The 144,179-nt window shown below is 41.2% G+C and overlaps 1 protein-coding gene across 1 annotated transcript; it reads left to right on the top strand.

Annotated features, from left to right (window-relative positions):
* The first annotated feature begins 44,597 nt into the window (after positions 1-44,597).
* OLFM4 (olfactomedin 4) lies at positions 44,598-97,296 on the top strand. Its single transcript, XM_077174667.1, has 5 exons — positions 44,598-45,143; positions 80,021-80,173; positions 86,194-86,406; positions 87,308-87,461; positions 95,120-97,296. The coding sequence occupies exons 1-5, from the start codon at positions 44,598-44,600 to the stop codon at positions 95,911-95,913; spliced, it is 1,860 nt and encodes a 619-aa protein (XP_077030782.1). The 3' UTR covers positions 95,914-97,296.
* The last annotated feature ends 46,883 nt before the right edge of the window (positions 97,297-144,179 follow it).

The raw sequence follows: 144,179 nt of genomic DNA, 5'->3' as shown, positions 1-144,179 counted from the left end.
GTTTAGTTCAGATAATTTATGCCCAAATTGTAACACTGATGTAATTTATGTTGCATGTAGTGCTTTGTTTCCTATGAAATTTGACTGTGCAACAGTGTGATATGAGTAATATTTTATGACAGTATTTTTATAGATGAGGCTTGTATCTAATATACACAGAGCTTTAACTGGTTTTTCTTGTGAAAGGAAGAAAAGGAGAAAGAAGGAAAGAAGGAAGTGAAAAGCACAAGGCAATAACTGTGTGGGGTTGCATCCTCTAAATCAGGAATAATATTTTGTTTACTTTAAGTTTTTGGTGTGCTTGCCTGATAAAAATAAAAAAAGAGGTAAATATATTTTGAAAATCATGGACTGGCTAACATAGCTCTAATCTCCAGAGCAGATGTGAGGTAACCCTCCTGTCCTCTGCTCCATGCCTCTCTTTTCAGGCTTTTTGTTTATCCCTCGGTGAAGAAGTCCAGCCCCTGTGCTACAAATCAGGTGGAAAAGATCCTGCTCGTGTGCTGTGAAAAAGTGCCACTGAAGTATGCCCTGTACAGCACAGGGAATGGTCCTGAAAGGCAGCAAGTAGATTTATAAAGTATGACAGCAGAAACAAGAGGTGTTGGTTATTTTTTATGGGCGGCCATTAAAAAACAAAAAAAGAAAGGAAAAAAAAAGAAAAAAGCAAGCCCTTATATATCAAATCTGAGACAAGGGTCATATAATGAGTTTCTCGAATTCAAGGTGAATCAAAGGAAAATTGTGTCCAGGAGGACAGAGATGCTCAGCCAGCACCGCTATGGCATGGCCACATGACATACCCAGCGGCAGGGACAGGGCTGTGAGTACAGCTGCCTGCAGACTCTGCCAAGGAGCCAGATGATGCTGGAAGAATATCTTTCACAGCTCTGGATCTGGCTATTCTTGGCTTGTTCTCTGGCTGCGGGAGCTGGAGCTCATTGCTGGGCAGATAAACAGAGAGACTAATAAAGGAGATGAGGAGCTGTTGATCGTTGGAGCAAATCGGAGATGAGCTGTTAAGCAGAGCAGCATGGTGATCTCTGTGAAAAATCACCTGGTGGCTGACACTTGGTCCAGGATGAAAGTGCCTTGGAATAAAACTATACTCTCCCCCCAAGCAGTCCCTCTCCCCAAATGATTAAATCCTGTGCATAATTACAAAAGTGTAAAAAGCTCTACCTCTTTCATACACTCATTTTTTTTTTCTAATTCCCATAATTGGCAAGCGGGTGTACATGGGGGAAAAAAGGGGAGAAAGCTTTGATTTTTTTTTTCAAGCTGAAAACGTGCAAGCCCTGTGTGGGTTAGGTCCTTTAGATATTTAAAAAGATTGAAGCAACTTCAAAGGAGACGTTCTGTTCTATCAGGTTAAGTATATTTTAATATTAGAGAGTCTTTTTTTTCAAGAACAGAGATCTGTTCTCTTGAGGAAATAAAACATTCTGAAAGATTTTATCCAGAATGGTTTTTCATTGTTTTTAAAGAGACAACACAGGATTTTAAGCATGCTGAAACTGGTAAATGTCCCAATTTCTGCTTATCGGTGTTGACTGCTCTGTGTTATCAGGTTGATTGTTGATAGTTATGTAAATCAAATTCTTTTATCAACAGACTGCTGGGTTTTTTTTTTTTTTTTTTGAAACAAGAAGGGAGAAGCATTTGGCAATAATGTTTTTATTTACCTGTTATGAAAGCCAGCATTTTGTGGCTGAACAGGGTGCAGAGTGCCAGCCCTTCAGTTCGGAGACACAAGGGAGTTTTCCTAAGGAGGATCTGCTGAATTCCCTGCATATGGCCAAGAATATGATGAATTACCAGAAGGCAGAACTATTCTCTCTCCACTGCAGGTGTTTGAGCTATCTCTCCTGCCCTGCCTGGTGGACTAAGTGCATTTCTCATGACCAGTGTACTTTAAAAACAAACATGAAACGTGTGCTGGACAAATGGGAAGGTGAAGATTTAACAGAAAATGGACGAAAAATCTTAGGAGGAGGGTCACTGTGACAGCTTGAAGCAGGGGTGTGGAGTGTAAGATGTTGTGAAGTCATATAGGGATGGAGTTGCAGAGGTTCCAGGCAAAAGCAATGCAAAGTGTGGGGCCCATGGTCCCACAGCTCGTGATCCTCCTGGAGCTGCCCTTCCAGGCCCACTGGCAAGAGATGGTGCATGTGGCAAAGATCTTCTCCAAACCCTGAGGAACATGGTACCAATGGGGATGTGTGACTCTGCAGAGCAGCATCCCAGGCGGCACCTGCTGTGGCAGATTCAGGCTGTGACACAGATAATTTGATCTGTTTTTTCAGAAGAGGAAAAGGTAGAGGCCATATTTCCATCTTCTGCTGTCAACCCTGGCTTTGGCAGCAAAGCCTCTGTGTGGGATTCGTAGCCAGCTGGTTTAACATCTGGGCAAGAAGTCTGCAGGGAAGTGACTGCCTCTTAGCCTCTTTTCTCTCTTTTTATTGTAATCCTGATAATGAAAGCAACGAGTGGCTGATCTGCCCCTTGTGAACCCTGAGGAGATCCAGCTGCCAGCTTCTGAACATTCTTGTTATTTTAGATTAACCTCCTGGCCTGCGTGCCTTTTGGGGGGTCAGCACCAGAAATAAGGCAGTGAGACAGTTCAATGCTTGAGCAGGATTGTTTCTTCCCTTCTGGTTCAGATTCCACATAATGTAGCTGGGATGCTTTAGTCTGGGAATAGTCTGGAGAACGGCTCCTCGCCAGGTTCTCCCAGTGTGCAGAGCCAGGGACCCAGAGCATGTGGCAGAGGACTGCTCCACAGGTTTTCATCTGCCCCATCCATCACGAAGGGTAGGCTGGGGAGGAGGCTCTGTCTTTGGTGAAGGTGCTCCTGAAAATGGCTATCCAGAGAACATGGGATGTTGGAACAGGTGATTGTTCTCCCAGTGGATGTCCTCCCACAGTCTGTGGGAAGGCAAGCTGGCTTGGGACATTCTCCTGCTGGGATCAACACAGGCAGAGGGAGGACAGAGTATGCTGTCTTGTTAGATCCTGTCATTACTAACAGTGGTTAAACATGTGTTTTCATGTATAACGTAGTGCATCTGTCCTCAGTCAGCCAGACTCCTGTAGCTGAAATAAGGTCACATCCTCAATGTGTATTAGTCATTCTGAAAATTCCCTCTGTATTTGATGCCCCCTTGTCCTTCAGATCATTATCAGGGGGATTTTAGTTTTACTACTGGGGTTATTTTAGGCTAGAGTGATCTTGAATGAAATCTTGATGAGGCAAAGTAAAGAAGGAAAAAAAAATTAGCAATCTCAGAGCTTCTGCAGTGCTCATGTGTGCCTTATGATCTCTGCATGAAGTCTTAATGGTGCACAGCAATGAGCAGAGTACATATGCTCGATAAAACAGATGCTAGACATGTTTCCTTAAATAACTCTTTTGCTAATTCAGCTCAGCTTTGCCTCTCTGCTTGCTCTGGGTGTCCAGTCTGTAATTCCCCTGATAAAGAACTTGCTGGGGATGCTATAGCTTGGCACAGAACTGTGACCAGGGAATTAGTTTCCCTGAGAAACAGCAGAAAAGGAAGATGCCCCAAAAGCAGACTATCCATAAGTGACTGTAGGTAGCCTCAAGCCATAGTTTTGATCTAAAGTGATTTGATCAGCTTCATTCACAAACTGGATCAATGCAGCAAAAAAAAGTTAACATTTCAATGGCAAAACTGTCTCTTTTTGCTGCTTACATCTTAGCAGGGACATCCAGGTAGTACCAAATTAACCCCATTCTTTCCTGGATACCAGGTTATCCCACAGAAGGAATTGGAAAATCTGGTGATGCAGATTGAGTTTGCTGCACAAAAAATTATGGTTCATTCTGTGCTTGAAGTGGTCTGATATATAAAATATGCAAAATGGTTTAAAAAGTCAGATAAATAACAGTGTGTGTGCTCCCATTATTCATCCTCATGTTTAATTTAGAAACATAATTTTTGTAATAAATGTGACACTGAATGCTACAGAATTTCCAGCCCAGGGCACTGCAGTACCCAAAAACCAGAGGCAAGATCTGGTAGAAGTGCTCCAATCCCACGTGGCTGGTCTGCTGCCATCTTTCACTTGCCAAGCTGAAGCTCTCAAACATGGGCTTGGCTTCTCAGAGGGATTTCCATGGCCATATGCAGGGCTCACCAGACCTCTGAGCTGGGAATGGGTGGCAAAGGGCTGCCAAATTCAAAACTGGGCCAGCCTGTGGCTCCAAATGCCCCTCCTGGCTGCAGTAAAGGAGCAGGTCTCACCTCAATGAGCTTTTCAAACAACAATTTCTATTTTTCTTAAAGGATGGAACAAGTCTCTTTATTTTTCTGCAAGAGACATCTGGAACACAATGAAGGATCTGTCTCTTGCATGTGTCTCTTCCTGGTTATGACAATTATCCAAGTTGTAGACCCAGGTTTGTTCTCTGCTCTCATGGAGAGGGTTTGAATCTGTAGGTCACAGCTACCGGGTGATGGGCTTATGAGGTGGGGAGGAACATTGCAGGGCAAAAAACCACAAACCTCAGGCATGATTCCAGGGAGAAGGTTTGGAAGAGGGAACAGGAATTGTGAGAGACAAGATAATTGTGTGACCCTCTGTAAAAGCCCCTTCAAGCTATTCAATAGATGAAGAGTACCACTCTCAGCATCTCCTTTTGCAGATGCTTTTTAAAAGTAGAATGCCTCGGGGTGCATTTTATGAACGCTGGGACTGCATCAGTGTTAGGTGTGCTTTGACAGTAAGTCTTGGAGAGAGCTGCACAGGGAACTTTGTTGTTTATTTTGCCTGCATCTTGTTAGTCTGTACGGCTGAGCTCCCTACACCTGGAGCAGGTCTAGGCTTTCCAAGAACCAGAACTCTGAAATTTTTAGAATGTTTTCCATTGGAGAGAGAATGTTTTCAACTGGAAAGAGAATAACTATTGAATTTAGGTACTTCCTGGGCTAAATAGCTGCTGAATGGGGCACCAACACCCCTAATAAAATTACCCCTCCACCAGTGGACTGCTCTGATCCTTATGTAAATATTGCCAGTGCAGCAGAGAGACTCCTTAAACACAACACTTTTGCAACCTAACATCAGCTACAACATCAGGCTTCCAAAGGTCCAAATTACCTTCAGCAGATTCTGTTGATCCCCATTCCTGTTATCTCTCATTAAAAAGTACAGCTGATGGTAAGCAAGCTTGTTAAATAAATGCAAACAACCCAAGAAAATGAAATTGTGGGCAGTTGAGGCCAGCACCTTGAAATCCTCTGTGGTGTCACCAAGCTGGTAAATGACAAAGCACAAAAGGATGAGGACAGCAAGGGGCTAATACAGAAAAGTGCCTGCAGTGGGAGGTGAGCTGCCCCAGCAATGTGGGTGTGATGATCAGCCCAGCTATATCAGCTTGTCACCAATATGGAACTATTTTCTTCAGGTAGAGTGGCAGGGATGGAAACAGTTATTTTCTGATGTAGCTGTATTCAGCTGAGATTTTCTGTTAACACAGCTATGGACCAAATGCCTCTGTGAGCACCACTGCAGCAGCACAGTGAGAATCCCCTGAGTTACTGGGCAGCTTTTGTAGCATCATCTGAGAGACGGCTCAGAGTAGCCTGGAGCATCAACTGGTTTCTGGTGGTTTTGTCTTGTGGTAGACTGATAAGCAAGCAGTTTAGAAGATGCTATACTGGAATATCATTCTTGATTCTGATGTTGAGAATTTTACACATGACCCATTTACCACGAGATTTTATATTTCAACTACAATGAAAGACTTAAGGAAATGGAGAGTAGTGTTTTGGTGTTGGATTTTTTTTTGGTCCCTTTTGAGGCTGTTTAGACAGAACTGAGCTCTTTTTTTCAAATGACCTCCTAAGAATTTAGTGTGCCTTTTGACCTTTGTCAGTAAAATAGACAGAAAGATTTGCAGAGGAAGCAAACAAGATCTTAAAAGTGGGTAATGGAGCTGGAAGTCCCAATAGCAGACTGTTGAGGTGCATTAACTCCATTTGTTATAGGAAGATTCATCAGAAGAGAAGACTAAATGGGAAAACCTGGGAAAATGTATTAAAATAAATAACTAAAAAGATAACTTTTAACTTACTGTATCCACAGACTTAGTGTTTCATGAAATAGAACAAAAAAAAAAACCAAAAGATTTTCCCAAAAAGTGTGCTCCCAAAACAGTGCTGTGTGTGTATGTGTTATGATTTTATTTTTTTCCCCAGCCTTTGAATTAATTAGCTACCATGTTGAATTCTAAGTGCAATAATTAAGCAAATTAATGCTGCAGTGAAGTTATTAATGAGGCAAAATATGCTAATATGCTTTCGATAAAGAACTCTCTTTTTCTCTCTTACCAAGAAACTGGAAAAACTCTCTTATTTCAGGCCAAACACCTTCTCTGGAGTTCTTAGAGAGAGGATTCTCAGTCATATGCTGGTGAGCAATTGCTTAAAGCAGGGGTTAATATCTGCATTTTTAGACACCTGTAAAATATTTCAGAAATGTTGCAGTGACAATGAAGTTATCAACCTGGTTTCTAGCAGCATCAATAATGAGGAAAGGAAGGTTTCTATGACCTGTACTTCCATTATGGAAGAGGATAATACCTATTGAAGGATTGCTATTTTTATGAGGATATTTAAAATATTCAATTCATATGAAGCAGTGAAGGCAATTATTACCAAGACATAATCAAAAATACGCTCCTCTATTCAGTGTGTCTGGTGCCATTATGTTTTGAGATTGCAAAAAAATATTCTGCATTGAAACATGATGGTAATTATTTAGTTGCTTGGAAATATGTGCATGCAACAAACACAATAATAACTTATAACTGGTTTCTGTAAACTTTGCCCAAGTGTTTGGAGATGGGCATGTAATCTGTGAAGCCATTTAAAATATGACAGTAAAAGGCTGTTCCTTGAAATGCTAAAAGTACCCATCTATGAAGAAAAACAGTCGTTATAACGTAGAGATCCCTTGTATGGCTCCTGCTTTCTCTGTCTCTGCCTAACAATCACTTCTTGTAATCTCTAGCAATCCAACAGAAACTGCATTTTCCCCCACTGAGTTCTTGTTTATAAGCAGCTTCTGTGAATTTCAGGTACAGCTTCTCTGGGAAAACCTTTCAGCTTCTTTCTTTCACTCCTTACCTCTCCCTTGCTGTACTTTACCCTTCTTGTTATTGGCATCAGTTTGGTTGGATTTCCAAGTGCTGAAGGGCTTCTAACTGGTTCAAAGAGGCCCTCGAGCCAAGCCAGGCAGCTGTGTTCATTAGTTTCTTGTTTTTGTGTTTCATCATTTTTTTTCAAATTTTATTTTTATGTTCAGCAATATACATGCCTTGGAGATTTTCTTATCAATCTGATGAAAAGATGTATTCTTGCTACCTCCTAGGATTTAATTTCCTTCCTTTAAACCTTCAGGATATTTTCCTGTTCATTTGCTGACATGTTTTTTGTTTTCAAATATGTTGTTAGCAGGTCCTTTTTTGGTAGCAAACTAACCCCTTGGACATGTTTTAGTTATTTTGCAGCCAGTAAAAGTGGTTCAGGTAACATTATCTACTGTGTTTTAACTCTATGCCACGAATAATCTCTCCTCCTGACATGCTTATTTCCTGCAAATGCTAATTTTAGAGCATTAAAGTAGTGAGAAATCATTTCTCTAAATTTTCTCCCTGCAGGCAGTTTGACCGGTTTACTGGACAGTGGTTGAAGTTCTCTGTTTAAAAAAATAATGTCAGGAGTTTTCTGCTGCTTTGATCTGTAACTGCAGCATCTACTTCCCTTTAACTTGTTCCAAGGCTAGCAGTTCATCCATATATTTATATCCTTACAGGCTGGATCCATATCCAATGGGTTCTGCTGTTTAGATCTCATCACTCAACACTTTTGCATCACTGGGGGTGCAGGTTTCATTTGATTACAGCACAACTCATCCATGTGTTTACCCTCACCAGCCTTTTTGGTGCATGCTGACTCTGGCATTAGGGATCTCCACTCTTCCTCTTGCCATTTCTGCAGTGCCCTCTTCTGCAGTGCTAAACCTTCTTGCCAGGAGGTCCCCATGCTAACTGGTGAGACTCCTCCTGCATGCCAGAGTTACAGACTGAATGGCCTTGTACTCTGGAGGATCAAAAACTGGCCAGCACTGAGGGCTGGCATCAGGGAATTAGACTGAACACCAGTTTATACCACCCTATATTTGGGGGGTCTAAATGTCAGTTATTTGTCTAAAAGCCACACTACGTGAGCAGTGGGTAATTTTAGTAAATTATCTTTCAGTGGGGTTTAAGAATATGATAAGGTAGCTGTTGGAATCTAAGTTAGAGGACATGGGAGGATGTAAAAAAGCAGGGCAAAGTATTTGATGATATCTAGCAGGTAAATTGACAGGACACTTGTCCTTTATGGTCTGACTCTGAAAATACTGTTTATTTGTGCCTTTATCTGGTCTTGTGCATGTGGCTTGAGGTGAAGACAGCCAGAAGAGAGTCTGGTGGAAGTTCTCAACACAACAGCTGTTGCAGTTACAGGGAATGCTGTAGCTCCTGAAAGCCATGTAGAAATGCAGGCACTTCCCATAGAGATTCACTGCTAGAAGAGCATCCAGCTACAGCATTTGGTATTAGTTTCAGCGTGGTCATACCCCAGTTAAATTTGGACTGTTGCTAGTTGTTTGTGTTCCTGAGTGCCTTGGACTCTTTGGCATGGATGTGGACCTTGCTGTGCTCACACTGCACAACAGCAAAATGAAAAGATTACTCTGCAGTAAAGAGTTCCTGCTGCATGGAGCTGAAGTCTGCACATATCACCCTCTTCCCCCTGAAGACTGTCCTCTTGGTTAAACATGAGAGCTCTGATATCAAAGGCTGAAGGTCTTTCAATTCAAAGGCCAGGATATTTTTCTGTAAGGTAAATAGTGGCAGTGCCTAAAGATGGTCTAAATGACTTTGGAGGAAATATGCCAAGAATGACTGCAGCCCTATGTATATTAGTTTGAGTTTCTATGTGATTTTCTTTGATCCAAAATGTGTTGCTGCTTCACTTATTGTGGAGGTTCTCACATGATTTCCTTAGTCAACAGCAGAACTCCACCAGGAATTCATTAGACAGTGTTTGTACAGATGTAAAGCTCCCTCTAAGTGATCATATTATTATTTATATTGGGCCTGATCCTGACCCTTAGTCACATAAACATTTCCCAAGAAGGCAGTCAACTGATGTGACAGAGAGGACTGCAGCAGTGAATTTAAATGTATGCTGCCAAGGCAGCATACATTTTTCCCTGGTACATATGAGTTTTGTTATTAATCCTATTTTTGGGTGGTTTTTTCCTATTTTTAAAATTGATTATAATGAACTACACTTCTATATTGTGCACAGTGCACACTTTAAAAATAAGGAAAGTGGGAACATCTTACTTTTCATGATCCAGGGACCATTCTAAACCTTTACTTGTACTTTGTTATGTGTTCTGTCTGGATTTCTGTCAGGTCTTTGACATGATCTCCCACAACATCCTTCTCTCCAAATTGGAGTTATATGGGTTTAATGGGTGCACTGGTGAGTGGACAAGGAATTATTGAATGGTCTCCTCCATAGGATAGAGGTCACCAGTTCAGTGTCCAGACGGATATTGGTGACAAATGGTGTCCCCCAGGGTTTGTGGTCGAACCAGTGCTGTTAATATCTTTATCAGTGGCATAGGCAGTGGGATGGGGTGCACCCTCAGCAGATTTGCAGATGACACCAAGCTGAGTGGTGCAGCTAACACGCCTGAGGGATGGGATGCCATCCAGAGGGACCTGGACAGGCTGGAGAAGTGGGGCCATGGAAACCTCACGAATTTTAACAAGACCAAGTGCAAGATGCTGCACCTGGGTCAGGGCAACCCCTGGCAGGAGCACAGGCTGGGGGATGAATGGATTGAAATCAGCCCTGCCAACAAGGACTTGGAGATGCTGATGAGGAAAACTGGACACAACCTGGCAATGTGAGCTTGCAACCCAGAAAGCCAAACTTGTCCTGCAGGGCTGCAACAAAAGCTCTGTGGCCAGGAGGGCAAGGGAGGGGATTCTGCCTCTCTGCTCTGGTGAGACTCCACCTGCAGTGCTGCATCCAGCTCTGGGATCTCCCATACAGGAAGGACATGGACCTGCTGGAGTGGGCCTGGAGGAGGGTCACAGAAATGGTCAGAGGGATGGATTACCTCTGCTGTGATGATGGGCTGGGAGAATGGAGGCTGTTCACCCCAGAGAAGAGAAAGATCTGGGGAAACTTTATGTGGCCTTTCAGTATCTAAAGGGAGCTTATAAGGATGACAGGGATTTAGCAGGGACTGTTGCAATAGGACAAGGGGTAATGGCTTTAAATTATAAGAGGGTCAATTTAGAAGAAATATAAGGTAGAAATTTTTTACAATGGGAGTGGTGAAACACTGGCACAGGCTGTCCAGAGAAATGGTAGATGTTTCATCACTGGAAACACAAAAGGTCAGGTTGGATATGGCTCTGAGCAAACTGTTCTAGCTGAAGATGTCTCTGATAATTGCAGGGGAGTTGGACTAGATGAACTTTGGAGATCCCTTCAAACCTAAACTAATCCATGACTCTCTGGTCACTGATGGACCAATACAGATGTCAACTGTCTGTGATATTGTTGAATTTTGGGTCATGACTGTAGAACATCTCTGAGATCATACTGCCCAGTTACTTGGCTGACAATGCAAAGAGAGAAAAGGTATGTCCTACAAATAGGGTAAGAAAAGAAGAACAAAGAGCTTCTTTTTCTCTTCAGCAAGCATAGCTGTAAACATTTGGAGGTTTTGGAGTCAGAACGTACCCTCCCAGCTGGATTTAGTGGCTTGTCATCTCACTGCCAGGGGAAACAGCCTGGTTGCAGTGGAGGTTGGAGCTGGTGATTGTTTTCAGCATTAAGCTCTAGGATGTTGGTTGGATGAGGTGACCCCAGAGGTTTCTTCCAGCTTAAGCCTATGATTCTGTGGGGATTTATTGCTAAATCAAGGTTGGAAATGGCATTAGATGTTTCTTTGGCTTGAAAAAGTACAGCCACTGTTGTATGTCTGAGTGTGTGTGTGCATGTAAATATGGGAATACTCCTCCTGCTGCAACTAGTGAATGTTTTGGCTCTGTGTACAAAAGAGACCTTGACACTTGTGATGGATAAAACTTGCTCCAGGATGCATACCAAAACTTTGCTGGTGGCAAAGGCTTTCCAGTGAGGGGGGTATGGTATGGTCAATGAAGACTACTTCTGTTCTTCAGAGCACGCAGTTCATCTTACAATATTCAGTTTGAGACAGGTGGCATAGCAGATTCACCACGCTGCTGCTTCCCTGCAGTGTTGAGTTGAAAGCTTTGTCAAGCACTGGAGAATTACCAGTTTGGAGGCAGAAAGCTAATGTGCAATAGTTAGGACAGAAGAAGTCTCATCAGGGATATAGAGGGACCTGGCTTCCATATGTCTCCATAAAACCACTTGGAAATGGTCCTCTCGATTCTGAGCTCCTGCTAAACCATATTCCTCACATGAATGTAATGAAAATAAATCATCTGTCAATCTGGGGACACTGAGCAGCTCAGAGAAGAAATAAAGCATTAGATCTTAGAAGTGCACATCTTTCTTAGGCACCCCTGGGAAGCTTAGTCTGTGTATCAATGTTGAGTACAGTTGGCATATGAGGGCAGAGCAGTGGTTTCCCTTCCCCAACACCACACATCTTTAGCCCATCTGGAGCACAGCATGGTTAGACTTATGGTGACTGAAGGCTCTATGAATGAATCTAAGTTAATGTACTGAAGGTTCCTCCATAGCCAGCTGTTTGCACTCCCTGTCAGGACCCCTCATGCTAGTGACTGATGGCGTGCTGGAGATGACAAACCCTTGCACTGATGAAGCTGCACCGTGTACCCGGGCTCTGTCTGGCTGTGTCCTCTTTAGTGATTTTATACAGCACAGATACTTCCAGGCTGGTGCTTTTATTTCAGCACAAGCTGGTCTGCACTGGGCCAGTGTCTTGTTGCCTGTCTCCAGCCCAGTTCAGGGCACCTTAGAAGGAATATCTGTTTGCTTTCCAACTGGCTGAGACTTCAATTTTGTGTGCTCCTTTGCATACAGGCAATAAATCTTGTAATAGCTTAACTTTTTATATGAATGCTGCCTCAGGCAAGGACTGTGTGGCCTAGAAAACAGGAGGTTTAATATTTTATAAAATCTCCAAATGCTGTTTTGCTGCTACCTCTCCTTGAGTGAATGGAAGCCACAGTGGTTTAATAGACCTCCAGACTCTGAACAGCATCAGGGAACAGAAATAATCATGGACCATCTCGGTTAACTGACATTACACAGAAATCAAACACTGGGGAAAAATGGTTTGAGTGAAAACACTTGAGGAAATCACAATCCATTTGGAGAATAAGCAAAATCTAAAAAAACCCCAACCTGTGCCCCGCAGGTAGGTAATTTGAGGGAAATTGGTCACTTGTCTCTAATAGTAGCTGGGCTGGGGTGTGTTTTGAGCTAGGCAAACAGTTCACATGAAGGTAGACGTGAGACCAAACAGTGAAGTCAACAGCCTGGTTCTGTTCTTCAGTAGTGCTAGAACTTTGAATTGTTGAGGGCACATTACTGTGGCCACTTGTTTACATCTACTGGGCACCACTTGCAACAAGCAACTGGGGACAGTTGGATTTGTTATGCTTGGAGGAGTACCTTGAATCCCCCAAAACAGAAATAGTTCCCTTCTTGAGTGTGGGTTAGGACTGATCCGTGTGACAGTGGCACTTACAGATTCATTCATGAGATTCTTCAATACTGACTTAGGGCTGCCTTTAGACTTTGATGCAGCTGGAGCCCTTTTGTCTTCCTCAACTGTCTCTCTGGTCTCAGGACAGAACTTTGAAAAGCCAAGTGAAAAACAAACCATGCAGAATGAACAGAAGTCAAGAGACTCCATGATGAAGCTTAAGATTGTAGCAATTTGCATTTTTCCAGGCACAACATACACCTTTATAAAGATTAAAGAGATCCTGCCTGTAGCTCTTGGTATCTTATGCAACCTCTTCTCAACAGTGCAACACAAAACGTAGCAACCTGTGATGTAGTCTAATTATAATACCTTGGCTATGGGCTTATTATTGGTAGGAATTGGATCAGGAGAGCACTTACATATGTTTCTCCATGGAATTCCATAGAGTTCAATGAAAGAGAGGGAACAGGTAGGGCATTGTGCCTTCCTCCCTCTCTTTTTTTGGTGTGATGGACTATGACATGTCACACGCTGTGGCTGTATCCACTCCTCAATTTTCCCCCTCAAAGTGACTGAAGCCAGACAGGAAAGGCAATAGGGTTCACTTAAATACTTGAAATGAAACATGGGATTAAATGGTTAGCAGAACTGTATTTGTACAGCCCCTCTGGAGACTGGAATGAATTGGTTTGAGTCAGGAGCTTACACTGCCATTTGCAAGCCCTGCTCAGGATCTCTCATTTTAAGCATAAGCTTAAAATGGTTGGGAGGAATCCAGTGTTGCAGAACCTGAATGCATTTCATCATTAGCTTCTTTTTTTTTTCCCCATTTTTTTTTATACAGTTGTTGTTCTGACCACATTTTCAAACAGAGAACCAGAACCATCTGATGGTGAGCAAAAATGAACTCAATCACTTGGAATTTGTCATCTCCAGGTGGTATTACTACCAGTCAAGAAAGATATCAGATGGGACAATTCATACCAGTTTGTCTCAAAAAGAGATGAGGAAGAGATAAATGAGGTCTCTTGAACATGCTTCACTTATTCATCCATAACAACTGAATGGGTTAAAACTTAAAATGTGTTGAGAAAGGGTAACTGGCACTAAGATCTTCTACAAAGGTTGTGACAAATTACTTTTGGAAAGCCCCTTTGCCCTTCACATGGGTGGCAGATGAGGAGTCACTGGGAAGCTGAGCTGGCAGTTCAGTGTGCTAGGGCTTCAGGCTGCTTTTTTCTGTACTTCCTTCCAACCCTCTGTTCCCATTTTGTATTTTCATACCGGTGCAGCTGCTCAGCTTGGTTCAGCATTGCCTCTGCTTTCTGCATTCCTGCCTTTCATTCCTGCACAGATCCCTCACTCCCATCTGTTTCTCTTCCCTCTGACATCAACCTCTTGCAACATGCACCTTGGGTTACCCATCCTACATGACATCCTCCATGGAGCTTGTTGCCTCTGAGCAGAGAGTAGTGGTGGGGGGATGCAAACAGCACCAGAGAGAAAACCCAGACAATTAACAATGCAAAAAATAGGCAACCTGGGCTCTGTCTAGTCTCTCTCTCTCTTCCCTTCCCCCTCCTTCTCCCTCCCTGTTTCTTTCTTGGGGACTTTGTCCTTTTTTCTGGAGCTGTGCTTGGCATGTTGATGCAGGTCCAGTGTGTGAAAAAACAGGCTGGGTCTGGTTCTGCATTTAAGGGGGATTTCTTTAGAGCCATCTGCCATCTCGAAAATTAAAGCAGGGAAAGGTCATTGGGATAAACCGATTTGCTAAACAAAACGGTTAACAACTCATGAATAAAACTTAAAAAAAAAAAGAATATCCTGAGGGGAGGGGCAAACTTTATAACCAGAAAGAAATAAACCCCAAAACGCCACAGTCTGCCGATGCTGATCTCCACTCACCCCTTTCCAGTTCATTTCCATCCTTTTGGGAAAGGGACTGGTCCCCTTCTTTCCTTCCCGAACCCTCTCCCTCCTCCAACTGAGCTCCCATGCCTTGTGTCTGCCTTGGGAGAGGAGGACTTGCAATCTCTGTGGGGGATGTGAGCCCTGAGCTTCCTAATGACTTTCCAGTCGTAATGTCCAGGGGGCTTTGTGCCTCCCCTTAGCATCTCTGCAGCAGCAGCAGCAGCAACCAAGTCACTTTTGTCCCTTGCTTGCTTTAGCAATGCCTCCTTTTGCCTTTTTCTGGGTTTCTTGCAGGTCACACACAAGAGCAGTGAGCCTGCCCCTGTGCAGACAAGAGAGAACTCACAGCCCTGCACAGGCACAAAAACCAGCAAAATCCTCCTCCTTCCCCTCCCCCATTTCAGCAGTAAGGAATAATAAGGATTATAGGAAAAGCTGGCTGCTGGAATATGGCTCACTGGCCATGCTGGCCACAGCTACTGCACTGCTTATCTGGGCTAAGCCTGACAAGGTAGCAAGCTACCTGAGATGGAAAAGAGGGGATGAGGGAAGCTCACAAGCCACCCATCACCTGCTTTTGTTTCTCTGCCCAGCAATCAGCTCTCTATATTCCCTGATGAGACCTTAGCACAAAAACAAGTAGATAGTTTCCATGTTTCCACTCTGCAGGGCCTGCCCTAAGCACCAGTTCTCAGGGCTCCCCTAATGGAAGAAATCCTTAAAATGGTTGCTGTCTGCAAGACCTGCTAGAGACTATAGGGGTTCCTCTTGGAGATGGCTGAAGAGAGCCCCTAAAGATCTGAAAACAAAGATCTGCTCTTGCAAGGAGCATCGTGAGACTGTCCAGAGGGACTGTCTTTGAGGGTGAGCGTCACATCTACCCACACAGCAGTGCTCTGGATCCACATCCTTGCCCTGCCCTCTAAACCATCAAGGTCATGTTACAGCCTTCACTATCTTCCCTTTAGGTCTGCAGGAATGATGAGAGCTGCCCATAACCTTAAGGAAAGAAGTTGAAAACATCCAGTGCCAAAGGGGTACATGTCTGCCTCTTTATGGGTGATGAGGGCGCAAAGGGGTTGTGTTTGGTTTTCTCCCCTCATGTTGTTCTTCTCACCCACAGGTTCCTGATGTGGGAAAATTTCACCCATGCTCTGGCAATTGCCCCAGAAACTCAGGCATCATTTCATCCAGTCAGCAGGGTTTTGTCCGTGTGCAGCCAGAAAAGCTGTGAGTGTTTTAGTGTGGGATCTCTGCAGTCAGCTTCTTTCTTAGACTCACCAGGCCATGCTGGCAAGCAGCTGGACAGACTGGTTTCTCCCCCAGCCACATGTGGATAATGCCATGAGCCACCAAGGCTATGGGAAGAGGGTCTGAGGACTGCCAAGGTATGGAAATGAGAAGCCAAGGTGTTTGGAGAAGGGGTGTAATCAGACCTGAATCCCATCTGAATCCATTTTGTCACAGATCAGAACCACTGGCTCTGCTCCCTTGCTCCACTCATGGCTTACCAAACAGCAGTTTGAGGTGAGGAGTGCTGCCTTGCCTGAGCTGCTGAAGGAAAGCTACATGGGCTATTATGTAAGCCCTTTCTAAAGCTACTTTTTGTTGGTATTTTGGGAAAAGTAAGAACACGCTAACGAAATTTAGCATTTATTTATCTGAAGTCTGATGATATGAAAGACATCCATTCAGCCAGTTCTTTTATAGTGGCTTCTAGTGTGTGCTCTTTTCTCATGCCTTTCTCCATTTTATTTAGTTTTAGAATGGCTAAAATGAACAATATTAGGGGAAAATGGAAGTACTTGAATGAAAACAATTGATGAATATTGTTATAGCTATTGCTACAGCACGGTTCAGCTTTTCTATTGGTCTTGCAAGTGAAAGCATTAAACTGCCAGAGCAGACAAGGAAGGTCCTTTTGACCATGTAGCTTGCTTTATCATCAAACTCAAGTGGGCAGAAAGGCATTTTCTGTGCTTTTGTTTAACTTCCCAGTGTAAATGAAGTTGGCCTACATTGCTGATATGCACCTATATCAAACTCATTCTTGACTTTATAAATTGTTTATGGAATTCACACCATGAATTTTGCATAAAATAGTTGCAGAAGAATTGTGCCTGGACTCTATTTGCTTTTGCATGAGTAAAGTGGTGAGTACTTAATGTTTAATTGATTAACAAGCAGGACTGTCCAATATATTTTCTTTCTAAAATGCACAGGATAAAACAAGAATCTGTAACAAGTAAGGTCAAAACACCCCCTGAGAAGAAAAATCTCAGGAGGCTTGAGCTGCAGAAACATTTATACATGGAAAACTTCAAAATGGGTGTGATAGAATAAAAAATGTTGTCCGTGGATTAATTTTTACTCTCATTATGACTCATTTTCCCTTAACTCATTCTACATAAGAACATCTGGCTACTGACTGCTGTTTACATATCCAGGTGATTTTTCCTTTTGTTTTGGGAAGTAGAATATGCATTTAATATGTTGCTTACCTGCTTTGATCTTTGACAGTGATTAATACAATTTTAATTTTAATTTTTGGACTTCCATGCTTATATTTAAAGTATTAACTCTGAAACATCATTCTTCTCCAGGGAAATGATTGCTCCTGACTTGATCTATTTAGAGTTAGAAAGAATCAAAGAGCCCTACAGGGCTGTGGTGAAGCACTCGAGATAAGTGTTTTTCCCCCCATGTATTACTTATTTATTAAAGCTGGTGGAGCATAACTAAAGTGGAGAAAAAAGACCAAAGAAATGCAGAATACAATGGCCTTCAGATTTTAATGGGCGATATGGCTGGAAGCAATTTCTAAATTATTAAATAAATCGATTTTATTCTTGCAGTCACCCTCCAAGGTGTATTTGTCAGCCTTATTATATTCATCTTCAGTGCTATTCAAAACCACTTACAGAGAAACATGTTTTTCCTGGCCACAATTCTTCAGCCCTCCTAATTAAACATGAGATTTACATTATAGGTACAGCATTCTTTCCTTTTCTTTCTCTTTTTCAACCCTTTTTTTTATTTTCCTCAGTCAGTTCTCCCCATGTTTGGTTTCTAGGTCCAAAGACAAGTAGATGTCGGGCTAACAAACCTGTAGGCAGCCCTGTTCCCATTTAAAATTCAAGATCTATTGGATGCAAACATTTTTTAAGATAATGTGTGCAGCACAGTCCTGCTTCTGCTGTTCACCAGAGGATGACAGGGCACAAAGCGTTAAACAGCTTATTTGTGACAGCAGGGTTGTAATAAAAGGTTATTGCACAAAGGAAAATACTTAAAAAAAAAAATTTGATTTATCATTTAAGTGGTTCTGTGCTCTTTCACTCTCTCTCTGTGCAGACGCACACTACATAAAATCCATTTGCTCAGCTTTTCCCATGAGTAATCCAACCACAGTGGTTTGGAGCAAAAATCTGAAGAAGCAATTGAGAAAATTCCGGTATTGAAAGTTATTATTAAATGCCCATCGATAAACCAAATGTGCTGGCGTGCTGAGAGGGGGAGAGGAAAGTAGTAAAGTATTTATTTCCCGAAGATCAACTTTATAGTCTCCAGCAATTAAAAATGGATAAAGGCAATGGATTCCTCCCCCTTCCCCCAATTGTCAGTGGTACTGGTACTCAGCACGTTGAAGCATGGAAGGAATTTGGGAGCAATTTTTGCTCCTCCCTTTATGGAGGAGAGGGATGATGCTCTGCTGAGAATCAACACTTCAGAGCAGTGGCATGGGTTGTACCTTCTGTGACCATTCCCTCCACCAGTATCTTTGCTGGAATACAGACTGGGAGAAGTCTGTGAAAAGATGAGTGCATGGAACTCAGAGGTGAGGTACTTTACAGCATATGCCTAGAGGTTGTGCTTTTAAACAGGGCTTCTTTGTACATGCAAAAACATCGCTAGTGTTCTGCTGCTTTCTGTGCGGGTTTACCACAGAGAAACAGAGCACAATGGTACTTAAAATAGATGACTACCTCTCTAGAAAATATACGCCCGCTGTGTAGTGTTCTTCCAGCTGACTCTCTGCTCATTGTTTTTTCCGAGAGATGTAATTTTTATTATTACACATTGTACCCATAAATAATATGCAACTTGAGAAAGAATGAAAACATTCCTCAGCTCAATTAAAAATCAGGTTATCTCAAGGCTAGAGCCGTTGCCAAGTACATAATGGCTGTTTCACTTTACTGCCACAATCGCTTTATTGCCAGAGCCAGGCTCATTACTTTGGGCTACTATGCATCTCAAGGCTTTGCTCTGAGCAATGCAGAAGCTGGGTAGCTGCCTCGTCTCAGGAACTGCTCTGAGAAACGCTGTGCCTCTTGCACACCTCCCTGCTTCAGCTTTGCTGCAGGGGACAATAATTCACTGTTAATCTATGGGCAGCATATTACATCAAGCCTTGTGCTGAGCAAGGTGTTTGGGAGCAGAGCCCATTCCCCATTTCTCTTTATTCCCTCACTGCTGCTTCCCCCTCCCTGCAGCCCCCAGCTCTGTGAGCTGACAGATGGGCCCATGCCCACCGATTTTCATCCTTCTGGATGCATGGTGAAATGAGCCTTGGCAAGGCACAAACTGGAAGTTCCTCTTCTCTTGTGCAGCTCCTCACCTTTAGTCACAGTCAAATCCTCTGAAGTGAGGACATAGAGTGGGATGGCCACAGGAACAGACCCACACCACTCAGTGATGCACCATCTAAAACTTCCTTTACTTTGCAAGGTGAGTCTAGTGGGTGGAAAGTGATTTTTTTTTCCCAAGAACTCCGTTCTATAACATTCAGATGTACGACACACATGACTCAGACCCCCAGCCTCACTCCAGTCTAGACCAGCACCTCAGAACCCAGGGGGCAGCTGTTTGCTCTGACAGGGGGACTGTCAGCTCCTTGCTGGCAGCTTGGCCCCTACACGGGGGTGGTTCCACCTGGGGCAATAGCTGCTTTACTGTGTCAGCTGTCCTAGCGCATACGTTCTCCTGCCCCCAGGAGACTGCTGTTTTTAACTATTTATTACTTTCTAAATTAGACTGTTGGCATAAGCTGCCAATGACTTTGCTAATTACATTGCCCCAGGCCAATCTGTCTGACTTACTCCTTACTAAGGCCAATTAGCAGTTGCCAGAGTGGTTTCTGTCACCCGCTGGCCTGGCGCCCCAAATGTGAATTCAGTGACAGTTACATAACAAAGTTCACCTAAATCTCAGTTTTCTGGATTATTATTTCCATCAGATAGAGCTGGGAAGATGCAGATAAGGTCTCACAGGGGGTCTTTTGAGGAGGCTAGTGCCTACCTCATGACCCAGGACCATCTCAATAGAGATCTCACCAATGGTTTTGAAAGAAATACCTATCTGGTCCTCAGCCTTCCCAGAACTTCATTCGAATACTTTGAAACTAATTTGAAAGCAGACACAAGAAAAGCTCCATCTGCCCTGTGAATGAGTGCATGGGGATGCAACCACTTTTCCATGATGCATGAGGTCATATAATGCACATTGCTTTTAGTGATTTAGACAGAGAAACTGCGGGTTTTCCTGCCTCCATGTAAATGTGCAGGACATGCACGAAGATAAGGCAAGTGCCATGGAGCAGGAGAAGGAGAATGTGTGTTTCCAGCTTCTTCTTGCAGTCCCTTAATGATGCAGTGCCCCTGTTCAGAGGTGTAGTGGCTGGTGGTGCTGACAGTGAACACGATGCTCAGTCTCACTTTTCAGTGGGGCACTCCACCAAAAACCTTGGGAGGCTTTGTGGGGCTCCTGCAGAGGGAAGCAAGCCTTTTGTAACACAAACTCAGCGAAGAGACTGCGCAGCCCTGTTGGTAGGTGATTGGTGCTGTTTTTTTAACCTTGTTCTGTTTTTAAGCTTATTCAAATTATGCCAATGCAAGGGCCTTGGTGGGCCAATTAGTCAAACATTGCTGTTGATTTTAATCATGGAAATTACACAAGGCTGAGCTTTTCTCCTTTGGTTTTTCTCATCTGCACTCCACTGTGGAATGTGATTGCATTGCTTATGTTTATGATATTAGTGCCAGAGACAGATATAAACCAGTCCATCTGGGTTCTGCTAGTGAGGTAGCAACAGCAGCAAAAACTTCACCCAGAGCTTGCATGACCCTTACTGTAACACTTTAGAGACAGGATTTAGTTCCACTTTTATTTACCAGCCAGCTGGGGTGAGAAAGGAGGCAGGTCAAGACCAGGGAAGAAGACAGTTGGCAAGGATGCCCCTTTTACTCAGAATATAGTGAAAAATGACAAAAAAGGACCAAGAAGGAGAGCTGATCTAGAGCAACATGGCTTTTGCCTACAAGGGTGGCAATGCTGAAATGGAGATGGTTCATTGAGGTTTTCAGGTGGAGGGGAGCTAGGCATGATTTTGACAACATGCTCAACAGAACCAGTGGGGACAGCTCCATTGCACTGGTGCCTTTGGGCTGCACTCTGCACACCAGCACACAATTAGTTCTGAGAGAATATACAGCCTCATGTCAGCAGACCTTTCCCAACAATGTGCAACAATGTGGCTACTTAGGATATACAATAAATTCCACTCCTTCAGGACTGCAGTTCTGGCAACTCATCCCCAGAGACTCACTCCACTGAATTACTTCATGCAGTTGTTTGTGCAGGCACCAATAAAGTCTTTGCACATGCCTTTGAAAGTAATTTACAGTGAGCACTGTAGAGTTTGCTAAATATTCCCAGTGCTAAATCCTTTACAGGGAATCATTTGAACATGATGATATCCTTATCCACTTTCAAAGGCAGAATTGAAGAGGTTTTAATGATAGCCACTGTCTATGCATTTTATGCATTTTGGCTGAGTTTTTCAAAGCATGTAGGTAATGAGGACATCCAATTCCCATTAATTTTAGAGGCACCTTAAAAGGCTTTATAAATCTCAGCCTTTATGCTCTAGCCAAGAAGGGAAGATTGATTTCCATACTGAGAAAAATTTCAGCAAAGTACAGATAGCTACTATAATAATGTCCATGATAACTCACAGAAAAATTAACCTCATTATCTGCACCATGTATGAATTTCTCTTCTTAGTGGCTTACCTTGCATATCAAGGTAGTTGAAGGCTATGATTGCTGATGTGGTTGATGCTACATTAAGGCTGAAATTGCTAAGTACTTATCTTTTTTTCTGCTATCCTCTTGGACTCATGAAGTTGCTTAGATTGCTTTACACAGCAATGTCACTTAGATTGGACTAAAATTTGTCTAGGAAACAGTTTCCTATTCCTAGAGCTTCTAGACATGTCTTGTTTGGAGCTGAGGTTTTTGGCAAGATTTTTTCAGTTCAGAGCAGTTCAGCTTTGATCACTTTTGACCGCTCTTTTTATGGTATTTTCTTCTTCCCTTAGGTTTTTCTTTGCTCTCCTTTTGATTGAGTGGAATTTGTGCTTTCTTCTGTAAATCTGTGATCTTTAAACAGACTGGAGACTTTATACAAATTTCTGTGAACTAAAAGCTTATATATAAGCTAATATATTTCAGCCCTTGGATTGCTCAGTGGCTATTTTCCAACAAATTTTACTTTAGGTTCGTAATTTTGAATTTGGGCTGCTTTGGTTGTATATAATGGGTAAAATGTCTGTATTTAAGGGGTAGCAAATCACTGTCTTTGCTAAAGACAGTGATGTGGGAGAGTGCTCTTTGTTCACATGCATGTGTTTGTGGATAATGTGGGAATTTGTTCTTAATTCAGAAATTGCATGCATGTAAATTGCAATTGATAGTTTCTACAGAGCTATAGCTGTAGAAACACATGGATATCTGTCAGCGCAGCTCTCACCACTGCTGTCTCAGCACCTGTAGCTTCACCTTCCAAAACTCCCAGTGCTTCTCATCTGACAGCCCCAGTCTCATGTGGGCAAGCAGGCCCAGGCCACCAGATGGAGTGCATGACACTTTTGGCACGCACCGTGTAACTCAGCAGGTGAGGGTGTAAAGACTCCTCTCTTGGTGTACAGTGCTTATATCCAAGTGGTGGCACCTAATTCCCCTTGGCTGCTGGTTCTGGTTACAGAGCATGGCTGTGTTCTGCCTGTTGAGGTGGTGGGATGAACACTTGATGTTGAGCAGCCCCTTCTGTGTCCCAATTTCTGTATAGTGGCAGCCTGCCCCTGCCTCCTGCACCTGCCTCTTCACTGACCACCCATCTTATGAATGGATCTTGATATAGAAAGAGCTACCATGGTACATATAATGTATTTAATATCTACACTCTCAACTGGGTGGAGTTCAGCTGGCCCAGCTCCAGCATCACAGCAGGTTTGAGCTGTTATTCCAGATGTAGGCACAACAGCTGTAGAGACTCCACTGACCAGGGCATGACAGGGGACAATACCAGATCACAAGGCAAACTACAACATATAACCATGGCACATGGAATTAGTTCATACCTTTGTTATCGATACCTCATGGTGGAGAAAAACTAAACACCCCTGGATACTGTGTTTAGCTCATTGCTGTGCAAACATATTGAATGACCTTTCTTACAGTTTGGGAGACAAGCTGCATAAACTCAGGAGCTCTGTATGGAGAGGTTTTACTGGGAGATGTGGGGCTGTACTGTGTACTCTCCAAAGCAGAGCTGTGCATCTAGTTCCTTCTGTGGAAGTTTGCATGGGAATGAAAATGTGAATTATTTGGCTCAGGTCAGTCCCTATTATGTGGCTCACTGAAAAATGTATTGGTTTCTTACAGGCAAAGCTATTCCCATGAATGCACAACACTAAATTCATCCTTGTTATATGCCCAGTGAGTTACACTTGGGGCGAGTTTCATCCAGAATTTTTATAGGTATCAGAATTATATAAAGCCATAATTATTAAATGCTTCCTTTTTTTAGAGCTGCAATATGTAATTGTCATGTAGGTTGCAGTAGTTTATGCCTTTAGTTACATTGCCAAGGTGCTTAATGTTTAATAAAATCCTTTCCTAACCCTTTGTCATTAATACATAACTTGAAAGAGCTGGGACAACAGTCATGGAATCTAAATGAAGCAGTAAGCTTGTCACTTTTTAGTCTTCCTCATTATCTATCTTTCAAAGTAGGCTAGTCCTAAAACAAAAAGACTTCTTGGAAAGTGTTATTAAGACTTACAAGACCAGTGCTATGGGAAGGAGCCCTGTGAAACAATTGTATATAGGGTAATTTTGTTGATAATGTTTATTTCTTCAGAAAAAATCCTGAAAACAGTATCTTGTTAGAACAAAATGTTAGTTGAAGTGTTTTCCCTTTTTTTTTTTTTAATAAAGTTACTCTGTATGCTTAATAAAGTTCCTTTGGTAAGCAATTATGGCATTTTGTTCATTATGCATTACACCTTGTCACATGTGATGAAGGAAACAGCAAACCCTTTCTCTGCCCTTGAAAACTAAAAATGTAAATAGTGGCATTAGTCCCGAGGGAAGAGCTCTGTTAACTGTGGAGCACTGCGTTAGAAATCCTGGATATTGTGTGTCCCCATTGTTTAGTTAGTGCGGGGTGGTTGCTGTGGGATTTAAACCATATGTCGCTTGAATTCCGAAATTGGCCTTTTCAGTCAGCTGTGCTTTATCATTCAGTATTGATCACAGATAATATGCTTTGCAAATTAGGGGTGGTTACAGTGCCTTTGTCCATAATAGATGTTGTCATTCATGTAGAATAGCCTGAAAGTGAAGAACATTTTAAACAGGGTTAAAGCTTCTATAGTCATCGTTAATGAATTTTCTAATGCTGTCTGGATTCCATAATCGTGTGAAGATCAATAGCTATTACAGTATAATGTAAACAAACAGAGAATCCATTAGGAATGGAGGGATTGTGCAGAATCATTTTACTTCTCTCCTACAATGGTACATTACTTATTATCAGGGCAAAACTGAATAATTGAGTGTATAAAACACAGCCTGAACGAGATGGTGATTAATGAAAGTGAGGCTATGGCTGAACGAAGACAGTCTTAGTACCTTTTTTAAGTGAAATGAATTTCAACAAATTTAGCTGCAGTAACAGGATCCCTTTTAGGTATTGCTGCGATACTGGAATACTTATGAGCTGGATGTTTGAAAACAGTGAAATAACAAGACAGTTTTGTTGTCTCACACCAACACTTACATTGTGGCAATGCATACATGCTCCGCTGGGGTGGGACCTGCATTACCACAGACACAGGAGAAATGCAGAGGAAATTGAAGCGCTTGTCCCTGAAGGGCATGGTCTGACATATAAAACATAAGAAAAAGAAACAAGGAGGTGAAGGGATGACAGGAAGAGTGGCTGGTGTTGAGCTGCTCTCAGCATATTTTAGCATAGTCTGGATAGCTGTGAATCTCTCATCCAGCTGGCGATAACAGCCTCCCCCTAAGTCCGTGGCTGAGTTGTGGCATTGTGAGCATTTGCTGTTGCAGAATGACTGAAAGTTGAACTCAGATGACAGAGCAGCCAAATCTGCCACAATGGAGCCTGATAAATTGCATTTCTTTTGTACAGTCTGTGATACTGGGTCACATGTGTGGTTTCTTTAGAGCTTCATTAGCTTGATTGCAATGACAAACATGGAGGTATCTCTTGTCCTTAATAGCAAAAAACGTTGCATTTCTTCTCATTGTTGTGCGCCATCTACTGAAGCTCTCCTTAGGAGATAATAGGAGAAGCTCAGACCTGGGCACTTCTCTGGGCTCTGGGGGCTGAGCCTGTGGGGGCCTACTGGTGCCCCTATACAGCACTTGGGCAAGGCTTATGGTGTATTTGCATGGACAGAGGACAACTGCCCAAGACTGAAATGTGTGCCACACTCTGCCTGCCAGCCTTCAGTGGGAAATGTCACCTGCAATATCTGTCATGCTGCAGAAAACTGCTCCAGTCTATTTCCCCGTCTGCTTACCTACATTACAAAAGAAACAAGAGATGTGTGAGCCCAGGATGCAGCACAGCCCAAGTTTGTGGTTTGTTCTGTACTGCTTTGTGGTTGGTTGACTTTTTAAAGAGAACTGTGGTGTCACACCAGAGGACCAACCTGCCTTGACTGCGACAGGATTTCTCAAGGATTCCCTTGAAAACCCCAAGGGGTTTTTTTCTGTTGTAGTGCAAACCTTACTGTGACTTTGTGATTAAGACACTCATAAAAATACACATGTCCCACATATTTAGAGTCTAATAAGAGCTTACCTCACCCAGCAGAGTTTCCTACATGGTGCCATTAATGTCTCTACTAGAGCCCCTATTTTCAGGAAATTTACAGGAACTTTGAGTTGGCTGTTCCTCTGTGATGTTTGAAACAGCTTGAAGACAGGCCATATGGAACTAACAAACAGAGGGACTGCATCTCCATAAGAACCTGAGGAAACAGAAAAGGGACAAGAGACTTCTCTCTCAAAGACGTTTCCACTCCATAACACACCACTACTGAAATACAACACAGCATGTCACTCCCATGGATATAAAGTTACTGCTTTCCATTTACCAGCACTGACACCCTCTGAGGAACCCAATCAGTTATGAACATACACTGGGGAGCCTTCTCTGTCCTGTCTGTGATGCTGAGATCCCCAGTCATGTCACTGCTTCCATTTCTGCAGCAAGGCACAGAAGAGCATTTGGCTTAATCTTTCCTGAGCTGACAGTTTGCTATTTGTGGCATTTTCTCAGATTACATACTCTGTGTATCTGACAGTAGCTTGTGATTTTCAGCAAGTGGAATGTAAGGGAATGACATGCATCCCTGGAAGTCTGGTAACACATCCACAGTGGGCTATTCTCAGAACCCTGAAACAGTGAGCCTGTGTGAACAAAGGGCCTAGAGAGGCAGGATCCACTGGTGCCTCCAGCCAGGCACAGTTGTCCCCATGTTTGTTATCCAGCTTCCAAAGTATTACTTGATTTTTGTCCGAGTGCAGATTTGCAGGACTGAACCCAAAGAGTTGATCTTATTTCAAACCTGGATTTTCTTTTTTCCTGTGCCCAAGAAATAAGCCTGCTGTAACTACCCTGGTCTGAAACTTGGCTGAGAAGAAAAAAGGGCAAATGCATTGAGTAATTTCCTGCTATTTCTGATTCCTGAGATCCTTTTGGAACCTTCAAATTTTGTGCAGCTATCGTGTCTCTTGGAACATTTTTCTGTCATTCTAAATTGTCTTGCATTTGTTGTAAGCCCTCGAGGCTAATTGCTGCAGAGCTGTACCCTTATCCCTCAGTGCTTCACGTCTGCAGCCTGAGGACTGGTCATGTGTGGGTGCAGATCCACCATAGCAGACTCTGAGCATAGCTAGTTTGGCTTGTGTGGCTTATTCTTTCAGACACAGCAGTGGCAGAGCAAGGCTATATCCTTTCCTTGCCCAGCAGGGATAGGGAAGCATTTCAGTCACTTTTGCACTATTGAGGCTATGCCTGTGCACTGCAGGCAGTCCAGGCCTGTGGGCACTGTGTGCCCATACCCTGGTAGTGGTGGGAGCCTGTGTGTGGCTCTGCACGGAGCTAAGCCCCACACAAAATGCTCATCCCAGCTTTGCTATTAAATTAGACAGAACCCAAGGACAGGCTCCCAGGAGAAGTGACACAACCTGGCTTGTGTCCACGGACCTCTTCTCACCAAACCAAAGCAGCCTAGTGCAAGCTGTATATTTAGGAAAATCCAAGGTCTGTGCTAGTCTCGTGAAGGTGCCTAGGCATTGTGTGGGAGACAATAAATTGTTATGGGGCAAAACCTTACCAGGGAATGTGCTAAGAATTACCTCGTATAGACAACTGTGGAGTAGGGCATAAGCCCTCACCCTGGCCCTGGTTTATTTTCCTGTACAGTCTGCTGGAACCACAGTCTGGTGGCTCCTGAAAAAGCTCCAGATTTGCTTGTACTCTGCAGGTGTGAGCTCACACTTGGCAGTGCTTTGCAATGAGGTGAGCTTGCTCTGCCTGCATTTTGAGTGGACTCAGTTTCATTCTGCCTGCACTCAGAGCTGAAAGCAAGCCTTGTGACCATGCTAGTGTGTTGCTTTGACTGCATAAACTCTGCACAGTTCCAGGGTTTATTACTTTTGGCTCAGGATTGGGCAAAGGTGTTACCAGAACTTCATTTTGTCCATGAGTAACTCAGTGCTAATAACATCCTGTGTCACCCTGTGCACCAGCTTGCTGGGACATTGACGCTTACCCAACTTAACAAATTGTCCAGAAATTCTGCATCTTGGGGAAGGGTGTAGGGAGATAGTCCAGGAACAATGAGGCTCTGGTTCTGTGCCAGGTCCTGGTTTTCCCAGGGAATCACACAGGGTTTCTCCACGCTTTCTTCCCCAGCATGTATATTTTCCAAACTTTCTCCATGGCTTTTGATATTTTAAATTCCTATTTTTCTGAAAATAGTGAAAGAATATTTTTTTGTCTGATAATATGTAACAAATAGCCAAATTGTTCATGTTCAGGATTTGAAATTCCTCAGTGTCTTGGTCCTGATTTGAAAAGAACTGTTTAATTTAAAAGAAATGTCTCTGAGTAAGTGCTGCTGAACACAATTATTTTTGGTAACTTTTGTATGGAATGTGCTTCAGGCTTATGTCAGGTGACAGTGGGACTCCAAAATCCTGTTGGTTACTGCATTTGGCTTTAGATTTCTTTGCACTGACTCTACATTTAATTTTCTAGGTTTTCTTTTTTTGTTTGTTTGGGGTTTTTTTACATTGTATAATAGTGGTTTTAGTTGTGATCTTAAAAAGCTAAGGAAGGGTAAGGTCTAAAAAGGGTAAGCTTCAGGTATCAAATGGTGTCTATACTGTGAGTTTGGGTTTGCCTGGAATGGCAGCACATGGAACCATGACTACATGAATATCTACTGAAGTGTAAACGAGCAGATTGTTCACATGACGCTCTGGACTCAGACTTGCTTGGGAATGCAAATCTCTTTTGTTTAAAAAAGAACATCCTGCTTTAAGGAAAATATTTAATTGAAACAGCTGATCTACAACAAAGAAAGACAAAATTTTTCAAAAGTGGTTTTGAAAAAAAAAAAGGAAAGAAAAGGATATCCCTGAATTTCTGGGATGTGAAGATTTCAGACGTGTGAGATTGAATGAGGGAAGCTGTAGCTGCTGTGCTGCTGGGTGTAATTAGTTTCCAGATTATATCACTTTTGATAATTAGATCTACATGAAACCTCCAGTCAAAGACTTCACAAGCATTTCTTGTATGTCAGCCTGGATATGTGCTAGTTGGAGTGATAGATCTACTGGATAGATCTAGGCTAGTAGATGCTTTGGGAAACACCTTCATCTTTCTTTTAAGCTGGCAGATGGTTTGAGTCCTGGCTGGACTGCCTGCTGTTGTTTTCAATGGAGTGTTACCTTTTTGGATTCATGAAAGACTCTCAATCAAAGCTAAAATGGCAGGCCAGTGCAGTGAATCAATAAAATCTCTACTTTCAGCTGGAGTGTCAGATAGTAATTCTTCTCGTGTCACTGCCTGGTTAAACAGTCATACTCCCGCTAAAAGCCCTATAAGACATAATAGATTCATGTGGCGTTAGTCTATTGTACTGCATTTACCCAGAAAAAGGGAGAGAGGTTACTGTTTCACTAAAACAAACCAGACACTGATGCATTGTGTATCAAAATGTATTCACCCATTTCGCTCTGCCTCATTAGAGCAGGGGGAGCTTGTTTTCTATACTGCTTGTGGAGCAGTGTGAAGACATCTGACATATTCATTGCAAATCCTAGTTTAATGATGACTTAGACATCAAATCCCAAATGATTTTATATACTGGCTGTCTGATTTGCCATTACAGCACATATTGTGTGCTTTCTGTTTATTAAATGACAATAAAGATGTACAAACTGGATGTATTAGAACATTTTCCAAGAGGCTTTAGAATAAATCATTTGGCCCTGTGGAGCAATTACCCAACTGTATAATTTCTAATTGCAGGAAATTAACTTGCTGCATCTGATTTGATGTATTAAATTTTCTAGCGTATCATGTTTTAGTAGGAAATGTTTATGGGACAAAGAGTTTTCATTCAAAATGAATCTGAAAGTCCTTAAATGTTAAATATCAAGGTTCAGAGCATGCAAGAAGGAATGGCTCCTTTATGCCCTGCAGCTGGAAGCTGGTGGCCCTGAACCAGCTCTATTCAGATGCAGGCAACTTTCCGAGCCCTTGGAGATTCCCCAGTTGCATATATCAGCCATAGATACCCTTCCCCTATTCACTCCTAGAGACTGACCTTGTATCAGAGAACTGAATTAGCAAAACATATGCAAGGATCTGAGTTAAAACTCTGCTTGGAGGCCCCTCATGTACATCACACTCTCCTGAGACAGCCAGAAGATAGATCCAAAGTTAGACCCAAAGGCAAAACAGTCAGTGCCTTAGAGGGAGAAAGTTCATGTTTCAAATTCTATCTGTCTTCCTTGTGAAAGAAAGCTGTTCAAGCAGTGGAAGTTTTGCTTCCTACGACCCACATGATACTCACACATCTGCCATGTCTACTCACCTACCTACTTATCCAGCTGCTTACTTATCTTCATGCATATTACAAATGGGAATCATTGATTATTTTGAAGAAAACCATTAAGGGAGTATTTTCATTCCTTATTTTGGAGAGAGTCAGATTACCCTTGCTAGTACACATAGCAGTGCAGTTTGCTAACATTGTAATTCAGAGGTGATGTGCAAGATTTTTATACTTAATGAGACTCACATACCACATTATCTCACCATCTGCGTGGATCTGGGAATTGTAGAAAGTTCCCATTAGTCATATTAACATCCATCATTCTTTCAGCTCACTGTGAGGATACAACCATGGAAATGTTTCTTTCACATTCTTCCTTTGAAAATCCACTGAACTTTTGCATCTTGGACAACGTAAATATCTCTCTCTGCTGCTAGGTCAGGTATGACCCTGGCTAAACAAGGGCAGACTACAAAATATCAAGGGCCCCCTCCTCCACCTCTCTGAAGCAAACCTCAGCAGATGTAGACAAGATTTTAATAGCTACAAAAAGAGAAATGCATGACAACCTCATTAAGGGAATATAATAGGCTGTCAGAATATCTCCAAGAGGACAATATATCAATGTCTAGTTTGTTGCAGCATTGCTAACTATGGTAGTTTGCCCCTCTCATAATCTTTCATTCATCCTCTATTGGTCTGATTTCCAATAATACTTCACCACCACATGCATCCACTCTCCTTTTCAGCTACCTCACAATTGCTGACATAACTCTTTAAGTACAGAAGAATTGGGTCTGGTAAGTGACAGTAATAAAAAAGCAGTTAGTGGTCCACCCTACTGATAGCCCTGATACGGTACATTAGAAGGGTTTTCATTTTCTTTCCCTTTCTACCATCCTGAGGACCATTTTGTCCCATCCCAACATCTGCAGGAGGTCAAGGTCCAAAGGGCCCAGGGATTTTACACCATCTGCCACCAAAAAAAAAAAAAAAGAGAAAAAAGAGGGAAAGGAAGGCCCTAAACATTGCTCTAAAGAGCTACTTAAAGTTATTTATCACTGTAATGGCAAACTAATCATTATTAATTGTACACGCCCATTGTCTTTCATGTATACCGCAAGGCAGAGACATTATTAAAATAGATTTAAGCCTCTGCAGTTGGAGTTCTTCACCCCTCCCCTTTCACCTTCCTGACCCTTTGGGAAAATGAAATGGAGTCCAGTGATTTTCTTTCTATTCTTTCACAGTGATGCTGGCTCTCCTGTTCTGTTGGGGATCCAGCCTTCCTCTGAGCTAGGAATGCTCTGTAAGGGTTGTGAGACATCTCACCCTAGTCTGTGCCAACTGCTGAAACTGCTTCTGAAGCTGGGCTGGAAACACACACACTAGAGACCCCATAACATTGCATCTTCCTATATATTTAATTTTTTTTTTTCCCCACCTGCCTAGGAAACATCATTCCTAGTCAAAAGGCAAGAAGACAACAATGGACATGGAGGCTTTTCTGTTCATGTGTCAGTAAACAGCACTTTTGGTGAACCTGGCTTTGTATATGTTAGGCAGCTGTGGTTACAATAATGTGTCTTGAATGAAATGTGCCAATTGGAAGAAATTGTCAACTCATTATTGTGGCTAACAACTGAGATACAAATGTTTCAGTCAGAGCAGGAGGCGATTTTGTAAACAAGGAGCATTCCTGAGGGGATTTTTTTGCTAAAATCCATATGAAGTAGACCTGAAATAATTGTAGTGACAATGTAGGGTACAGCTCTGCTGCAGCTGGAGTTGATGACAAACCTCTGTCTGATTTCCACAGGGCCAGGATCATGCCCTTTGGCAAGCACACCTAGCACTGCTTTGTGCTCTGCGGGGTTGCTGACTTGTGCCCAGCTATAACCCGGAGTTCAGCTCAGCCAATTTAAACTAGCTGGTCAGATGGCCCAGTGCCCACATGGATGCTGCATTTCCTCTACTGGTCCAAACACAATTCCAGCAGCAACCTCCCACTGCTTGCTGGCTGTGACAGCTCAGGGCACAGACCTGAACTCTGCTGCCCAGTCATCGCAGTGCCCAGACACTGCCTGACCTACTTTCAGACTCCACAGTGCTGTTTTGGAGATGCCTCTTCTCTCAGCTTCCATTATATTGGTGAGCACATGTGCATGGCTCCCCAGAAAGCTATTCTGACACTGGTGTCCTTGTGCAGGCACAGGAGCCTGGGGTGTGTTTGTATGGGAGGGTGAGAAGGAGAACAGGAGGAATGGGACCATGAAAACTTTAATTCACCAAGAGACTAAAGTTTCCTCTGGGGAGAAGCCAAGAAGGGCCGGGCAGGAGGAAGGAGATGTGGCAGCCCTGAGCACAGAGAAGACAAACAGAGAGTTTAACATTGTCTGCATGCTGTTTGACACAATGAAAGAGACATTAATCTTTATTTTCTGAAAGTTTATATTCTCTCTCATAATGCTGAAAAACCTTGGTTCAAAACTGGGGCAAAGGGTGGAATGGGATTAGTCAGGGGCATAATGCCTTTGGCAGGGACTTCAGCGTTGTCCTGGAAAATGGTAGAAGGACTTCTCAAAGCACAAACCAACAAAAAACTTGCTGAAGCCAGATAGTGAGAGGGAACAAAAATGAAATTGAGGCCTGTAATGTCTTTGCAGTTCAGCTGGCATAAAAAAATATTATAGAACTGTAGAATCATAGGATGATTTGGATTGGAAGTGACCTTTAAGATAATCTAGTTTCCAACCCTCTGCCATGGACAGGGGCACCTTCCACTAAACCAGGTTGCTGTTTTAGTGGAAAACTCCATCTGACCTGGCCTTGAACATTTCCAGGCATGGGGCAGCAACAACTTCTCTAGGTAACCTGTGCAAGTGCTTCAGCAGAAAAAAGATAAACTCTTGTTTGTTCTCTCAGAGCCCTTCTCCCTCTGGCCTTTCTTAAGAGAGTGACTGCATGTGTAATGATGCAGTAAAGAAGATAAAAGGTACCTGGTTTATGATGAAATAATGTACCTTTTATCATTATTTAAAACAAAAAAGGCTTGAATGAGCAACCTTAAATTTCCATTAAGAACAGGTTTTCAAATAAGGTAAGCAAAAAAATTAATTTCTAGTTGCAAATCTCCATGCATAACATTCATTCTAGTTGCAAATCTCCATGTATAACATAGTGCTTTGCATAAATACTGTTGCTTCAGAATTCATCCATAGCCTATGAAATATTTAAAGTAATCTTGGACAGCAACCCAGTAACTGGTCATTAGTATTCTATGAGCTGCAGAACAACCCAAATAAAAAACAGGTAAATTCTGGATACTTTGTTTTTACTTGTCCAAGGCCAAAATAGATTATTTGCACATAGGAAAGTTTGCAGTTGGTACTTATCACAAAGTGAATCCTGTTTCAGTGTTTGAGCACACAGGTTCCTCCACCCAACCTGTGCTGCTACTCAGGGAATGCGCACACAGCACTGGGACTTTCAGGCACCCCTGCACTGAAGGGTCTGTTTTTCACTGCATCATAACTGGCTGCAGCAGCAGATGCTGAAGCTCCTCAAAGGCAGGAGAAATGTCACCAGGGACAGTGCACTATCACATATGGCATCCAAGCCTCTGCTAAGAGAGAGCTGGCAGAGGCACTGAATCTTGGCAGCTGGACAAGCAGATTCTGGGATGCCTTGGTGGAAGGATGGTGATTGAGGGATGTGACTGTGGAAAGTTGTCTCAGTGGTCTCACAGTTCCCAGAGAACAAGGCTGATCTCCCACAAAGCAGACATTACTGTCCCACTAAGCAACAGACATGCCAGGGAGTGACTTGGCACAGATCGATGAATCCCTTTCTGTAAGAACTCAAACTGAGACCACAAGCTCTGGTAAGGACCACGTGGGCCTTTACTAGTGAAACAGCAATTTCAAGCAGTCTGCATCAGCAGAATCTGCCCTCTGAGGGAGGAGTGAAAGTGCAATATTTCCAGTGGCATGCCTAAGGGAAGACAGGTTTGGGATTACAGCCATCATATTAACAAAAAATTTATGTCCTTCCCTCCATTGCCTTTTCCTTACCAGTGCAGATGACTATGTTCTTCTCCTCACCTGCTGTACCCCGTTCCCTTTTAGTGACACACTTGCCCCAGAATATCCTGTCCATGTGATGAGATATTTCCAGGATGTGTACAAAGAAACTGAGGCTGTGGTATCATGTACCATACAATATTCTCATGCAGCAACTTGCTGTTACCAAATGGTGAGATTTCTGTAGCTCCTCTGCTCTCATGCCTGGTTCCCTTGTGTCTACTCCTGTTTGCCAGACCCTTCCCATAGCCAGTCTACATCACTGAAATTATCAAAACCTCTTATTATCAAAAATTATCAAAACTAATTTTCTTTTGGATTCCTTTTCTGCCATTTTCATGGGCTAGCTCAGCTTCCACAGGGACCCTTTAAGTAACAAACTGGATGAGTGAGAAGGGACTTTTTGTACAGGGCTGAACAGCCATATTGACTGTCCAGCCTTCTAAAAACTTATTTTGAAACAAAATGAATGTAAAAAACTGACTTGCCAAGATGATGAGCAATTGGCATTCTTTGCTGAAGCCACTTTGTTCTGGTGCTGGTTCTGTGGGAGATGCTTCATGCAGTGAGTTCCCAGACCTTGGCACTGAGGGCAGGCAGTTGCATGCACACCATTTACAGAGAATCACAAAATGAAAAGCGTCAGCAGACCTGACTTTTCCTTTATAGAACCATACACACACCTGGATACACAATGACTTGGTGAATGGCTCATAACAGATGCTCTGAAATAAAATGGAGATGAGTGTTTTCAGCTCAGGCACCTGGCAAAAATAATGTGTGTGATGTGGGAAATAAACAGTAGCCCTCAAATCATGTGCAGTAGAGGTGCCTGTGAGCTCATCATTTGTTGTCATCCACAAAAGGACCAAGAGCTACATCTGGGCAGAGTGAAAAAAAATTGTGATGAAAAGCTTGACATCTAGCCAGTTGAAAAAATCTGGTTTAACTTTTCAGGACAGGATTTATCTTACCATGTGAATGTATACAGGCAAATGCAGCGGTTCTCTTTCTGTAGTATGAACATGAAAATAGCAGAAAATGACTGCTTGTTTTGTATTTGTTTTTCCCCACCTAAATTACAACCTGTCTTCTCTCCTTTTGGGCAGTTTGGTGCTCCTGATTTCCTTCATGTGCACTTCTAGTTCAAAGGAAGACAATTAAAGTCTGTGCAGTCATAAGCAGGCACATGTGCCTGGGATGGGATTCTACCTTGTTGTTCCCTGGAGGGCTCAAACAGGTGGTGCCTTACAGAGTAGCCTGAGGAGGCTGGTCTGACCAAGGTAGGGCTCTCTGCATTGTGCTGTGGCTCTCTCCAATGAAGAGCTTCAAAAAGCCACAGATGTGGTTTACAGCCCTATCCTGCCCCATATTGCTTGCCTCATTTATTTAAGACAAAGCACAAACCCTTATTTTTTAGATATGACAAAATGTTGTATTTTAAAAAAATATTTCATTCTATTTGATCTGTCATTTTAAAGATGAAACTGAATTTTTCCAGTTCAGGAGCATTTTGTTCTTTTTTAAAGCTCAGTATTACATTAAAACTATTTGAGAAGACACACCAAAGAGAGAACTGCAGACCTTGAGAGGAGATTCTTTGTGTGAAAATATTGATTTTTACCTGACACACCTGCAGTGAGCAAACAAAATTGTTCCACTTGTATAAATGTAATTCTTATTGAAATCAGTCTTCTGGACTGAACTGAACAATTACAAAATATGAAACTAAATAACTTCCATTAATTTTGATGGTTTTTCTGGTAAGCTTAATTACTTTGTTTTTTGCAACTATCACTCTTCTATTAGGTGTCCCTTATTTGACATGGCATGAAGGGTGTTAAATATTTTCAACTTAAAGGCTGTCAGTATTAGAAGAGATTTTGTTTAATATGAGTATTTATTGCTCTTCACTAAAGATATAGGGTAATAAAGAAACCTATTTTCTTCAGATACTAATTACACAGGTGCATAATTAAACACCTTAAATAATGAAATAGATGCTCTGTTAAAGGCTAAAAATATGTGGCCATAAATTAGTCATTTAGACTATATTAATAAATAAGTCCTGGATGTCAGCTTACAAAGATTTCCTTTCTGTAATTTGACCACTGGTACGCTCATGGCAAGCACATCAGACTCCCCATCCAGACACTGCTCAGTTGCATTTCTTTGTGTTCCTGGATCACTGCACCTCACAGAGCTGCAGGGCTTTGTGTACATTTTGAGTCTGATGTGATTCTTGTACGGACAATGGTTTTGTGCAGAGGGCTAGGGTGGCTTTGTCTGTGGAGGATGCATATGAGGCTGTGCAGCAAGCCCTTCTGAGTGCTGACCTGCCTGGTGTCAGTGAGGCTAGGGTTTCGTCCCCAAAACTGTCTGGAAAATCTCTGTGCTTATCTGCCACAGATGCATTGCATTCTTAGGTAGTTAATTCCCTTAGCTTCTTCATTCACCTTTGCAGAGTGAAGATTATGTGTAGATAAACATGAACTGCTCTGTGGACTCAATAACTGATACTCACACAGGACCAGGAAGAGTTCATGCTCCAAAGAAATGCTAATGGTTATTCTTAGTTTGACTTCCTAAGAAAATTAGACTCCCATGATCCTGCATCTTTGGGATCTTTACCTTTACTGTTGTATTCTCTTCAACAAAGAACTGAAATGCTCATTTTAAGCAAATTCAACACAGCAGTAAAGGCTCTAGGATATTGTGGTCCTGCAACCTCTGTGAAAACAGGCAGGTAAGGAAAGACAAGCAGATTAGTGCTGCCACCAAAGGAAAATCTGCAGTGAGAGCAGAGCAAAGCAGCAGGCACTGGAGAATCCACTTAGAAAAGAGAACATGGCCACTGGAAAAGCTGTGGACAAGGATCACAGTTTATAAAACAAAGAAGTACTCAAACTGTAAGCACCCTTGCACAAGAAGGTACTTGTTTAATTTGGTTAACTGAAATGATAAGGAAAGGGCAAATTGTTTTTGGAAGAAAAAACCCACCCCACTTCTCCACTGGCCTTTTGCCCTTTTCTAAAGCCTCGCTCAAATTGATTCTTTGTGATGGTTCTGAAATATTTAGTTACTGCCTATCCTTATTTTTCACATTTTTTTCTTGTGTTTTTCTGGGCTGTGGCCAGAATGGAAACAGATTGCTGAATACAGCAAAAAAAGCTGTTCTCAAGGTACTCCCATGCCATCTGAAAGCTAGAAGTGCCGTAAATCTTGAGCTAACCTGCACTCGAAACCTTGAAACTTGCTGACAGTGCACTTCATCTGTGCTGCCAGGTATAACCACTGATTGTTCTTGTATTAGCAGGTCTCATATTACCAGGGCTGGCCCGCAGGTATCAAGGTAATACTGCTGTTCTGTGTGGTACCAGACAACTGTAACATCATTCAGTGCTGCTACTTTGCAATGCACACTCCTAGCGTCAGCCAGGCTCTCTGCTGCATTGCCTGTGCTCTGCTCTTGTCTCTGTCCATTTTATCCTCTGCTGTCTTACAGCTGAAATGGCACTTGCCTGCAGGCTCCTATAAAATCCACTTTGAGAACAGGAGAGGAACTCTTTCTCCTACTTCTCTGTATCCCATCTCAGAGCAAATAGGTGCAGAAGAGCAGAGCTGCTCTGTATGTGAAACCAGTGCAGGACTATGCCTGTGTTCAGGACATGCTTAGAAGAGGGTCTTATAAACCCCTACAGAGGCATGGAAGTTGCTGTGATGATACTCTGTGTTGCAAACTAGTGTCCTGGAGACTGGTCTTTGCTTCTGTTGTCCAGCAGGATCAGATGAGCTAAGGTGGAAAGAATTGCTCCGTTTTTGATGCTTGTCCCCTCAAACTCTCCTCATATTCCCAGTGCTAGCAATGTGTCATGGTTGTATTGCATTACAGTACTTGATGTACTTTTTCATTGCCTTTTCATCAGTGTTATGAAACTTCCAATCAATACTGCCTAAAGACTTCTTTTCCTTCTTCTTCTTTGGTACAGCTTTGTCTTACTTTGATTTAAACATTCAAGATACGGGCTGTGCCTTTGCTAGGTTATCCATCCTCAGAATAACATATCCCTGATGACTCTCAGGATCTCAAGAAACTTCTGTTAAGAGAGACAAGGAACAATGTCTTTATTTAAAATAAAAATAAATAAAATAAAATAAAAACTTCAGTATTTCTAGCCAGCTTTTAAGATCATGTAAATAAAAATACCTTAGATTAGTCTCAGAAAGTCCCAGTTTCATCATACCCCAAATGGGCATATTTTCCATGATTATTTGACTTGGTTTTTTTAGCAAGATCAACCAAATCTAGTAAAGGGAAATGATGAATGTTTTTGCATCTATTTAATGAAAGATAGTGAATTACTACTGAGTGCAAATGGATTCCAAGATTCTAAGAAAAGTTCTTAGCAAGTTCTAAGAAAGTTCTTTTGTTCTGGATTTTATTCTCCTGGACAGTCTCATAAGGGATAGTCTTTACTTGCACAGATAAGCCTATATTCACAGGAGCACTCCATTGCTTTCCTGGAAAACAGTGTAGGGAAGTAAGTCCTGCCACTTCTGCCGAGTACTTAGCAGATTTGTAAATGGCAATAAACATAAGTAAGGTATGTATCACTCAGGTCTGTATCATCATTCAGAATGCCACTTATCCATGTGAGTGTCAGCAGATCTCAGAGCAGAATGTGAAAACGTGCCACAGAAAACTGTAGAGACCTTTCCCTCTTTGATTGTGAAGGAGGCACAAACCACTATGATGGTTGGCAGAGACAGAGAGAGAAGAAAGAGATGTTCAGACACTTTGAGAAAGCCACTCATGAAGAGTTGGGGTTTAGTTATTCTGTCTTAGGTCAATTGGTATTTGTACCTTTGCTGAGCCCAGGGTACCTTCCTTATGGCCATAGGTCCTTCGTAGGCTGACCAAGCATTTGATAATTTCATATTCAATCATCTCTGCAACTATAATTCTGAAGATTAATGCCCTGCTGATAAAGCACCCTGCACATGAACACTTTTTTTCCCAAGTAATCATCTATCTAGAGAAGCACACAAAGGATAGGTTTGGGTCACTTTATTTTTCCCTGATGTGAGGAATAAGAGAGATAACTGGATTTCAAAGGTTAGAAAGGAAGTTTGTGTCTGAGCCAGGATCTGGTTTTGTGTTTCTTGAATCTCAAACTGCAGTTTTAAGTATCCCTTCCTCTTGAGTAAATGGAAACATTTATGAATTAGTCATGCTGGTGAGGTTATATATGATGGGACACAGGCCAGTGAGTGAGTGAGTGGGGATTTATAAGGAAGGGAACAAACATAAACTATACTATGACTGAATAATCTTTATCCATAAATTAAAATTGTGCTCTTCCTGCCAAGGAAAGATGTATGCCTGTTTTTTTTTCTTCACAGTCTTCTAGGAAATATGGTTTGAAAGTTTGCTTCTCACCTCTAAGGTACATGTGTTAATATCGACAATCCAATCATGTATCCTTTGGGGTTGAAATCATGTTGGGACAATTATATGAATTCAGGTGAAACCTCAAGCTCATGAGAGTAAAATTTGTTACCCCTGTTGCCTGTTCCTGAACTTTGAGAGAAGAAAGGTTGCAAAGGAGGGAGAACACAGTGGAGATGTTCTCAGTACAGAATTTTTAGAGGCTGGACGGGAAACGAAAAAAAGGAAAAGATATCACTCGTGCCAAACATACTGCAAGTTTTCACGTGATTTCTACAAATGAGTTGCATTAGAAGACCCAGCCACTTAAATTATGCAAAATCAATATGCTGTAGATACGAACATTTCTCAAGGACAACTTCATTTCCATAGAGGAGGTTGATGGTAGCTGGGAAGTACATGTTGAGGGTTGGAATTAACCCAGAAGAGCCTCTTACCTATGAAGAGCACTGAAGTCCAGTGGGTGAAAGATTTACATAGGGGTAATCTAGGAGAACAAGAGGTTTACCTCCATATCCATGAATTTTCACATAGCCTTTTTTGTTTCTTTTGTTTTTAACAAAATAGCATCAAATTAATCTGAGGACTCTCACAAAGATTTAATTATCTTTATATTTCATGGCCAGTATGGTGTCAAGTGCTGTAATGCATTCCATGTGGTAAGGTCATCTTGATCTGGTGATTGTGTTTCAAAGCTGCAAGGTATTCAGAGGAGCTGAATTCTCACAAGCATGGCATGACTGGAAATCAGGGCTGGCTCATCCTCTGTTGTAAATGTGTGTCACTGTCCCTCATTGCTCACAGGGCAATACAAGTTGTTACCAACAACAAGGCTGGAATACATGGTGCATGCTCACCGTTTGCATTTTCACCTGGTAGAAAAACACATTTTTGAATCTCAAAATCAAACAAATCTGCATTTTAATGCATGAGTATCCTTTTATTTGTACAAAGCATTTTTTCTTTCTCCTGGAAAACAGTCCACCCAAAACCCACCCCAACAATCCTTGCTTGAAAATATCTTAAATAACATTGGATTTACTTACTGAAGTGTTAAGTAGGAACATAGAGATTTATTTAAATTTCATTCATTGTCATTTTTAAAGGAAAATGAGCATCACAGAAAACATAACATTGGAGAGTATGAGGTTCTGGCAGTTTGGCATCTCTTTCATAATCTTATGGAAAGTAACTATCATGCCAAACATTTTCTGCTTTGTCTGAGCTACTTCTAAAGCAGAAACAAAACCTGATATTGGATGGAGATAGTAAAGCTGAGTTATGATGGAAAGGAATTTGGTAGATTCATAAGTTTGAGTATTGTTTGAATAAAGGAACCCGGAATGTCAGGAATTTGGTAGGAAGCAGCAAAGAAAATGACAATGTTCTTGATCATCTCACCACACCCAATAACAGTGTTTTTCAAGGAAAATGAGGAGCCATCATATGCAAGTAAATCTTTGATCTCAGGGAATAATTGCCAGCTTTGTGAAAATGGGGGTGACAGCATTTTGTATGACAATGTTGCTGCTCCACATTCCCTTACTGCTGTGTATATGTTTATGAGTTCTTCATAAAAGTGAAATTGATGGGGGAAATCAGCCTTGTCCCACAAAAACTGCCATGTTAAACTATGACTCTGGTAGTCAATGGATGGACTTTTCCTTCCATTTTAAGTAAATCCTATTTGGTTGCCCCTTAATATGAAATACATTTTTTGCTTATATAAGTTTGTCACTTTTTAGAACAGCAGTCCTGTGAGTAGCTTACAGAAGCATCACAACATTTTTTCAAATCAGAATCCCAGGCAGAAATTTCCAACTCAAGTCAGCAGTGCAGTTATATCCACAGTCCTTTTTGGTCATTGTCTAGTATCACCATGGTGCTCTTAGTGCTGAGAGGGTCTGCTAAACAAACAAAATGTGCTCATAGAAATTCCTTCCTATTTGTGTACCTGTCGGTAGATTTCTAGCCTATATCATGAACTAATGGTGAGAAAATAATCAGTGATTTTTGGCCTCTTCCCTAATTCTATCTAATGTAATTGCAGGAGCTGGTACTATTTGGACAAGTCTAGGGTCTTTTAAAAATCAGCCAGCTCCTGTCTTCTGAGATGTCTTTGATAGTTGCCTTATGACATGCCGTGGCTGTTTTAGTTATGGTGAATGATTAATTCACAATTTATATTTCCCTATGTCCTTTGCTGTTTTATATTTTTATATGGTGTGATTTCTTATTAATTTCCTCCCAGAATTAAACTTCCCTCACAATTTTTACTGGCTTTATACAGCTTTTCCTCTACTTTAAACAGTCTTAGTGATATAGCGAAGCAATGACAAAGTTGTACAAGGCTCCTGTGAGACCTCATCCAGAGTACCCTGTGTAACTTCTGGTTGGGAACCTGCGCACAAGTGGTTGAGGAAAGGGAGAAGATTATCATATAAGAGAAAAATAGAAACAATAGAAAATCCTGGCTTGTTTTCCCTCAAAAACTGAAGACTGAGGAAGAACATAACTGCTCTATGTGGAGCAGGGGGTTAAACACCAGCAATGAAAAAATGATTTCTTATGCAAAGGTTGATGTTGGCACAAGAACCACATGGGTATAGACTCGCTATGGATGTATAAAGCCTTGGAGTTATGAGAATGTTCCTAATGGTTGACACAGTGAGGTTCTGCAGTGGTGTTTCCATCAGAGGGGGAAGGGCTAACTGCTTCCAGGATGGTTATGAAGGAATAAAGCACAATGCCGTGCCTGAGGTGGTAAAGGACTAAAGTCAGTGAATTCACAGATTAATTCCAGTTTCTCTGTCTGGGAGTCCCAGGTCCAGAGTGTAGGTTTAGATTTCTAGAAGAGCCTTAAGTGTTTTGTATCCCATTATATTCCATAGAGAACGGAGAACAATCCAGCTCTGCCAAATGTAAATATGAGCATTTTATCAGCCTCCACTTACTGTAATGAACAGACACCTACTTTTAGACACCTCGATTTAGATGTTAGCACTGGAATCTCACTGTACTCTGAATTAATTAATTGAATAGCCCATGGGGGTTTGACTCAGATGGCTCAGAGATGTGTCTTGTCCCATCTGAGAGGCCAGAGGGAAATCTGAAGACGCGGGCAGATATGGCATAAGACCTGTTCTCCTCTGAAGGAGCAGCTGGTGTTTCAGCAGACATGAGGGTAACTTAGAAAGCACAAACTGCCTATATTTTGGTAACTGGATTGGGTCTCAGACAGAGGGAGCATCCAACGTGAGAGTGAATCCAAAGTCATAACCTTGATAACTTTCTCTCCTTTCCTTTCCCTGTCCCTTCTTGTCTTTCTCTGATTTTCTGTTATATTTGCTTAATTTGGTTACATTTGCAGTTACATACTTCAGAACGACTGCAGAATCTTGAAAAGCAAAAAGAATTATGCATATTTAAACTGAAAAGAAATAAATTAAGATTGGACCTTTCCTTCCCAAGTAAAGGCTTCACTGTGCAGTGGGCACGTGGATTCCCTCTGTTTAGCCCCAAACCTTCTGCTGATTTTTCACTAATGTTTTCAGCACGTTAAACTGAGCATTTTAACATTTACTACCAGGTTTCTCAATGACACCAGTGAGTTTCTTCTTAGCCAGCAGAAGGCTTTTCATAATGTAGGGCAAGAAAGAACTTTAAGGAAGGGCAAACAGCACCAAAAGGTAAAGCGACGGTTCCCTGCAGGATCCTGGTTGCCAGCCATTATTAATATGCTCATTTTTGGATTTGTCTTTGGGGCTTTCCTTTCACTGTGACATTAAAAGTCTTGGCAGATGTTAAAAGTAAACAAAATCTGCAGTGTTTTTTGCCTCTCTGAATGGAAGGAAGGTGTGACTGATCACTGCCTTGCAACCCCTTGATAAGAACAATCGGTGTTACTGAGGCACGTGGAAGGAAAGAAATCCAAGCCAGACTGTTGTGAGGGCTTCTTGAGGGAGCAAGAAGAGAAGGAGAATAAAACAGAAGATTTAAGAGGAGACAAGAGATTATGCAAATATGAGCTGTGAATAACATCCTGGCAGTACAGCCCCTCCAGAGATAACTTGCCACCTGCATTTCTCTAACAGGCACCTCCAAGTCAGTGAGAAAAATAGAGTAGCTTTTGAACAAAAAGGGAAGGGCTAGAAATCAAAATCAAACTAAGCACTCTTTAATTCTAGCCACGTTAAACTCTAAATGCTGCCAAAAAGCCGGCAATAAAGTTTAATTCTTTCTGAGGACATGACGATCAGTCATCCGACCAAAAATCAAAGTCTCCTGGGAGTGTTTCTTCCATTGCAGGGCTTGAGTAGACTTGACCCTCTCAGCATTTCATATTTCATAATTGAACTCAATGTCCCTCACACTTTTAACATCTACCTAGATTAAAAAAGAGCATTAATCAGTCGTGCCTTGGAACAGCTCTGAAGAGGGAAGTAGGACGTCTGGTGCAGTTTAGAGAGGCCTGGGGGATTAAGATCATCAGTGTCTCTGTGCACGTGTTAGTGTGTGCCCATGTCTGTGTGTGCCCATGTCATGTCTGTGTCACAAACAAACAACAAACTCTCCAATAATTGCTACAATATATATGATCTACCACCACCTCAATAGTTTCACAAAATTGAGCACCAAGCTTTTGTGGCTTATCTCTGGAGAAGTAAAGAAAAAAAAAAAATTTAACAAGCGCTTTTTAACTGGGTGCTTTGTTATGATTTATACATTTCTTTTTTGAATAGCCGGGGTTTATCTCTTTAAGCTGCAGGAACTTAGAGTAAATGATAAACGAAAACATCAAGCCAGAGCCTGCGCTAATGTCTGACACAAACATGTCATTTGATATTTAAGTATTTATTTATTCATTTATGTTTTTGTAGTCTCTTTTTAGGCGCAGAACCTTTGTATTTATTGTAATAATGGTGACAAAATGTGGGAATGGGGCGGGGGTGCGGGGGGAAAGAATGAACATAAACGCAAGGGTAAAAAAGAAAGCATCGACTCCAGAGCCGGAGGACCGGTCCCCGCGTGGGGTGGGGCCGTGGCTCCCCCTCTTTGCTTTTGGTTTAAGCGAGGAAAACCCATCTGGGGAGCAGGCTGCACCCGCACCCGAGGGGAGCAAGGCCCAGGGGCCTTTGGGGTCCGGGCCCGGAGGGGAGGCTGCGGGAGCGGGGGCAGCCTGAGGGCCCTGCGGCAGCGGGGGCGGCCCGAGGGGGCGAGGCCGTGTCCCACTGCCCCGGCGGGGCCCGGGCCCCACGGCGGGGTGGTCCTGCCACCAGCACGCCTACAAATTGCCGTGGCTGCGGGCCCGACAGAGGGACAGCCCCGGACGGGCAGCGGGGAACGCACGGGGCCAGGGGAGCAGCGGAGCGAGCAGGGGACAAAGGGGGCGGCTGGGGCTGGCTGCCGGAGAGGGGTGCCCGGTGAAATCCTTCACAGCTCCGCCACACAAAACCTCCTAAATCTTCATCAGAAAGTCATTAGAAATCTGTTGGCGGGGCCGGGCGCAGATTGCCGGGGGAAGGGACTGCAAAGCCCCTCCGGGCTCCACAATACCTGAAATGAACTGGAAGGGATGGGGTGGGGCTGGGAAGCAGATTTCCTGCCGTAACTAAAGACCCCTTTCAGCCTGCTCTGCAACAGTTTTACGATGTGTTAGAATTTACATTCACGTGTTGTTAACCATTCTTTGGTGCAATGAAACGTTTTATCTGTCTGACCTCAACCTTTGCCATATGCTGGTGCAAACTGTTCAACTTAAGCCTGGACGAGTTTAAGAAAAGGAGGAGAAAAAAAAATATAAAAAAGAGGGGGAGAAAAAGGAGGGTCCAAAAAAGCACATTGCTGGGTAGCCTCTGTTGTTGCTTGTGATAGCTGCCTTCCTCTCCGTTTTCCATGGAAACGTTTTGAAATCCAATTCCAAAAAAGAAAAAAAAAAAAAAAAGGAAAAAGAAAAAGATCCATGCCAAATACCAAATAATGAATAGGGGTTCAGAACATGCCAGCTCTTCACTAATTGTCCACTTTACTTATGCTACTTCATGTTGGGCGATTCTTTTTATATTTTGGAGAGAAGGCAATGAAACTTCTTGCTGGGTTAAGGAGAGGTGAATGGAATACATTTGAAAATGATCAGGAAGAGTTTTGTAAGGTTTTTATTTATTTTATTCTAATTTCCTGATTTCTTTCTCAGCCCAGTTATTTTGAAAGAATAAGAGATATAGGCTGTGGAAGGAGAGTGATAGTGTGAGATAGCCTGGTAATTCTGTAAAGAAGGATCCCATTTTATGCTTTTAAAGATGTGCCTGGTTAACTTGTGATTTCGACCTCATTTTTCTCAGAGACTGGCATTGTGGCAATGCCTCAGGCTTGCTATTCTTTCTTTCTGAAACTGTGGTTATGGATTTGTCTCTACATCCTGCCTACAGTGTTTAGATGTGGTTAGCTATTTCTCACCTTATGTTTTGGGTGTACTAAACAACCCAGGGTGCACTTCCTAATACTGTTGTGATGGATTTTCATGGTCATTTCTGTTCTGAGAAACATCAGATTTCCTTCATCTCACAGATGCCTCTGGAATCTAGCATGGATAGGTCCCTTAGGAGGATGTCCACAAAGATGTTGTAATGTTGTCATGTTCAGCAGCAGGGGGACTTTGGGATCAGAAAATCTTGAGTTCAGCCATTTAGCTGTGAAGGTTTGTTTGCACATATATGGAGTTGTTTGTGATGAGGCTTTGAATGCTTGAGGATACTGGGTTATTTGGGAGTTAGGCAAGTCCTTAGTGACTCAACTGGTAGCACTTGTGTTCCTGGAAGGCCCCCATTGTCTTGTGAGCCTCCCTCTGCAAAGCCATGCTGACCCTGGGGGGCGTCCAGGTAAGAGAACTCTTGTGGCTAGATAAGGCTCGTATACTCACCATCATAATGAATTCCCACATTCATTAAATTCAACCTAATTAGATGTACTAGCATTGATACAGCCCATCAGGAATCCCTGTCCTCGCCCAATCATTGCTGCAGTCTCTTGTAGTATATATTTTTGCATTTCTTGGTATGAGGCATGATTCTCAGGGAAATAAAAATCGTTGTTTTCTGTGAAACCCTGTCACATTTTTCTAAGTAATTTCCATTCTGTTATGGTCTATTACACATGATGTTTTGAAAGAGTGAGAAAGAGTTAAGCAAAATGAAGACCATTATCAATATTTCATTTGTCACAGCTGAAAAACTACATTTATAGGTCAGTCCTTTTCAATCCGTTCATTGATTTCAGTACTCAAAGCCCTTCAGGGAGTGTCTAAAATCCAGTGATGTTTCAGAGTGCTAAGTTTTGTGTTTGGATGTCTAATAAAACTGAAAGATGTGTCAAAACCATGTAACAAGCTCTGGATCTGATTTACCACTGTACACTTTCAGTCTCTACTGGTGTTAACTCCAGTGATTTCATTGGAGTGGAGCTGGTATTGATTTAATTCTTGTGTCGATGTGACCCTCCAGAGACACACTTCCCTGCTCTTATTCCCACTGACTTCAGTTCAGAATATAATCAGGATCATAATTAGAAATGATGACCTGATTCAGTCAGGCATAAAAATACAAGTCAGTCTTCAAGTTTCTCAGTAATGCTACTGACTGCAGTGGCACTACTTCCTTACTTGAAGTCAAGTATGTGCTTACATCCCTTGCAGATGGTAACCTATGTATTTAGGCTCTCTCTTGAATTCTCTGAAAGTGGAGGTCTTTTGACTGGCTTTTGACAAGCTTTGGAACAAGTCTATAAATAGAAGAAACTTGGTAAGAGGAGGAAGAAAAAAAGAGACTTGGGAGCAAGACTGCGGTTTGCTCCTCAATCCCCAGATATGCAATTCCATTTGCTTCAATTAACTTTAATGTTTGCAACTGGAATGCTTGAAATTTGATCAAAGTCCCTTTCAGAACATATTCATGGTATTGTCTACAAACTTATTATGCTAAGAAAGCAAAGTAAGATAATGCATTTCTTCCTGCAGATTGTGCTGTCTATTCAAGGTGCTATTTAAATATCTGGTGCCTCAACAAGCATACCCAGCAGGATTCAAATGCCTTTGTTTATCTGTATTTTTCAGTCAAAAACTTGCCAAACTGCAGTTGCAGGCTTCTGGGGAGAGAACTTGGCTTGGAATCAAATACTCTGGAAATGGACTGGATCCAAAAATAAATAAAATCATAATTGAGGTGGAAACACCTAGTTACAACCATTGTCCAAAAATTTAATGTAAAAATAAGGAAAATATTACTCATCACATGAAAACGTGAATTTTTCTAGTTCCATTAGGAGATTTTAAAATCAGCCAAAATATCAAAAGCTAAATGATCTAAGTATCCATGATGAATATTTATATTCAAATGAAGGAGAGGAGGACTGAGGCAATGAAATTCAGAAATGCATGTATTGTAATTTGATTTGAACAGTCAACATTGGTAAAAAGCCTAACTGTTTACTAGAAGATTACTTTCTGATTCAGCATTACCACGCAGATCTACATCTGTTACTCTTCATTTGGATACTAAAATTACCTCTAATCTAATTAAAAATAGAAAGCAAGAAGGAGCTTGCTGTCCTTTGAAAGTCCTCAAACTTGTTAAAGCTAAAAGTTACTCAACAATTTTAAGGAATTTATTGGATTAATTAATCAGGGGCTAAATTCTAGCTGGTGAGCTTCAGCTGGAAAGGTAACTGTGAGAAATAAGATTCTTAATGCAACTCCAAAAATATACTTATTGCTGGTTGACATCAAATATAGTGCCTGTGATATACCTAAGTTACCTTTGAAGCAGCTAAATTGACCTATGTTTGAAATGGCCGATTTGTGTTGGCCTAGTGGCAGCAGCACCGAGCTCAGTGTGGCTTGGTTCATCTCATACTGCAGGACACCAGCTGCTGCACTTAGGCTGGCTCAGATCCACAGATCCTCTCTCTAAGGAGTAAGAGGTTAGGTGACCAGAGGAGAATGCAAATTCAGGTAGGTTGGGTTGTGTCTTGCCTGGTGTTACTTTTCTTTTCTTGCAGATCTTTAAACTGTAACCTAAAAAAACTTACATCACAATTTCCCCTCCAACATTATAAAAGCATTATTTCTCTTAAGTACATTAGATTGCCTCTAAAAATTTAATCTAGCATCCTAGAAATAACCATTTTTTTTTCTTGTGGTAATTGTTTGCATGGAAAAGCCTCCTGTTCCTGAGAAGAACAGGAAACAAACACAGGCATATGCAGGGAACAGAGTGAGAATTTCTGAATATTACATCTTATGATAAGTGATTAGGTAAAATGGGCAGAAACACTATAGCCTTAAGTATTCATGTAACATTTTATATTCCTATTTAAGGTCTCTACTTTCTGTAACTGCAAGAGGACATTGGTTTGTCTTTTTTTAATGTGGAGATGAGTGAACATGCTATAATAAATGTCATATTTGTTCCCAGTATTCTAGTAAGTCTTGCTGAATTGCTTTGCAAATTTCAGATGAAATTCATTTCACCCAACTTTAGCTGGTCACAAAACCCAGTGGCCTTTGGTGAGCACCAAGAAATAAATCTTCACAGTGACTCTGGAGGAGGAAGCCCAGGGAGCAACTGGCTTACATCAGATCCTTCATTCTTTGGCAGCTAGAGTTAGCTAACATAAAGCTGCCTCATTATGGTGCTGTTGCATGTCTGGGAAAGGGAAAACTACTCCAGTTGGTGGTTTTAGCAGACCAGATGTAGATTGTCAGATGTAGATTTAGTAAGGTGAATGCTTTCTCTGGTGTTCCTAGAAGAAGACCTTCATTTCTTATTGTCCTTTTTGGGAATGGTCATGGTGTGTGGGCACACAGTTTGTGGTAACTGGGAGTGGGGCTGTGGCTGAGCTCATCCCTAATGGGCCACAGCTGTGAAAAGCAGGTGAGCAGCATTGGAGGCAATGAGCCAGGGAGTGCCCAGGTGCAACTGATCAATCAGGGGAGGGAACAGAGGGCACACAGGTGCAATGCATGAACAATCAAGGGTATAAAAGGCTAAAGGCCAAGAAGGGCAGATGCTTGTAGCCTTCTGAAGAGGTCAGATGTTACTCTGTATGGGTAGCTGCCTGAAGCCTTCTGATGAGGTATGGTGTTACTCTGTATGGGTTGAAGCCTTCTGAAATGGTATGGTCATGCTCTGTGTATCCTGGCTGTCTGGACTGTGGCATATGCTATGCCAGTGGTGCATCACAGTGATTTGTAGTTCAGCATTTGTGTGCCATTTCTGGATGTAGTATCAGAAATGGGGCTAGTGTGTGGCTGGCAGCTAAGAGGTGCTGTGATCCTGTAAGTACAGCCTAAGGCACCCTACTGTCACAAGCAAAGAAGTGTGGTATACTTGCCAAAGGTAGTGGCTTGCAGGATCTTTGAGAGAAGCTCTTTGGGTAGGACTGAGGTGGGGCTTACTGTAGATGTGACTGCTCTGTAAATCTCTTATTTCAATATACCACCTTGACCTAATTCCCTAGATAAATTATTTATCATTAATATTGGCTTGTCCTTTTGGAAAGTGTCAAAACAGAAAGGTTTAATACTACAGGGGTAGCTTTCAAAGAATTCAGGCCCAGTTATTTAAAAATATGGCGTAGGGTTTATCTCACCTGCCTCTAGAAGTCTGCAGTTTAAGCGATGTCTATTTGTGAGCTAGCACTACTAAAAGGCATGTCTTCAACACCTGCTCCACGAGAGATGACTTGCCCAACTGCACATGCTTAACTCTTCCCACTGACTAGGCTAGCCTGGAGCAGTGAGCTCAGATGAGACACCTTGGGTTTAGACATTCAGCACTAAGAGGGACAAATCCTGTTCTTAGTCTGTAGGTACTGCTATTTAAAAATTACAGCTAAAATTAATGGAAATGTTTCTGCTGATTTGTGTGGCAAGTGTGACCTTCTAGCCCCATGGGACTTAGTCATGTGACTAAAATCCATATTTCACAGCTCACAGGGTCTAAGCTGTGCTTACTACTGTTTAAATAAAAATAAGTCTCTGTTGATTTTAACTGGTATCATGTTACAATCTCAGTATAGATCCTTCCTCAGTATAACCCATTGTGTACCAGGATGAGTTTTCTAGTTTGACATTGGTACTTCCCAGAGCACTTACAGGAAGATTCCAAACTCTCCATTGTAGCCATGGAGTGCAGCTGGAGACAGCAGGTAGCCTTGCAGTCCTGTGTGGCATCCTCTGGCAGGTGCTATTTGTGTAGCTGGGGGTTGCCCTGCTGTGGGCTGCTGTGGCTGAATTTTGAGATCTGCTTCAGCCCACACACAGATGGGATGTGCTGCTGCTGATGTCCTATTCTGCCTGCTCTCCAGCAGTCCCTCTGGCTCCTGCTGCTGTGCAGGCAGTTGGCCGGGGTGTCAGAGGTGGCTTCAGGTGCTGAGGATTGTGATGTGTGTATGATGAAGAAATGGTGCAGTCTGTCCCTAACAGCCTTACCCTCATCTCTGATATTCCCCCTTGGAGTTACTTCTACTGCTGCCTGCTATTGAGCTGCCACCAGTGATTGCTCTGAGTGGCCAGAGGAACATGCAAGAAGCTGAAGAGTGAAAAATACAGAAAGACTGCAGTATCAGAAGGGTGGAAGTCTTGTTACCCACACATAGCATGTCTCCTGATTACACACCTGGTCTGAATATCTCTTGCTGTCCTTCTTGTGCTGCTGAGTGCAGGAGTTTATTTGCAGCAGTGGTCATACTATTGTCATCTCTTTCATGAAGAGTGGCAGAATACAATTAAGATATGGAATTGTTTTGCCATTTTGGGATTTTAGGGCATATGTCTCCCTTCATTTCACCTCCTGATGTCCCTCAGGGAGTGTAGGGAAATTAACCCCATTCACAATATGAGTGCTTGTAATTAGAATTCTCATTCACTCTTAATAGTCACTGATATCCATCAAAGGCTTGATTTCCAGGTCTGCTGCATAGTGCAGTGAAGAGGAAAAGAGCTGAAGGTACTGAGCTTGTTGTCAGAATGAGGGGAGCTGCTCTGTTGGTTCTGAGAGCAGGGTTGAGAGGACCCAGCTATGCTTGATGTACCCCAGGGTCCTGTGTGGTCTGGAAAAGCCAGTCAGAGGAATGAGAGTGGGGCTTTTAACAGCATTTTATTAGACACTAGGGGCAGGCCAGGAATGGGTTTATAATCTGTTGTCATGGTTCAGCTGACAGATGGTAGCTGGTGAGCAAAGCAGTCTTGAATGCTTCACAGGACTGATGCCTAGGCTAGCTACTCTAACATGATGGTAAACTGATGAAAGTGCCCCTGTGCTAAGAAACTGTGCTGGCTCAAGGCTGAGTCAATCTGAAAACCAGTTTTAATTGCACCAGTGCAAATTTTGTGAGCAAGAGCACAGTCACCTTGGCAGTAAGCAGAAAGATGTTGTTAGTGGTGTGTAACTCTGGTCTGTGCTGTCTAGACCATGCTAGCACATCCTGGAAAGAATATCAGACCCAAAGTAATCACCATATTATAAAGGTTAAAAGTTCCCCTATATTATGATGGTACATGTTAATCTGTCCCTTCTTAACAGCATCTAACTGTTGAAAAAGCTGTAATTCAGGAACCAGGAAATAATGTAATTCAAAACCAGGAAAAACTCACTAAATAGGGCTCTGTAAGGTATAGGAACAGTGGATTAACAGGGTACAAGGAAGGCTGCCAGATTTGTGTTGTATCCTAAGCTCCACCATCCTGTTTGGCAATCTTGTCTTTACAGCTCAACAAGTGTCACGAGCTGGCTGCGCACTGACACATCGGATCTGTGACCTCTCTTTTCAGCCCCGTGCAGCTGAACTGACCCCTGCAGCCAGGGATCAGATGGGAAGCCATTAGGGCTGATTCCTCACCAGCACCATGTCCAGACTCATGTCACTCCTGCTTCGAGTCATCCTGGGAGCAATCATCCATGCATTTATTTTATGGCAGTGCTGACACTTGCTTTCATTCTTTCAGAGCCGGGGAGAATTGCTCTTAACCATGCCCCCTGCTGCCTCGGGATATAATCTCAGGAGCATAGTTTAGGGGCACAGCCAGCTTCAAGGAGCATTACTTTGCTTCAGTGCATTTTTATGTTTTCTTTTCCCTGCAGGCCTTTTTTTGCTAAGGGGGATGTTTGAACTGGCAAATGCACTTCTTTTTTTCTTCTTCTCCTTAGTAAAGTGACAGTCAAAAAGTCTAAGTATGTGTGCTGTTGTCAAAAAGTACAAACATTTGCCCCATTTGCTGCTGGGTAGCGTCATGGGCTGATGTCTTAGCATTTAGCTTGGTAACAATACCTCCCTTAAAAAAGGACTTTGCAAGCAAATCAGTTCATCAATACAACAGCAGTTTGAAACCTGCATTTGCCAAATGCACATCCTGGGAATAAGTTTTCAAAGATTATGATTCAGTAAGAGTATTTATGCAAAAACTTTTTTTTCTAGCATCAGGACCAAAATAAGATTTTTTTTTCATAGGTTAGAAATCGTTTGAAGTATGTGTTTGTTTTTTTTCCCTCTGTAATTCTCATTAGCTAAATTAATTGTTGCTCTCTTTTGAAATTAAGGAGAACAAATTTTCTTGTACTGAAAGGCACAAGCAAATAGTTTCCAACAGTCTGTTTGTACTTGATTTTTTTCTTATATTTCTCTTGAATGAAATCTCAGAAAAAAAGGGAGGAAAACTGTTCACAGGAAAAACACAAACCCAGTATATTGAAGAAAGAAATACATTTGTGTGATGATTTCTTATGGATGCATACAGCATTGCAGTGTTTTGATAATGGAAACAATTAGTTTTAGAAATAGTATAAAGCTTGCTAATTTCCAAATAATGGGAAATGGTCTGCCTGACAGGCTTTTCTTTTTTGTATTTATACAGCTTATATAGTAGCAGAATAGCAGGAGCAGAGGCAGAGCGGGGCAGGCTCTCCAACAGCTGCATCGGACCCCTGCTGTGTCTCTGCCAAAGCCCGTGCAGTGGAACAGCAACAAGGAGACAGGCTTTGGGGCTCTCCTTATGTGATTAGCCTTCTCCTTTTGGCCTGAAAAGGGACAAAAATGTCAGGGTTTTTTAAGGGGAAAATGAAGGCCACACCCATGCGGGCAGATGGGGTGTTTTCCCTATTTTTCCATTGCATGAACAAATATCTCTGGAAAACAAATGTGATTTGGAAAGGTAACCTCGCTAAGGATCTTGCAGGGCTGCATGTTTGCTAAACCATTTTTCATTTTCCTGTTTCATTTCCTGCATCTGAAACAAGGGGAGGGAATTGTGCCTCTTAGCTGTTGTATAAAACAAATGGGGTTGAAGGTCTGTGGATTAATAGAACAGGAGGCAGCTTCCTGCCTTCTGTCAGTGGAAGATAAAAGTGCCTTCTCACTTCATGGGTCTTTCTGAAAGAATCCATGAATTTTGGTGTTAGTAAGAGTGGGTGGAGAGAGGGACTTTCCTGGTGCAGAGTGCATACTTTACACTGACCAATGATCTCATGAGCTGGTCACATTGCTCTGGCAATATTTGGGATGAAGGGCTATAGTGGACTATTTAGGCAGCTAGAGGTGATTTTTGGGAAGAGAGGTTAGTTAGCCTGGCTCCTATTTTGCTAAAGAGAGACCTGAGATGGGACAGTATGAACAAAACCATCCATGCACACCCTCTTTACAAGATTTGAAGGTTGAAGAAGGGCTGTTATATATACTGCCTTTGGCTGCTCATTTCTTCCCCTGTCTACATGAGAGAGTGCTCAGGAGGCAAAGAAGGATTGGTTCCCCATTGGTATTGGGAGTGAAAATATGTGGTGGCACTGTAAGTCACTGAAAAGCATCACATATTTTGTGAACCATCTACTCTGTTCTGTAGAGGTAAGGTCAAGTGTTCAGTCTTTTCAGTTTCCTACTGAGTTCCTTACAGTGACATCTTTTGGGAACCTTTTAGAAAGGTTAACTTTTCTTTAAGAATCCTATCAACTTCTAGACTCATAGCAATAGAAGATCTTCAAATTTACTGTCTTTTGGGATTTTATACCCCCTAAATCCTAGAAAGACTTACATGTGACCTAAACTGCAGATATATAGCAAGTAAAGTGTGGAATGCACAGGCCCAAAGAATGTTGGTAGCAGGAAGATGCGAGGCTTCCCCTTGAGGGCTAGTTGAATACCATCTGCTCAAGGAGAGCTCCCTGGTCAAGGAAGGCTTAAAAGAATGAAAGAACAATTAAAGAGAAGTTAAAGGAGTGTTATGAAATCTCCATGAGAAGAGGAGGAGAAAAGAAGAATTGTACACTTATGGGTCTTTAAGGCTCTGTGGAGCAAGGGCCAGTCATCTTGCACACTGTTCAGGAGGCACAATATACAGCCTTGTACATGGAAATGCACATAACAAATCTTATAATTTCTGATATAATTACTTTGATTATTCAGTGTATCATGGCTGAGAAGGAGCAATTAAAATAAAATCTAAATGTAGATTTTATTTGCACAGATACTGAAAAAGTATCTCTTTAGCGAAGCCTTTTGCTATTGCTCTTTGCACCCTAGGGAGTCTTCAGATGCCTGATCATTTCCCTTGGCTCCCTATCTCTGGGGAAATCATATCTTTTTGTTGGTTCCCTTGGCTTCCCAGGCAATGTGAGGAGCTGGCTCAATGTGGGACATGAATGACAATTCATTGCCAGAAGGGAAGTAATTTTCAGGCCTCCTCCCCTTCCTTTCTTGCAGTGAATGTAATAATACACTTTGGAAACATTACTGTGGTAATCTGAAAACAGCAATGCTGTCAGAATTCAGAAAATGCCTGATAGAACTGATCATTCACATAGCTTAGCTATGATGTTTAGAATTGCTGTACATCATATTTCATTCTTCACTAACATCCTGATGGATTTTTCCCTAGTGAGTTGTCTGCACTAAAGCAGTGTAAGAGCACTATAGGTTGGATGTTATTTTTCTTCTCCTTCCTTCCTGTCTACCTCTTCTTTTTTTTTTCTTCTTTTTTCTCTTTTCCAAAAAGCTACTTCATGTTGCAAAGATCATCAGATGAAATGAATGCAGCCCAGCTGGGATTTGCTGGAAATGTGTTCAGCTTGGCAACACCTCTCACAGAGTAGCTGGGTCCCTAAAAGCTTTGTTTAAAATGATGAAATGAAAACAAAGGAGACATAATTAGCTGCTGTGTAATAATAGAAAAGGCTTGTATCCAGTTACTGTAAAAGTCATTTAATGAAGGGTAATCTGGACATAAGCCTGCACACTATAGCTGTAAAATATTTAAGCTTTTTAATGAGAGGGAAAATGGAGAGAAGGGTTTGCTAACGTGATTAGGAAAAATGCCTTTCATAACCATTTTTACAGGGGCTTGCAATTTCTAAACTGAGGTTTGAAGCTTTCTTCAAGCCAAAGCAGCAATAAAACTTTTATGCTGCACCAACACTTAAAAGCTACATACATCACATTGGTTTTATATGTCTGAGTGGGAACATCAGTGTACTGCTTTTTATGTCTGCAAAGGGCTACACTAGCTATTGAGTAGCAGCTCCAGTTTCTTCCACTTACTTCAGATTGTAGAGTGCCTGTGGATGAGCAGTCATTAATCTTAAACTGCAGTAAAAGTTGCTTTCAATGATGCTCTTTCTCATTTCCCCCTCCTTATTCTGTTTTTGCTGTCTCTGTTCCCTGTCTTCCCCTTCTCGCTCCTTCCTGCAGAGCTCCCTTTTCTCATACTCTCTCCACATTGAAGCCAAAACAGATGCTGCTTGGTCTGAGGTGGACCAGCTGCTCTGATGTGATGAATACATAAGCATTATTTTTAGTCCATTGGCAGGTTACTAGGCAAAATGCAGGAATCAGCTAGGGATTTTCTGTGATGTGACAATCATAAATGATGTAATAAAACATTATTGCATCCCTGTGTAGTATTTAGAGGTGGGATTTGCTATTACAATGGTATTTACCTAACCTGAGTACAAATGTGCCTATCTTTTTGCTGCCTGTACCTGGGAGGAAGGGATAATCTTGTCCCCCTGCAGGGGACACCTTCTCTTTAATCAATGGAGAAAGGTGGGCACATCTGCAAATCCCATGGATTATAGATCTTCCTCTTTGTTCAAGAAAATGGAGTCTCATAGTGGTACACCAGATGTACCAGTCTTCTCGAAGATGCTGGGAAGTGCCACATGATATTGAGACAGTGTGAAGAGTTATCCATGGCTATCTGACATCTAGGAGGGAAATAATGGAGACAGGGTGGTTTCCACCCTGAACCTCTCCATGGGAAGTCTGATGGTTGTTGATAGCAGGATGGACAGTGGTAGAGCTTTCCCTGTGGTCCAGGGCAGTGACTGGTAAGGGGAAAGGAGGGCTTGGCAATGAGGAGGAGCTGCTGTGCAATGGTTGGAGGTTTTGCCACTGAAAATTTGAAGGATGAAAAGGAGAAAGGACTGGGAGTTCATGTGCCCTCACTGTGCCAAAATGTTGCCTGGCTTATGTGCACTGCCATAGCTCAGCTGCCTTCAGCTGTGCTCTTCTTCTGGTTTCTAGCTGCCTATTTTCAAGGGCTCCATGAATTCTACTCATTGTCAGTACAGCCAATTAGAGTAATTGTTGCCATTATTTCAGTGATATCTCACAGAAATAACATGCTCACAGACACAGCTTTTTCACTCCTTCAAAGTCATTACTGTACCATCAGAATTTTAGCTCAAAGGTTTTGCATCAATATAGAAATAATATTTGTAGGTCTGCCCCTCATATTCTTGCAAATTCTTCATTTAATCTTCCATGTAGAAATGGAGATAATAAATATTCATGCATTTCTTCCTACCTTGATATGCTAATTCTGGTATGAATGGTAATCTAGAAGCAGCTGAAAAAGATGGCTTGATTCTGGTATTATTTATGAATCCTGCACTGAAGTATTTGACTGGGAGTGTGACAATGCTAGTTAAGAGTGATTTAACAAGAATTCTTCTCTGGAGATACTGTCTTTGCTTTATCCATTGCATAAAATCACTTAAGATTATTGGATTCCCTATTTATTACCTTATTACATCAGTGAATTGTCTCAAATTAAGTGAAATTGATTATTTTTTTTCCTCATCTCTTTCACAGCCTTCTAAATAGGGTGCTGAACTCAAGTGCTTTGAGGTGTGCACCTAATAGTCCCTTTGACTTCAATGAGCTAGATAATTAAATCCAAATACTTATAGGAGATGGATCTTCTATAGTTACCAGCTATGTAGTATAAAATGAAGAGTTTGTTTCTTGGGTAAGATGAATGGATGTTCAAATTTGCTCATCTAGTGTTAGAAACAGTCACAAATATTTTCATACTATTGGAGATTTAAGGATATGTCTCAAATGAATATCAAGCACTAAGATTCTCAGACTTTCTTTTAAAAGCTTTGTATTCAAAAAATCTGTGACTGAAACCTATTTTTTTTCACTCATATTGAGCAGAGATCCAAGCAGTTGCACTATAATTGATATTGGTGGATATTAGGATGGAAATATAGAATCATGGCCATCTCTCAGCTAATTTTTTGTAGTACAGAACTCTGCTATTGCCTTCAGTGGCATCAGAGACCTACTTTCATCTGTGCCAGCACCTAATGGAGTTAGAAAAGCAGCAGTGGCTCAAACCAAACCCGTCACTCCAAGCTAACCCCTATGATAGATGCTTGAAAGAAAGACAAAAGACCACTGGAGCTACTTCTAAATTGGTAACTCTGATCAGTGTGTAAACTCTCATGCACCATTGCATGTTTGCTAGAAGAGGTGTCATGCAAATGGACAGAACTTTTTATTTTTAGCATTTCAGTGTAATTGCAAATAACAGGAAGAATCAGAAAAGCATATAACCCTGTGGTAGTCAATTTTACATGTCACTAACTTGTCTACATTTTTAATAAACATGAAATGATGTTTGTCATATCAGCAAACCTTGACTGGTAAAAGATTGAATGACCTTTGAATGTATGGGGTTAAAAAGACCAGATTCTTAGAACTGAGCTAATTGTAGATTCAGAGTGCGTAAAAAAAAAAAGCTGAAAGACTGAGCTTGTGTTTTCTCATTTAATGTTGCAGGTCACTGGTGTTATATGCTCTTAACTATCTGAAGGCCTTGTAAGTATGAAGACTGCTTCCTTTCCATCCTAGTGGCTTGGCAGCAGAATTACTCATTATGGTTAGAAGTTAACATTTCCTTTTTAAATGTCTGGAAAGACAAGAAGGACAAAACTTAAAACCTCATTCAAATATGCCCAGTCTCAAGCTCTTTAGCATGGGAACTGTGAGGATTGTATTTAACTGGTGGTAGATGACACTCAATTAAATAATATCAATTTGGCTCATGAGCTGCAGCATTACCAGATGTAGCCATAAACTGCAAACATCCTCTTTATTTTGTTTTCCCATCAACACTGAGTAGGTTAAAGAAGAATATTTGCCTTTGTAAGTGGTGAAAAATTTCCATAAAATTACAAAAGTTAGTAAAAACTTGTTTAAAACACATAGATGAATTAAACTTTACATCTCTATGCTCTTTGTAATAGAGTTACTGTAAAATATCACTACAATTTTCAAACAATGCTATCTGTTTCTAAGATGAATTTTTATTGTATTGATTTTATTGTGGAGAGGATACTTTGCCTAATTAGACACAAAATACTTGTCTTGGGCCTAGATTAGCTGGACCCAAATAATATTTATGGAGACTACTGATCTAAAACTATTTTTTGTGTTTTCCCTAGACCTGTCCTAAGAAAAGTGATATTCACTGTGTCAGATTTATTCAGTCTCACTATTGCTATTTCCCTCTGCTGCAAGGAGGGCCTGAGTGGGAAGGGCTCTGAGGATGTGAGAGTTTAATAATTCTCATCAAAGATGTGCAAGACAATGGAGGGAAGAGTGGGACCTCTGCCAGAGGTGTCAGTCAGAGAAGGTGGGTCATTGATGCTTCTATCAAAATGACAACTCCCAGTAGGAGTTCCTCATCAGAGGCTGCTTGGGAGCACTGGAAAAGTAGTCAGTTGTGTTTTGATGGGGTGATCAGGAGCTGGCATTGTATCCATGGCACCCTCCCCACTGTACTGCTGTATGACCTGCTGGTGGGAAATGCACTGTGCAAAGACAGGCTCTGCTGGCATGGGAGGAGTCCTGCAGGAGTTGGGAGCTGTCAGGAAAGTTCTGACAGCTTGTGCTTTTCTGATTTGGTAACCAGCTGATGCATGGCTTGTTTAGCTGTGCTGTGAGGGTAGCAGGCCTTTGCATGCTGTTTTGTGGTGATGTGAGAAGTGTGTGCTTCTCATATGTTGGTTTGCTCTGCTACTGCTTGCTGTTTGCTTGTGTTTTTATTACTTTCCTTGTTTCAGAAAGCAGATTATGAGAATTACTTTTGTTTCAGCAAAACATACCCTTAATCTACCCTAATTTAAAGTTGCTATAGGCTATTTCCTGCATTGGTCTTACCTAAATATTACTGTCTAAAAATTAGGTGTCTAGCCTATAAGTAGATAGCTTGCCTCTAGACCCCACTGCCAGTGGGGGGAGAGAGAGAGTTAATCCAGCTAGCCTGTTTTAGACAGACTTGATCCTCTCTGAACCAGCTCATGCTTCCCCCGTTTATGAAAGGATTTGGTGGCCTCATCATTGATAGCTAACAGATTCCTGAGCCTCACCATGCCACACCTTTGCCATGTGTACTGACTGAAAATGTCTTCTGTCCAACACTGCAACACTTCACAAGAAATCAAGTGTCACTGCTGAAGGTAGACTTAAGAGGTCATTTGCTGCCACTGTCATCTCAGGGAGTGGTAGCAAGGAGGGGTTTGAATCTGTCAGCATTTCTTCTTGTGTGTAATCCAGGTGTCCACATTTAAAGTGCTTTCCAGGTTCTGGGCTCATTACTGTCTTCATGGGAAATTTTTACACTGCAACTGTTTTGTCCCTAGACACAAAAGGAAAGAGTTCTCTGTAACATACAGTGACACATTTTGCTAGAGGGATAGAAGTGAATGTTTTACGGACAAAAAGACCCTGTTAAACAACATCCATCTTCCTCTTTGCAAAATGGGCAGTTTTTATTAAGTTATTTCTGTGAATGCCCCTGGTATAATGAATTTTCTTTTGCATTTAGACTTGTTCAGTACCTCTTCATTAATGCTGTTAGATCCTTAGGAAGAGCAATCCATTGTACTAACTGGCTGGGATGCCAGACACAGAAGCTGTCACAGAGTGAAAGTCAATTGGTCACTGCCTGCCTGCTAGGAGTGGGATTCACCAGGAATGTGAGTTGTTTAACACAACTTTAAAAAGAAGCACGTCTTTTCTTGGTGCTCATATCCTCTCCCCTCTGTTCAAGTGAATATTTGCTTTTTGCTTTGTCAAGAGTGTGACTGCTCCCATTGAAAAAGTTTGTTGACACTTATAAAGTCTATTCTAAAATACTTTATTCTTGGCCTTGAGACTCATGAATTTTTATGCAAAACCATGGTATTTTGGGTACTGAATATTCCTAAATTTCAGCATCTAGAAACGCTGGAGTTTTTGTGTGCTTCAATCCAAAATAAGTAAATCTTTGTAAAAGAATACCAGCTTTGGTGTAGGCACCAATAAAAGGATTTATTTCACCTCTGAAAGTCAGAAGTCCAGTTGAAACCAGCTGTCTGTCTTCCTCTCTGATTAACAGAAAGAGTCATATCATAAATCTTTCCAAGACACTTGCCTTAGAACAATAATGTATGTTATTCCTTGGAATTACTTTGCTGTCTACTTATTTTGGAGAAGAATCCCATCCCTGTTTCCTATTGTTTATCCCTTGATATCAAGGTGAAGCTGAATGTTGACATAGAAATTGAGCATCTAAATATCTTTATGGATATAGGTCAAAGCTGGAAAACTTTGTTTTATGATGTTTAAGTTCACAAGTATTATCTTACCTTTTCAAAGGGCAGAGGAGAAAAATCTCTTATTTAAATCCTTTCCTTTGAAAAATACTACAATCAGCTAAACACCAGTAATTGTGTTCTAAATCTTTATAGCCTTAGTTCTAGCCTTTAAAGTATATTTAGAATAACATATTTAGCTGTATTTCTTCTCTTGCCTTTAGAATGCCAGGCACACCAATAGAACTATATGAATAATAAATTATAATACTGTTTATCATCTAAATTGTTATCGTTTAGAATTTTTCTCTCAAGTGTTTCTTCTAGAAATCTATTCAACCCTCCCTGATGACACATTTGGATGAACATTTTTCAACTGTGAATGCCTAAAGTTAATCATCTAGATCTAAATTTAGGCGCAAAAATGAATGACCTGATTTCAGAGTTGCTGATTACTTATTTTGATGCATTAATATGAATTTAATAGCTTTGCTCTAGGTGCCAAAGTCTTAAGAATGTTGGTTTTTTTCCCATGCACAACTTGTCTATCAAAATGCAGAACACATGCAGAATTAAATTACTAATGAACGATGACAATATGCCATATAAAAACAATGTTACATTGATTCATTTATTTATTTACATGGTTGGGCAGGCTAATATTATGCAGAAAGTTCATGATGAAAGCTGATTTATAGTGATTTGAACAGAAAAGCAGGCATTTCTCCCACTTGGAGAGAGACAATGGTGAATTCTGTGTGAAGAAAGTGCATCCTCCATTTGTTCTTTGTTGCATGCCAAAATGAAATCTAATCTGAACACATTTCGTTCATTCTATTGAAAAGCAAACTTAGTTTTTCCTGATGACTTTCATTGTGCTAAAAATTGTGGAAAACTGGATGCTGCACAATAAATTGATGCATATTGTGAAACAGAAGCCTTTCAGAAAACATTAAGAGCCATATGCTCATTTTAGAGATATGTGGTGCTGCTTTAAAATGTGGCTTCCTTGCTGTTTGAAGACCTGAGTTGTCAAAGCTCTTGGCTACTTACATTAAGGGGCCATAAGGATTTGCTTAAAGACATTGCTGAATTGGGGCCTAATAATCTGCTTTGATATACCTTGTCTGGCTTAGTTTGAGAAGGTTCCTAAACTACTTTAAGAGTGCCCAGGGCTCCAAGCAGAGTCTACTTCACTGCTGAAGTGTAGTGCGAGTGGCAGGATCTAGATTTCAAAGATAAGGGTAATAAATACCCTTTGCTCAGTGTGTTGTCTATTTTCTCATGGAGTTATTTTTGATACACACGAGGGTGTTTTGCAAAGAAAGTGGAAGAGGACCAAATGCTAATTTTCCTCATCTTTAAGAGTTGGTCTTTGGGCCCTGATCAAACCAGTGGGGAGATTCTTATGAGCCCCAGGGAAAGTGGGTGCAGGATCCCACCTACTGCACTTAATTTGCTCGGGAAAGCTTTTGAGAATGTTGAATAGAAGTAAGCTTAGTGAGAGTGGCACAGCTCCACCTGACATTATATTGACAGCAGGTGGCAAATGTGGATGGAAGTGCCTAACTGTTGCTGAATTAAACATACAGTCCCTTCAGCATCAGCAGCTGTATGATCACTGGGGAGCTGTTTGGTTACATGTGGTTTTTTTCACATCTGTCAATTTAACTAAATTGGTGGTCTAAATGAATAGTGTCATGCACAGGAGCATTGCATGAATTTATGGCAGTTGAAATGTATAGCACCTAGAGGATTTGGGGTTCATGAAGCAGTGAATGGATTTCAGAAAAAGCATGATTTTCATCTGTGGTAGGCATAAACTCGATCCATTATTCAACGTGTTATGCAAAATAGAATTGCACATTGGGTTCACAGGGCAGTCTTCTGGCATTTCAAAAAGAAGAAAAAGGAATTTGAGAGAAAGATTTATATGTTTATGTTGCCTCTTTTTATGATGCTAGCAAAGGAAGTCCAATTTCCTCCTAATTAGATTATAACAGGTGCAAGCAAATCCAACGGAAGTGAAGCTGCTGGTATAATATCTATAGCGCATTTGGAGTGAGCGTAGCAGGGAAACAGGAAGCATCTCTCAGCCATGGTTTTCCCATGGTACTGAGACCTGTCACACACTCTGCCATCAGCTAGCCCTGTTACTGGGCTTGCAGCGATGCCCTCACCCTCAGGTTAGGTGGCTGAACCAGCTGGGGAAGTGAGTCCCCTTCTGAGACTCATTTCACACTATGTTTTGTTCCTCTGAGAGCTGTGTTGCCTCAGGTTCTCCCATTCCATCTTGCACACCCTGTTTCTTAGAAGCTTGGGGCTGCTGCTTTCAGCCACGTGGGAGGTGCTGCAGTCCTCGCCAGTTCTTCACTGCTGCTCCTGCCTGAGGCTCTCCTTCCCCCCTCCAAACCAAAGAGGCAGCAAGAAAAGGGTAACACATCCTGCATGCGGACTTTGCCTCCTCCAGCCATTTAAGCTGAGATGCTGAGGTATGAGCAGAGAAGACTTGGAGAGGGTCACATTTTCTGCTGTGTTGTCCTGTTGGTACTGCCAGCAGAGTGGTGTAGGGGACAATTGGAGGCAGAACCTGTAGAAATGTCATGCCAAGAATGGCCACAACTTGCCTCTCGGATTTCAGGTTGTCTTGGTATATAAAGATGGTAGAGTTTTCCTCCTTTCTCCTCAGACTTGCACTGGGGAAGCTCTATTGACATGCCTCTGATAATGAGAACAGAATCCAGATGGGCAGAAACTGAACAAGTGGTGTAAGAAGATGGATGGATGTTTCACTCCTGTTTTTAAACAACCCAGGGAGAAATGTTACTCCATTTAAAATGAAAACTAATGAGTTGAGAAACTTTAATTGCATTTTAAAGGAGGGGCAGACTTTCTACTTTCATTTTGAGTCTATAACTTTATATATAAGAAGGGTGAAGATCTGCTTTTTAATTAAACAACTGAAGAGATCAGACCAGAGATCCTAGTTGACTATGATGCTAATGCTGTTCTTTAAAAACTGCTGATGAAAAATATAGAGGATTAATTTATGATTATTATAAAGGAATGCACAGAATCATTCATGATGGAAGATAAAATAATTTTCTTGTGGACTAATTGAACTATTCTGATATAATGTGTATTTTTGAGGAAACAAGGTAAAGTCTGTTTCTGTGTAAATACATTTTACTATTGTTTCAGACTCCTGGTGATATCATAATGATAAAGCTGCATAAATACTGTCACAAACTGGCAGAAACCAGCCTGGCAGGAAATTTCAAACGCAATGGCAAACTTCCACAGGCTATGGGAAATTAGTTGCTGTACTGTTAAAACAGCCATTGTGAGTCTAATGGGAAGAGGACTGAGTTTTTAATACATAGACATGCAGATGGGTCCTTGTCGAGTTTATGGTGTGACACTCATTTACCTTCAGGGAGAAGCTGAAATCCAGACTGTAAAGAAAAAATAGATTCCAGAGGCTGGATCTGTGGGGAAAAAAAACCAACTTTTTTTCTCAGATTTGTTTTGACTATTCAGAATGGTATGTGAAGTGCGTTTCTAGAAATTAATGGTTAAATATCTGAACATCATTATAATTCCTTTTTTTAAAATCAACTTTGATTTTTCCCTACTTCTTTTCTTTTGGCCATAATTTCATCTGATGCTCTAGTCTTACCTGTTTTTGATATGCGTTTTTAGAAATTTCTTCAGGCTTGTCTATATCTGTTAAGAGCAATGCATTCTCTTGGCAGGTGCACTACTTCCACTGATTGAGTGTCTTGTTTTCAAGTTAGCTTAACTCCAGTAGGTATGGATTTAAACTATTTCAGACTAAACCTATTTTGAAATGAGAGCCTACCCAAATTTGGAGGCAAAACTTAGTTTTCTTTAAAGCTGACACTATCTCAGTTTAAACACACTTTGTAGTGTAAACAAGCCCAGGAGAGCATACCATATGTTTTGAATTACATTTGCAAGCTCTTGTGAGCACTCCAACTCACATTCGCATGCAATTCAACCTATAGCAATTCAAGATGTTATCACTTCCCAACTTCTCTGCTATTTATCACAGTTGGTCCATGAGAAGTTCCTGCCAGGGTGGTAGATAGTGGACTGGAGCACCAGCTCATTCAAGTTCCAGTGAGAAGTGTACTCTCTCAACACAAACCTGAATTCACTCATGAGTTACACTGGAATGTGACTGAGGATGCAGTTCTGTTTTTTTGACTCTTGTTTTGGGGTTGCTAAGCTGTTGCAGGGCAGCATTGCTGGAGTGACATTAACGAGGTGCAGCACTTTGTCAAGGTGCCTGAGAGGTGGTGTGGCTCAGTACCTCACCTGGGATCTGGGCATTATAGACTCCTTCTTTCTTCTTCCTTGTAGAGGTGATCTTTCATGGTATCTTTGATATTTTTCTATAGAGGAATCAGGTTTTTCTTGGGGTCAACAAGCAAGGTTTTTCAACCCCTGCACTAGGTTCATTTGAATATCAGATTCCTCTGGCTGCCAGCGAGGCTATTCAGAATTCTGCTAAAAAAATAGCATTCAGAAGAACTGCCTGTTCTCCCTTAACCTTGTTCTCAAAGCAACAGCAACAAAAAATTGTTCTGGTCCCCTGGAGTCTTAAAAAATCATTAAGGCAGGCACTGAGCTCAGACACTTGAAATTTGGCTGTATTACAAAGGACTGAAAATGAGACATTTGCCCTAGTAAATGTCTTAATAGAGGGGTCATTACCTGTGCTCTCTGTGTGACTGGATTAAACCCACTGCAGCTGAGGATGGATTGGACTAATAAACTCTGGAGCCCACAGAAAGTCTGCAGTAGTCAACAGTGGAGAAAGCAATCAGGGTGTGTGTTATAGTGTGAGTGTTATTGGAGGAAAGCTTGCCTTGCTCTAGGATCCCCAGGGCTGTTTGGGCAACTCTATTTCCTTCAGTTATCTGAAAAGTTGAGAGCTGGTATGTTAATTTGTTCTGAGAAGTAGTCTGAGTTGCATAAGAGCAGCTGCAGGTGACACAGTGCCTATCCCATCCTGAGGTTTGCAGAAATCTAGCATGCCACTATATTTACAGTTTGGGTCAATCAGCTGCAGAGAATATCTCTGAGCATGACTCCTCTTTGTGCTGCCCAAGAAGCACATTCTTGTGTGGTCCATCTATTTATTTCTGGGAAATGAGGGCTGTTTTGGCATTGCTTACAGCTACCATTATGCAGATTATGTATCTAGTCAGAATGGATCATTGTGTCCTGGCAAAGCCCAGAGCACACATGTCCATGTCTACAGGTACTGCAAAACAGAACATTTGAATAGCTTATAAAATCAAATGATGACTTTCTTTTCCAGCATCAGGTGTTATTTGGGTGTGAGCTTTCTTTTCCCTGAATGATGAATGTGGCTGAAATGAAGGGACTAATCAAGAGAATAGCTGCTGGTCTGGTCTATTTGTATAACCAAGCCCATCTGACATGAATAGATCAAGTCTGTGCCACAAAGTGTTGGGCAGTTTGAAGATAAAATGGTCATACCTTGATCCTGGTTGTAATAATGCCATGATGATGCAGTGCTCTGAGGAGGGTGAGTAGGTGTAGGATTGGTTTAACTTTTGTGTGCATGCCACAGGAAAGGGATGAGAATATTCTCCTTGCCTGGGATCAGAGGCCTTTGAAATGCATGCTACAGGCCTCTTTAGGGATATCTAATATTAATGTGAAAATATTCACTATGCTAAAGGCTAAACAAAGCTGCAGCTGTATCCAGCTGATAGACTATAGGTTTCCTCATCTCTTATTTCAGCTCAGATATTTTCCATGTTGTCCTTGTTGTGATATCTGGCTTAAGATGAAAACCTGAAGGAGCACCTTTTTTTGCAACTATGCCAAGCCCAGAAGGTTTTGTCAATTGAAGAGAAAGTGACTCATACTTTAGGTTGTTTGGCCTTTAGAGAGGGAAGAGAGTCTCTTTGTATCTGTTAGAAGGCAACTATTCATAGAACTATCATGAAAACACATTTCTCTCATTACCTCCTTAGGCTGGTCAAGACAACCCTGATCTGAGATTCCAAATGAGTAGGAGGAGTAAAAAGGAGAGTGCCACAGCTTTCAGACATGGGGTTATTGTGGGGAAGAAGATTCTTTTTCTTTCTTGTCCCTTAGCTCTGCATATCAAGGTGCAGAGGGGTTGCTAACACTTGCTACCTCCAGGCTGGGCTGGAGCCACATTCCTTGGTCACAGAACAGCCAGGGCTGCTGGTGCATGAGGCTGGTGCTGCTCTGCAACTTGACAGAGGCAGCAGTTTGCCTGCCATGTGCAAAGCTGTAAAAAGCATCTGGGAACATTTTCCCTCTGGCCAAGTGGCTGCATTTATATTCACCAGCCACAGGCATGTGCATGCATTAAAGAAATGGCTTTTTCTTTTTTAATAAAGATCTTATTTTTGTTGGGACTTTGATATGGTGGTATGTGGAACAGATGTTTCAAGGACCTTTCTGTATTAAGTCTTTATTATATAGATGCCTGTAAATGTTTGGGTTCATATTCATGACTCAGATTACATCCAGGCCATGTTCCTGTGTGTTCCTTGGGACTGGGACATATGTATGAAAGACAAATTTTTTTGAGAGAGTAAGAATTCTCTTTGCTGGATGCATTTTCGGGGGAAGGGACAGAAATGAGTGCAAGACTCTGAGAGTTTGAACTGCAGTGTACAGAAGTGCTGAACAAATAGTTGCTCAGATGAGAAGAAAACCATTATTAGTTTGAGGTCTTTTCTAATTGTGTGTCAACTTTTATTTTTGAAAATTATTTATCCCCAACATAATAGCAAAGTAAATAATTTCTTTCAATGTCATGCTGGGTCTGTTTCTAAGATACCTTTTGAAGGAGCAGTTTTCTGTTGTCAGCAATAACATGTCCCCTGCCTTGTCATTGCCCCAGGTTGTTGTTAAGCAATTATTCCTTCTTTTTAAAAAAAAAATTGCATGCAGGTTTCTCCTGCCTTTATACATGTGGCTAGCTGTCCATGAAAATCTATCATAATCCCAAGGCAGCTGTATGCTTCTTTCGTAACCAAAATGTCCTCTAACGCTCCTTCTCCTGGATGTTTTCTTCTGCCTTCCTCTGCCATCCTGTATGAATATACACTATTCTCTGGGTTTGCTCTCATTTCTTTTGAGGAATTAATTATTTCTTCTTAAGCATCCTTGAATGGGAATTGATTCTCACCACCCCAGCATATTTTGATACTGCTGTCAGTGTTTCATATATACACCCTTATACTCCTCTTCTAGATTTTGCTTTTCATGCATTTTGATGTTCTCTAACAAAATATGCCAGTTTTCATGTATGCTCTTACCATTTTGCATCCACTCTCCCTTCTGCCTGTTGTCTTCCTGTTCTTCCACACCAGGACTATGCTTTCTTGGTGTGTTTTGGCTTTGAACTCAGGCAGATTATCCAGATTCTCTGGATTGCTTTGTTTAAGAGTCAAAAGCTCTTTTGCTAAGCCACAGAATCTGTGGTTAATAATCTCTCATTGTTCTGGCTAGTGGCATCTCAGCTGCTGTTGTCGTGGTCTTATGTCTTTCTTAGTGATGGTCTTTCTTTTTTGACATTATGGTTAATTTTTTCTTTCTTTCTTTCTTGGTGGATGAATCAGCCCAGTTGGTGTCTGTGGCCTTTTTAAGATTGATTTGACACAAATCAAATTTCACCCTTTCTGCAAATTCTATTCTGTTTCTCATTCTGCTCCAGGAAGATGCCCTTTTCCTACAGTCTCAGAAAACTGAGGTTCACCCTTACCAACATATTTTTTAAACTAGGTGCTAATATTTTCCCATATACTTTCTTATTTTGAACATGGCCCAGAGGGATGTTTTTTAAAACACTAACCTGACATTCTACTGATAAAGGGATTAAATGAAAGTATTTGCATAATGTCTTCCAAATAGATGAGCTTTATGATAGATGACACCAAAATATATTGCATAAAAATGTGAATCACTTGGAGAGGGAAAAAATGCAAGCAATTTGTAAAGGGATTAGCAGAGTAAAACAGGTCTATGTTGAACATTGGTATCGTGAAATAGATGGATTTCACGATGACAGTTTTTCCACAACACCTTACTTAAGAAAGCTGACCCCCCTAAACTCCTTATTTCACTACAGGATGATCCTATAGTCAAAGAAGGCCAGACTCATTATTTCCAGAAAGAAACCCCTTCAGAAAATAAAAAGGAATATTAGCTCCTATGTTCTTGTATCATAGGATGAATTTGAATTAACATTTTCTCCATATTTTTGGCTTTACTTCAGGAATACATAGTTTGGTGGGAGGAGGGATTTAACAAGCTTTAGGCAAGCTTTGCTAAATCCACAGTATAGAGGGTACTGGACGACATGCACTGAAATGCTGATTCCACGAGGCTCAGAGTCTTATCACGTCTGCAGGCGAACAGGAGAAATTCTTTTACATTAGACTTGCAAAATGTAATGTGCAGTGCAGTACTTGCTGGCTGAACCTTTCTGGCAAGTTAGCACAGTGAGGTATTATATCCCACTTTGGATCCACTGGTTTTTATTTTCTTGTTTTAAGAAAGTGCAGTCATACACCTGTCCTGGGAATGTAGTAAACAATTCAGAAAGAATTTGACATTGTGACATCAGCTAGGGTAAACATATATGTGGATGCTTACTTGATTGATAGAACCACCAAGATACATAACCTACATTCAATTCATCCTGCTTTTGGCCTAATAAACTGAAACAAGTATATTTTTTTTGGCCTGCATTTTTGCATGTTTAATGTGGTCCCTGTTCTCTAATAGTTAAATGCCTCTCAGTCTTATTAATGCGTCTGATTGCAAAACATGTCTCTAAGGCAGGGAAATACTATCTTTTCCAAATGTTGATGGGAAACTGAGATGTAAAAGGTTATGTTCATACCACCAAGCATGATCAAGTAATACTTGACTCCCTGACTTTGGATCAAGCTTTAGAGAGCAAATGCTATACTATCTCTCTGTTAAATAATAATACCTATCTCTCTGTTAAATAATAATCATGCTAATCTATGCTGTAATAAAAGTAGTGATAAGTTAGGCTGGTTTGAGAAGGGCTCTGCTGAACAGGTGTCTGAGAGACATAAGTGTGCTCTTTGAGAAGGTATTTTTTTGTATACCTCCCACTGAAATCAAACATAAGGTCTGTTGCAAAAGAAAGGACTTTGTCCTGAATCGCCCACCAGGACAGTTGCAAACAAGGAAGAACTGGTGAGGGTGCAGCTCTACCAAGAGAAAATCCTTTTATTTCCCTGTTTTCCCAAGTGGAAATTCTTACGTGCAACTTTCCTATATGACGTATAAATAAAGTTTCTCTCCTCTAAAATGTAGAAAACGAATCTAAGTTATTTTTTTCAGATTAGGAGTTCTACACAGATCCAGAGAAAGTACTTTTATTTAGCATTAATTGCTCTTCAATTAGGAATAAAAATGTAGGTCCCCATTGTCCCTGCGAGGTCGTGTGCAAACACAAATATTGCGGAAAATGACAAAGCAACTGATTAACTGTCATTACTTAGCCAATATTTGCTTCCTGTCTTGGAATTGCCTTTTAAACAAAACTATTGAGAAACTTTCATGTTTTGTGGGTGATTTGCAGTCCCAGCCTCTGGAAAGAACAGAGACTCCCTGTTCTGCTCAGAAAATGGGTTTTTATCCTGATTAGATATCAGGCTCTGAACTCTATGCTCTATGTTGACAGCACAAAGCTGCCTAGAAAATTTCACTTCCTTGCTACACAGTGGAGCCTGTGAACGTGGCCATGTGTGCTGCAAAGTTGCCCTCTCTGTAGCTGGCGGGACTTGTGGTGCCTTAGCAAGGCCAGTGGGGTTGTAGGTGCCATGGGCAGCTGCCTTCAGGCAGTTTGCAAGTTGACAAGGAGCATGGTGCCTGCTACTAATCTGGAGTCTTTGTATACACAGATGCATCTGCGCTGTCAGCTCGATTTACCTGTGTCTCTGTGTTGTGCTTTCCCTTGCTGCTTCATCTATCATGCTAAATGCATTCACCCCTTGGAATAATGCCTGGGCCTCAGGAAAAGTGGCCTGTTGGTATGCTGCTCATAGCTTGTTTCCTTGCAACAGCCCAGTGGTTTCCCTTGTATCCACATGGTGAAACACTTGTCCTCTTAGTGATCACATCTTAGCACCAGAAGAGCTCTACTTTTCTGTGTAGGTTTGTGTAGGTCTTTTTGGTGTGGGTCTTTCTTTTTGTTTGGAGCATCAGAAAGAACCTGAGGTGTGGATTGAAGACTATCAGGGTGGCGTTTTCATAATGAGTGAATGTGATAGAAGGGCTGATGTCAGGAGTTGAAGAACTGGTTAGCATCAGGCGGGGTCCAATAAGGAACAAACCCTCATCCATGACACTTTTGGGAGTGATCTGTTTCCAGAGTTTCCCTTGGTTTTGTATGGAGATCAGTTGGTTCACTTAAAAAGAACCCCAAACTCTGGGAAGGAAGTGGCAATTCTGCAATATCAGGCTATCACAGCCTGAGAGAAGAGCTACTCCAGTGGGCAGCATAGGCTTACCAGTTGTCTGCAATATGTATGTGCTGGTTTGCACCTGAACTGCGCTCTGGTGTGGCCAAAGAGTTTTTTTAATACTGTAAAGGATATTTCACAGCCTTCAGCTGCTCTGACAGGCCAATCTGCTTCTCTTGGAGCTGAGGCTTTATTCCTGACTGTACTTACAGCATCAGTCTCTCCCTTCCCTTGACAGCACTGTGATTTACACAGGAAAGCACACTGCTGTAACTGCTGTAACGGCACACTGAGAGGAAGAAAGCTGTATTCATTTTCTTGCTCTACCAGCATGGCTCTGGTTCTTTTTGCTTACACATTATCACATGCCTTCCAGGTCTTGTCTATCTTATATTGAATTATTAGCCATGAAATTCTCCAGTAGAGATGCAGCTTCTTCTGTGAAAAAATGTCTTTACAAGAAGTTATTATATCCTTACCCTGCAAGATGCTGCTGCCAACCTTGTGAATATGTCAGGAAGCTTATGCTTATGCACAGCTGTGGTTAAAAACTTTACTTACTCCAATGGACATGGCTTCTCTCAAGAATTTTCTAGTATGGATTTGCCCTAAGCCTCAGCTTTCCCATTGCCACCTGGAGATGATAATGCTATGGTAGTTCAAGGAAGTCTTAAGAGCTCCTCACCAGGGAGATGAGTTTCATATGAGGCAGCACTGCTGCTCAGAAGTACTGCTGCTACTGCCCTGACCTCTGCCCACCAGCTTTGGAAAGGAGTGTCTCCTAACCCCTTTCTTCACTTAGGCACAGCTGCAGCCTTTTGTTGCTGACTCAGTAGAACAACTAAGCCTGACAGAATGAAGAAGGAAAAGGAAAATGATGTTTTGTCACGGTCATGTTTTGGTCTAGAGACTTCTTGACTTTTATAAGTGTATAGATGTAGCCATTCCCTTAGTCCCAACTAGAACCTTTCTTCCAAACACCAAACTCATTTTCCCAGTGATCCAAAGAACTCAGCAGAGAAATTTTAGTTTCTTCTGCACAGGAGGTTTGCAACTGACTCTATCAAGGCAGTAGCTTGTTGGAAGTGGAGAATTCCCACAGTGGGTTGGGTGCTGTGGGAACTGCAGGCAGCTTGCTGGCTCTCATAGGGTGGTGTGCCACAGCTGGGGAGTGTAGGGGGCATGCTAATTGCGTGTGACCTTTTTTCATCTCTCTGGATCAGTGCTCTAGAGACAGGACAGTGAATCATTGTGGTCAGGTGGAATGCAGCCCCATGAAAAGAGAGCAGGGGCGTAAGCATAGATGGGTACACAGTGTTAATGCACAAGTAAGCATTAATGGGCACATAGTGTTAATATATGACTCACAAACCTGCTGGGAAGGAAATGGGAGGTAGTCTGTGTCCCACCTGTGCTATGTGAGAATCAAGGGAACTGAAAAGCTGTAGAGACCTCCATGCATTTTACTTATTGGCAAAGGTCTGTTGACCTTTGGGACAAGAGAAACAAGATTCTGGTGTGTGAGCAGTCTAGCCTGATCTGCTCTTTTCTGTACATGTAAGAAGTAATACCACAATGATGTGCATTGTCTGCACAACTTTGAAGGAATCTTCAAATAATCTACAAGGATTTTTATGATTGCATCACTGTAAGGGGAACGTCTGTTTACCTCTCATAGCAAATAAGCACCTGATGTTCTATAGAATCAAGATTAAGATCAGATACTGTACTCCAAGGAAAAGGTTTCCTGTTAGAAAACTGGATATAGTTAATTTATGATGGTGACTGATGTTCTTTGTACGTTGGTAATTTGGTTATTATATGGGTTTATGACATCACTTATCCAAAACCTGAAAAAATATCGTACAAGTTCCTTAAGGTTTGGTGGGGGAAATCCCCAGACTGTACTATAAAAGGCACCCATTCTCCCTTTGCTGTCACATCTGCAGGCTGAGAAGATGAAGCACACACTGGTGGCTGTGCTTTTCCTCATGCAGGGTGTGACTGCTCTGGCTGAGATGACAGCAGCAACAGGAGCGGTAAGACAGGGGTTTCACAACCTGAGCCTTGGTGCCTTCTTGTCTTCTCACCTAGTTTAGATTGATGAAAATTATTTTAAGGTTTCTGGAAAATTATTATACAAATGTTGAGGTCTCTGAATAGAGAAAGTTTAAAGTATTCCTCTGTCCTCCCCCCAGCTAATGTATAGGGACTGGGTAATAAATGTAAAAGTGAGGCACAGGTTTAAAGTCAGAGTCAAATTCTGCCTTTGGTTAGATGAGTGCAACTCCCAGTGAGGATCTGAGTGGATATTAAATGCTCTGTGTAGCTTCTAATTAATTAGCAAGGGCTTATAGCACGAACAGATCCTCATCTTTGATGTGGAAGGAACTGGGAGGTGGGAGCTTTCCCAGTTGCATGATTGCTGTCATACTCTGTGACCAGGCACATGAAAGCCATATTGGTTGGTTATTGTTGGATGCTCTCCCTCTTTCCTAAAAAAGCTGTATCTGGATGGGCAAGAGAGAAATTCAAAGGAGACCAAATCAATCAGAAAAAACCCCACAATAACCCCCAATCAAAAGGTGCATCAAATTCAGGGGGGAAGGAGAAAACTTTGAAAAATATTTTTTTTAAAAGCAAAAAATTATATTAATGAAAGATAGTTTTGATTTTGTACTGTCTTTTTTTTTTTTCAAATTTAAAATGGGGCTTCAGTTTTTCAAGAAAAGAGTTTGCGAATATCTTAAGAAATTTTTCAAATTAAGTAAAGCATTTTGGTTTTGTTTGATCAAAAATGACTGCCTTTTTGGTATTTATTAGTTAAAATTTGAGAAAAAACCCCATTTTGGTTCCTGATAATTCTTTCTAATTTATCTGGTTTATTCACCAACCAGAAAATTCCTGTGTGCCCCTAGTTACATTTTTTTTAAGTTTGGGAGTGTTGTGGATGCAGGCAGTGAAGTTAGCACCTCCTGGAAAGATGCTTTTATCTGTTCAAGGGATGAAAAGCTGCAAAATTCAAGATGGAGGTGTAAATATATGTTGATAAACTGAAGATAGAAAGCTTAATAGGGGAGAAAGTCCTCCTTAGTCTGCTTAGCTTTAAGCTAGTCCTGAGTTTGTGTAATTTGCACAATTTGGGATGCTCTCTGCCCTAACACTGTTAATTGCTACCAGCTGCCCATCATGCTCAGTGTAATTGTATGAGCACACAAGTACCTGTTCAAGAGGGTTTATTTGACAAATTGTCCCACAAAGCTTGTTTACACTGCTTAACAGAGCTGCCCTTTGCCAGCCATTTGGATATCCCCGCCATCCCCTGGCTCAGGAGCAGGGTTCCAGGCGGGATTTGGGAAATGCAGAAACACCCAGCAGTGAGTGTCCTGTTGCAGGGGAAGCCCATTTGGTGCTCCTTCTGTTGCACCATTTGACATTGAGGGTGTCTTGCTCCAGTTCCCAGTTTGGCACAGGTTTTGGTGAGATCCCATTACGTGTGACAGTGTGCTGCATCACAGCAATGCACTGTGCTCCTCACACTGTGTGGGGCTGTGGTAACCCCCAGTATGGTGCCAGGGTGACAGCTGCTGTCCTTGCTGCAGCAGAAAGGCAGGCATTAGCCACAGATGGAAGTTAAAGGGAATGTGTATATTCTTATTGCATAAAAGGCTCCCAGGGTGGATCTGGCTGTATCCTTGGCTGTGTGGTGTCTTCTCCTGGTGCTCTCTCTCCACAGTGGGATGCTGTCACCTCCATGTGCTAGTAGCAGAGTGGGACATGCTTCCCAGCCATCACAGCTCACAGCCTGACAGATTGGTGTGAAAGGGGCAGCGAGTCCTCTGCTTAGAGGGTGGGGCATGAGTTGGGTGGTGAGGAGGGGACATTCCTGCTGGGAGGACAGTATTCTCTGGATTTAGGGCAGAGGGGCACGGCACTGTCCTTTTAGACTGCCATGCAATCTGCCACGGCTGCCTGTCACTCCTCAGCTCACACCTTCTGGACAGGCTGAGTGTCCCCTGCCTTGCTCTGGTCACACAGAGCCTTTCCTCAGGAAGAGGTGTCTGTGAAGTGACACTGTGCCCAGGGAAACTGTTGCCTCAGCAGCAGATCAGAAATGTTACAGTTGCTCAGAATAGCTCCCATAATAAAATCAAAGTGCTTTGGAGCTGCAGGATGGGGGCTATCTGGTGGGGAAGGGATGCAGAAAATCACACTAAAACAACCTTTCCTTTGCTTTTCAGACTGCTCATCTCAGTACGATGCTTCCATATCTGACTCAGCCTGGGAATACGAATGGCAAATTGCTCCCTTCCCCAAAGGTATAACCATTACTCTTCCAATACAGTCCAGAAAAGATAAAATTTAGGAGATTATGTACTTTTCTTTTAATGCTTCACAGTTGCTAAGTGATTTAACTCTGATACAGGCAAACCAGTTGTGCTGCCTGGAAGAGGCATCTATGTGTTGTGTATCCAGTACTTTAGGAAGTAGTGAATCTCCAAAATCATTGCTACTGTTACCGTGTCATTCAATGCCTAAGTCAGATCCAAAACTTTGGCATTAACCTTGTAACTACTGAACTGAACCACAGACATGAAACAGATGGGGCCCTGGGGATTTAATGCCAATGTGGCCAACAGTTTGGTGATTACAGTCTCCCCAAGGAAGTCTTCTCTCATAAACTAGAAAAGAGCCTTGAAAGTAGCTTCTGAGGAGAGTGCCCACTTGTGGTTGCTGGGAGTGAGAAAATATTGATTCTCCCTGTTCTACCTAGTTCAAATATTATTAGCTATTTGATGATAGAGGGACCTGAATCTTATTTCTGTGCCTTCTGGTACAGTGCTTAAGTTCATGGTCTGCAGATTTCAGAGTTCAGTTTCTTTCCCTCTTTCTATCAGTGACTGTTCAATAACATGTTCACTTTGGAGCAGATTCAGTGGGTCACAATTGATCTCTATGGTCCTGCATATTGTTGTCAAAAAGAAAGTTCATCTAAAGCACGGGTTCAGCTTCACAGCAGATCTTTTTATGTCCAGGCAAGCCCAGTGTGGCATATAGGGTGTGTGGAGGGACCTCTTCTGAGACAGAGTTGAGTCTCTGGCTCCAGAAGAGCATTTAGAAAGTTAAATGGAGTCAGGGCTCTCTTTCAGAGTCTGGTTAGCAGGACCCAAACTTTATCCATTTCCTTGCCCAGCTGAGGTGGCTTCTGTCCCTACTGTGGCCCTGCTATGTTCTTTGTGTGGATCCCATTCTTTGTCTTAGGATGAGCAAACAGCTGATTTAGAGCTGCAATTTAGAGCTGCAAATATTGCTAGGCTACAGTGACAAATTTCCTGATTTTCAGAAAACTGAGTAACTGCTCGCTCCTACTCCCTTTCTTAATTTGAAGGGATGTGGACAAGGAACATTTCTCATAGCTTCAAATACATATATGTAACAGTTTTGCAGAGTGAAATGTTGCTGTCAAGTCCTTGCTGTAGGCTAGGACAGTTTGCTCTCTTTTGAGCGTTCTGTATAAATTATTAAACTTTAAAAACTGTACAACTCCATCAAAAGTAGCAGTCTATCTCATGTATTTTTCTACAGGATGACGAAAGACATTTTTGTTACATGCTTGTCATTTGGCTGGTATTGTATTTTGATTGAAGCACTTATTGACCCAAGGGGCTTTTAACTAAACAATGCTTCTTGGTCTTGTCAACATCATGATCCTAATGTTTGTAATGTCAGTGGAAGAAGGGAAGCAGTTCTGTCTGCCCAGGCTGTTTCCACTCTTTTGGGGAAACTGTTGGCTTCAATATAAGTGGCACTTACTGCAGTGAAGCTCTGCCTTCAACTCAAAGCTCCCTCCTAACCCAAATGTTAAAATATAATGATTGTTTTTCACGGGGAGGTTAAAAGCATGAGTTCAAGGGTTTTTTTGGATATATCTGAATACATTTATGAATGCTTTTTTTAGCTCATGAAATAGACAGGCTAAGTCTAGAAAACTGATTAGTATAATACAGTTGAGACAGTAGTTTACAGCAGGGTGTATAATGCATACAAAGGTATACCACACACTATTGCTATACAATGTATAGCATACTCTCTCTTGTAGACATGTACTCATTTTTGTGTTACACAATATCTTCCACACAAAAATTAGCATACTAATATGCAACAGTCTTGAAGAAGCTCTCATATACTCACTAAGCCACATTTATTTCTTCTTTTGGTCTTTCCGATCTGTTCCTTTATTATTGCTGAGCAACTTGCTTGCCATCCCAACCATTCCAAGGCACTGAGGAATCACTGAGGACTAAGTGACATAGGAACTAATTTTTCATAGTAATTTACGTACTGGTAGCAATATCTTCAAAAATACGTGGAAACTTAGACATAATGTGTTCTCAGTGGGATTTTCAGAAGTGCTTTGTTAACCTGCCTGGCAGAGAAATCAATGCAAGTTATGTGCTGGGACATTCTGGAATACCATGAGATACTTCTCTGCTTCCTTTCATGTTAAATGTCTTCAGCAGTCTGAGTGAAGTTTTAAGACCCATGGTGCTTGAAAAACACAGATAAAACAACTTTCCACACTTTCTTTCAAAATGAGATGCATGCTGTTTGTTGTGGCTGCAGTAAACAGGTTGCCAGAAGTGTGAACTGGGATCATTCCTGCTTGCTGCTCTTCTCTCTTTGGGCTCACAGATCAAGACAACTTTGGTGCTGGTCATCACTCTGTGTTCTGGGCTGGTTTTTCAGTGAGAGCATTAGTTAAAAGCACTGTGAAAAAGCAAGGGAAGAAGTACTGAAGTGTCAGCTCTCAGGACATAGTTTTGTTGTTTGCTTTTTTATTTTTAAGAGGGAAAGAAAAAGAGAAAACACATGAATAACACTGGGATTTCTGCAAGGCAGAAGAGATTATAGAAAGAAGTGTTTTTAAAGAGCAAGTCTGTAGCTTTAAAATATGCAGCTGCATTGAAGTGTGTGCCAGAATATTTTAAAGTAACATCAAATATCTTTATTAATAAATTCGTGATAGGTTTATGAATTGGAAACATTTTGTGTACAAACAAAAAGCTGTTCTGAACACGCTCAGTATTCAGCCTGGTGTTTATAGACTACAGTGTGCCTTGGCTATAAATTATGGCAAGATCAGGAGATGCCAGCCCTGACCTTTCTGTCCCTCATGCACATTGCTTGGTGATGATGCTGTGAGCATGCAGACAACTGGGACAAAGCAATTCATGGGCAGGAGCTTTGCCAACTATCCACGAGGATGGATGGGCGGGCTGTGATGTGTGGGTGTTATGAGCAATATTTTGTAGCAAAATAAAAATCTCTACCCTAGGCTAAACCTGCATATTTAATTCATCACCTTTCAGTGGTGTATAATTAAATGCACATGTCTGTTTGCTGTGGCTGGCTGCAAATCTTCAAATGAATGATTTTTTTTTTAACATTCCCTGTTACTAGTTCTATGTCAGTGCTTTTTTCTCTATGGATGTAAATGACTAAATGATTTGTCCAATTTATATGAACAGAATAGTACCTGTATGACCTAACTTACTACATTATTTTCCTGCTGTTGCCTGCTTTTCTATATGCTGGAAAAGTTATTTCATTATCTTAGGAACATTGTCCACAAGATTGGGAAAGTAAGGACTATTATATGTCTGCATTTTTCCAATGGCAAAATCTTTAAAGCAATATTTAACTATTTTTAGAAAGATTTTTAAGGATGAGTAATAAAAATTGCTGGATATTTTGAGTTCCTTGGAAGAAAAAGGTGAAAGATGACTAATAAAGAAATTGTTGATCTCACGATTGACAGAACTCATATTATTGCCAGACATTAATAGGTACTGATTCTAGAGAAGAATATTAACACATTTTTTCTTACCAATTTGTTTTTGCAGTTCTTTGCCAACGTGTCCGGCTCTGTGAATGATGAGGGAACTTGTCAGTGCTCTGTGTACTTGCCAGATACCACCTTTCCAGTGCAGAAGGCTGAGCAACTGGAAATTATAGCCACAACGCTCTCGGAGAAGTTTGAGGCAGAGCTTTCTAAAGTAAGGTGTTCTTTTGTCTTAAAAATAACAGTTTCATCTTTTCTGAAGAATGGCTGCCTACAAAAAAGTACATCAGTGAGCGTTTTTCTGTGGTGTGTCTTTAAAAGAGTGGGAAAGAGAGCTCTGTAAGAACAAGGAGAAAGGTGACTAAATCTCTAATCTTTGACATTGTAACATGTCATACATGTGAATATTCTCAGGTCTCTTTTCTAGGCCTTTTCAGCTAGAGGCATATGGTATGTTTTGGAAGAATGGTTATGTTTTTCCTCTTTTGGCTCTGTTCTATTAGTTTGTGATTGCTACACGATGCTATAGGAAGCCAAGCCTCCTGCTCTTTCATGTGTTATTATTTGTATCAAGCCAGCCAGATTGTGAGAAGGCAGTGAAGGGAAAGAGGAGAAAGGTCATCACAATCCAGAGTGAAGAAGTAGGTGAATAATTGCCCCTTCACTGCTTCTTCTCTCACAGGGAAAAATAAATAAATTTTAAAAAAATCATTCTTTTCAACATCTGAAGCTGTGGCAGTGAGACTGCTGAATTATGCATTTCTGCTGAAGACAAACACTGCTTTGGTTGCTTGCTGCATGAATTGAGATCCATTTTTTGAGGAACTTGGGCAAACCTACGCATGCTGAAGTGCACTGGGTGAAGCTGCCTGTGAAGACAGGAGTCTGCTTTTGACTTTTCGTGGTGGATAAATATTCAGGATTCAGATTGGGTGACCAGCGGAAAGTGTTTTCTTTGGAAACCAAGCATCTTAAGAAACGAAGTGTCCTTGAATTAATCAGCAGAAAAGGCAAAGCATTAAATTATAAATTCTAATCATAAATATTCATAACCCTCCTCTGGTATAATCAAGAACAGATAAGAAGTTGTGCATAAAACCCACAACAACAGGCGTAGGATTCTGTGGTAAGATCTTTCAGTTCAAATAGTTTGTTTTGAAAGAGCTGGAGCTAACGGTGAAACACATTCAGCTGTCAGCAGGCATACGAAGGACAAACTGACATAAGTCCTGCTGCTTCCAAGCGCAGGAGTTACCTGATCCCTTGGAGCATGTAAGTGCAGCTCAGGGTTAATGAGCCATGAAAACCCCTGAGATTTCAGGCCCCCATACTGTTCCCACTGTGGTCAGTGCCAGCATTTGAAAGTAATTGTGCTGGGGAATAGGATGAAGGGCATGATTCCTAGCCAAAGAATCATTGGCATGATTCTTCAAGGTGGTTGTGTATTACCTTTCCCAGTCTCTTGTGCTGGTGTAACCTATCTCTTACTGGTATTTTACTCAGAATGGTGCATGTTCCCTTTAGGCTAGTGCCAGGCAAATATGAGAGCATCTCATGCTGCTTGACCTCTCTGTGTGGACAACCTCAGTTCTCCAATGAATTCAGACATCTTGCTCATATAAAAACACAGGTTACTGCTATAGATATCTAAAATAAGGTGTCCAGATTTGTACCTGAAACTCACCTCTAAATTCAGGGCAAGCACTCAGCCCTGCCCTAGACTTTAATGTCTAGGTTGCCAGCTGGTGTCAGGTGCTGTGACTGTTGTCACCCCTCCATGCCAGCAGTGTACCACAGTGTAGACACTGACCTCGACTTGCAATTCTTGCTGCAGACAGTAAAAATTCCTGACCTAACTCAGGCTTCACTGAATTTCATCCTGTCGAGACCAATCAGCCAAGCAGTGTTACAATGCATATAGTTGAAGTGTGACATATACTTTGGTGTGATATGGCCACAGAGACACTTTAGGAGAAACACTTTAGGTCAGAAATTGGAATGAACAGATTGAATTTTGGTGTAAATTGATGTGTGTAAGATTTCTCAGTTATAATGTTCTATTTTTTTATAGAAAGAAGAGAGCTTTTGAGCATTACCTTATTGATATCTGAACTTAAGTATTCTGAGATCCTTTCATGGATAAGTCTCTATGCTCAAAAATTCTTTACCTTTCAAATTGTATAAAAAATGCTTCTTATGCAATCCTGTATCTTAATTCAGTCATGATAATATTCATAGAGACCAGGAAATAATGAAATGGTTAATCTAAACTAATCTAAACTTTCAATATTGATCATTATTAGAAATGATCCTGAGCAAATTCCTAGGGAATTGCATTCAGGCATAACTCAGTCTCACCACAGAAGTGGGACTTTCTACTGAATGCTTCCTTTTTTGGCTCTGAGAATCCATGCTTTTGTTGCTCTTCTAAAATGCCCTCTGAAACTCATGGGAACTTTTCCTGGATTGGAGCTGCAGGATTGGACCCTTTTAAGGATGCTTTCCATGTGCTAAAAGTCCCAGATAAACAACCTGATTGAATCATTAACCTTTTGCCTGATTGTTGGCTAATTCAAAAAGCAAGGGGGTCCTTTTATAGAATCAGCAGGCAAGGAAGCTTGCAGATAAAGAGATGCTCTCATGTGCCAAGTGAGTACAAACCGTAGGCTGAAAATACCAGACTAATTTTTCCTCTGTCACATCAACCTTTGCCAGCATAATTATGATTACAGAAGAAAATTAACCTTTTAAAGCAAAGTGGGAATTGGCTGCTCCTCTCAATAGGAAGGGGAAGAGGACAATTCTGTAACAGGGGTGGATCAGCACATGATCACAAGGAAAGAAAGTGCCTCAGAACATGGCTCACGATGGCCACAACATTCTCACTTAACAGAAACAGGGGCAAAACTCCCTGCTTTTCAAAACAGGTTGACCTGCAATGGAATTCTTCTCCATCTCAGAAGGCAGACTGCCAGCCTTGCTCCTTATGGATCTGTAGAGGTCAAACCTGATCTGAGCCAGTGTCCTGGGCTGAATGATTTTAGAAGGTTGCTGGGTTTGTAATTTCTTTCTTATTTTCTCTCATTCCTCTCACATTTTTTCTTTTACATGTTCATCTTGCACTTTTGTTCCCCCTTCTGTACTCTCCAAATATGTGCTGGAGAAGTGTCTGCTTGCATGCTGCAAAACCGGTTTTGATAAATACCAGTTGCAGGTAAATGACACACTAAATGAGCATTGCAGATTTTTCCTGCCCTTTTCATTAAATGAAGGTGACAATGCTTGGAATGAGGAAAAACTGAAACTGAGGATTTTTCCCCTTACATGTTCCTTACATGGTTCCATTTACTTCCCATAAGGGGCTAATCCAGGCCCTATGCACTCATCATACCCTAATTGAGGCTTTTATGACAAATGCAGCAGCAATCAGTACTAGTTATTGATCTGTATCCCTAAAAATAGGATATGCACAGAAATTCTGTGCCAGCCTGTCAAGAGACTATAGGCAGTCTCTAGCAGGTAGGTGCAGTAGAAGAGCAGGGATTACAAGCTGCTTAAATCTATCTGCCAATCAACAGAGCAATATTGTGTTCTTTTTTCAACTGATATTTCTAACCCACAGAAACTCCTAAACCAGATCTGAGCAGGCAGGAATCTCCACACAGAGCATTGCAGTGTTTAACATATGTGCTGGATTTATCTGCAAAAGCAGCGTAGACCTGTTAGTGCAGCACTGCTGAGAAAATTTTATTTGTCCTATAATTCGCCAGGGGAGCTATTAGCTTAAGCTCTCTGCGACGCTGGTGTGGCTGTGCAGAGCACTGCAGAGTGATGGTGCTGGTTCAGGCTCAGCTATACTCTGCTGGATGGTGTTGACGTGTCCTTAAATGACCTAGATGGTTGACTGAGTGAAAATCCTCTAATATGGGAGGAGAACTTCAGGTCTGCATTCTGCAGTCAGGGCTGAAATAACTATGTATGCCTTGTTCCAGCCCTCAGCATTTTGTCCAGGCTCTGAAAACCCTGGAGAAAACTTCAAATCCACAGGTTACTCACTAATGAGTAGCCATCATTAATTCCAGCAGCCTGTTTATTTCAGTGGTTTGTAGATTTGGTCTGTATTGCATTATTATTACCAGTATTACTGTGAGAAAGTTCATTAATTATTTCCAGTATTACTGTGAGAAAGGTTATTAATTCCTAGACAGATTTCCAGATACCTCTGTGATAGACATAGCTTCACACAGCAGTGCAATTTTGCTCAAAAATGGACTTGCTTCATACTTTTCAGGCTGTAATAATATTCTTACATTTGTTTTTGTTGAACAAACTCTAAACCCACAGTTTAAACATTCACCTTTGAATAATTTTTCCAAATGATTTTTTACAGGTTGTCTTTCAACACCAAACTCATTTTGGTGATCATTGAAAGTGTGAGGTCCAAGAACTGCTGACTTTTCCAAAAGGATTGGTTCTTCTTTCTACTCCCTATCAGATGATGGTGGCAGCTATGGCAAGAGATCCCAGCTATCACTGTTGCTAGCCAGTAACAAGGAACTAGGTCTAGGTCTTTCAGGCTGTTATTTTTTGATTCTTAATTGTGTAACTTGAATTATATAACTTTTGATTCCTAATTCAATGACTTGAAGTTATCCTGGCTTGATCTGGGAGATCTAGAGCATCCAGTGCTGTGAGCCAGGGTGCTTCTGCTACAGCTTGTGGAAACTCGACAGTTTTGAGCATCTCGAAGCCTGGCTGCACACATTTAGAACAGAAGATCTGTTTCCAACTCAGATTTAAATACATGGAACTGAGCAGCCTGGTTTTGGTGTATACTATGTAGTCCATGCAGGGTTTTTGTAGTGGCTTAAGATTTATGGTGTAGTTGTGCCATTATTGATAATTATCCTTCTGAACAGAGGATTTACGCTTATGCTTCTCCTCCTTAATCCACCTCACTATATAACTTATAAATTTCCATGCTATGAGCTCCCATATCTCCTCTTTGGTACCCAAGCGATTCAATCAAGATTGAAAGGAATTATTTGAGAAATGTGGGGTTTTTTTCTGGGTCCCTGTCTCAAGGGCTACTGCCAGAGCAGAAAAACAGGGAGTCTGTGGTGTTCACACCATGGCAGGATTTCAGACAATGGGGAAAAAGTCTTGACTTTATTTTAATGTTAAGATAATGCAAGAATGCATGCAAAGATGTAGGGTAAGTCTTTCAGCTGAAGAAATAATAGTAATGTAAATTATAGTGCTGTAGATAGAGGCACAAATACCATCTGAGGGTATAAATATGAAGTTACTAGTGCAACAAGCTATTTACATATATTCCTACTTATCTTTGTGATATAATGATATATGAAGCATATGGGAGAGAAATGATGTGCCTTTACCAAAGCGTTAAATTTCAAGGAACTAACATTTCTAAGGGAAGTCCCAAATCCATATAATATTCTTAACATTCTGCTTCACAATGCTTGTGCTGTGACCTTTAACTCAGCAGATATATGTGTGAAAATATATTTATCTGGACAACTATTTAATGCTTCAAAGACTGAAAAGGCTGCTATATAAATTATTCCAGCTAATGCCTGCCATAAATTTAACACTTTCATTTAAACCAGATTTGGTTTTTAACACTGTGTTTAAATGTTTCCTCCTGACCAAAGACAAGCATCAAATCAGTTCTGCCAATGTTTGACACAATTCAAATGTACACAGGGTAAAGTCCTATTTGGATTCAGAGTTAATAGGAAATGAAGTTGAAAAACTTGGGGATCCTTTATTGCATTTTGCAGCCTTCTCTGGTTGCTTTTGAGGGATAATACACTGCGGATTTCCTAATAAAATTTTCACCAATGTAAGTTCTTGGCATACTGAGGATAAAATTAGCTCACAGAGAAAATATTGGCAATGAATTAAAAAAAATGGAAGACTGTGAGTAAAATTCTGCCTTCAGTTATCCCCAGGCATTTCTGAGGGTATTTTTTGAAACTGCTGACAATAAATGTGGGTTAAATTTTATATTTTTTAATGGATGTGATGAGAATTACATTTATGCAGTTTATGTGAATAATATATATGACAAGTATGTGGAAGATATGCATAGGGTACTCAGAAATATATCTATTTTATATATATATTTCTCAGAAATACAATAAGGATGCCAGCCAGCCTTGTCTTGTTTGCTAACCTGAATATGTATCTCTTTTGTTTTCTTTCTTTCAGGTTAGGGAGTACTCAAAAAGAATTGAACTGTATCAGCAGCAAATCCTCAATCTAACCATCAGAGTGCAGCTGGTGGAGACAGGCAGTGTATCTTACACGGAGCTGGACTTCCAGTTACTGAAAGTGGAAATCAGTGACCTGGAGAGGCTGGTCACTCAGCTGAAACCCAGCCTTGTTGGAAGCAATGCCATCGTTGAGCAAATATATTTGGAGGTATTGCCAAGGTTTTGATTCGCCACAGAGGATTCAAGTACACAGATAGTCCATTCTCTCTTTAGTGTTTAGGTTGAGAAAATGCAGTCTGTCTCTACTACAGCTAGTGGAATTATTTTAGCATTTCATCAGCATAAATTAAAAGAAAGCTTGACCTTAAATATATTAACATCTTATTCCTTGGTATAGAGCACAGAAAAGTAAAGCAATCCCAAAGCAAATGGAGTCCATTTTGGTTTTGCCAAATATCTGCCTGAAAATGAAAAGTTTTGCGTAGTATTAAACACACAAGCTGATTAAATTACTATAATAAATATTAATTTTCAGACCCCCATGCTTGAAAGCCTCTGCACTTTAATTTAGATAATTAAAAAATTAGCTTCTGGTTGCTAAGGCAGTGGCTCAATCAATAAGAAATCAAGAAGTGGGAAAGACTATCACCTTCCTAGCAGACTATAAATCACATTTTCAAAATTGTAGTTAATCACTCACCTAGAGAGAATGATTACTTAAGATGGAAAGTGAAATCTCATTTGCTCCAATGTCCTCTATATCATCAAGCAGGTGATTAAGAAAACTATTTCTCTTTGCAAATAAAATTTGCAGATACTTTTGTAAGGCTGGCATAAGTACTTTTTATGTTTAACAGCTACGTGCCCAAGACTCACTGGACAGTTTTACACTATGACTAAAATAACACTATTTTTGCACACTGTTACACAACTTAGTCTTAAAGCATATCCTTGTGGCTATGTACTCTGCTGGAAATGTCAAGCTGAGGCTACGAGGATAAGGCCTATTTCTTAGAAACATCTTCTGTAGCGTCTCCTGTGGTCAGCCCTGCCTGCAAATATCTGTAAAATAATGTTGGCATTAAACTTGATGTCTTTTTCCCCTCTAGATCACCAATCTGACTATACTGGTAAATGAACTAGAGTCACTGGACAAAAACAATGTCCTTGCAATTCGTCGACAAATTGCCTCCCTGCAGAATCGATTGAAAGAATGTGAAGAGAACGCAACCAAAACTACACCGCCTCCTTATTTCCCACCAGGTAAGCATTTCTGTTGGGTAACACATAGGAGGTAATATAATACATGGTTAGAACTGTAAATGCAGAGATTTCCCTTTGTTAATATTAAATACAATTGTAATGATAACTATAAATGCAGAAACTTCCCTTTGTTAATACTACATACAATTGTAAGGATACTCCTTAGCTCTTGAAAAATTGAGCTGACAGCTCCTAATGTTTCATCAATGGTACAAAAGGAAAATGAAGGCAGGACTCAAATTCTTACAAACACAGTTGTGTGTTTACACTGTAACACCTGTTTACAGCTAGAAGAAGTTTCAGTCTTCCTCTTACCTATAGTTTGAAAAGTGAATCAAGAGGGATATTCTATCCCTCTTGCCTTTTTTTTTTTTCAGAACAATTACCTGTGGCAAATGATGTCTTTTTACTAATTAGCTTTGATTTCAGTAGTTCCTATGAAAGTGACCTGTGTTGATGACCATATTGCTCTAATGCTGCTTGGAAAATGTGTGAGCAACTGTTGATGTAGTAAAGCTGTAGATATGTAAGCTCCAGAGGAGAGCTTTGCATGAAGATTACTTTTGCTTGGCAGTCAAAAGATCCTTCTAAAACAGGTGGTCAAGGGACCTGGGGAAAAATTCTGATCTCAGGAAGATAAGGAGGAGCTGTATTACTGATTTCAATGGAACTAAGATTTTACAGTTTTCTTAACTAGGAAAGGTTTTATTCTGGGACCTGGATCAATGGCTTTCAGAGAGCAGTTCATATAATGGTGTTGAGTTACAGGGTGTGTGGTAATTAGTTTATAACTGAAAGAACTTTGGTCTGGACATTGTGTTCAGTTTGAAAAATCACATTGTGAGTGAATCATAGTCTGAGAGATTTTGAGAGTCAGATATGACATACTGGAGCAAAACATTTAGGGAGCACTAGATTGGATATGCTAGGTCAAGGATCCCAGTTGCTAACAGACAGGAGGATTTCTAAAACCGGATTGGTCCCTTGAATGTTTTATACACAGGGGCATCCTTTAGCCAGAGTGTTGTAAGAGCAAAAGTGCTGTGTTGTATACAATACCCAGGGGAAGATTCTTGCTTTTTCCCATAAGCTGGTTAACAATCAGCTAGAGGAGCCTATAGTAAAGGAGGAGCTGTGTCCTGCTTTCAAGGAGCACAAATTTGCCCTCTCAGCATTTAGCTCTCATCACCTTGAGGTCAGCTAATTCAAACATCTCATTTGAAAGGTGAGAGGCAGAAATACAAGCTTCCCTTGGGGTGAGCAGTCCCTCCTTAGGGCTTCACGGCAATGCAAGCAGTTACCGTGTTTCTCTGACAGAATGCATGAGTAACACCTTGTCTGGGAATCAGACAGGAGAGAAATCCAAAACAAAAACCTGCAGTAAAAAAATCTCAAGGCCTTTCTCTGCTTCTTAAGGAAGGGCTTGAAATATTTCAATGAAAAAAACTGCACAATGTTTTAGAAGTACTTGAAGGGCATCTCACTGATTTATTGAGGGCGATGGTGTGTGGAAAGAAACAATCTCGTTCTCTTCAAGCCTACAGCAAGCTTTTGTTTTGGTGAGAAAGTTCTGAGCTCCAGAACAAGAATACTTTTTCCTTCCATGAGTGATGGAGGAGAGAGCTGCTTTTATCACCTGGGTGGCTGGTGTGTCTGTGGGACAAAGCAGCTTTCACTGTGTAGGAAAGGGGAAACCACACTTGGAGTGCAGCTCCACGCAGGGATAGGCAAGTCATGGTCTAGAGGAGGATGGTAGCTCTGGGGTGGGTAAATGGAACCACATGGAGTTGTGACTGAAATAGACTTATTCAGCATTGTTTCTCAGGGCACAGTAGGAAGATGGGTAGTCTTTATCTGGTCCCAAAATGGTATTGATTCAGCATTGCCTTATTCTGGACTGGTCAGACAGCTCAGGCACCTTTGCATAAGGCAACACTGCCCTGTAGCAGAAAAGAATGAAGGAGGTAAAACCCCTACTTGGTATAACAACTTCCAGAGAATTACCAGCACTGACATCCGCTGAGAACAACCTTTGGTGTCATCTGAGAGTTTTTCTGTCCAGGGGTAGGAACCTGGGAGGGGTTGGAGGATGTGTGTGGGTGTCTTAGCACATGGCCTCCTTTAGGGTGAGTGTGGTCTCTGAGGATGGCAGAAAGGACTGGCAGAGAAACTGTTGTATGCTGGCAAGATTTCTTCATGTGGGAGATGAACTTAGGTGGTGTGCTCAGATCCCTTCTAATTCACAGAGGACTAGCATATTGTGACTATGTGTGACTCATGGGGAGCAGTTATCATCTGTGTAGAGGACTTTGTAGAGCAACTACATGTCCTGCTGACTGTATCTGAAAACATTTAAAAGCAGTAAGATATTTTTTCTTGGGAAGAGGGAGTAAGTATGTGAGAAAGCTGCATCTTCTAGCTGGTCATTTTGGAGGTGCTGCATAGACTCTCACAGCTAAGCCTCTGGAGCTTTCTAGCACCCATTTGTGTGTTTGAATACAATTTCAGTATGTTTTCTCTGCAAGCTTGAATGTCTTGAATTCCTGCCAAACCTCTTGGCCTTGCCCCGATTTTAGTTCATATTATATTTATAATGTTTGTATTAAACTCATTCTTTGTCCTGTTTTCAGATTGCTTTTTCTTCCCCCCTTCATCCTCTCTCCTGCATATTTTGGGTAGGCAGCATGAACTAGAGAGAGCTTGGCTAATCCCCAAGCTAGGATCATGAGTCTAAATGCAAGTTTAATTAAAGCTTCTTGCTTCACACTGCTGTAGTATGCAGCCCCTCTGACTCTGTCCCCCAAGGCTTTTGCTGCTGTATTTCTTTGAGTGAGCAGGCCTGTTCTCAAATAACATAGCAGAAAGAAATCACTGGTTTCCATTTGCCTTACCCTGACTGAAGAGATGTGTGTCTGAGTGGCTGATATCTAGGTAGTCATCCCCATAAGTGTCACTGGCTTTCCTATCTACAGTGGTTCATGGCATCGCTCTCCTCACCACTCCAGAGGGAAGAAATATTTATCCATTAGTTTTCCTTTGTGCTGATCCCATGTAGCTGCGCTGTGTAAGTATAGAGAGAAAAGACACCAGGATGGTCTTTTGAGGACTCTGCAGCAGATGCTGTGTTGCACCTCACTGAAATGATCAGAGAGAGGAAGCAGGGAGAAGTGAGTCAGGTGAAATTCCAAGGCAAAATGGAAAGAAAGGAAAATCATTGTTTTTTTTTATTCCTGGATTTTATACACTCAGAAATTAGGGTTTCAAGCTACTGGTGAGTAGGTCTCAGCAGGAGGAGTACCTGGAGTAGCATAATGCTGAAACTTAAGCAATTTTATTGGAGTCTTACAGTGATTTCACTCTTAGCTTATGTTTTACCCCCTATGGACCTAAGCTGTCTGTGTTTTTTTGAATATTTGGGTTGTGTTTTGAAGTGAATGCATCCATACACAAAGAGAGAGATATGCCTAGAGGCACCTGAAAAGAGCTGGCCAGTTGTCCTCCCCAGAACTCCCTCAATTACCCCTGGAGACACATGCATTTATTCACTGGCATTGGAGGGAGCTGATGCCCTCCCTCCACCCCATCCCCTGTTAGATGTTGCCCACACAGGTCTTTTACGCAGCTGCAAGCCTGCCTCTGTCTCCCATGATACTGGAGGAAGACTGGAGTGTCTTTGTGGGTCTTTTTGTGTCAGTGAGACAGTAGGAGCCAGGATGAGCCTTTCCTTTAGAGCTCAGTCTTTGGTATCTCAAGCCCTAGTAAAGCTGGGAAACAGCTCCCACATCTGGGTGCAGTGGTTGATCTGATGGGAGGGTGCACACCTGGTGCTTGGGAGCCTGTGTGGGAATGTAGCACCAGCCTGCTTCTGGTGTCTGTGCCCCTTGTGGGAGCTCCTTCCAATGTGGGTCCCACCTTGTCTTGTGACCTTTGTCTGCATAGGCCAAGGGTGGTCCCTTCTCTTCTGCAATCAGATGCAGCTGCCTGGTGGGAGGAGGCTGCTGGAATGTTTTCTTGCATTGTTGGAGTAAGAAGCTGATGTGCTCTGCCAGTGCTTCCCAGTGAAGTGGGTAAAGCGAGACCCAGCAGCATGGGCCTCCTGCTCAGTCTGCAGCCTGTTGGCCAAGCAAGTCAGGATCCCTGCAGTCCTAAAAACTCTGTGTTAGCTTTTTCTGATGAATCAGAAGGATTGGTATATAATTGAGCTGAGATACTGGTTCTTTATGTGGGGACAAGCATGTGTGTATGTACCTGTGCTAGTCCTTCTCTTCTCTGTTTGCTACATAAGCATGAGATTAAGGAAGGCAGAAATACCAGGATGTCATTTATCTGTGGCCCAAAACAATGGAGAAAGGAGTTAAAAACTTGGAAGTTTGAATAATGCATATGGATTTATTTCAAGTACCTTCTAATATTTACAAAATTACATGACACTTTGTTTCCTTTGTGCATTTTTTTCCCACAAGATCTAGACGGGAGGCAAGTTTAGATTAAATAAACAACAATGAATTCTTCTGAACCTGTGTGAAAGACAGATCACCCCCAACTACCACAGAGGATTTTTGTAAAAAAAAAAAATTATGGGAGAATTTTCAAGGAAATAAAAATCAAGCACATACTCTATAGAAACCTCAGACAATTTTTGATGTCATTAAAACGGAACACACTTCTAACTTTATTTTAATAATTCATTGTTTCATAAATAAAAACCAAACAAGTGTTCAGCAGAGAGATCTCTTTAAGGGAAGAAATAATAATTTATTATTTCTTTGTAAAAAAGGTCTCTCTGCTGAACACACGTTTGTTTTTTATTTATGAAACAATGTATAAATTATTGAAATAAATCTGGAATTGTGTTCTGCTTAATGACATGAAAAATTATTTGAGGTCGCATATAGATGAGCTTAGCAGTGCTTCACTACCTGCAAGCTTTGGTGCTACATTTTTTTAAACAAATGAAGAGTTTTAGAACATTTAATAACCATTTAATTCTGAGATAAGTTTATTGTGATTTAAGCACAGTAATATATTCAATATGTCACCAGCTTTAAAGAAGTCCTCATGCCAGAGGTAACAATACATATTAGAGATATGAGAAAAAACCAGTTCAAATTGATTTATGAAGTTGGCAGGCTGCAAGCCATTTTGCACTGGCTGCCTTACCTTTCCTCCCTTGCATGAGCTGAGATGCAAGCACCTCCAAATGCTGGTAGCTGTGCCAAGTGCTGAGGCCATGTTACTAGACATGCTACGTGCCATTTCCAGAGATCCAGCCTGGCCAGCCATCCAGCAGTGCCTGCCTTGTGTGCTATATTTGGAAATGAGGTTTCTGCTCCAGGGCCTCGTCCTTTGTAAAGCACTTAAGTGCATGCTTAAATGCTTATCTGCTCCGAGCTAGGAATTCTGATTCGAATGGATTCTTGGTGGCACGAAGGAAAGCAGCATTCAACCAGGATCATGCCATGTTTCAGCTGCAAGAAACTCAGGACACAAAAATGTCTGGGGGAGGAGATGGGAGGTGCCACCTTCTCTGCCATCAGAGATGAGATGGAGACTCAGTGATGAAGAGCTACTCCCATGGGCAGTACTGCCCCCAAGGAAGGTGCCAACATGGCCTGGGGACATAGGGATTTATCTCATTATAGTGATTTATATTTAATATAAAACTGCTCCCCACCTTCCTCACAGATGTTGAGAAGGCTGCAGGTGAATCACATGTCCCTCAGGTCACAGTCACTAGCATAGGCAGTACAAAACTGAGGAGTGAAGGTAGTATGCAGCAGAAGCAGAGAAATAATACATTTTGAGAAAGGGGGAGACACAGAGAGCTTCACTGTGCAAAACAACTATACACATTGGCACAAATGTCAGTGCTTGGACACTACTAACATTCAGGACACAGGTTTTCTAGTCCTACACGTAGAGCACCTTTCTCCTAGAAAAAGCATATCAGAAAAATTTTCTCTGCTTTTGCAACTGTGCATTTGTTTCACTAATTATCTTGTTTCCCAGTCTTTTTCCAAGTAGAGTACTTCAGATTGGTCTGATTTTCCTTCTTTCTGTGAGGTAGACTGCAAAGCCTTTGAGAACAAAATGTCTCCTGGACTTTTCCTGTCTGTGATTTCAGGAGTTTCCAATTCATCTCCATAAGTATTGTCTGGCCATGCTTAGGGATGTTCAGCTTTGAGGGCAAAAGGAAAAAATCTTTCTCTGTTATTCCTCTTTCTTCTTTGTTCTAAGACAGAGGTTATTTATATGCTTGACACTCCTTCATATAACTGAGCTTATGAGCCATTCTTGTCATAGAAGCTGCAAGAAATCATGACATGGTTCCCACTCCAAGTATTAAAACCTCAAAAGTTAGTCTTGACTTTCATCAGCACCATAGCTGTCAGAGCACAGAGTTCCTGTTTTGAGGGAGGTATTATTAACACCAAAATTTCTGGCCATTAATTTATTCACTAACTTATGTGTGAGACTTGGGTCTATTCATATTGTACTCCATCTTTAATAAGGAGGGCTATCTAATGGCTTCAACACCCCATTGAACTGGGAAGCATAGGAGTACTACTAAGCTTGTGAGCTGGTGCCAGCCACTTGATATCTCTGTCTCCATTACCTCAGGTGAAGAAAACCTTACAGAGAAAAATCTGGGACACTTCTGTGGCAGTAATACAAAAAGCTAATGTTAACACTTGGAAAAGTGCATGCTGGTTTTTGCCAGTGGCAGCTTCACACTCGTCAGAAGCCCAGGGACATTTTTGAGTGGAGTTTTTTCCCTACAAGTGACTTAGAATATTGAGAATTTATCTGGAAACAGGAATGTCACTAATTCAGCATAAGTAAAAGGAAACTGGTTTTTTATTTAAATTATTTTTTCCATGATGCTGAAAATGGTTTTGTAGTTGATATGTGTAAAACAGAGCTGCTCTGGTTCAGCTTGAAGTCATATTTTCTTTAGAGTTGCCCCACATGAATAGTCAGAGTAATATCAGTGTACATTTCCTGGGCTGTGGTTGTTACTGTCTGCAGATTTCTTTGAGGGCCTGAGGTGGAAGGCACCATGTGGCTGTGACACACAGTTGTAAAGCTGTGATTCTGACAGCAGAATGCTAATCTGAAATGTGACTCTGGAATTACTGCTGCTTCTGCTCCTTGCTTCCCCTTCACAGTGAAATACAGAGAAATCAGATGCTCCTCATTCTTTTTTTTCCCCCAACTCCCATGCTTTCAGTTCCACTGAGGTAGAAAATAACCTAAAATGCTTCTGAAATTTTATTTTCCAGGGGATTTCCTAATGCATCAGGCTGGCCTGACTCAAATGGGTAGAAACAGAAATCTGTCCCTTGTATGGAACAGCACAGCGAGCACCTACTTTCTGTGAATTAATCCCCCACCTCCACTTTAAAATAAGTGTAATAATATGTACTCAATTTTTTTTCTGAGTTTTTGAGTCAACTTGGAACAGTGGGTGCCATCCAGTTGCTGACCTTGGCCCAAAAGGAGCCTTTTACACACGAAACTGTGCATTTATGGGTGTGCTTGGTCACAAAGCTATTCCCTTCTAAGCACAGTCTAGAGGCTACGGTCTGCAAAACCTGTCGCCTAGTAATGACATTTGGAAAACCTGTTTGTTTTGGTTTTTTTCTCTTTACTTGCAGGTACCTGTGTTCACCGTGGACCGATGAATGTTAGCCAGCCTTATGTTGCCAAGCTGAACTGGAGAGGATTTTCCTACAAATACGGTTCCTGGGGTAGAGATTACGATCCCTCTAACCCAGGGAATGATGTCTATTGGGTTGCACCATTGAACACTGATGGCAGATACTTAGAATACCTCAGAATTTATAATTCCTTTGATGATTTGCTGCTGTTTAAATACACGTATGAAAGGAGAATAGCATATGGGGAAGGAAGTGGTGCTGCCCTTTATAAAAATTACTTGTACTATCATTTTTATGGTTCCAGATATATGGTGAAGCACGATGTAAAAACAAACACGGAGGTTTTGAGGAAGGAGCTTCCAAATGCTGCTATTGGTAACCGCTTCTCTTATGCAGGTGTAGCATGGCAGGACATAGATTTTGCTGTGGATGAAAGTGGGTTATGGGTAATATATTCAACTGAAAATAACGTGGGCAACATTGTGATTAGCAAGCTCAATGAGACCACACTTGATGTGCTAAATACTTGGCAGACGAGACAGTACAAGCCATCTGTTTCCAACGCTTTCATGGTATGTGGTGTTCTTTACGCCACAAGGCCGTTGAACACTAAGAAAGAGGAGATCTTCTACATGTATGACACAAGTACTGGCCGAGAAAATAGAGTGAGTATCATCATGGATAAAAAGTTAGACACAATCCAGAGTATTGATTACAGCCCCACAGATCAGAAACTGTATGTTTACAGTGACAGTTACCTTGTAAGATACGATGTGACTTTTCAGCCTTAGTACCTCAGGGACATACAGGTATGACAGAACTGGCAGCAGCCAATGTGAGAGATCCAATGGATGTTTAGACAATGCTACTGCCACTTCAGAGTTCATCTGGTCTGGTGACCTGTATGTGGGGGTGTCTTACAGGTACTTAAAGTCTTTAAAGGAATTGCCCACTCTGACCACTAATGTTGCTGGCAGCAGTTGGCATTATGGGGTTTTTTAGGTTTTTCTTGGTGTTTATTGGTGCTCAGTGCTTTGCAATTGTCCTTTTTCTGGGGGGTAGATTCAGTGCTTTTTGTTTGCAGAAATAGCTGGGCACAGACTATCTGGTGACCGAGTAGCTAATTACCCACTGATTTGCATTTGTCAGAGTAACACAAGCAAGGCACTCAGAAACAGAATGAATTTCCACTGATCTTCATCAGAGTGAAATGTGGCCTCAGAGAAATTAATTCAAGGATTAAAATAGATTAGGGAGTAGACTTGGTTGGAAGACAGCAATCCATTTGTTAGTTGGAAGCCGTGGTATCTGGCTCAAGACTTCAGGAGGGAGGGTAAAAATGCACTTTGCTGTGTAAGTGCTACCACAGGAAGGGAAGGCATTGTGGAAGGGACAGGGCTCGCTGCCCTCGATAGCAGTGATGCAGTGGGATACTGGCCCCTGGCCCCCAACTCTAGCTGCCTCCAAGCAGTTCACACTCCCAAGCTACCATACTACCAGGCTGCCTTATTGGAGTGCTTGTGGAGGCAAAACTGGCAGTATGGTTTTCATCAATGTTCCCTTCTGTCTCACTCTGCTTCCCTTATTAATTCTGTGTGTCTAAACCTGGCCCTACAAATGGTCTTACTATAATCTAGCTATATACTCCATTTTTCAGCCAGTGCAGTGCAAAGAACACTGTTTTCCTTTTCTTTATGTTCTTCTAAGTTTATGCAAATCCTCCCATTGACTTTATTGGCCATGAGTGGCTCGCGGTGTATGTAACACACTGCCATAGAATAACAGACAAGTTATTTGATGTGCCTCTTTTCAACATTTTTGCCATTCTATAATTAGATTCCTGAGAGCCTCATTAATCTAGGCTCCTATTTGTTCCCTGGGTAATTCTGTTTCACAGCAAGGTAAGAGGTCTTGTGGAAAACTTAAGTCTTTTCAAACTAGTTGAATATATGATATAGTTTTAATTTTCTGAAGTGGGTATTGTGTGATAGTTTCTGAATATGTGCACTGTAACAATGTCTTATTTTCATCACATCAGAAAGCAAGCTAAAACACTGAAATTCAGAGCTTAGAAATGACAAAGAAAGCAGTTCATGTGGTTAATTTTCTTCTGTTACATATGTGACTGTGCCTGTATCCTCTAATAATCAAAATCAACATGTATGCAAATGATTGCTTTTTTTAAATAAAAAACTGTTTCATAGAATCTCAGCTGTTCTATAGAGCCATTTAAAGTTATGTGTGACAAATAGGTAATTTCTGGGATGAAACAGGAGCCCTGGGTGCCAAATATTTGAAACAGGATCACTGCACTTACTTGGGCTCTGTGTGCTTAAGTAGGAGCCATGAAAGGTGTGAATCTGTATGTCAACAAGTATGGAAGAGGAGCTTTATTTCCCTGCATAGAAACATGTTAGCTGGTTAGGGCAACACTTCTTCACCAAGCCGAGATGTTACTCAGGATATTGGAGGCAGATGAACTGATAACATGTTTTGAATCCAGGTGCTGCCACTTATCAGGTATCAGCATCTGTTTCTTGGAAACCTGTGAAATGAATTTGAAAGCCATGGAGGCGTTGGTGCAGTAATCAGATCAGGCAGTACAGGCAGGGCTGCTGTGTGAATAATCTGCAACAGACCAAATAAGGATTTAGCTGGGAAAGAAAGAAGAAAATACTAAAAAAAAAAAAAAAATTCCCCTCTTCATCTGTGTGTGTGTCACGGAATGTGACTAGCTCTTCACTTATTATCATGAAATGTCATCAGCATGGGCCTTGAGGCTCCTCAGCTCACCACCTTTTAGGGAGGGAGTTGATATTAAAATGCAAGTAATAGATTCTAGTGAATTGGTTGTGGTTCTCAAGTCCTTCCTTCAATGTCTTTATTGTTTCAATGGCTTTCAGCTTTGTGTATTAGGAAGAAATTCTTTATGTGACAGTGATGTGAGACACTGGAACAGGTTGCCTAGAGAGGCTGTGGATGCCCCATCTCTGGAAGTGTTCAAAACCAGGTTGTGGTCAAGTGGACGGTGTCCTTGCCTGTGGCAGAGGGGTTGGAACTAGAAGATCTTTAAGGTCTCTTCCAACCCAAACTTTTTTATGATTCTATCATTCTATGATTCCTGGGGACAGCTTTCTCCCCTTTGGAAACCACATTTGGCCAGGATTGGAGGCTTCCATGGTGATCTGGAGGTGGGCATGCTCTGGCTGCCCACCGTGTTCAATTGTAGTGTGGCCCTGACCTGTGTGGCTTGGCACCAGGCTCCAACTGTGACCACTGAGGGGGAGAGGATTGTGACAGCAGCCATCTCTTCAGGATCTCTCTCAGTGTCACTGCAGAGTAGATAAAGCACAGCTGGGTTGGCCCTTGGTAGTTCAGTACCAGAAAGAAAGCAGAAACATCCCTGCACTTTCAAAACTTGAAAATGTCTTGTGTAGAGGGGCTGGGTTGGGATGTTTTGGTGCTGGCAAGGCTGAGCTTGTCCTTTGATTTTTGTCCTGCGCTAACATTTCTCAGTGGCAGGTGCCAGGGTGCGGTGGGAACTCCCCACAGGTCTGTCAGGGCAGGCCAGGCAGCCAGGGACCATCCCACTGCCCCTGCCAGGATCAGGGCAGCTGGGGGGCAGCCCCAGGCACTGGGCACTCCTCTGGGGACAGTCCAAGGCTGGGCAGGGCTGTGGGGAGCTGGATGTGGCATCACTTGTTGGGGGCTGACATGGGGTCCAGGGCAGGATGGGGGGAGCCACAGTGAGAGGGCATGGTGGGAAGTGAGGTACATAAGTGCCCTTGGGGCACTGGCACTGCCTCTGTTAATAAGAGGCTTTGCAGAGTTGTAAAAAGGTCACCATCCTTTTAAAAGCAGAAAAAAATAAAAGCACACAATGACTTTATTTCAGCTCTTAGCCTATTGACTTGGCATTTCCCCATGGAGGTTTTGGGGTCTATAAACAATATTGAACATAAATAGTTCCTGCCACAGAGGCAAGTGGAGAGGACATCTGTCTGTGTGGTGACGCAGGAACTGCAGTACAGGGACCTAGAGGCAATTTTGCTGATGAGTGGTTTTCACACCACCTATCTCAAGACACCTAAGGTGGGAGACTTGGCTCTGATCCATGCATTGATGGCATGTAGGGAGAGGGGATCTTCTGCAAAGGAGCACTTCAAGAAGTGGGAGTAATAAATCTTTTCACTTCTTCTCTTAGACTTGTCCTTTCAGGCCTTGGCTGAAGGTAGCTCAGTAGAGCTGGCTGTTAAAATTAAAGTGTGTTCTTGAGCTGGGCATGGCACACAGCCTTGGGCAGGCCTCACTCGCTGGGCCCGTTGCCCCCTCTCCAGTTGCTGGTGCTAGCTCTGCTTCGCTTGGGAAGTGTTCCCTCCTTTCCTTCTTCCTTGGATGTGGAGAAGACCCTACCCCATACTTCTCAGCATAGACTCTTACTGGTATGGTGGCTCTACACTGTTTCTCTAGGAGGCTTTTGCCTGCAATGACAGGAGTTGCAGTCTGATCCTTTTTACTCAGTCCTTCCTACACTCACTGACCTTGTTCTGCCTGGTCTATTCAAAGTGCAGTGACATCCTTTTATTTGCCTTTTACTGTCCTCCTTGTTCCCACTATTCCTTTTATAGGTTCGATATAAACTCTCTATTCTTTGATCCAAGACTTCCACATCCTTTCCTCTCAGCAACCAAATTACCCGAGCCTTCTTGCTTTGCTGTCTAAATAATGCAACAATGCCAACCTCCTTCATCCTCCTGCTCCCTTGTTACATACCCTTCTGTTTATCCCACCTGACACTTTTCTCTGGGATGCCCTTGCCTGGACTCCTTCAAATTCCTCATTAATTTCTCTTTGAAGCTCCTGATAAATTGCTAACTGGCTACAGTTAACTTGTTGCCTTCAATAGACTGGTATTTATATGCATCGTGTATCCAATTAGCTGGCACATGAGTGCATAAAGCTGGCACACAGAAACTCTCTTATTATTCATTCCCGTATGTCACTCCCTCACTCTGTGTTACATTTACTTGTTATATCTTGTCTTAAACAGAGACTGCATGTTCCTCAAGTGAAATACCTGTCTTTGAGTTTGGGGTAGTACAGCACCCAGCATAATGGGCTACTACCTTCCTCCTCTTTCCTGGGTGCTTCTGAGAAACAAACAATAAGGAACAACAAGAGCTGGCCAGGGATTGTTGCATCTGTGTTTTTGTCTGAATTTTCGTGCATGCTGCGATGTGTGCTGCATATAAATTGGCTTTGAAAAGTAGGCAAACAATATGCTTCCAGACAACAGTGTAAACATTCTGTTGGAAACTGTTTCAGTAGCTATAGCACATGATGTAGCTACAATGCATCCCTAAATTTGTACCATGTGGGTTAGAATCACTTTTTCTCCTGTAAATATTTGGTTTCTTTCCCTTCTTTCTTTGCTTTTTTGTCACTGCACAACAGTTGCTCCCTGAAAGCCACAGACCAATGGCACAAATGTGAGCCATGTGCAGAGTCTGCAGCCACAACCTGTTTCATACTGCCAAACAACCTGTCGTTTTGCAGGACTAGGAGTTCTCCTAATAGGACAAAATGCTTGCTTTGTTGGTGAGCTGGGTTTGGAGAGATGAGAATTAAGGACTTGCAACATGACGGTTTGTAAGAGTGAGCACGTGTGAGGGTGAATGTGTGTGTCTTCCCCTCTGCTTTCTGGGTTGCTGCCAGTTTGCAAGCTGTCAGCCATGTACAGGGAAGCAAATGGAGGGAGGGAGGATGCATGGACAACATTTCTTTCAGGCCTTCAGGGAATGGCTCCTGCCACTGGCCTACATTTTCCAGTATGTTCAGCCAGGTTGGCTGTACTTGTCCTTGGAACACATGTGAAGGCAAATCTGGCTTTAACCCATTGCTCTTCCTCAGCAATGAGGTTGGAAATTGGTGGCCCAGTCCCCAGCTCAGCAGCTCCTAAACTCCTTAACTTCTGCCTGCTAAGTGTGATTCCTATGGAGTAACTGGATGCAGCCATATCCCACGTACATCTCTCTGCCTTGGGTCCATGTATTATGCTGGAGAGAGAAGGTGTTGGACAACAGTGCCGTACTGCTAGTGGATCTGCTGATGGCAGGAAGTGTCACTGGAAGAAGACATTCGAGTGTACTACTTTTGGCTAGAGCTGTGCAAAAGAGGGCAGAATCCCAGACCCAAGTCCCAGGAGATCTCCTTGTCTACCCCTCTGCTCGAAGGTAGGAGCATGTTATGTCTGAGCTGCCTTTGACAGCTGTTTGTGTAATCTGTTCTTTAAAATCTCTAATGATGGAGATTTCACAGTCTCCCTAGTGGCCTCTTTTGGCACTTAACTACCCTCACAAGTAGAAAATTTTTCATAAACCTTCTCTGATGAAAATTAAGTGGATTTAAGAGGAGGTAAGCATGACTATGTTGCTGAGACCAAAGGCTCAGCTGCCCCAGCATCTCTACACAGCAGTGGCCAATAACAGGGGCCTCACAGAAGTGTATAGCAACAGGACAAGGATACAGTGATAATCCTGCCACTGGACTTCTGTAGCCTGAAGTTTGAGAATGTTTTGTTGGTCTGTCTGGAAGAGGTTCAAAGCACAACTCTCTTAACTGTCTTCTGTTTAAGAACCATTTTTGTAGTGGATAATGCTTTTCACAAAGCTATAATATCTTCTCTTTTGTAGATAAAGAAAGTCCTGTTTCCTGCCTCTTCCACCTTGGTCAAGTTTTCTAAACCTTATAAAATGTGTGTTGATTCTCATTTCAGTTGAGCTACAACTCCTTTAATCATCTTTTAGGAAAATGGACCGATTACCTGTAATCTCATAGTTTACAACACTTTGAACTGGCACCATCTTTTCTGTTGCTGATGAGTTTTAGCCCAATCTGGTTTAAAAGGAAAGGATTAAGGAGCTGTAAAGAGAAAAAACCCAAGAAGATAGGGCTGATACCCTAGCCCAAGCAATATCCTGAACATGGAGGGTCCCATGGCCTGCCTCCTGCACTGGATGTTCATGAATTGTGTGCATGAGATACACAGAAGGTGCCCTGTTGAGGAACCAGCCCAGCACTTCTTCCTCAGAGAAGTGCAGAAGAATTGGGCAGTCATTATCCCTTAGGGCCCAGGGATATTGCATTCCTGGTTGCACAGTAATACAGTTTTCAGAGGGGAAATGGAGAATTTTCACCCAAACCCCAGCACCTGTATTATTCCCTTCTGTGCTGTAATGAGAGTTGAAGGATATGTGGATTTGTATGGGGTTTGGCTCTGACTCCTAGTGTTGCAGTGCCAGCTTGCTGGGAGATTTCATTCTTTGGCATTTTCTTCTGGCTGGCTCAGTGTGTTTGTTGGTTGTTCTGCATCCTCCTGTGAGAAGCTCAGGTCTCTCACAGTATCACATGGGGAGCTGCAGACATGTCTATGCCCTGCAGTGCAAATCCTTACAGTGACACTTGAGTCACTCAGCTGTGATGATGCAAAGTTGCCAGTGCCTTTTGGACCAAGGACAGAATCCTCTTTGCTGTCTTTCATTTGGCACTATAGGCAGATTCTTGAAGCTGAAGAACAGGATAGCTGTTCTAGCAGATGCTAACATGAGCACTTGGCTAGCAGGCTATGCTAATGTGGCTAACTGGCTTCCAGAGTGCAAGCACTCTGCCACAGAAATGACCCAGCTTGTTTAGAAATTCCTGATGAGCCTCCCTCAGTGCAGTGTGGTGTGGGTGCATTGACAGGTGACTTCCTCAGTGCCGGACACTCCGCAGCTGCGGGTGGGAATAAATTTTGTGCCTTTACCTCATGAGCTGCAGTTTGGCTAATCTCCTGGGTTCTTGGCTCATTTTACATGCATCTGTGTGACTCAATTAATTAGCTGCTGACCTGTAATCAGGGAGGGCCAAGAATACTCTGGAAAGACCGAGGTGATGGAAGATTGCTGCCATTGTCCATGTGATAGAAGATCATTGTTGGGAAGATTGATGAAAAGAGCTCAGGTTCTTGATGTTTATGTGGGAAGCACATACACAGGCTGCTCAAATCATTATCATCTGTATTATGAAGAGATCTCAGAGCATTAACCTGTTCTATTAGTTGCCTATGCTGGAAATATTGTTTTATGTTAGCAAAGCTGAGGTACAAATCCTTCTTATGCATAATGCAGGACATTTTATATATTTGACAGGAATGCAATTTGAAATATTTTGAATGGAAACATTCTCTGCTGAATTGTTTTATTGTGATGAAAAATACCCCCAAGTAACAGTGATGTTAAAGATGCAAAGTCTTTGGAACTCAGGAAAGTTTGGAGTGATAAAATGCAGCTTGATTTAAGATTTTCTGCATCTCCATTTTGGTTTATTTTAAAGATTAGGAAAAAGGAAAAGATTAGTCTGGCTTTTAAAATAGGAATAATAATGGTTAGCTCTTCATAAAGTGGTTTTCCTCTGTGGGCCACCCAGTCTTTCACTAGCAGTAATTTAACTTGGAAACTTCAGTGTGAGGAATGGAAGATATAATAATAATAATCCTCATATTCATTCAAAATTCCATGCCTTTAAAAATGGGGAAGGAGGAAAAGTCAGCTGGAAGTTGTGAAAGATCTCTTTATCTGCAAAACATTCCTTTTATAGCTTCTCTTCCTTGGAAGAATCTGCAGCTTTCCAGAATGGGGGACAGTCAGGTTTCTGTAGGACAAAAGAAGTGTGTGCACCTGGGCCTTTGTCTACTGAGACTTTTTTCCCTTTTGACCAATATGACTCCCTGAAAAACTTGGGGGTGCAGCCTGTGCAGCTTCACACCATGCCCTGCCACGAAGGACAGTATCCAGGATGGGGAATGGCACTGTTCCTGGCATCACCAGCTCCTGGGATTTCTTAGTGCAAATCTTTGGCAACGGATTATGTTTTGGAAGTGATTCTTTGATGTCTTCTTATTGAGGGCCTGGGGGCTTTAACTGTGTGTCTGTTCTCTGCTGGAGATGGAAAGTATTTTCCCTTTTCTGCAGCTCAAAATAATTCCTGCTTTTCCCTTTGTATCAGCTGTAAGAGAAGTGGCCCAGAGAGATTCAGATGTGCATCTGTAGCACAGAAAAAGGCTCAAGGAGGTTGGAAATTATTTTTCTTATTCTGGTCCTTGGAGTGATGTCTGGAATCTGGGGTGATAGTCATGGCATAAGAGCCTTAAGACAAAAAAAAAATTATCTGTTGATTTTTTTTTAATCCAGCGTTAATTCTTCATGTTTCCATATGGAGAAGTATGAGCAAGGAATGTCTTTCTGTTGCAAAGCAACCTTCCTAAAAGCATTTGAATGTAGTTAGATTCATAAATAAATGGCTTTTTAAGTGCACTTGTTCCTCCTGGGAATGGAGGTGGATTCATAAGCAGATCACAGAAATCCATTGTTGCAGCCCTCAGGAAAAAGCTGGCACTATGTATATTGCAAGAAGAATAGGGCTGAGTTCAAATGACACAGACTGACACACTGGTGAGAGATCCCCAGCTCTTTCATAACCAATTCTTGAAGAAATCTGCTTGGAGAGCAGAGATAGGGAGTGAAGAAACGCTGTGTGGATGATCAGCAGTGCAGCATGGTTTCTCATCCTTGGATATTTATGAGTAGAGATCTTCTGTTAGTGCATAGCTTCAGCTTCTAGCATTGGGATTTCTATGCCTCGAAGAATATCATATGGATATACTATTTGTTTTGTTTTGTTTTCCATCTTGGGAAACAGAGTTCCATATGAAATGTGCAAGAAGTGCAAGAAGTTTTTCCTCTGCCAGCCTGTGGTGGGTTTTGGGCTGAGTGTCCTGTGTCCAAGGTAGCCTAAAGATGATATTTACAGGATAAAAGTGAAAGCGGCAGACACAGGTTTGTTATAAAATGGGAAGGAAGAGTTCGAATTATTTGGCTTTGAGAAGCTTTTGGGGGTGAACACATAACAAGGGCAGACCACAAGGCTTCTGGTCTTTCAGTTTTCAAGAGAAATAAGACTTAACCCAAATTTCTTGGAAGTTACTTTATTAAGAAAGCTTTTACAAATTTTACCTTTAAATAGTGTGTGTTTATAGCTTGCTTGTTCACAACATTCATGGTGTACATTTGGCCAAGAATTATTTTGTACCCATAAATCATACAAGTTTATTTCACACAGTGAAAAATACTGTTTGTTAATTGAGCAATACACTAAACAGGATTTAACAGTAGCACCTGTGGAGCATTCCCAGGAGTTAATCCTTCACATATCTTAGTAAGGAATTATTAGCAGCCTGCAAAAGGATGAAAAGCATCCTGCATCAATCCACATTGTAAAATTCCCTCTACTTTGGGGAATGAATTACAAGATAGGTGTTACCATAGGTATTAGTGGCTATATTGACAAGGTCTCAGTTTTACTGCTGAAATAGGGCACTCTAAAGAGCACCGCTTAGTTTTAGACATTTCAGACATGATCAGCAGAAAAGTGGTTAATGTGCTGAGAGCTGGAAAAGAGATTATGGTTAAATGGAGCAAAAATTGCCATTTTGTACCTGACTCTTCACAATCCTGCCTTCGTTTGCAGCTGCATTGTGTCATCAAACCATGAGCAATCCATGGGGTTTCAGCTGCATGACTCCCATTAATTTTAATCAGAGTCAGGAGAATAAACTGCTGAGCAAAGCACTCTGAAAATGTACCCCTCCATTCTTAACAATTATATTACTCTGCTTTGTGTGGTGGGCAATCTTTAGGAGGCAGAGCCTGAATGCTGAATCATTTCAATACCTGCTCTTTGTGCATAGTGAAATCAGCACCGTTTGCAGCCTGCTCCCTACGACAGTCGACAACTGATTTCACTACGCAAATGACCAAATGATTGACTTCAGCATTTCTCTCCATGAAACAGGTACATATCTTTCAGGGATGCATCAGCTATGTTTTACAGGATGGAAAGACTGTTTAGGAATATTTGGTGATGTCATCCTTCAATTAAAATAGTTGCCAGGATACTATTAAATTACAGAGGATAACTGTGACTGTGGCAGTTCTAGTTTAAAGAGATGAACAAATAACAGCAGTCAGAACCAGTGCCATGTGTTTAAAGCTAGAGCAGAAGTCCAGGTGCAAGCTAATATATCCCCACTGCCATATTTCCATGAACTGTAGCAGGCATGCACACTCTGGAATGGTCCATCCAAACAGCCCTGCAGCAGTCAGAGCCTGTGAGATGCTGAAAATCCTCATCCCTCATTAGTGTCACTGACTGAGAGATGCTCAGTGCTGCTCAGAACCACAGATAGGCAGTGAGCACATAGAGCTGGCATCTAGCCCTCTAACTGTATATGTGTTTCCTGGCTTTTATGCCCAGGCTCAATTGTTCTGAGTAAATAACAGCCCTAGTTTACAAATCTGCATTCTGAATAATTTCTTCAGCATTCAAACATGCTCCAACCTTTTACATGACCCTCCAAGTGCAGATAAAACCACAGAGATTTCCTGTGGGAACTTTAAAAAAACAATAACCACAAACTCCTCTGAAGGACAGATAAAAATGTGGTGAAAGTTTCATTAGCAACAAACTCTAGCTGTTTTAGTGGCACTAGCAGCCATATTTTTTGTTCGGTGGGACAGTTTTTGCACAGATGTCAAGTTTTGCTACTTGAGGAATGTGAAAATGAGAACAGAGTTTTCAATGCATTTGGATCAGTAGGCATAATCAGGTCTTAAGACTACCCTTCCTTATCCAGATAAACAGTAATTCTTTACAATGATTTCTGAAGTGTACCATGTTCCCATTTACTCAGACACGCAGCACTTATATTGGGAACCATTGAAAAGCGTTGTCCTGCATTATCTGAGGGATTTTGAAGGAAATGAAGCAAATCTGCTTTACAATACATTGTTCCTGCGAGGAAGGATCTCACAGAATCTAATCTTTTTTTCATTCATTTTTTTTTAGTGTAGCCTGCACAAGAGGCAGGCTCTTCAGAATCATTTGTATGATAATAGCATTGTTTTGTCCCAAATATGGTACACATCTCAAGGACCTCCATAGTTATGTCATGGGGATTGTTCAGTCCAGACAAGGGGGAGGCAATTGTGGAGGGAACAAGTCTAAACACAGTGAAGTGAATTTCAAATATTACCGTTAAATCGTTACATTACATTTTTCGTCTGCCACCAAAGAGCCTTTTCAGCAAGAGGGACGTTTGGCTTCCCATGGAATTTCTGCCAGACCAGCACACACTGAGCTTTTCCAAGAGACTTAGTCTCCTGAATGTCACCTGTCTGCCTAATCCTGGATTGCAATAGAGCTTTAGGCAGTCAATAAATACTTAGCCTCAAAACAGAGTTCCCTTTTAGTGTGCATGGGTAATTAAGGACAAACTTCTGGGAACTTTGAGGTGAAGTGGGAAGTCACTTAGACTTTAATGTAGTTTAGGTCTAGAGCTGTCAGAGGTGCTGTGCCTGGTCCTCACAGCAATTCCAGAGGAGTCTGTGCTTCTAATCTGATAGTCATGATACCCCAGGGTGTGTTGCAAGGTCCTAAATACCCATGTGAGAGCAACCACAAACTAATTTATGAATGATTTTAATCATCTATAGGGCTAGAAGGGCTCGAAAGCCTGCAGAATGGATTGGTGTTTGAGACTGAATGTTCTACAGGGAGATTGGTTCCATTTGTTTTCTCCCTGTGGATTATGCAGGAGCCCGGGGAAACTGGGCTCCTAATTTAGGAGCTTCGCTGGGATGCCTGAAGCTGGCAACATGAATCCCCTAAGTGCCATTTAGAACAGTGCCTGGGCTTCCACAAGTGAAACTAAGTGCTGTTATGACTCTATAATGAGTAGTTTTCTTATAACATAGCAAATGATTTGGCATGGATGCTTTAATTATAAAACTGAACCCACATTTCCTCTTTGCAAAATATTAATGAATAGCTCGTGAAGTGCTTGTTGTGACTGGTTGTGTAACATTCATGGTCCTCTCAGTGTGACGAGTTTGCTGCAAATATTCAAAGTTCACCCTTGTTATTGTACTGCAAAGCCACATGAATCAAATGGAATGAAGTTTATTTTATGCACCTTTTCAATCTAAAACATATATTGTTCTAAGCTAGTTGAATATGCACTATCCATAGAAAGAGTTAGACACTGCCTGGCTGATTCACCTTCTCCTTAAGGAAAACATGAAATAGTTAAAATAGGTAGGCCAGATAACATTCTGGAGTGTTCTTTCATGTTAGGTAGGTTAGATTAAACATGTGGGGTTTACTTCTGTATCCCACCCTGATATTTTTAGGGCCTAGAAGGCCCTACCTAGAAGAGGTACTTGTGACAGGGGCCATGGGAAATGCATCTGCCTAGAACAGATAGAGGTAAGGCAATGTACCCTAGGGCACTTCAGAGAGGGCTTAGATGCTTACATTCTGTAGATGCTTACAGTGGGTGGCAACTGTACCTAAACAAAGGTCCCTCAGTTGTCACGGTCACTGAAATTGCAGATTTCCTTAGTAATCAGGTGTACATGTTTATTCTAGGTTGTGCCCAGTACCTTTGTGGTTTCTGTTGCTTCTATTCTCTTTTGCTCTTGGATGAAACCCACCTCAGATGCAGACACTGGCACCCTGGACACCTGCACATAGATATCTGAATTCCACTGTTGCATTTTTGGGGGGAATTAAGTTGAATGAGATTAATGTTACCTAAGGCTGAGACAAAAAACTGTGAGAAAAAAAAAAAAAGCTAGCTCAACTCACATCAAACTGGAACATGTCTCCTTTTTTGGGGGGAGATGCAGGACCCCAAAACAATGACTTGCTTCATAGTGACATGACTAAAATGTGTAGCTAACTAAAACCACCCATTCCCTATATAGTTATAGCCTTATTTTCAAATGAGGTCAATTTTGATATGAAAAAGCCATTTTGAAATAAAAAATGCAAAAGATTCCTTTTGAAAGTGTTGAAATGAAATGTGCCATTTTGAAAGTTTCACTCCTGTTTTTTTCAAATGAAATGTCAAATAAATGCAAATCAAATTTACACAGTTTCTATCATGTGAAAACAACATATTTTATCAAATCTATTATTCACCTATATTTTCAGGATAGATCCATGTCTGATGTGTGAGCAGGCAACTTATAAAACTAGCACAGTGTGAATTCAGTTGTGAGAGGAAGATGACAACTCATTCCCTGTGACTCCGCATTGTAAAAGAGTGACTGAAAATTCAGCTCCCGTGGTATTTGTGTTAAAAAGGTTGGCTGTATGATGATTTTTACTGCATAGATCATGAACGGAAAATAATTTTGATTTCTAAGAAAATAATTTTGACTTCTAAGGAAGTAATTATTGACAGTGTTTCTGCTTGAATGGAAAACCAAAATAAGCTGAACCTGGCATGCAAGATGAAGATAAGGTCTAGTTCTCCTACTTTATGTTTTTAACTTTAGCTTATATTTTAAACTGCTGTTTAAATTATCCTTCCATAGTAATTATCTAAGTATTTATAAAGCTGACATCTATGTAAATATTTGGGAATGATAAATGTTTTTGAAAAAAATCTAAAAAGTTATGTAGTCCATCTATATTTGGTCACTTGATTTGGGTGCATAACTTCTCTATTGAAGTCTTCACTATTCCATATTTGTTATTTAGGGACTGAAACAAAATTTAGGAGATCTGCCTCATCATAAGCCTAACATTCAAACTTCAACATATGAGCCAAGATGATTGAGTGGATTCTGTTTTAATTGTTTTATGACATTGCTTCCAGACCACTGGTGATGTTAGGGATAGAAGGACTATAGATACCTCTAGGAGAAAAAGAAAATGAAATGAAGTTTCTGCTGATGTGCACATGACTTTATTAAGTGTGGCCAAAAACTTCAGCTGGCAGGGACCTGTGCAGGAACTAGGTTCTTATTTTTGGCAGTGATTTCTTTAGTTATGATGCCATAAGGCTCAGGTTTTGTGTCTCTCCTTCAAAAGCAGTCTGACAGCCAAATAGGTCGGGCTTTCTGGGCAGTGGCACTGCAAGACTGGAGACTCATATGGAGTGAATCCACACCTCCTGCCCAGGGAGCTTGCCTCACTGCACGTACAGAGAGTGTTTCTGATGCACATGCCCACAGTAGCCATGGCCTCCAGCAACCTTAAGACACCATGGATTTCTGGAGTGAGTTTCCTATATGACTTTGGACAAGTCACGCTTTAGTTTCCTCATCTGTAGGCTGGGGATTATGTTGCTGGAGTGAATGGAGGCTAAAATCACTGATGTTTGTAATTTGTGTTGATATTCTCTGAGGGGAGGCAGGCACAATAGAAGTGCAAATAAATTGTTGTGACTGGTTAGTATTTCAGTAAATGGAAAAACTCTTCAAAGCAGAGTTCAGAGCAAGTACAATAGAGTGGAAAATTACATGTGTGGAGATAAGAAAGACAGAAAGGCATGAGCAAGTAATTTCATTTCAGTCATTCCAGTAATCAATGCGATGTGTACATTTACTTGCCAGTGTGGATTATAATATTAGCAATGAGCCTTTCAAGAAAAACAGTATTGCATTTGGGCAGGCAAGGCAAATTTGAAACTGGTCCAAGCTTGGCCACAGAAGTTTCCACTTCCCTTTCCACGCCTGTTGATTATAATTAGCAAGTAGAGCTACACATTTCTGTAGGAAGGGACAGCTGAGAAGGCTCCTGACTTTAAGATGGACCTGCACTTTCCTCATGAGTCTGGCTACATTGGGACCAGGCATATGACAGCTTGGAGAAATAGGGAATGGTGGTGGACCTGGTGAGCTGAGACTATCTCTGTTTGTGCGGGTAGAGGGTACATGCATCATGGAGCTTATCATAACCATCTCAGATCTGCCCACCTTGATGTGGGTAAACACAAGCTTTGTAGGCACTGGAGGGGTGAGAGTAACTCTGTTGAGTGGGAAGAGGTAGCCAGCTTCTGCTTGGGCTGTGATGTTGGAAGTAATTGGTCAGGATGGGACTGGTCTGGTGACAATGCAGGAGGCAGTTTCAAGGAGTGAATTAGGAGAACCAATTTCTTATGGGCAGGTTACTAACATTTGTTGTCATCTTCATGGTTCCTCTCCTTAAGAGTATGTATTCCTAACAGGGCTGAGCAGGCTGTGTGCAAGTGCTGTTTGAATACAAAAGTCTCCATCTACATACTATGGGCTGTGACTGTGGAAATGGCCATTTGGCAGCCAGTGGGAAATGAATTATTTTTTAGCCTGGCTCTTAACAGAAAGGTTATCCCCACATCAGCATTGTCACTGTAATGCTTTGCATTGTTGGGCACATCAGCAAACACATCAGAGAAGAATGAATGTCTTTTATGGGTATGTTTCCTCAAACTCAGCATTGACACATACCATGAACTAAAGTCCTTGTCCTGTTCTTACTTATCCTACATCATTTCTGTCCCTGAGCAAGTCTCCTAAATTCCCAGACTGTCATTCTTGCTCTTCTGTTGAGCAGTTACAGAGCAGTTGCATCTCCCTTACAGAGAGAGATGGCACTGAACCAGACCCCAGAGGGGAGTGTAAGCTAGCACGACCTTAGAGCCTGCAATTGGTCTATATATCTGGCCAGCTTCCCTTCCTCAGTTCAAGTGCTCCTGACCTTTGATCTCAAAGAAGTATTGGTTATAAGCAATGACTGAAAACTGGAGTCTCTCCTATATAAAAGTCATAAGAAAATATTCTGATCTGTGGTAGGTTATAACAGCTCTAGGGCAGTGGGAAGATGATGTTGCACAGCAGGTCACAATAAGCACTAATTTTTAACACTTATGTATCACAAAAATGACAGGAGGGAGAAACCTTGAGTGAAGAAAAGATATGAAGAGGTAGAGAATGGAAAGAATAAAGAGAATCCTAAACCCCTACAAGGCTCATACCTGAAAGCCATATGAAATAGCAGAGGAGGTTAGCCCTGCTGAGGAATGAAGACAGACGTAATCTGAGCTGTGATAATACCGTATTACTTTATTTAAATAATCTTTTTAATTCTTTTTAATTTGTGAGATCTTTTTCTTGGAAACTGGGATCCTTTTGACACTAAAGGAGTGCTAGCCGTCCTTAAAAAGCTGACCCTGCCACAAAAGGGACTGCTAAGAAAAATTGAAAACAGCTCCTTAACAATGGATGCTTCAGTTATAGTGTGGAAGTGTTGGAAAAGCATGTCTCAGGACTTCCAGAGAGCTGCTGCATAGAGCTGAAAAGCGATTAAGGCTGGCAAATCACTGTATAGTTTTGCACTGCCAGTCTTGAGACTGCCTCAGTAATGGTGTGACTTACTCAATTCAATATAGCCTTGAAAAGGGACCTCTTGAGCTCAGAAATGCTGTTGTGTAGACCACTCATTTGCCTTGAGGGGATTGTCACAACATTTCCATGGCAATTGCTCTTGTAAGCTGAGAAACGTTCAGGAGGCTGCCATAATATAGGAGCTGGATAGTATGTCCTGACTTGTGTGTGTATGTGTGTGAGAGAGAATGACTGTCTAGTGGAAGATCTATCTATCTGACCTACCAATGGACCTGAGCTGGCTGAGAGGTTTCTCTCTGTGCTGAAAAGATCTGTTTTTAGACCACTTGCTAAGCTTTGAGTGGGTGCATTTGCAGAAATCTGGATTGTTTTGTGAATTATTTGTCAGCAGAAAAAGCAATCAAAATCTATGAGATAATGCATAATTTGACTATTTTAGAAGCAATTATGTTTTTGAAGCCATCAGTGTAAGCTTAATGCAGACAAAAAGGAGCTTTTAGTGCCACCCCTAAAGCCCTCTTCATTTCGTCTGCCACTGGGCATCATACTTATCTCACCTGGATCCTTTCTCCAAATCCCAATATACAGGTCATGTTAAAATCTTCCTGTAAAATAATTGTGGACCTTTCCCCTCCTCCTTGCCACTAATTATTTCCACCCATGCAATCTCTCATTTCAGAAACCATCATTGTGTTTAGATGCCTCAGGGAGATTTCTGAAAATTTAATGTAAAATAGGTGCTGGATTGGAATTTTGGCTCATATTTTCAGCAAAACCTTGGCCATGGTTCCAGTCAGCAGCTGTGTACATTGAATAGCAGCATTTCTGGAATGTTGTAGGACTTAGTTCTGCCCATCAACTGACCTGAACAGAAATCACCAACAGTTTGTGGCTGGAGAGAGGTAAGGCAACATGGATTTTGCTACATCCTGAATATACCAACCCTTGGAGCAGGCTCCTGCAGCAGTACAAAAGGAGCCTGCTCTAGTTTGTGGCTACACTTCAGCTACAAAGGCAGGGAAAAGAATGAAGTCTTATCTGGTGGTGCTTTCTGTTTCTATGGTGCTTTTTATTGTGTGTACCATACAATTGTCATTTCATTGCTGCTATTGGCATGTGCAAAGGCTACTGTCACCTGGCTGTGCTTTGTGGCATATAAAATCCCTTTCCTTTTGATCTGATGACCAGTTGTATGTGTGGCAAGTAAAAAAATAGCTGGGGTGTTTGGCTATCTTTGAGAAACTGCTTTGCTATTATTCTCTTAGCTCTATGTTTGCTGCTTCTTTCCATGTCACCATGGAAAAGTGTTGCTTTATCACGGCCCACCTGAATAACTTCAGAGTGACTTAGCTGTGCAAATGTGTGAAAAGAATCATATTCTATCAGTGCTTTTCTTTCTGGTGGTAGATGATGCTGAGAGGAGGCAAAGGGCTGTACCAGCTGAGAAAGGAATGAGCTGTTTTACAGGTCAGCAGGACATAGCACCAGGAGTCACAGCCTTCAGTTACAGCAAGCAACTAGTATGATCAGGAGTTAGGAAGATTTTCTGACTGGAAGGACAGTCAAACACCTAAGAGAATGAGGATAAAAGCATCTTCAAGGCTGTACAAATGTCTGTGAAGAACAACACAGACTGGATTGTTTGTGGTGTGCTGCTGGTTCTAGTCTGAACAGTCTCTTGTCATGCCAGAAGTCCTGTTCTCATGTTTGTACATCCATTTCCTGTCTGGTAACTCAGCAATAAGTTTTCCTTTTTCCAACTTGCATCAATTTCCAGAATTAGATTTAATACTGAGCTCCAGCTTCATCCCTGAATTTTGCTAATTGCCATTTACTTTCTTGCATACATTCACAAGACATCTTGGTTTTCTTTTTTAATCAGTTTACAGAGGATCTAAACAGTAGCAGCCTGACTAGTTGTGATGCTTTTTATAGTGATCCATCATGGTGTTCTGTATTTCTAACCTTGAATCTGTCCCAGCTGGCTTTATATAGTTTCCCAAGGCTTTTTAGGGTATTTCAGAATTGACCCAAGCAATCAAATGTGTCATGTAGAGCTCAAATTGTTAACAGCACACTGACAGTTGAAAGGTATTTCACCTCTCCTTGATGACTGCAAAGAAAATTCTTCAGAAAGGGAGTCCTGAAATATTTGTAAAACTCTTTAGGAAAACAGTATGTTCCTATTATTTAACCAGTCACTGTCAGATGACCTGATGTCCCACATCAGGGAGTAGCATAGAATTTCTGCTTTCTCTATTGACATTTGCAGAAGCTCATCAAAGGCAGTTCATTTCTGCTTTCTCTGCTGTGATCAGAGGAAAACCTTCTCATATTGAATATCACAGTCCAACCAATCCGGACTTACACGGTGTTTCAGGGTGTATTGACTTTTCTCCATGACTTCCAAACCACCTTCTGAGTCAATGTCTGATTTATTTTCTCTAAGTGGCTCAGACACAGTCCTCTGGTTGCACCCTGAACCTCACTGCAACATACAGAGTATATCCATCTAAAATGTCTTTTTATCTTTCTGATTGAAACATGCAGAACAACAATTCTGTTTCTCAAAAGTCTTGCAGGGATTTGTTGTTATCTTGTTCTTTTTATATTCTTGGTGGGGTCCTCAGTCACGGTGACCACTGCAAGAGCAATTTTGTATGTTTTCTCCTTTGAAAAGCATGCCCATCTTTTGCATGCTTGTCTGTCTGTGTATAAATGCATGTGTATATTTATTTCCTACAGGAATCAAGAGAGTGTAAGGAATGAAAATCTTACATGCCAAGCTCTCAGTTGCCAGTAATGAACACAGAGCACAAAATCAAATGAAAAACTCATATGCTAGAATATAGCGTTAGGAACAATTTGACATTTATTGAACAACAGACAGTGATTAAAAGAATAAAACCTTGGTTGTCTTGCTAAAAGCCAAACCTTATAGTTCTGTCTAAGAAATGTCTAACATTTCAAATAAAACACTCAAGGCATCAATGAAATCATAGGAAGATCAGTGTAAAAGGGTTTTTATATATGTACTTATCAGAAGTGTAGTTAATATCTCCCCTTCAAAAGTATCATATTTTTATCTAGGTAGTTTTTTGGAAATGAATCTTCTCCTCCAGAAGATACAGGTAGGAAACAAGTGAGACAGCGCATGTGATAAACTGTATTAAATGAGGCGAGAACTGAATACTCTCTTTCCCTTCTACTGTGCTCTTTCAGTGCTGTCCAGCTTTCCTTATAAAAGGGTGCAGTGTACAGTCCTGTCCTTCAGAGTGGGAACCCCATGGCAGTGGGGAAGTGCCTTTGTCACTCTCACTGGAGTGAATGGGGGGGCAGAGACAAACTCTCCCAAATTATCTGGTAGCCTGTTCTATCCTCTTTCTCTTGCACCATGCAATTAAGTGCTACTCTCCAAGGGGTGTCTGTGAGCTACATAATAAAGGTGTTTAATCAGTATCTTTGTGCCACAGAATCCCAGAGGTTCGTATCCTGCCTGTGAAGGAATACATGAAAGATGAGAAGCAGTCTATTGGCAGCAGATTTATATTCACTTTCTTTTGGAGGGTGGGTGGATGCACATTGTACCAGACAGAGGTCTTGGGAAAGTGGTCCCATTTTACCTCCAACCAGTGTATCTTGCCTGTCTGATGGCACTCAGAGATTGTCTGCTCTGAATGCACCTTCTGGCTGAGTCTGTCAGAGGACACAGACTGACATATGAGGAATTTATATTTATAGGATCAGTAATGAACAGTTTTGCTTCATCTCTTTCCCTTTTGTGCTAAACAATTTATCACATCTTTGTGCGTAATCACTGTGGTGCTCTTAGGAGTGATATACTGATAATTAGCAATAATTGCTAGACATATTCAGCCTAATTTTTCATTGTTCTGGCTGCACATCCTTCTCTCCATGTGCAGTTGTCATGTCATGTGTTGATGGATGAGTTTTGTTTTATTCTTTTGATCTAAAGCTGTTCTGCACACTTCAGACTTGTTTGCTGTCATGTCTTTCTTTGCTCAGACCATTCTGCTTCTCTGCATCAACCATACTTCTTTTTTCACCTTCAGCATTTTCACCTTCCTTTTCTCTTCTGTCTTGGCCTTGATTCTCTTTCCCCCAAGTTTCCCTGCCTGAGCAGAATAACTTTTCAGTTGTCATTTCACACATATTTGCTCTGCCAAACCAGTTTCACAGATTGTACTTGCTGTGTTTAGGAACAATAGCCAACAGCATGGTCCAAGGGACTTGATGATACAAGATATTTCTTGTTAGAAATATCCTCTCAAGATCTTTGGAAGTCAATGACTATTAAAGCACGGAGACAGACAGTAGGATCTTAAAAAGGATGGAGATGCCCATGAGTGGAGACAAAGAGAGAAAAGCATATGTAGTAATAGCACCTTGGGACAAGCATTGTAAAATGGCTGGATCCCTCTCTGGAGCAATTATAGCTTTCTACTAACTACCAAGGTTGGCTAAATAGCTGTCTCAAAGTAGATGTTTATGTAATGGGAAGTAGAGTATGGCCATGAACTGAAGCACGAGACACTGGGGTTTTAAATTCCATGTGCCAGCATTACTTGGTTTCACCAAAATAATTACATTTTTTCATTAACAGTATTCAGAGTTGGTTTTTTGGCCAGGAGGTTTGGGGGGTTTGTGTTCGTTTTCTTTTATTTTTTTTTCTCTTTTTTTAATAACATTTTAGGCATTTTAAGTCAACATCTAATTGCAAATTATAATGTAACTTTGAGAATTAGAAAGGCTGATATGAATATGTGGTATTTTAACAATAGAGGAGGACCCCAGTGAAAAATATGAACACAGAATTAGAAGTATCCAGACCTTGACCTAATGGGTGTGAAAGATGTCAGAAAACCATTATTCCAGTTAAGGAAATTGCAATAGTACCTACTCAGAAGTGATACAGAAACCAAGACATAAACAGTGAAATTTGCAGGGGGATGTGATGAGAGAAAGGTGAGATGGAACATTGGTGAATGGAACATCTAAAGAGTCTGGGCACTGAATACTCTGGGTCTGGCTCAGAAGGTGCAGGATGGCTAGTGAAAGCCATCAAAGGAAGACAGAAAATACATGGAGAAAGGCAGAGAAAATTAAATTCTTACAATGCTCCATGGGAACTTGAGGATTCTCTGTTTTCAGAGGTGTTCAGATCTCAAACCCTGAGGAAGTCTCAAACCCTGAGCTAGGTCAACCCTGGCTTCATCAGGGTGTCACATGAGGTTATTTCAGAGGTGCCTTCCAACTTCAGCCACTCTATTATTTCATACCTTTTTTCCCAACTCACTTATAGAGACATGGTATTTTTTTCTTTAATTTGTCCTTCAATAAGGGGCACAAGTTCTTTTCATTGGCATTATGTGAACAAAGGCCTCCTGCTATTATCCTGTAAAATATCATACTGAAGACATAAACTAATGAAATCTTCTTTAATGTAGGGTTAATGTTAATGCATTAATGGAAAATAGTAAAAGGCGACAGTAAAAAAAACGGAAAAAAAATTATTTTGCTGATGTTTGCAAAAGGTAATGACAATATCAACAGTAAGAACCTATTAAGCTACTTCAAATTAGTATCTGATCTGCTTTAAAAAGACACTTATTATCAGTTAATTCATTAAGGGTATTTGTTGAGGTTTAAAGCATATGAAACAAAAATACCTCATTTGCAAGTAATTAATACAGAATTACTTAAGCAATACAGTTTCACCAATGAAATACTTATATTTGAATTTCTTTTAATCCACTTGAAAGAGATACTTAGATCTTTAATCATCAGCTAAATTAGATATGTTTTGTTAATTACCTATCAATCAGTATTCCAGTTCAGCATCTACGTTGCTCAAGAGAAGGGCACACAGTTGAGACAAGAGCCTTTTTTCTTCATTAAAAATACTTCTTTATTTATTTTCTTCGTGCAGCTGGCATTGATGGTATTAACCAATTCAACTGTTCAATAATTCAAGGGAGAATTACTGTGTTTATTTATTTATTTCTTGCTGTGTTTTAAGTAAAAGTCCCAGAAGATTTGGTCATTTATTCCTATGCAGTGAAACCTTCATGAGCAGTTTTATTTAGAAGTGCTATCATTAGGACAACATTGCATTTAATCTTTGATTTCAAGCCTGAAACTAAACTGTGTGGCAATTGTGTGGATCTACAGATTCTGCAGAGACAGCTCTGTGAAAGCACACTCTTGAGTCTGAGTGATCCACTAGTTCTTCATTTTGTGTGAGGTGCACTCGGCACATGCAAAGGGCAGACTTTATGATTCAAAAGTCTTTTGGCATACTTTGGAGAACTAGGAAGAAGAGATCCTGGAAGGTTAAACCACCAGGAGAAATTGCCTTTGTTGTGGTTTAAACTCCAGCACTTGGTAGAAATCCTGCTTTTTTTCCCTGTTGAGAGGAAAAAATGGATCTTTGGATAAAAAGTAGGCCAGAATGTTTCTTTAAAAATTATTCCAAATGATTCTCACCTATGTTTGAAATATCTACCAGTCTAAAGCCAGGGATGAGAATTATGTTAATGTCTGACTTGAAAAGCACTGAAAAGCCAGTGTTAATAATGAAATGCTGACACAACTTTATCTATAGCCCTTCTAGCAGAGCAGTTATAATATGAAAAAGTAAGGTTCAATAATATGCAAGGCAGAAATAGCAAATTATATTAGATGTGACATATTAGCCATAAGGCCTTTTCTAAACCACACTGAAAAAATTAGGACAAGGGTATGGTAGTATATTTCTCCCTAAAGCACGAGAAAGGCCTAACCCCCAGAGCATTCCCTCTGAACTTGTTTTCTATTTCTAGCATGTGTTTTATTAACTTTTATTTTTGTTTTGCAGGCTAGACATACAGCACCAACCTTAATGTCAAATTAGATAATGAAAAGCAATAGTCATCTTAAGAAAAATCATTCAAATAACTGTCATGTTGCATTATAGTTTTTGCTGCTAGCAAAAGCCTTAATTAAGTCTGCAGAATGGTTTCTTTTCTCATCTTCTGATTTCAAATGCTCTGAGCTTCCTAGGCACTTTTTTCTGTTAGAGCTGCATCTTTACATTCTTATAGAAATCATCCCATCATCCCATGAATAGAATAGAGACAAAATAAAAAAAAAAAAAAAAAAAAGAAAAAAGTAAGGGAGTGAAGGGAGTGTTTCACACAGGGTTGTGACATTTAACAAGCTGTAAGAAAAAGAAGTCAAAACTAGAACTTTGTGTGTTGCTAGATTTGATCTGGAGTGATGAACACAAGCCTAATGTCTGTTGCTGATATACAGTGATTAACAAATCAGAACGACAGCTAGTGACATATTATGTATGATAATCTGGAAATATGCAATCAAACTGATCCTGTCCTTCTCAAGCTGCTGTGAGGTTACCCAAGCTGGGAGTAATCCCTGGCTGGTGCAGAACCAAGCTTACCCTGAGATAAATTTTCCTAAAGGAAAGAGCACTGGTGGATCATTGTTGCTTTGAGCAATCTCTGACTGAATCAGTAATTCTCAACGGGGAATCTAATTATGCCAGGGGCTGAAATGATGAGTACAGGCACCGGAAAGTGCAAGGAAAATTATGCTGCACCCGGGTGCTGAATCAAGCAGAGCACAGCCAGATCTGGAGGAATGGGCCTAATGAATGCATGCATAACAAATTGCAATTAATACCACTGAAGGAGTCATTGGTGTGATAGGCACTACTTACTGTAAATGCATTATTGGAGTTAGTAAGTTGAACCTGTTTTTACTGCTTGGGAACCTCCAAAAGTTCTCCATAACCTTAAAAGCAAACTCTCCATCATGTTCTGTGCTTTGATTTCTATCGTGAAGTGATCTCAGCATTCATGATCAATTCATGATTATTTTGGCTTGGAACTGAATTGGAAGTGATGACTGAGGAGACCACCTATTAATGGATGAGCTGCAGACAGGCACTTAGTCCATAGAACCAGACTAGAACTCTTTGTAAGTGAAATACTGAGAGATATGCTTATTGGGATGCCAGAACCCTTCTGCACCAACCCCTGAGGCCTGTAGATCCACTTCTAGTGGTCCAAAAGGCTTGCTAAAGCCCTTGGAGAGATCCTCTGGCCTGAACACAAATTTTGGCTATGCAGGAGCCACAGTTTCTTCTGTCTGACATTTACATAATGTGGGTACAAAATGTTTCTTGGTCAGGACACTCCATTGTCACATGTTCCTATTTACACAATGTCCTGTAGAAATGACAATGATTACCTGAGGTAGCAAGTTGCAGTGAGCCAGGCTCACTTTTTTTTTTCCCCACTGAATCTCCAGGCTGTGTTTTCCCTGACTTTAACTCCTGATTTCAGCTGTATCTATTGCTTGCTGCACCAGTGAAACCAACAGAAGTATTGCTGTCTTAAGGCTTGACTGTGAAGCCAACTGCACATTTCTTCAGGCTATTACAACAGAATATGATATTCTAAGATGATATTTAATATTGGCCTAAATTCCCCTTCTGCAAGACTGAAACAGTAAAATTACACTTTGCCCCTCTACCTTAGTGGCAAGTGTTCTGTAAAATAAGAACATAAAATTATCAGGCCAGTTCATCCTTATGGGATCACATACAGCAGGGGAAATTATGTCTTCTGGGAAATAAATCCAGATTTTGACAAGAGGCCTGATTACCTTAGTCCACCAAGAGGAAAACCAACTTTCTTCAAAGTTGGTTTTCTTCTTGTACAGAAGCTTTCCACAGAAAATGAAAACGTGGTCAAGTGGGTAAGGAAAGAAGGAAAGTAAAGCAAGCAAACAAAATACTTTAAAGAAATTTTCATGCTATTCTTTGAACTTGGGTGCTATAAAAATTTGTATGTTTTGACTAGCTCTAAAAGATCACAGCAGAGCTAGCAGGAAGGAGAAAGGGTCAGGGCATGCCAAGTGAATTGAAGAAAAAACTTTGTTAAGTAGGGTCTTTGCAGTATTTTTTGTTTTGATTTTTAGTTTGGTTTGTTTATAGGTCCTGAAAAAATCCATCAGATTAAAATACATCAGAAAATCCCTAGGAATAGGCTGAAAGTGAACAAGAATTTAATCTTTCTTCATCACTGTCAACAGAAATTCTTTCCTCCTGATAAATATAAGTAGATGCTGTTTCTGCTTCTTTATTGATGTTGGTGATCTCAATCCAATAGTGCAGAAGAAAGTGGAAGATTAAGATGTATTGTAAAGCAGGATTGCAAGATTATTGCAATAAAATGGAAAAACTGTCAGTCACATATTGCCTTAAGATGGAATTTTACAATGCTTTTGTGGTTAAGAAAGGTTAAAACTCTTCCAAGAAATCTTTCTTACTGAGAGACTTTCCCTGGAGAAGACCTTGTAGTCATTAAAGCTCTTAGTGACCTGACTATAAATCTGATATCAAAAGAACAAAAATAAACTGACTTGCCAAAGGCTCTTCAACTGGTGAAATCATAAGTGCTGTGAGTTCCATGAAGGAGGAAATTGGAATCTAAGTCAAAATCAGACTATATAATTTTTCTGGGCCAATCCAGGCACTTCAATAACATTAAATTAACTAGATTTAGGAGTTATTGAATAATAAGGTCCATGTGTTGACCAAGGAAATCAGCTGGAATGAGATGGAAAGTAACTTAAGCCAGTATCCCAAAAAGAGGACCAAGGTAATTTTGACAAATCATAATTGCTTATGAGATTACAGCAAGTCTCTAAGAGTGCTCTTTGACAATTTCAGATCTAAAAGAGCAAAATTAAACCAGCATACAAAGACCTGGGTGTCGTTTTAGCATTTGGACTGTAACCTGGAATGAGAGTGGGGTGTGAGGGCTGCACAGAGGATTCTGTGCAGGGAAAATCTAAATTATCTGCTGAAGGCATGCACTTGCCTTTACAGGGGCACAGGGTCTGGAAATGTGCTGTATGCAGAGGCAACTCTCATCACCACAGGAGAACTTGAGCAGAGCCCTTTCCCAGCACAAGGGTGCCAACACAGAAACCTCACAATAAAATCAGGCTTGTCTGTGTTTTTTCACCCACTCTCTGCTTGCATGGCTTGGATGATTTGTATTGTGAAAAGGACTGGACAGAGTATCACTCCCATTCAAGTACCCTTTGACACTGAGTTGAAAATATTTAAGCCTGCTGGGAGATTGGTGAATGACCCTTTTGAATATGTTTCCATCTAAATCATTAGGCACATGGGTAGTGAGGGGAAGAATCCCTGACAATGTTGCATGGCATATGTCTTAACATTTCTTAACTACTGAGAAAAAAGTGACCACAGAAAAAGTTGGTCTAAGGGCCCAGTATGTCAAAGCATTTCCAAAATGCTTGTGCTCCCTATTTACATCCCTCTATTTGCATGTGAAAGGCCTGTATTTGCAGATGTCAAGATTTCACCAAGGGTCAGACTGAGCCGAAACCCCGAGATTCAAACATTTCAGAAGGCCTAAGAAAGCTTGTTTTCATGGCTCTGGTTTATGTCATTGTTGGACGTAGGCAAGTGAGATGATTCAGTGCAGAAATAAATTCCTCCAGGGTTGGTGTGTGCTTTGGTTTTGGTCACTTCTGTCAGATGGCTTTGTCTGATAGTCTTGCTTGGCTGTTAAATGCTTTTAGCATTTTGCTCTCATCTGAAGTGGTGCTTGCTTGATCAAGATGCTTCAGTTTGCCAGAGAGCTATTCTACAGAACTGCTCTGGGGCACTTTTCAGCAGGGTCAGACATGTCCAGGACTGGCATGGGAGCTGAAAAATCATGCCAGGAAAGCAAGGGAAAGAATGAGAAGGATGTTTTTGGTGTCATAGTGGCTACTGCACTGCTGGACTCATAAGATGAGGTTATGCAGGCTCACCTGGGGCAGGGCAGATTTCTCCTGCTGGTATAGTCTTTCCTGAGCAGCTCAGAATGCCGTGACTGGTGGACGTCCATGTCCCCATCAGTGGCTAGCCATGGTCCCACTGCCTGCATGGCCACCTCCACCTGCCAGCTCCTCTGCATCCTCAGCAGCTGGCTGCGGCAGGGCGGGGCTGGGGCTACTGCGGCACTGCCTTTCCTTATCCGCTACTGAGACTGCGAGAATTTGTCCTCATTCCTGGGACAGTAAAATTTGATTTTGTCTGTGCTGCTGTGAATCCTTGATCTTCCCCTGAGGACAGTTCTTACAGATTTCAGAATGAAACTATTATTACATTACCATTTAGGAAGGGCTTGCCAACATAATTATTCCTATTAGAAGAGCCTGCATCATTGCAATTTCAGAATATTGAATTTGCATTACACAAAACTATTGGTCAAGATCTTAGCTGATGTAACCCTCCTAAATTTGCTGAAAGCATTTCTAGTAGGTATGAATTTGTCTATACATATGTACATGCCTGTATATATAGATCCAACAGAGAATTGTTATACAATAGATGACATTGGTAGGAAAAATTCTGCTTTATATTGCCTTTGATGCTTCTTTGATAGAGACCACTCTGGAGAACAAGTTTGATTTTTCAGACAAAGATTGGAAATTGGTCAGTTTTGCCTTTTAAAAGAATTAAACCTTGAATTATGTACTATAAGTCTTCAAACAAAACACTGCAATTGTCTGTACATTCACTTTTCTGTTGAGAGATTTTGTGTCAGGGAGTATGTATGCAGAATGGGAAGGAAAATAATGATCAGATTTAAATGAAACTAAAAGACATTTTCTCAGCTGGAGGGTAGAAAAAAATTATTCCATAAATGCAGAATTTTGTGCGAAGTCCTTGATGATGTCTGGAATATCATTACACGCAGCATAACATAATAATGATAAGAGAAAACAAAAACCCCAACCCCTACTTTAAACTTAGTTCATTCAATGCATGTACATTTTTCATTTTGGCATTGTTTTTGTTTTATACAATGTGTATTTTAAAGAGGATTTAGATGTTTAACTGCATTGAGATCATGCATTATACTCTTTGTCCTTTACAAAAGCAAGCACACCTGCCAGGAGCACATAATTTAATAAAGAAAATATCATTATAACTAGATTTTAGTGACAACATAATCAGGAAACACAGGCGAGAGGTCAGCCAGCCAAATTGTTTTTACCAGGTATTTGAGAACTGTGGGCTGCTGTTATTTTCAGCAACACCATAATTTTATTTTATTGTGGAGAATAAATCAATGTTTTAAAAGGAGGCTATTTTTTTTTTCATATCTATAAGCTACAGATGTTGGCACAAGAATTGCTTGTTGCTGAAACTAGCTGTAAGCATATTTAGCCCAAGAGAAAATGATCAGGTTGATAGCTTAGAGGTCAAAAAACCACCCTTATGACAATCACGTTCCCTTTGGCATCAGCACAGTGTCTCCTATGCACTCCTGTCCTTGCTCCTTCATTCTCCTATGCATTATTTTCCTGTTATTGTGTCCTTTAGGGTCTGGGCTTTGCAGGCTGCTCAGCCTCTGAATGGGTTCAGTCCCTGGCTTCCGCGGAGGCTGCTGAGAAGGGTGTCACTGGTGAAGGCAGTTTTGTGAAGAGGCAACTCGCTAATAAGACCCACACTCAGCCAGGCAGCCGGCTTGGTGCAAGCCTCCAAGCAGCTATCAGAAGCTAATTGTGATGCTTATTAAAGACAGCTTAGCAGGGACGTGAAAATGGCAGGCAGGGCTTTGCTATTATCTACACCAGCTCTCAGTCCTCTTACTCAGCAGCTCTGCTCTCTGGGTCTATTCAGGGACAGAGATGCTGCTTTTCTAAAAGGAGGGAAGGAAAAAAAAAAAAAAAACCAAAGATTCCAAACCCATATAACTTGGCAGCTCTGAAAAAGTGAGAAGGCTGACAGAGGCTCTTTAGGCTGCATCATGTGCCCTCTTTTTTATAGAAAGCTGTTTGCAGGACCTCTAAGCAAGTGGTACTCTCTTCACAGTCAGCATGTGAGCATGGCATAGGTGTTTCTGAGGATGTACAGATGTGTCTAATATCCTTTATTAGTGGAGATAATGAAGAAAATGGGGAGCCAGAAAAATACAGTTTTATTTAAGTATTTAAGTTTAAGCTTCTGAGTGTCATTTCTTATCATTTACAACATCTCCTTCCCACCTCCTCCCACCTCCTTCAGTTTTTCCTGTGAAAACTAAGCAAGTATGGTATGGAAATCAGGGACACAATGTGTGTTAAACTCTATGTGCCATATCCTTAAACTCCCTGTCAGAGTAAAAATACAGTTTGAGGCTTTGCATCCTGTTATTCCTCATGCAAACTGCCACTGCAGACAACCACTTTGCCTGTGGTAAATGCTCTTGTTCAGAGCAGATGTTTCCCTCAATTAGCATTTATTCAACTATTTAGCAAGTACATTCTATTAAAATATTTTAATTTATGCAGAAAGTATGTTATTAAATTTACAAATTTTTTTTATAAGACACATCCTGTAGTTTCAAGCTAATAATTTTCGATCAGTAACACCAGAGAGTATTCCTGTAAAAGAAATCTTAGCACTATTTTCTCTAACAGTGAGATATTTTCTCCTTTCATGTATTCCTCATAGCATGATGATTGCATTTTTTATATTTTCCTCATAAAGATAATTAATGTTTAAGACACTTGACAGGTTTTTGAAAACTTGGGGATACAGATTTTTGAAAGTTCTGCACATATGTAATAACCCTTTTGTTCTTATTCTATTAACTTCCCCTCTTTTAAAGGCACGGATAGACAAGACAGACTTTTTCTTCTTGTCTTTCCATCTGCTCGGAGCATTTTCACGCACTCTGACAATGCAGCTCTGCCCCAGTGTTGCTTTTCCCCTGAATATTGACTGAAGTGAGCAGCGTAGCTGAAGCAGCAGCCCACATATAGGTCAGCACTATTTCCGAGCGCGTTTTGCCCTATCAGTGGAAATCAGCTGTAGCAAAGGCTGTTTGCTGTGAGACTGAGCAGCTCTCGCGGTTGGTCCCAAAGGCAGAGTGTTTCTGCATCCTGGCTCTGGCAGGAATCCAGCTCAGGTTGGTAGTGACCGACAGCTGCTACCATCTACTGGCTGCTCGCAAAGCTCCGTGGAGCAGCGGGACACCGGCTGCCTTCCCGGGGATGGAGCTGCTGCCTGCCTTGCTGCGCCTCTCGGGGCTGGCAGCGCACAAGAGGGGTAGCATGGCCACAAGTCCTTTTGCTCGAGTATAATTTAATGTTTTAGTCTCTCGCTACGTAACGCAGTGCTCGTTGTTTGCTTCAGGCGGCAACAACGCAGTGCTTAGGTGTGTGCCAGCTAATTGCTGCTGAGCTGCGATTTGGCACAAAGCAGTCCTTGTCTGCCTGGGATGTTAATATCCAGCGCCCCATCAGTTAACCTGTGTTTATCTGTACATTTGTGATGGCCGTTCTCAGTGCTGGCAAATCCCCAGGGCTTTGCAGGTAAAAAATCCCTGTGTTTTTATCATACCCCTTTTATACCCCCATTTATTATACCCCTTTTATCAAGGTTAGTCCCCAAAGACAGTAAGCTAGCTCTGAAGGTCCTAAAGTGCCAAGGCAGTTAAGGCAGATAATGTCTTCTTGTAAATAATAAATATATTCATTTAATAATGAAAAAAGGGTAAAAAAGGTTTATGGACACAGCACTGTCTGTTTTTTAGACCATTTAGTGGAGGTTAATTTTTTTTTTTTTTAGTTCCTTTATAGTAATATGCACAGTTTAGCTCCTTTAAAAAATTGGTCTAATCTGGACAGATGCATGTTTATTCTTCATGCTTATAATTCTGGGAATAAACATTAGGTAAAAGTAATAACAACAACAGCTACCACACAATTACCACGCTAATTTCAGCTCCTTCTTTTTTGCTTTCCTTCATTTCCTGGCTCTCTTAATACCAGAGTTTAACACAATTTGGCTTTTCCTTTCACATCTCCTAGGCATAGCCTTCCTGGTCCCCAAAGGAGAATGCCTTTGACTAGTTGCCCAGTCCTTGTCAGCTACTGTTGGAAGAGAGGTTTTTAAAGTAGACTAGCAAGTGCCAGTACCCCGGCAGTTTATTTGCAGAATGTAATAGATTGTAGATCTAGCATCACCTAAAGGGAGCGCACAGAGGTGACAGAATGACAGTAGAGTCTGCAGAAGCCAGAATCGCACATAGCAATGAAACATTTAATGTTCCCAAAAGCAGTGAACTCCAGCAAGATGAAAATTAACCTCAGAACTTCTTGTAAATTTAGGTCACAAGCAAGAACAACACAAAACTTATAAATAACTGAAGTGTTGCTGTTGGTTTGATGTTATGATTGGCGATGTTTCCCTATATATACCTGGCCACAGGCAGTTTGTTAGTCATGTAGGAACTCTAGTGCAGCTGTAGTAGTCCTCTCTTTGCCCTACTGATATCCACTGCCACAATGGAAGAACTTTTTTCTTGACAAAAAACTATCAGGTGGAATTCTCTGGTTTCCCCTCTGGTAGAGGTCAGCCTAAATATTTGACATATTTTATTTGACCTGAATGAATCTCAATGGAATCTATGAAAAGTAAGCAGACCTAATATGTTCTCTGATTAGTCTGTTCCATCTCCCCAAGATTAAATGCCACACCTGCAGGTCATGGTGGGAACTATTATAGCATTGGGGCATTCATTTCCCATTTAGTGACTTCCAATTTATGCAGTTTAATAGTAAAGTGAGAAGAGGAAAGACAATTATGTTCTCCTGGTAGTTTGGTCATAAGCGGAATCTTTCTTAAACAGTAGAGGTCAGAAATTATAGTGAGCCAGCTACTTTTACCTCCAGGAATCATGGAATAATTTGTTTTATTAGTTACACTCAGCTGTGGGGTCAGCTGAGGTAAGTGATGTGGTCATCACATAGGTGGCAAAAACAGTGCAATTGCTAGGATCATTTTAATTACCAGTACAGTATTACTGTAGAATGAGTGGGACTTCAGTGTCGGTATCCACACCACTTTGACAGATGTGGTCTGGGAAGAATTTAATCCTAGTTTTTCCCTTTTACAAGGACTATACAGCTGTCCAAGTGTGCTAAGTGGTGTTGTGACCCAGAATTTCTCCTGCCATTCTGAACGAAGACTTGCAGACTTGGTGTTAAAAGGTAGACAAACTTGATCCTGCATCTGCTCTGACTGCATCTTTCTGATCAGTAAAATGGAATTCAGCTTCAGATAGAGATGTTTTAAGTGTAGGTGTCTAAATGAAGGTGTTTACTGTAATCTAACTAAAACCTATTGCAACTTTTCATCATTACCTGAGTCACTTTCTAGGCCCTGCTGAATGTTCTGACTGGCAACTGAATTCAGATGCCCACACATGGACTCTGTGATGTTTTAGATTCCCTGAGATACCCTCTCTGGTTTTCACTTACTGCTATGGAAAGTTACTGCTTCTTGTAGGCCTACTGTCATATCCATCCTCCTCACATGAGTGTCTTCCACATTATAGAACATCTTAAATTTAATTCCAAGTGTATGTGTGTGCAACTGACTTGAGTCAGGATCTGCATTAGTTATAATGGGAATTGTACAGGTCACAGGTAAACATCTGAGCAAAACAATAGAGTCTCCTGCTGTTATGAATGGATGTGGGGGTTTAGATAAGTCCTTGCCTTTTGCCCAGGCCTCTGGCAGCAGGCAGTAGCTTTTTTGAGGTGGCCAGCACTCCAAAACCCACTCTTATTCACAAGTTCTTTGAAAATGGCTGATTTGGCTGATTTGTCTATTATAGAATGCATTATTTATTTAATAGACAGAAAACTAACAGACATAAGACTTGAAACAAACTACACAGGAATAAGGACAACAGAGAAACTATCAGTAAATATATACATTGTGAGGTTAAAGGTACCTGTTAATATACCTTTAGAAAGAGGTACATTAACAGGTAGAAGAAATAATATCAACAATAATATAACCTCGGATTCAATGTATCTTGCCATCCAATTGTTGGTGCAGCACACATTGAGATCCTTTCCCTCAGCCCCAGAGAAGTAACCATGGACCCTGTGTCCAGGTCTCTCACACTTGCAGGGTGTGTGTGTAGAAGACTTCTGCTGCTGTGATAACTCGTGTGTCTTTTATACTTTGTCAATGTCACTTAGTAAAGAATATTTCTTTTCACTCTTCCCACATCAGCTCTCCAGACTAAGATGTTGATTCTTAGCTGAGCTCTGAGCCCTTTTGGCACCAGAGATGAGCCCTTGCTGAGCCTTTCAGCCGAGTTTGTCTCTTTATGCACCAATTATCTGTGGTAGAGAGGAGGGGGGTAGGTATCCTGCCACACCTGCCACTAGAGGTGCCTTGGGATGCTCCACCTGACTGTCCTACATACTGAAGACTGCCTGATATGGCACTGCATGGTTTGGTTTAGTCAGCTGAATACTGCTTCTAAATTTAGAGTTCTCAGTCTCAGACTGTGTATTTCCCCAAGGGAATGATACAACTGACTGAAACAAGTTTTTGTTTTTGTTTTTTCTGCATTAGATACATGAATGCATCTCTGACATCTGCAGAGGTATGAGATATGCTGCTGGATTTATAGACTTGAGTGGTGTTGGAGTGGCAGCTGGAGAGGTACCCTCCATGTCTCGTGGAGAACAAGGACAGTGCTGCACTGCTGGGTACAGCCACGACAGCTTCCACACGGGCTGCGTAAGATGCTCACCCTGCACACAACCCAGGCAGGGCCAGGGTGGTTGGAGCACCCACCCTCTACCAATGCAGACTGTGTAGGTACATGTGTGTCTGTGTGTGTACAGGTGTTTTATCTGCTCCTCTTCAAAGGGAATATTCGGCTCCTTAGACTCTGCAAGGTCAGATGTGTTTCATTCCCTTCAGAGGCTTAGCTGGTCCACCACACTAGGCTGTGAGCCATCAGGGATGTCAGTACTGCTAATGGAAGTCCTGCTTTGGTTTTTATTTTGTTGAAGAATTTCATGTTTCCTGACCCCAGCTGAACAGGATGAACAGATTATGCAAGATAGAAATGGTTATGTAAGTGTCAGGAAAACTGGATAATGTTGGTGTGTAAATTGTCTGTTGGAGTAATTTTCTTCCTATTTACTATGTGGTCATCAGTTACAAGCCATACTTGACCTGTCACTCTGTGTCCATTTCCAGACAAAACTTGGGTCTCATTGTGTCTTTTGAAATCTATTTGGACAGAGGACCGAAACACTTTTTTTCTTTGACAAGGAGCTTGTCACACTTACTCATGTCTTTGTCGTTCCAAGCAAGATTTCTGCAACATGTTCTGCTTTAAAAGGATTTATAAATATCTGCTAGAAATAGAAGTGGGCTGGCCACTAAATACCATTACAATATTGCTCTCCTTGCATTCTACTATCTCTTCCATTTTGCTGCCAGGTGAAACTCAGTCAGCTATGACCTTGAGAGCCCCTTGGATACAACAGCTTGAGAGACAAGTCTTTTCATTGTGGAAAATCCTGATGGAATGGAAGGATGTAACTGAGAACATGCTTATTTGTGAGGAGGAAAATTACGGGTTTTGGTTTTGTTCTCCTGATGGAAACTGTGGGTTTGTGTGTAAGACAGATGTTTTCCCATAGAGACAGATTTTGTCCAGTGAAGACATCCTGCCTGTGTACAAAGGCTAGGGTCAGACTGATAATGGGAATTTGCCGTGTATGTTTGGCTAAAAATTTCATATTGAAGATATGGTTCTGTTCTCTGTTATGCTTTTCTTCATCTAATAGAATGAAATCCATGGTTTGTAATAGGAAAAATTCTTGCATCTAATGTATGAATAGCAGCAGAACTCTAGCTACCTTGAATGACTGCCATTAAAAGCAGAGTGTCATTGGACAAAGCAATTTTTAAAATCTGCACTTCTAGGAGGGTTAGCCAAGTGATGCATTACTTGGTAGAAAGTGGTTTTAACCTGGTGAAATTTAGGGGGAAATTTCTCAACAAAGTTGAAGTCAGAAGGACTGACAGACAAAAAGAAAGCCTATGAATGGATAGAGGGAATGGGGAGAAATACTTCAAAGCAAAAGTGCCAAGGAAGAAGAAATTTGACTGTGGGAGTGGAGGTGATTCTGAGAAATATGAGAGAGAAGAGCAATTCTAAGCAGATGAAGTTGAATGAAGATCAGGACTGGTCAGGCAGGAAAATACATAGAGATAGGTGTTCTTCTGTTTATAGCTATCAAACACCCCCTTTTCCTTTGGAAAATCGTGTTGATGGGAAATTTTCAAGTAGCTCTGCCTGATTAACACAGAGGAACCTTGACACCTTCTGTGCCTGTTACTATGCCCAGTCTCCTATCACTTTAGGCAGTGATGCTAGAGATGTCTGCTCAGAAATATGTGAACTGGTTTCCTCCCTACATCTTGACTATGACTGATGCATTTGGAGTGGCTTTTCCTGGGACATCTCAGGTAGAAATCATACATACACTATCTGCCCTGTCCAGGGTACTGTGCAAAAGATGTGTGCATAGAAGTATTTGTTCTTTAATGAACTGGGCTGAAAATTTTCACTCCCCATAAGCTATTTCATATGCTCCTCCATTGCAGCAATATTCCATTCAGATACCATGGTGCTGAGTGTCAAATTAAAACATACAAACAAACAAATTAATTATCCTGGGTTATTAGAATAGTTAGTTCTCCCCCAGGGGGAAAAAAAGGTTCAAGAGTTCTGTCCAGAGTAAAAAAAATGCCCGTACATTTTATTAGAAAACATGTTCCATCTTCAAAACACTTTGAAAAATCAACACTTTCATTAAACCTGGCTTAAGGTTTATAGCATATGGTAGTCTTTAAAAGAGGAATATATCTGGAGGTTTTCATGACTTCATAAGCTACCTAAGTTACACATGCTGAAAGTGCTGCACATTGATACTCTTGTCTTGGAATGTGATTGCCTTAAAGGTATAAAGGAGGCTGAGGCTAATAATTCCCCCAGCGTGACTATTCTCCATTTCTGTTCCACAGAGGAAGATAGAAGGATGTGGTATCATCAAAGAAGCATGTGTTTGGAGAAGGACCAGCTAATCCTTATATAGTTGTGCCCTGCATCTCAACTAAGGAATGAAAACCTTGCAAAAGGATTTCCTGAAATCCTACATACACTATATCCCTTAACCTATTAAATGCTATAATTGTTGCACTAAGATAAGAGATGCTTCCAAAGTAATCCATGTTGGGTGGCCCTAGGTAATAAACTATTTATTAATATCCCAGAGTTGTGTCATGCAGTGATAGTGATGGAAATTTGGCAAACCAACTCTACTTCTGTCAGATGAGTGAAAGAGCCACTTCACTCAAGGCAGGATGACAGATAAATGTAGAGATCATTTTATGAAGGAAATCTGATGAGATGGCTTATGATTACAGTGGTGACTGAGAGAGATGACAAGAAAAAGAGAAGAGGGCAGTGAGTACTTTCTCATCCAGACAGTTTTACAGACATAAGTCTGAAGACTTTCTCTCTTAAAATATGTATTGACAATATAAATCTGCTGCAAAATTCTGTTAATTTGGATTATTAACCTTTGGCACTGGTTTTGAGCTTGTGCAACTGATTTTGGGTGGTAGAATGGTTTTAAAGTATCTCTAATCTGTTTTACATGGACTGGTATGGTTTTCCATAATTTAAGTGGAACAAGTAGAAAACTTACAATCAGAGAGTGAAAAACTATTGCTTAAACAGGAGAAGCCAGATGTTATTAGACATGAAGTGTTTGGTTCTCATTATGTACTACACAACCCCCAAGCAGACACACATACTCCCTCCTCTGTGTGTGAGGGAGGCAAAATGCCTTGGGCTAGAATCCAAACCCACCCATGGACTGATGGAGTGTGGGAACGCTGAGCAAAAAGAGATGAATGAACCCCTGCCCTTCCCCATGCTCTTGCAGCAGTTCTGCAGATTTCAGGGGATTACCCTCTGCTCCCTTTGCAGTGCACTGAGCTGGAATCCCTGCAGCTGTAAAAATGTTATTCTAGTGTGGGGAGAAAAAACCCCTTCAATCCCACAGTCAAAAGAGGCAATATCTCTGCCAGTTTTCTGCATAATAATGCAGTGGTTAGAGCACTCACTTTGGAGAAAAGGTTTTTGTCAGGGTTCTCCTTAGCACAACAGAATCCTACTCATATCTTCCATTATTCTGAAGAGTGTGACCTGAGCTATTAATTGTGATTAATTGCTTTTAATAATGTTTGTGAATTCACAGTTAGGGAATAAACACCATTTAGACACATTCTGAGTGTAAATGAAGAAGGACATAATCCTGAGAGCCCAGGGCTCAGACTGAACACAGGTGAGCTAAATACTAGCTGGGTTACTAAGTTCATATCTCACCTTCTTCCCTCTTCCTCTCCTCAACCTTCCATGAAGATTTAATTCCTTTCTGAATGCTGCAGGGTGAAAAGGTTCCACTCCCTGGGATGCATACCCATCATTCTGACAAGTCTGTGTTCTGAAGCTTGGACATTTTAAGGATGGCAGGAGATGTAGCCTTGACATTAATGAGTAATTCTATGCTGAATTTTTTGCCTGTATGAAATTCCCAGAGGGTGCTGCCCTCAAGCTGCTTAGAAGCAATGCTCACTCAGGTACTATGGATAACACCAGAGCACCATGGAGAGAACAGCTGGAACATGCTGCAGGAGTCACCTCTCTCCTTGCCCTCCATCCCATTATGTGTGGGTCTCACTAGAGAGACAAGGGGGGTGTGAGCAGGTTGCCAGCCTTGGAGGAGGAGGAGAGACAAATCCTCATTCACAGTTGCTTCTGTTGTGGCTGCCCACCAGCAAGAGCAGGTCTTTGTCTTTCCCCTCCCTGCCTGCAGGCTCACCTGTTGCTCAGTGCTGGTGAGTGCACACCTGGCTGCCTCTGGGGCTGGGCAGGGTTCTCCTGTCGCTGCTGGTGATAAAATGAGACCGTGGCAAGAGTGATGCCCCCCAGGAGCTGGAAGCTGTTGTTATCTAACTCCAGGCCCTTGATACATGTAAATGGACAATTTTGGTTATTATTCTGATTACATTTTTCATTTAGATAACCTGTATGTGCTTAAGAAATTATTTTTAACCAGCCCATAATGAAATATTTTCTGTTTTTCCAGTAAGTAGGAATGGAGCAGGGAAGGATTAATGTGAGTGACTTTGAACAAACTCAAGGTTCTTGGTACAGCCACAGATGGGGAGAAAGAAAAATCCATTAGAACAACTATTTGCTGGGCTGCTTCTGCTGTCATCTGCCTTTTTTTTTTTTTTTTTTTTTTTTGGTGCTGGCTCCTGCTGGCTTTCCTGTACTTCAGACATTTGGGGACCCCATGGCAACTGAGACTTTTTAGAGAAAAACCTGTTCCAAGCTTGATATTTCCTGCAGACACCATGAGGCCTCTGGCACAGCTTGTCTTAGTACTGAAAGGGTAAGACAGGTTCCTTTTTTTAGGGCACCTAGGAAGCATAGGTCTGTCTGATCTTTGTGGAGAAGCACACAGCACACATCCAAAGAGTCAGGCATGACTCACCTTCCCACACAAATAATTACTTCATTATATGTTGTGTCACGTGTTCTCCTCACGATCCTTTCCCTGCTATTATAGTGTAATCGTGTTTATTCCTTTAACCCTGTGCTCAGCATGCACTCGAATGCCAATCATTACCAGCACCATGTGTTCAGTTCAAATTATATCTCTTGGAGCTCTTTATTTGGTTGTTTTCTGGTCCCTATGCACTATTTACACAGTGCCACATATGTTTTGTGGAGCCCTGAGATGAAACTCAGACAAGCTGCTCATTAGGCTACTGTCTAGCTGCTAAACAGTACCAATTCTCAGATGCCCTTTGGTGACAGAGTTACAATAATTGGACTTTTAGGTCTGTATAGTCTAAGACTTCACCCTTCAATGATACATGCCCACAGCCCGCTGAGGGAATCTGGACCAATGAATGATAAATAAGGTGGGGTGGCAATAGAGTGTTTAAACTGTAACTTTCAATAAAGGTTTTATGAATTGACTGTAATTTCCTGAGCCCACAGTGTTCTAATGAATATAACCAAATATTTGGAGGAGACAAGTAATTAGATGTGGGTGAATAAAAGAGCCTATTAAACCATCTGGACAGTTCAAAGAATTGGTAATTTTCAGATAAAACATTGAGAGTTAAGGACACCAGTTAAAATCTGACCCTTGTTAATGGTGATTAGGCATTACTCTCACCTGATGACCAGCTGGGAGATATAGGTGAGATTAGTCAGGGTTTGCTTTGGTGTTTATGACTAATTTTGGAGAAAAGATTCTTGTAATCTTTCCAATAGTTCCCCAGCAGGAAGATGAAATTTTAGATTATTTTTGTCTCCATCAATGTTCATTTAAATTTAAATTGGGATGTTAGATGTGGGAAAGCTTGTGTTTCTATGACAAATTGAATGTGTGCTCTGACGATTAAAAGAGAAGCTGAAATTCCCAAATGGATGATTTTCAGGGAAAGGTGGAAAATTCCATGGAAAAAAGTCTGAAATCTACAAAAATGCTTTATATAGACCACAGGCAGACATGGAGGGTCGAAAAAAAGAACAGACAGCAGGCTGAAACATGCTTATATTTGTCAGCAAAAGAAAATCACTTGAAATATTTCAATCCTCCGCAATTAAGAAACCAAGCCCTCAAACGAGTAAGAAACTGTGAAGGAGGCATTTCATAAATAAGTTTTATTTGAATTAGAAAGAAGTTAAATTAAAGTGGGTGGAGGTTGACTCTCACTTTGCAAAACTGGTGTTTACCACTGTCATAGCTGAGAACAAATTTAAAAGGCAAAGACAGCTGCATTCATCTACAGCCAGTCTAACAAGCTTCTAATCTCTCCCAACTAAAAAGCTGCTTATAGGACCCAGTACTATGCTTAGCAGGAAGTCACCTTAATCAAGAGACTCCAAATGTTTTGGAGTGGTGTTATTCTCTCCTCCTTTTGATACTGCTTGATTCTTCGGCAGGGTTGTGATTAAGCATGGAAGTAAAGAAGCACAGAGATGCTCCAGCCTACTTTGGTTCTTTGCCTAAAAAACAAAAGAGTTGTGTATTTCAGCCTCAAGCTTCTGTCCACACTCTAAGGCTATTAACTCACCAAGTTCTTGTTTGTTGAGCACCTCACTGAGAAAGAGATGAGTGCTGAGCTGTGAGTGCTGAGCTACTTGGGGCAGATGCCTTTGTGCCTTATGCAGTGCTGTAGCACCATGTGCACTGAGTGCTAGGAAACGTGGGGCTGAAGAAGGATTGCCCTATTTTAAGATCCTTATGGACTAGGCTAGGCTTAGGTCCTTCACTGGTACTTTAGACTTACCATTAAAGGCTTACAGTCTTATATGCTGGGCACTAGCAGGGGACATGGAGGGAATTGGATGTTCAAGAAGAGTCTGAAGGAAACAGAAAGTCTGGTGAGGAGCTTCCTGAACAGGCCATGGAGAGGTGCCTTCAGCTAGAGGAAAGCCAGCTTTTCTTTTCTTCACATAGTGGTAAGCCACCTCCTGTACTTAAGTGTGTTACCCACAGTAGTCTTCTGTTGAAAAAGCAAGCAGCAGTCTGATATGTGATATGGAACCCTCTGAAGGCCTAGGGACAGTTTCTGCCTGATAGGGAAGGTCTCCAACCCAAGCTTCCCACTCTTCTGATGACTGCTATAACCAGGAGTTTGCAAGTCCCAGCTAGTGCCTCATTTTGGAGTACTCTGTTCAATACATGCTATTTAAGTATTCATAGGAGCAGATACTGTGTTGGAGGTCTCTCCCAGGTGAGTCTTCCAAACATCAAACTACAGCATTCTCTCTCTCTCTCTCTCTCTCTCTCTCTCTCTCTCTGGCCTAATGAATATTTAAGATATGATAGTGATGACAGCCATAGAAAAGCCCACGAGAAAATTAATTCCATCTTCTTAGCAGAGTTTCAAGAGTGTGCCGTAAGTAAAGCATTGGGGCCACACTGAAAATGGAGGATAAAAGAAAAGGTTGAATAACTTACTCATTAAGTGAGCACCATCAAGCATGAGTACAGAACAAGGCAAGGACTATGTGGAAAAAATAGTATGTCATCAAGTAATTAAAGAGTGTGGCACAATGCACATGTATAAGGGACTGAATTAATGTTTTCAGGAAATCTTAATTTTGGCATTTACTCGCACTGGAATGCTTGACTTTACAATCTTAGCAATATTCATTTAGAGTATCTTTTTGTGTAGATAAACCTGACATAAAGAGGAAGTGAGGGAGCCTCACAAAGCCTTAAAAAACATACTCCTTTTTTCCTCCACCCCAATCACCTCTGAATACAAAATTATGGTAGCTGGTTGAGATTCGTAATCAAACAGTGAAAACTTAGTGTACTTGATAATTATTGCCACTGCATTTCCTCTGTAGTAATCATTTTCCTATTTTAATTCCAAGCATTCTCTACCTCATCACTTTGCAGACTAACATGTAATGAATGCTATCAACAGGAGGTTTTTACAAAAGCCTCTACTGCCGCAGTTGAAGAGGGAGGGAGAAGGGGCATTATAAAGAGTGAGGTTTCGAAGAGACATTAGAATAGATGGCTAAATAATAAAAAGTAATGAAGGTAGAATATTTTGCCTGCTGTTCTGCTGATGAATTTGCCCGTGAGCAGATTGGAATATTTTAAAAACATACTCGTTTTTCAAAATAATTTGTCAAGGGTCAAATACTTTCCTGGTTACTCATATTGAAGTAAGAAAAACCTATCTGTTGAACAAGCTGCTTCTTTGTGGGAATAGACATGAGGAAATCTGTTCCCAATTAATTTATGGAAATAATTCTCCATTTCATAAGTGACTCTTTGTGTGTGTTTGTTATTCAGAATGTGGATGGTTTTGACTGATCTTATAAGTAATGTGGCATGTCACAACGTGTCACAACACACTGAACTCAGTTTATAGTAAAAATATTCAGTTATCTTCTGTTGTAAGTTAAGCTCTCTGTTTTCTGATATTCATAGATGCCCTTTTTTAGCAGTTCCCCCCCTTCCTCTAGGAACCTTTCCCTAAAACAATGGGAGAAAAGAAACACAATAGAGACTGAAGTGAATTAATTTTGCCATTTACAAGGATGTGTGATTTTTATTTGGGAAGAGGGCAGTATTTGCCTAGCACTAATGATTAATGACTGATGAAAGGGTTATTTTTCGTAGTACACATGAGAATAGTCAGACATGAAAATACACACATGATGTTTCTAAATTCTCTAATGCTTTTATAGTGAAAAGATAATGGACATAAAAAAATTGTGTCTTGTGGATAGCTAAAGCAATTATGATGTTGTATAAAACACTTCTTATATTGATTTGTGAGAAGCCTTTTATGTTTCGGTCGCTTGCCAAAGAGTCATTATGGCATAATATCTCTCCTAGTCTGTAGTACACATTTGTTTCCACTTAAGCAAAAGCACTTCTAAATGTCACATTTGGGTGAATTGAGACACACAAGCAAATATAATTTAAAATTTTTGCAGTCCTGAAGATTTTCTGAGAGTCTTTGGAGTATTTTTGAAGTGGAAGAACAATAGAGGTTAAAACTGGGTATTTTTATCATCTCACTCACACTGAAATGACTAACTCTGGAAAAGCAGAGGTGTGCTCACAATCTGCCCAAAGCATCCGTGCAAAGAACCCATAGAAGAATACTGTTTATTAGCTGACTGCTACGTTTCTCCTCCTTCCTTTCTAGACTGACTTTTTAAATAGGGGATGTGACTCAGTCACAACTAGAAGGGACTTGTTGAAACTCAGTTTTGCAGTTCCAGATCTATGTGGGTTTAGCAGTTATGCTGAATACATGAGGATGATTTCTTCATTGAAGAGTAGAATGAGTTTTTAGTTATTTTGGGATTTCAGGCCAAATTATGCTGTGTGCTTGGGTTTACCACTAATGGTAAAAGGCAGGCCTTTGCTGCCAGACTATAAGGGCAGACTTAGAAGTGTGGATCTTGGATGCTTTTGACCTGTGTATCAGAATGGCGACAGTGGCAATCCTGCCAACTGCAGCTACAGGTGGTTATTTTGGGTTCTTCATGCCAGCCTGTACTGCACTTAGGAACCAATACACATTACTAAAACACAATGTACTCACGTTTAACCTCTCAAATGTCACACCTGGGCATCTTTCAGGGATTTATTAATGATAATTGTCTCTTTTCAATGGAAAGCTTTTTCTCTCTGTATATAACAGCTGATATGTTAAACTTGGCACAATTGAAGTGGAAGACTGATCCTCTGAAATTGGCTTTTTTGTTCAGTTTTGTTCAGTTGGATCCAACTGGTTTAATTTAGAATATTCTCTGCATCCAAGTTGGTGACTGTTGTGTTTTAACTGGGAATACAGATGCAGCTTTCTCACCCAAGGAGTTAATTTATGACTGTGACCAAATTGCTGCTTTGCTGTAGAAGGACATTCAGAGGTCAGTCCATGGTCCAAGATTTGTGTGGCACAATGTGGCTTGTGTTCACATGAGGGCTTGCTCCTCTCCAGCAGATTGCGTTTTGAAATAGCCCAGACTGGGCCAGGCTCTCCTGAAAAGCTGGGGTCCTCCACTTACTCTTGCTTCTCAATCCTCTAGTGCCAGTGGATGCGCCTGTTTTAGGATCTAAATGGTAAAATACAGTATTTGCTGTGTATTAACTCACATGGGTTCTGCTTTCAATGGATGAGCCAGGCAGTGAATTTTGGGTGTTGCCCTGCCTCTCCTTGGCATCCCTGCTTTGCATAAAAAGAGTTCAAGAAATGAGCCTGTTGTTTTGCTGTCAGTGAGGATTATAGATTAGCACTTCAGTAGGGAGTCACAGATATGCTGAATAAATTAAGGAATTGTAGTGTAAAATGAAGAATTTTTTTACTGTAATGACTTGTTCCAGTAGAAGCTGAAACTTATCTTTATTCAGAAAGTAGGAGGAGTAAAAGCAAAGGAAATCAATTTTTCTCCTACAACAATAAAGGGAGAATACTTTTGATGGGAGAAGATATTGCACAACCACAGAGCAACAGAGGTTTGAAGGGACCTCTAGAGGTTATTGGGTCTAATCCCTTGCTCAAGCAGGATCACTCAAGAGGCAGCTTCTAAGGACAATGTCGAGATGGCTTTGAGTACCTCCATGGAGGGAGACTCTGTAACCTCTATGGGCAACCTGCTCCAGTTCACCTTTACAGGGAAAAAGGAGGACCTTCCTCTGTTTCTATTTGTGCACATTGCCTCTTATACTGTCACTGGGCATCACTGAGAAGAATCTGGCTGCATATCCTTTGCACCCTCCCTTCAGTTATTCATATTCCTTGATAAGATCCTCCTGAGCCTTCTCTTCTCCAGGCTAAAGAGTCCCACCACTCTCTCACCCTCTCCTTGTACATGAGGTACTCTTGTCCCTTAATGGCCCATGGCCCTTTGTTGGACTCTCCACCAGTATGCCCACACCTCTCTGGTATGGAGGAGCCCAGAGGTGGCTAGAGTGCTCCAAGTACGGACACATCAGTGTTGGACAGGGGGTAAGGATCAGCTCTCTCCACCTGATAGCAGTCTTATGTGTAATGCAGCCTACCATTAATGCAGCCTACCAAAGCAGATACCATTGGCCTCCTTTGCAAACAGGGCACTCTGCTGGCCCATACTCAACCTGGTGTCCACATTTGAATTTGCTTTACAGCTGAGTGGACCCCCAGGATGTGCTCCTGCCTGGGGTTTTTCCTCCCCAGATGCAAGATTTTTCATTTCTTGTTGAACTTCCTGAGGCTCCTGTTAACTCATTTCTCCAGCTTGTTGAAGTTCTTTGGCATGTCAGCTTGACCCTCTGGTGTATTAGCCACTCCTCGTTTTGTGTTATTGGGAAATATGCTGAGAGAACACCTTGTCCTGTCAGCCTGATTATTGATGAAGGTGTTGAACAAGATTGGAGCCTGTATCCCAGAGTGACAGGCTGGGGTGCCTTGCTAATTAATGCCTGGACTGACTAGATTTAGTGCTGCTGATTGCCACCCTCTGGGCCTAGCCATGCAACCAGTTTTCAGTGCACTTCACAGTCTGCTCATCCAGCCTATACTTCAGCTTCTCTAGGAGGATCTTAAGGGAGACACTCTTAAAAGCCTTACTGAGGTCCAGTATTATTATTACACAATACCTGCTGCTCTTCCTGCATCTACCAGTTATTTCATCATAGAAGCCCATCAGGTTGGTCAAGCATGGCTTCCTTTTGATGGATCCATGATGACTATTCCTGATGGTTTTCTTGTCCTTACTGTGCCTGGATGTAGTTTCCAGGATTAGCGGCTCCATCATCTTCCCAGGGATCAGTGTGACTGGCCTATAGTTCCCTGGATCATCCCTCTTGCCCTTTTTGAAGACAAGACAAGATGATTTACTTTCCTTCCCTCCTCAGGTACCTGTCGCCACGATCATTTAAAGGTTATTGAAAGTACTGACATCAGCCAGATCCCTCAACACCTGTAGGCACATCCCATCAGTGCTCTGGTCTAATTGATAAGATAGTGATTGGTCAAAGGCTGGACTTGATGATGTCGGAGGTCTCTTACAACCTAAATGATTCTGTGATTCTGTGATTCTGTAACTATTCCCATCCATGCAGCTAAAATTATCCCCAAACTCAGGCTGTCTGTGCCCAAGTATCTGTTGTGAATGGCCTCAGAGTGGTGCTCATTTTTTAATAGTGCTGTGAAAAGAAAGCTGCTCTGAGCCAGAAGTGTGCCAGAGAAACTATGTGCAAATTAATATACTTGGGCCCATGCCCTGGTCCCTTTTCTTTTATTGATATTGATGCATCCATGTAGTCTGAGCAGTTGCTTTCTCCAGGGAAGAGTTTCACATTATTTACTGCTACTTGATTTTGTCTTTTTTGGCTCTGGTTTTCTAAAAGTACCTAGAACTTACAGCATGGAATAGGAGTTCATCAGCCCAGAGAGCCATCATTTGAAATCTTGGTGTTCCACTGCCCTCAAGTCTGTAAAAGCAGGAAGATTGTTTGGGAATGGAGATTGAGGATATTTTTTAATAGAACAACTGTATTTAATTTTTAATTTATAAAAGAATTGAGTGTTTGTACAGGAAGGGATTTGAAGCCTTTTGTGTGGTATTTTTTAAAATTTATTTTATTTTAGATAAAGGCAACCCAAGCCGTTGTTCTTAAGCACAGTAGTTTTACAAGCAAGCTCTCATAGGAGTGAAGAGTTACTCCCCAATGCTTAAGCATTATTCTGTATAATTATGGATATTTTTTCCTTCCAAAAATATTTTTTTTTGAGAAGCTGACATTTCAAAGGCTTTCAATTCTGTGTGTCACTATCAAATAATCTTTTTTGTACTTGGCTGTTTATTATTGGATTGCAACAACGATAAAGCTCTAGGGGTTTTGTCTCCTTTGGTATGTTAATTAGCTATTTTCCCTTTGATCTTTTTCTTACTGAAAAGAGTGAAAAACTATCTCGGTAGGGAATCTTACTGATGTACATTCATCCCCTCATCTCCATAATCTGAGGATCAGAGGGAGACAACAAATTTCACTGCTGAGTGAGGTTGCTATAGGCCTTAGTTATAATGTACTTGGTTTCTAAATAATCCCACCACCATTTATATTTGGAATACTGAAGAGGAACCTTTGAGAAAAAGAAATGCAAAAATAATTAATTTTAAACTGTGAACTACCTTCATTAATATAAATTTTTCTTGAAGTTTTATGCTCATGCATATGCCACAAGCTCTTTCTTGTAAGCCCCTACACATTTTTTTCCTTTTATTTCTGCTTCTATTTTACTGTTGGCTTTTGATACATTTTCAGTTCTCACAGAAATAAAATATAGGCTAAGCCCAGAGTAACTATTGAGTGAACTTTTAAAGTAATAAATGTTAGAATAGCTTTCCTATGGAAATGATGAAACTCCTGTAACTTTGGACCGTTGAAAAGGATTGGGCAGAACTGTGGCATAGTGGGGAAAAAGCTTAGACATACACACACACAGATTATACGTATGTATTTCTGTCTCTCAAAGTCCTTCCTCAAAAGCTGTCAGCCTCATATGGCATTTCTTGAAAAAAATGAAGTAAAAGCATTTCAGTGAGAGGCAGAGGCAGATCTGCTTCATGGGGCAATCCAGCAGTGGCTGAAGTGTAGGCAAGATTACTTACTGGAGACTCTCCAAACTGTTTCTTTGAGCCAATTTATCCATTTCCCCAGGAGATGGACAAAGCATGAGGCAACCTTGCTTCTGAGATTCTTGTATCCTGCAAAGGGGGATGCGACCAGATCTTGATATTCACAGTAGAGACAATTATATTTGAAACGGTCATGTAGTCTGCCTTGGCAGTCAGGGAAGGGAAGCTGGCACTTGCAGAGCAAGAATGATGCTATGTCCAAGAAAATGTCAGGAGAACTCTTCCCTAATGGAATCCTAATGGCATTCTCTACAGTGCTCAGTTCATATCTGTATCAAATTGATACTGGTGTTTTCTGAAATGGGTTGGGACAAATCCTCTTCCAGGTTACCTTGCATGTGGAACGGTGAGGAGTACCTAAGGTCCACTTGCTGCTGTCCAACCATTGCTGCTGTTGTAGCTCATCATTATTGTTTCAGCTGCGTGCATGCATGGGAGGAGGTGCAGCACTGTTTTTGTAGTGCAGATGTATCACCTGCTGAGGGATGTGTTGGCATTCTTCTGCTGTGAGCCCTGGGCTTGCAAACCATACCATTGTTTGCAAGAAGTTCAAGTCAGTCATTAAAATACAGTGTTTAATTCAGTCTGAGGTGCCTGATGGAATCT

The sequence above is a fragment of the Agelaius phoeniceus genome, chromosome 2 (assembly GCF_051311805.1).
Source record: "Agelaius phoeniceus isolate bAgePho1 chromosome 2, bAgePho1.hap1, whole genome shotgun sequence".
Taxonomy (NCBI): Eukaryota; Metazoa; Chordata; class Aves; order Passeriformes; family Icteridae; genus Agelaius; species Agelaius phoeniceus.
The sequence above is the reverse complement of the archived record's forward strand: the minus strand, read 5'-3'. Positions and strand labels throughout refer to the sequence as shown.

Coding starts and splice junctions, on each gene's coding strand:
- OLFM4 (XM_077174667.1), top strand. CDS start 44,598: ATGTGGGAATGGGGCGGGGGTGCGGGGGGAAAGAATGAACATAAACGC. Junction 45,144..80,020: donor TCCTAAATCTTCATCAGAAA/GTCATTAGAAAT, acceptor TTGTTTTTGCAG/TTCTTTGCCAACGTGTCCGG. Junction 80,174..86,193: donor TTGAGGCAGAGCTTTCTAAA/GTAAGGTGTTCT, acceptor TCTTTCTTTCAG/GTTAGGGAGTACTCAAAAAG.